Source organism: Cynocephalus volans, chromosome 1 (assembly GCF_027409185.1).
Source record: "Cynocephalus volans isolate mCynVol1 chromosome 1, mCynVol1.pri, whole genome shotgun sequence".
Lineage (NCBI taxonomy): Eukaryota > Metazoa > Chordata > Mammalia > Dermoptera > Cynocephalidae > Cynocephalus > Cynocephalus volans.
In genome coordinates, this window is record NC_084460.1 from 56,987,388 (window position 1) to 57,127,193 (window position 139,806).

Below are 139,806 nucleotides of genomic sequence, written 5' to 3' on the forward strand. Positions count from 1 at the left end.
ATCATCTCCCAGAAATGACAAGAACGTGCTAAGTGAGCAGATGAAAGGCCCGGGGTGAGCTGCTGAGCCCTGCAAGGAGGCAGGTGCCTGCTGGTCTCTGCCTTTATTTGTGGCCCCTCTCCTCTCCCTCCCTCTCTCTCCCTCTCTGGAAGGAGAGACGGGCAGCTGGTTGGGGCGGCCTCCAGGGGAGAGCAGAGGTGTGTGTGCTGGGCGAGGTGTCGGCCCCCATCCTCCAGGTTGTCTGCTCTTCCTCTTGAAAGCACATGCCAGCTGAGGAGGTAACACTCCAGCTTCCCTCACTAGAGTGCCAAAGTGCCAGAGCTAGAGCTACCTGGGCATCACCTGCTACAAAGTTATGGGTCAGGGGGGTTGGGGAGTGGAGCAGGAACAGCTCCCTTTCAGTGTTCAACCAGAGCAGGCTGCGTAGGGTCAGCAGTGTCCCCCCACCTGTCCTGGTGCATCTGCCTGCTCCATGGGAACCTCAGAGCAACCTCGGGGGCAGTTTCATTTCTACACCCATTGTACATACGGCAAGGCCTATGTGCCCAGGTCACTGTGGGAAGCAGAGCAGTTGTTCGGACCTGGCTCCCCAGCAACTCTGGGCAGCGAGATCTCACCCAATGCCTCATTTCTCTCATGCTCATGATCCTTTGCCCATGTGTTACTCATTTTAAAAACTGAATGGCAGAATTCTGGTCAAGATGGCAGAATAGATGGTCCTTAGCATCACTCTCTCCCACAAATCAACCGATTTACAACTATAAAAACATAACATCAAGTGCATACGGAATGGGGAGACATCCAGTGGGGGAGGCAGAAGCTCCATGGAGACCACATGCCCTGCGGGTCCGCTGTTGCACGATCTGGCAGATAGGCTTCACTGCCGCCACCCGGCTCCATTCCCAGCCCGGCCCAGTTCGCACAGAGTGGGGAGATGTCCAGCAGGAGAGGTGGAGGCTCCACAGAAACCACACACCCTGTGGGGCCGCCACTGCACGATCCAGCAGGTAGGCTTCACCGCAGGCACCTGGCTCCATTCCCAGCCTGGCCCAGCAAACACAGAGCAGGGAGACATCGAGCAGTGGAAGGGGAAGCTCCACAGAGACCACACGCTCTGCAGTGCCTCCGTGCATCCCAGCAGCCCAGCCCAGTGCGTGCAGAACAGGGAGTCGTCCAGCACGGGAGGTGGAAGCTCAGCAGAGACCACACACCCTGCGGTACCACCCTGTGACCCAGCAGCCCGGCTGAGTCCAAGCTGACCAGAGAAGTGGCTCCCCGGAGAGGCCCAAGACCTGAGGCAACCACACACACAAGGCACTAGTGGCCAACTGAGCAGTCACTGAGGTAGCCATACCAAATTGGCAACCCCAGCAAACATCTTAGTCAGACAATAGTGCCAAACCTGTGGACTGTGATACCCCCTGCCACAATGAATAAACATCAAAGAAAAGATACCATAAATATGAAAAATCAAGAAAGTACACCACCAAAGGGTAATAACTCTCAAGCTCTAGATCCTATAGAAGAAGAAGCCCTTGGAATGACTGACAAGGAATTTAAAGTGATAATTCTAAGGAAACTGAATGAGATACAAGAAAACTCAGCTAGACATCACAATGAAATAGGAAAAGTATACAGGACCTGAAAGAAGAAATGTACAAGCAAATCAATGCCCTGAAAAAAAATGTAGCAGAATTTGCCGAACTGAAGAATTTATTCAGTGAAATAAAAAAGACAATGGAGAGTTTAACCAGCAGGCTTGCGGAAGTTGAAGAGAGAACCTCTGAACTTGAAGATGGGCTGTTTGAAATAACACAAGCAGACAAAAAAAGAAAGAAAGAAAGAAAAAAGAATCAATGGCATTGAAGAAAACCTGAGAGAGATATCAGACAACCTTAAGCGCTCAAATATCCAAGTCATGGGTATTCCAGAAGGGGAGGAAAAAGGAGATTGCATTGAAAATATATTCAACAAAATAGTGGCAGAAAACTTCCTAGGTATAGGAAAAATCACTGATCTTCAGATCCAGGAAGCTCAAAGATCTCCAAATGTATTCAACCCAAAAAGGTCTTCTTTAAAACATGTTATGGTCAAATTGGCAAAACTCAAACACAAAGAGAGAATCTTAAAAGCTGCAAGAGAGAAGTGTCAAATCATCTGTAAGGGAACCCGAATCAGACTAACATCAGACTTTTTATCACAAACCCTAAAAGCCAGAAAGGAATGGGAAGATATATTCAAAATACTAAAGACAGGGATTGTCAGCCAAGAATACTCTACCCTGCAAGGCTATCCTTCTGAAATGAGGGCAAATAGTATATTTCTCAGACAAACAAAAACTGTGGGAGTTCACCACCACACAACCACCCTTACAAGAAATTCTCAAGGGAGTACTGGGTTTGGTTCCTGAAAAATAACTACCACTGCCATAAAAACCTAAGAAAAATCAAAACCCACTAGTATAATAAAAATGGCATTCATGAAGAGAAAACAAACAAACAAAAAGGCTATCTACAACCCAAGGAACCAACAAATACAGAAAACAAACAGTAAATCAGAAAGCAAGGAACAAAAGACACCTAAGACAACCAAACAATAATCAACAACATGCTAGGAATAAATCAACATTTTTCAATAACAACTCTTAATGTAAAAGGCTTAAATTCCCCAATCAAAAGACACAGACTGGCTGACGGGGTTAAAAAGGAGGACCCAACTATATGCTGCCTTCAAGAGACCCACCTCACCCATAAAGACTCACACAGACTAAGAGTGAAAGAATGGAAAAAGATTTACCACGCAAACAGAAAAGAAAATGAGCTGGAGTAGCTATTCTTATATCTGATAAAATAGACTTTAAACTAAAAACCATAAAAAGAGACAATGAGGGACACTACATAATGATAAAAGGACTGATCCATCAAGAAGACATAACAATCATAAATATATATGCACCCAATGTTGGAGCAGCCAGATTTATAAAACAAACTCTATTAGACCTAAAGAAGGAAATAGACACTAATACCATAATAACAGGGGACCTGAACACCCCACTGTCAATATTGGACAGATCATCTAGTCAAAGAATCAGCAGAGAAACACAAGATCTAAACAATACTCTAGACCAATTGGACTTGGCAGATATCTACAGAACATTCCATCCAACAACCTCAGAATATTCATTCTTCTCATCAGCACATGGATCATTCTCCAGGATAGATCACATATTAGGTCACAAATCAAGTCTCAATAAATTCAAAAAAATTGGAATTATCCCATGTATTTTCTCAGACCACAATGGATTAAAATTAGAAATCAATAACAAATGAAATTCTGGAAACTATACAAACACATGGAAATTAAACAGCATTCTACTTAATGACATATGGGTCCAAGAAGAAATCAAGCAGGAAATCAAAAAGTTTATTGAAATTAATGAAAATAATGTTACATCATACCAAAACCTGTCGGATACTGCAAAAGCAGTACTAAGGGGGAAATTTATTGCATTAAATGCTCACCTCAGAAGAATGGAAAGATGGCAAGTGAACAACCTAACACTTCACATTAAAGAACTAGAAAGACAAGAACAATCCAAACCTAAAGTCAGCAGATGGAAAGAAATCATTAAGATCAGAGCAGAACTTAATGAAATTGAAACCCAAAAAACAATACAAAAGATCAATGAATCAAAAAGTCGGTTTTTTGAAAAGATAAATAAAATTGACAAACCATTAGCATGGCTAACAAAAAAAAAGAAGAGAGAAGATTCAAATAACAAAAATTAGAAATGAAAAAGGTGATATTACAACTGATTCATCTGAAATACAAGGAATCATTCGAGACTACTATAAACAACTATTTGCCAACAAATTTGAAAATCTGGAGGAAATGGATAAATTTCTGGACACACACAAGCTTCCAAAACTGAGCCATGAAGACGTAGAAAATCTGAACAGACCAATAACAATAAAGGGGATTGAAGCTGTTATCAGAAGGCTCCCAACAAAGAAAAGCCCAGGACCAGACGGATTCACAACAGAATTTTACCAAACATTCAAAGAGGAATTGACACCGATTCTTTACAAACTATTCCAAAAGATTGAAACAGACGCAAATCTCCCAAACTCACTCTATGAAGCAAACATCATCCTGATACCAAAACCAGGTAAAGATATAACCAAAAAGAAAACTACAGGCCGATACCCTTGATGAATATAGATGCAAAAATCCTCACTAAAATACTAGCAAACAGAATACAGCAACACATACATAAAATTATTCACCACAATCTAGTGGGATTCACCCCAGGGATGCAAGGTTGGTTCAACATACGCAAATCAATAAATGTGATACACCATATTAATAAAATCAAACACAAGGACCATATGATCATCTCTATAGATGCTGAAAAAGCATTTGATAAAATTCAACATTCATTCATGACAAAGACCCTCTATAAGTTAGGTATAGATGGAAAGTATCTCAACATAATTAAAGCCATATATGATAAATCCACTGCCAATATCATCCTGAATGGGAAAAAGCTGAAAGCTTTTCCTTTAAGAACAGGAACTAGACAAGGATGCCCACTCTCACCACTCCTATTCAACATAGGGTTGGAAGTACTAGCCAGAGCAATCAGAGAAGAGAAGGAAATAAAGGGCATCCAGATTGGAAAAGATGAAGTCAAACTGTCCCTGTTTGCAGATGACATGATCCTATATATTGAACAGCCTAAAACCTCTACAAAAAAACTCTTGGAGTTGATAAATGATTTCAGCACAGTAGCAGGATACAAAATCAACACACAAAAATCAGTAGCATTTCTATTCTCCAATAGTGAACATGCAGAAAAGGAAATCAAGAAAGCTTGCCCATTTACAATAGCCACCAAAAAAATAAAATACTTAGGAATTGAGTTAACCAAGGGTGTGAAAAATCTCTATAATGAGAACTACAAACCACTGCTGAGAGAAATTAGAGAGGATATAAGAAGATGGAAAGATATCCCATGCTCTTGGATTGGAAGAATCAACATAGTGAAAATGTCCATACTACCCAAAGTGATATACAGATTCAATGCAATCCCCATCAAAATTCCAAAGACATTTTTCTCAGAAATGGAAAGAACTATCCAGACATTTATATGGAATAAGAAAAGACCACGTGTAGCCAAAGCAACTCTGAGCAAAAAAAGAAAATAAAGCTGGAGGCATAATACTACCTGACTTTAAACTATACTACAAAGATATAATAACCAAAACAGTATGGTACTGGCATAAAAACAGACACACTGATCAATGGAATGGATAGAGAATGCAGAAATCAACCCACACACCTACAGCCATCTGATCTTTGACAAAGGCACCAAGCCTATGCACTGGGGAAGAGACTGCCTCTTTAGCAAATGGTACTGGGAGAACTGGATATCAATATGCAGGAGAATGAAACTAGACCCATACCTTTCACCATACACTAAAGTCAACTCAAAATGGATTAAAGAATTAAATATACACCCTGAAACAATAAAACTTCTTAAAGAAAACATAGGAGAAACAGTTCAAGAAGTAGGACTGGACACAGACTTCATGAATATGACCCCAAAAGCACGGGCAACCAAAGGAAAAATAAACAAACGGAATTATATCAAACTAAAGAGCTTCTGCACAGCAAATGAAACAATTAACAGAGTTAAAAGACAACCAACAGAGTGGGAGAAAATATTTGCAAAACATACATCTGACAAAGGATTAATATCCAGAATATATAAGGAACTCAAACAACTTTACAAGAAGAAAACAAGCAACCCAATTAAAAAATGGGCAAAAGAGCTAAGTAGGCACTTCTCTAAGGAAGATATACAAATGGCCAACAGACATATGAAAAAATGCTCAACATCACTCAGCATCCGGGAAATGCAAATCAAAACTACGCTGAGATACCATCTCACCCCAGTTAGGATGGCTAAAGTCCAAAAGACTCTGAATGATAAACGCTGGCGAGGTCGCAGAGAAAAAGGAACTCTCATACATTGTTGGTGGGACTGCAAAATGGTGCAGCCTCTATGGAAAATGGTATGGAGGTTCCTCAAACAATTGCAGATAGATCTACCATATGACCCAGCTATCCCACTGCTGGGAATATGCCCAGAGGAATGGAAATCATCAAGTCAAAGGTATACCTGTTCCCCAATGTTCATCGCAGCACTCTTTACAATAGCCAAAGGTTGGAACCAGCCCAAATGTCCATCATCGGATGAGTGGATACGGAAAATGTGGTATATCTACATAATGGAATACTACTCAGCTATAAAAAAGAATGAAATACTGCCATTTGCAACGACATGGACGGACCTAGAGAAAATTATATTAAGTGAAACAAGTCAGGTACAGAAAGAGAAATACCACATGTTCTCACTTATTGGTGGGAGCTAAAAGTAAATAAATAAATTCACACACACACACACACAAATAGAAAAATAAATATATTGCTAGCTTTAGTTTGCTAATATTTTGTTTAGAGCATTTACATCTATGTTTTTAAAGTAGTGTTTTCTGTAATTTTTATTTTTCATACTGTCCTTGACTTTTTGATACTACAAATTTTTACTTCTCCAGGAATTTGTCTATTGTACCTCTGCTTTAAATGCGTTGTCATAAAATTGTGTATATAGTCTCCTAAAAAAAAAAAAAATCGAATGGCACCAAATCTCCATTACTGCACAGAACCCAGATGGGAAGGCACCAGAGTTCCCCCTTGCCCCAAGCTGCACTTCGGGACAGTAAGAAATTGCAGTGACCATGAGTCATGACCTGAGGACAGAAAGGGGCTGTCTCCAGGCCTCCCAACAGGCCCCTAGCCCAAACCAGATTGTCCGAGGGGCCGAGGAGCCAGGGGAATGGACCAGATGCTGCCCAGGTGAGGTTGTCTCAATCATCAAAACGATGTCACAGCTTTAGCACGTGGGGGCTGTGGTGCAGAGCTGGGACAACCAGGCAGGAAAATGCCTCAAATTTCCACAGAGTAAAAGCTTATGCTCTGACTCGGGCCATAGGACAGCCACCCACACCCCATGTTAGTGCAAACTAACACAAAGTGGGACCTATTTATTCCTGGGAGAACAATCACACTTGGAAAAGGCCCCCAGGGCGCAGAGGGGTGCAGGACACCAGCTGCTTGTTCAGGCAGGGTTTCTTGTGTTCTTTTTCTTTTGTCTTACCTGGTAAAGCTGGTGTATTGATTTCCTGGGGCTGTCATAATGGATTATCACAAACTACTGACTTAAAACAACAAATTTATCCTCTCACAGTTCTGGAGCACAGAAGTCCAAAATCAAGGTGTGGGCAGGGCTGGGCTCCCTCTGGAGGGAGCCTGCAGGGGAGGGTCCTTCCCGCCTGCTACAGCTTCTGGTGGCACCAGGTGTTCCTGGGCTGGTGACCGCATCCCTCCAGCTTCTGCCTCCGTCTTCATGTGGCTTCCCCTCTCCTGTGTGTGTCCTCTCTGTGTGCTTCTTACAAGGACACATGAGATGGCATCTAGGGCCAACCCACATAATCCAGAATGATTTAATCTCAAGATCCGTAACTTATTCAAATCTGCAAAGATTTTTTTTCCCAAATAAGCTCCCATCCACAGGTTCCAGGCATTAGAGTCACATCTTTTGGGGCTACCCCTCCACCACTACACATGCAAGGCTGGATTGAGGTTCTGGTGTGTGAAACACTGCAGTCCTGCACACTCCGCCAACCCTGGCCCAGCTGGTAGAACCAGCCCTCGTTATGGTGGAAACAACAGAAAAAGCCCCTGAGCCCAGGGTCTGGGTGCTGCCATTGGTGGAGCCTGTGCAGGGGCAGCTCTCAGCAGGACTGGAAGGGCCTCCCGTTGTCAAAACCTCCATGTTCCTGCACACTAAAAGCAATGGAAACTGTCTCGTGAACAAATATTTTCAGATGAAATTGAGAGAAAGTTCCGACTATCAACAAACACTCCTGGAAACACAGAGGCCCCTCCCCAGTCTGCTCGGAGAGTACGGCCTGACCCCTTCCTCTGGACCAGACAAAAGGCAGATGCAGGCAGTGTTGTTCACTCTGTTCTTCCTTTGAAAGAAAGTGGCATGGCTGGTTTCCCGTTTGCTGCAGAACCACAGAGGCCTTTCTGGCCCAGAGGCAGGTCTGGTCTCTCCAGTCCTAGCATCTCCATCCAGAATGACGGCAACACGTGCATGTATTTCCAGTGTAGAAACAAGGGCTGTGCCCTGGACACTCGCCTCTGATGGGAGTGTGTTTTCCCGGGAGATGCCAAGGATTCTCCCAGCGGCTCACCCAGATTTCCTGGGGCGAGATTCTCATTGCTCCTCCCTCAGAGTAAATGCGGTATGCCTTTTGAACTCTGTCCTCACTCTTGGGACCCTTGGAATTCAGGACCCACCTGGACGGCCACTACCCCACGTCAGTGTGGCCTCCCCGTTCTGGTCCTGGAGCGGGAGCCCTGGCAGCCACTGGACTGTCTTCCCCAGGCTTGCGCTCGGTCCCCTTCCAGCCGAGGCTCCCTTGTCATTCCTCACACTCCCTCCAGGTGTCAGTTGCTGGTGTGAGTTTCTGTCGCCGGCAACTACAGAACCCAGACTGGGGCTCTCTCATCCGTCCTTTCAGTGGGTCCTGCCCCCTTTGCCAGCTGCCAGACGGGAAGGCTCCAGTGGGCGGCCATTTATCAGGATCTTCTGAGTTCCCAAGCCTCACATAGCTCAGAGCCCTTGATTAACAAGATCACAGCAGTTTGCATGCGCACGAATTTGGGTCTCTCTCCAAAAGCTGTGTTAAGTTCCTGGAGGTGGTGTCTGGTGTCTAGTCCCCCAGAGAGTGGCCAGCAGATGCACAGCCCTGCACCCTGCACACGCACCCTCCGCCAATACTTCCCCATCAATATTCCTCTGACTTCCTCCTCCACCTCAGCAAGTCTTCAGAGAGGAGCAAATGGAACCAGGTTTGGGCCCAAGTGCATCCTCAGGATGCTTCAACAGCCACTGCCTGTGCTGACACTCGCCCAATACATGCCTCCTTTGCCTCCAGCTGTGGTGGTGGCCCAGCTTGTGCCTGAGGTTCAAGGTATCAGCATCTGAGCGCTGAGCTCTCTGCAGCCTGAGCCTACATCCTGCACACCTCAGGCCAGGAGGGTGCCCCAGCCTGTGACCTTCCTTGTTCTACTGAGAGATGGCAAAACCCAAGACAAAGAGTCAGCGCAGCCTGTGTTTCTGGTGCTTTGCAGTTCTCAGGTCCTGGCCTCAGCCTCTCCCCTGCTGGGCCCTGGACCTACCCCCAGCACTCACCCTTTGGGAAGAGGGGGCTTCAGCTGGGAGGAGAGCAGACTCAAACAGAGAGGGCTCCTCCTGGGCAAACGGTGTGGGGCCTCCTCTCCCGGCCATTTGGTCCATCTATGAGAGGACCCTGGCCTCTGCATTGAAAGCAGGGACCTGGGTTGGGGAGTTTCTGGGCCACAGCAACTCCCTGATCTGGAGCATGGATTGCCTGGGTGCACAGAAAGAGTAGACAAAACGTAGACAACAGGGGGTCTGTGCGCTTGTCTTGTCCACCTCACAGCACAGCCCCGCAGCCCAGCCCAGCACTGCACCCCATTCCACCCTGCCATCCCTGCTCCACAGCCCCTTGCACACCCCTATTTACCACTACGCTTCCCCTGACCCCCGTGCCTTTGTTACATTGTAACTAGCTATCGTTACAATGAGCAAGGTTAACTGAACAAGAGTTAATGGGCTGGGCTAGAATAGACAGGACCACAGGGCAGAGACCCAGCAAATGACCATGCTTGTCCAGTGCACTCTCTCAGGCCCCTGGAGCAGGTGACCTTATCCTCATTTACAGGTGAGGATACTGAGTCTCAGGGAGGTCGCACAGCTGGGAGGAGGATGAGGAGGAGGTGGCAGTGGCAATAATTGAGCCCCATATTAGGCTGCATCTTCAAGCAGAGGCTTACTGTCGCTAGAGTTCACAAATTGCAGAGCCGAGCAGCAGCCACGGGCTCCCCTGGGGTTTCCCAGCGTGGGTATAGACTCTTCCAGCATGGAGCACTGTGACCACAGGCTGCTAGGAGCTGTGCTGTGTACAGAGTGCAGCCCGCACTGGTCACATTGGCTGATGCCACAAACAAAACTGACACCAAACCGGTGCAACACAGACGCAGGATGGATGAGGCACTTTCAGCACCTCGCAGGGTGTCAGACAGCAGGCTACAGATGAGGCTCTAAGACCCAGAAGCCTGGCGGCAGGCCCTTGAGGAGCCCCCAACTCCTTGCACAAGCCCATGGCAGGAACAGAAAGGACGCACTGCCCTGAGCTGGACACAGCATGAGGGCCCAGGCCTACGCAGTGCCGGCCCCAGCTCCACTGTCTCCCAGAGCTCGTTGCACCCTCTCCACAGGAGCCTGGGGCCGGAGCCGCAGGGGCACATTTGGCAGCTCTGGTTTGGGTCGTTGTCTTTAATCTGAGCAGCTCAGGGATCAAAGAGAAAGCAAGGCAGATGCAGGCAAGGCTGAGGCTTCTTTTTACATGTTTGGTTCTTTAAACAAACTGGAAGAAAATCAAAAAGGAAAGCCAGCCTCCTGGCCTGTCTGCTGTCTCTGGAGGCCAGTGGCTGCTCCTCCTGCGGCCTCCTCCTCTGCCTCCTCCCTCCATCTCCCTCTGTCTCTGTGTCTCTGTCTCTGTCTGTCTCTGTGTCTCTTTGTCTCTGTCTGTTTCTGACTGTCTCTATCTCTATCTCTGTCTGTCTCTGTGTTTCTGTTTCTCTCTGTATCTCTGTCTCTATCTTTGTCTGTCTCTGTCTCTCTCTCTGTGTCTGTGTCTCTGTCTGTCTCTGTGTCTCTCCCAGTGTAGGGTCAAGTTGCCCAAATACTACATGAATGTCACAGGAAGCCAGTGTTTAGGGAGTGTCTTAGCCCACGTGTGCTGCTATAATAAAATACCTGAGACTGGGTAATCCATAAAGAACAGAAACTTATTTCTCATGGTTCTGGAGTGTGGAAGTCTAAGACCAAGGTGCTGGCATTGGGGTCTGGGGAGGGCTGCGCTCCGCTTCCAAGATGGCACCTTGTGCTGCGTCCTCACCTGGCAGAGGGTGGCAGCACAAGAGGGCGCGCCCCTCAGCCTCCAGCCTTTCTGCAGGGCACTAATCCCATCTGCAGAGCACTTGTGGACTAATCCCTTCCCAAAAGCCCAGATCTTAATACTGTTGCATTGGGGATTCTGTTTCAACACGGATTTCGGGGGGAGACACCATCGTTCAAACCACAGCAGGGGGGGCTGGCCCGTGGCTCACTCGGGAGAGTGTGGTGCTGATAACACCAAGGCCCCGGGGTTCGGATCCCATATAGGGATGGCCGGTTGGCTCACTGGCTGAGCGTGGTGCTGACAACACCAAGTCAAGGGTTAAGATCCCCTCACCGGTCATCTTTAAAAAAAAAAAAAAAAAAAACCACAGCAGGGGCACCTGGAAGGACTCAGACATGACCTCCTCTGCCTGGCACCCTCAGCTTTGGAAGCACAGGAAATGTCAAGCAGCTGGTGGGTTCCCCTGCCTCAGTTAGTTTAATTGGGCACAAGGAAGAAACAGCAGCGCTCCTTGCCCAGAGCCTCTGCTTCCTCGTCTCCCTGCTGAGGGCAGTGTGTGACCAGGAGCCTGGGGGGCACTGCTCTGCACTAAGAAGCCCCCCAGAAGGAGCCATTGCGGGAGTTCCTTCTGTCCCCGTTACTCTTCCATCACCTCTGAAAGAAAGTGAGCCGAGATGCTGGATACTGTTCAAGCTTTATTAAAGAAGGAAATCTGCTGCGCTGTGCTCAAAATGGCAGGCAGCCCAGGACTGCCCTGAAAAGGGGACAGCACCAGGTGTGGGGGTGGTAGAGCTTATATAGTCCAACAAGGGCTGGCTGATACCATCAAGGAGGGTCATTATGCTAATGTGGATTGGGGTGGAGAACTGCGTCCTTGCGGAAGCAAGCCAAAAGGGGTTTCTGTTTAAGTCAGGAGGCTTCTCGTAAAGGGAAAGGGGGAGGAGAGGGGAGGGGAGGAGGTGGGCGGCACCATTTTGTACTTGGGCTTGTCTAAAGTGGCACCGGTTATGTTGCAGATCTATTAACCTCGTGTAATTTTACAAGTGCCATTGGAGGAAGGGACCATCCATTCTCCCATTTTACAGATGAGGAAAATGAGGATGGATGTGTTACATGACCTTCCCACAGCTCATAATGGAAGAGGCAGGATTGACCCTGGGGCCCTGTAACTCCAGAGCTGGAGACCCTGGGCCTTTTTGGGGCCTCATCACCCCAGGCCCCAAAAAGGAACAGCACAGGACACCTGGGTTGCAGGTGGGGAAGGAGCCCTTGGAGGAAGGTTGTGGGACCATCAGAGGCCAGTAGCCCCAAATTTTGGTTGGCTGCATTTTGTAGTCTACTTAAGGCCTCGTTTCTACCCTATGGGTTGTACAGGCATTGGGTCAGTGCAAGCGGTTAGCGACTGTCCTTGTTTTCCTCTGACCCCTCCAGCTGTCCCTTCTCAGCCTCTGGTGGGTACCAGCTGTGTGTCCAGGACTCACTGGAGTTTCTGGTGTTCCTTCCAGGGTCTCACACTGCTGGTCCTTCTGCTCCCCCATGGATCTCTCTCCAGCCCTGTCCCTCTTCTGCGAGCCAAACCCAGGCATCAGCAGGTTTGGCATCCTCTAGGGCCTCCCTGGGTGCCCCAATCTTGAACATCCAAATCTGAACTTATATCCCTACCTGCTTCTCTTCCTCAGCCTCTGCACCTCCTAGCGAGGCCCCTCCCCACACAGCCAGACTCCCGCACCAACTCCAGGCCACCAGCAGGGAATCTGCACAGAAAAAGCTCCACTCTGCTGAAGTTCCCTCCTGCTCACTGCTAGTCAGTGTTTCTTCCCGGAAGGGTGTGTCAAAGGCAAAATCACAACAAATTTAGTTTAAAGATCTTAATTGGCTTTTATCTGTAATTCTAGAACCGGGCAGCATCATTCCAGCAGATAGAATGAGTGAGCAGAGGAGTCCAGTTTCATAGACAGAAGAGGGCCAGGAGAGCAGAAACAGCAAAAAGCATACTGGTCATTTCAGAGTTGCTTTTCTTGTAAAAGCTAAAGCAGAGGGGATTTCCTCATGCTGCTGGCTGAAACTGGCCTGTTTGGAGATTTGGCTACTATCTCTCTCCCTCCTGATTTCTTGGAAGGCTAGTTAAAGATCTTAGTTTTGACGTGGTGGTGTGGAACTTCAGCACGTGTGGTTCCATTTTGGTCTGGTCTATTGGACCACGTGCAGGATCTCAATCCAAACCAAGGGCCTCCTGAGAGTTTTAACAGGAGCCATAGTTGGTCCCTGACAGCATCAGTGGGTTTTGCCTGTTCTAGAGATCCATGTAAGTGGAAGCATGCCTTATCCGGTGAAAACCAAAAACCTGTTCTGACCAGATCAGCTAAGTTATGGTGCCATGGGAGATCGAGGATAGGTCAGCAGTCACGTCCACCTGTCCTGGAAAAATGTTATCATAAGACTATTTTTACTTAGAAGCAGACTTAATGGCACCAGAAAGCCATAAAATAACATAGACTGCTTCTTGTGACCCTTGTGTAACCTAGTAACAATCCCAAGTCTATATGTCCTGTAAAACCAATAGAAAACCTGATGAAGTAATCAGGCGGGGCTGTCCCTCTCTCTCTCTCCTTTGTTCTTTCCCCCTTGTGATGATAAAGTGCAGAGCTCTGCAGGCCTCTTCGGAGTACATTTCTCAGGGCGACCTGACTCTGTCTCCCCAGCTGCAGTCGTCACATGTTCCCCATAAATCCTTGCTATATGTGCTTCGCCTCAGCTTCCTTTTACGTCAACACCGGCAGAGGGTGAGACTTGTCCACATTGTTTCGTGGCTGCATAGCTGTCAGTGGTATGCACAGGTAATAATTTGCTGGTCACACCTGCGAGTGGCCCTTCCGGTTGCTTCCACCTCCTGGCTGTAGTGAAGCCAGTGGCTGCCAAACTTCTTGACCGTGCTCCTTGGTGGACGCTGTTGGGGGGTCAGCCAGGACTGGGGGTTCTGGGCCAGGCACATGCTGAGCTGCTGCCACCCTCCACAGTGCCTGGTTCCCTCCCCTCCCCCAGTGTGAGAGCATGCCAGCCACATGGTCACTCCACAGTGCGCCTTCTCCAGGCCCATAACATTTAAAAGGTAAAATAATTAAATACATTTCTTTAAATGGGTCACTTCTATTCTTTACAGGACTTGTAGTGCCAAACACTTTTTTAGAAGGTGAACACCTGCGGGGCCTTTGCTTGGCCTGCTTGCTTCCCCATGCCTGACCTCACCGGCTCTTAGCTCTCAGCCATGGGCACTCTGGGACAGGGCTTGCCTTCCTGCAGCAGGGCTCCAGGCCCCCCGTGCCTCCACTACAGATGAGGTCATTGCTCTCCAGGAAGGACACTGCAAGTTTTGTCTACCACGCACCCCCCTCGACTACCAGCAAGGAACTTGGAACCCAGCAGACACTCAGAAATGTCGACATTGGGGCCGAGCCCGTGGCGCACTTGGTAGAGTGCTGCGCTGGGAGCGCGGCGACTCTCCCGCCGCGGGTTCGGATCCCATATAGGAATGACCAGTGCGCTCACTGGCTGAGTGCTGGTCACGAAAAAGACAAAAAAAAAAAAAAAAAAAAAAAAGAAATGTCGACATTGACAAATTAAAGCAGATGTGTGATTTGGGGACCCAGTGAGTGCCCCTAAAATCCCTAAAGAAAGTGATCTCATTTGCAGAACTGGGGCCCAGCCTGAGCAGCCTGCTGTGAACTTGGAATTTCATGAAGGGCTCCTGTTGTATCTTTAAAATGCAGTTGAATTTTGCTATATAATGTACTTAAGCTTGTTTTAAATATTGAAATGATGTTTTGTACTGCTGATCAGTTAGACTACTTGACTCTCCTCTGCACAGCCCCACCCCATTTTTGATGAGAAATGGTGAGGGTGGGGAGAAGTCCCAGGATCCCTGACCCCATCCCCCAACACACACATCACACTGCCTGGACCTGGAGGGAAGAAGCCCAGTTTAGGACGCCTGTGGAGAAAAGAAAAGCAGAAGGTCCCACCTTTGCATTTCTAGTGTTTGTGGCATGCTGGCTGTCTGCAGCCGTGCTGGGCCTGAGACACACAGGCGGACAAGTAAACCCCACTGCACAGGGGAAATTTGTCTCGTCCCAGGGAGCACCAGGTGTGGACTGCTTGCTCTCTGAAGTCTTGCCCTCTGGCTCCCCAAACCCTCAGAGTTCTGTTTGGGGGCCTGGGGAAGTCAACTCCCCCAGGCCTCCAGGGCTGGAGCTTGGGGCCTGGATGTCACTATTCAGCAGAGTTCACCCCTCTGGCCTGTGATTGGTTTGTGAAATGGACACGAGACCCGAGCTAGTCCAATCAGTGGATCTCAGGCTTTGGGCTGGGATGCTGATCCAAAGCTGCTTTTTCTCACTGGGTGTGAAATGAGGAAGTTTGCAGCCTTAGGAGCTGCTGAAAGCCTCTTGGGACCTTAGGATGAAGATGGACCTGCAGAGCAAAGACACAGAGAGAAACCTGGTTCTCAGCAATATTGTTGAGCTGCTGGAGCAAGCCTTGCCTGAAATCCAACTTCCCACTGGACTTTTCATCATATGTATCAGTAAATTCCTTTTATTGTTTAAGCCATTTGAGGTTGGGTTTTCTGTCTCTAGCAACTAGAATCTAGAGAGATTTCCGACTCAGATAGGCATGGGAGGAGCTAAGGCAGGGAGTGTGTGGGTCTCCTCTGCCATAGCCCTGATCCTAGGCATCAGGCCTGCAATCTGAGAAGCTGCAGTCTGAAAATCAACACATTCTTAGTTGTGACTCCTTAGTGGCTGTGACCAAATGAAATTCAGCATAGCTGCAAGTTTCTTGGAGTATTAGGATGAAACAATAGCTCAGGATCTTCAAAGGACAATTGCACTTCTGCCACAATGCACAACCTCTCGAATTAGCAGGGCCCCACACTCTGACATTCCTTCTATTTCTTTTTGTCCTGGGCCCCAGTTCTTCCTGCACATCCTTCAGAGGCAGCGGCAGGGGAATCAGGTGGTGCAGGCGTCAGTCAGGACCGCATCCATCTGGGGCCAAGTCCACGGACGCGGCAGCACCATCTTGGTGGACCTAAGCCAACCCTACGCTCTTCTCCCAAGACACAAAATGAAGCCGTTTCAGGAAGGACCTGATGGTGGAAGGTGATCAGCAGAAGACAAAAGTGGACAGAGTAAAACACAGGTGTCCACAGGTGGGGATGTACGATGGCCAATGCACATTTTCCTGGCCTCACCACCATTACGGAGATGAATGTCAAAACAGCAGCAGCAACACATGAGCTCTGGAAACACAGCGAAGATGAACAGCTTGATGATAGCCAGCGAGGCAGAGGCTGTGACAAAGAAGCATGCTCACATCAGGGCATTTGGTACAAAGGTTTTGGGGACAGTTTGGTGGAAGATACCAGAATTTACTCAGCACTTCCATTTCTAGAGGCCCATGCCATAGAAATGCATGAATGCAGAGAGATCATCACACAGAGACGTCCAGCACAACCTTGATGGAAAAGCAAAGTAGCGACAGTGACAGTGACGACGGAGTCCCCCTCTTCCAATAGGACAGTTAGTGAAATTATAGCAAGTGTCAGTGGTTAAGAAGAACGAGGTTCCACCATAAAGACTGACCTGAGAAAGGTGCCCACAGGGCAAGGTGCAGAATGGCGGGGAAGGCTAATGCAATATGTATGTTTATACAGAAAAAACAGTCTGGGCAGGTCCACCCAAACTGCGGCCATGCCACCTCGGGAGGGTCTCCCAAGCCCTAAGGAGCCCAACATGGTGCCCTGGGCTGTAGGATGCATCCTTCCTCGAGGTCCCTGCTGGGTGAGTCCCCTCCCCAGTCTCTGCCTGTTCCCACTCACCAAGCTTGAACTTGCTGGGATCCTGGCAGCAATGCAGGTACCAGCATTGAGTCATGGGAATTCACTGGGGGACGCCTCTGGATGAGACTCCCCTGGGCACACCGAGAGACAGGGAGAGGTCGAGGGTATGAGCTGACCCTCCAGCAAGTCCCAGATTGTGGGGCAGGGCAGGGCAGGGCAGGGAAGGCTGCATTGAGGAAGGCCCAGAGGAAGTACTAGCATTGCCATCGGTGAGGAGGGACAGCGTGGATGAGCACGCAAGGACCAGAGGGCTCCAGTGCCAGCATAAGCAGGGCAGAGACAAGGCCAGAAGCCCAGCTCCTGGAGGCTTGAATGCCACATGTGGGTGATTGAACTTCATTGTGTAGGCTGACGGTTCTGATGGTGTCTGGGCAGAAAAGGAAAACATCAGTGGGTTTCTGATGAGGGAGGGTGGACAGAGGGGCTGGAGAGCACACTGGTTCTACCTCAGGTAAACTTGGGTCTAGTCCCTGCACCACCTCATGCAAGCTGTATGACCTTGTGCAAGATGCTGGGCCTCTCTGGGCCTCAGTTTCCTCCCCTAAATGGTTCCTACTCCTGGGCTTGATGGGAGAGTTAAATGAGCTGATACAGGGAAGCAGCCATGTCTACGTGGAGTAAGGGCACAGTAAACATCAGCTCTTGTACCCAGGGATAACCCTATATGGTATGGGTCTTTCTGGCTGTCATTCAAGGTGACTAGATCTGACCTTGTAGGTTGGTGTTTGTGATGGAGAGGTTGGAGAGATAAAGGAGACGGTTTGGGAGGAATCCGTTCTTTGCTGTAGCTGCCAGTCCCTCCCCTTTCCCCCATGAAGGTGCTGGCATCTGTCACAGCAAATAACCCCAAATCCAGCTTAGGGGACTGTGTCCTGTGGTGGGTCAGGCTCCCTGGGGGCAGAACCTGGGAAAGGGATCCTGGTCATTCACTGGGAGGTGCTTGTCCTAGCCCGTTCTCACTGCTATAACAAAATACCTTAGACCCGGTAGCTCATAGTCAACAGAAATTTATTTCTCACAGTTCTGGAGTCTGGAATATCCAAAATCAAGGTGCCAGCAGATTTGGTGTCTGGTGAGGTCCTGCTACTTAATATGTCGCACCTTCTTGCTGTGTTCTCACATGGTGGAAGGGGTGAGGGAGTTCTCTGGGGTCCCTTTTATGAAGGTACTAATCCCATTCATGAGGCTCCTCCCTTATGACCTAATCACCTCCCAAAGGCCTCACCTCCTAAAACCCCCACACTGGAGGTCTGGTTTCAGTACATGAATTTTGGGGGGACACAAACACTCAGACCATAGGAGTACTTTCAGGAGAAAGGGAGGTAGGACACAAGATGGGGAGGGGAAGAGCTAAGCCAGGAGAGGTTCTCAGCTGGAGACCAGCCTCAGTCTGATCCTCCCTGCATCTCCAGGGCATGAGACGCACGCCAGAGCCAGGCCCACCCAACACGGGGGTCCTTTGTGCTCCCACCATCAAGCATTGGCTAAAACTTGGGATGGTGTCACAGAGCCCCGAAGGCAAGGTGGCCCAGCCAGACAACGGCCACTCTCAGGAGAAGGGGGCACCATGAACCGTGTGCACCCAGGAGGCCTACACCTGGGGGTGGGTGCACTGCTGGGTAAGGGGGTCCCGGTGAGCACTATGGCATCCTCCAAAACCCTACACAGGAGCCAGCACTGACCTTCAGGGAAGTGCCTCTGTGTCCTCTGGATTTTCTACATCAAAGTGTTTGCCACGATGTGACAGGCAGGGGATGAATAATGGAAGGTAGGTGACGGGGACTAAGGATCACATGTCCCTTTATCCCTGTGGACTTTGGACCCATCACAAGGCCTGGCATGGGGGCCAATTCCTCCCCTGGATCACCCTGTGTCACAACTCACTGTGAGCATCATAAACACGCGTGTGTGGGTGAGGTCTGGGGGCCTGGCTGTCCTCGTACCCAGCCGCCAACTTCCAAACCTCTCTCACCTGCCAGTGGTTTTCCTTGTAATGATCTCTGGAGGTAGGGAGGGTGAACTGCCTCTGATGGACCTCCAGGGAGTTTAGCAGCCCGCTGGAGGCCCGCAAGGGCCTGTGTGGCCCAGACACTCCCTAAACACTTCTGGGAAACACGCCTAGACAGTAAACTGAGCTCAGCTATGGGTTGTGGGCTGGGCCCAATGTGGGAGATAAGAATCCAAAGGGAGACTGGGGGCACAGGTGACATTGAGGCCAGACGCTGCCTCTCCTGGGGCCCTGGTGCTCTGGCCAGTCAACAGGATTAGAAAGCCATTTCAAGATGTCCATTGGTCCTGCAATACCCAACGCCCCTGGCCCCCACAGGCTGGCTGCATTTTTAGATACAAGCAGTGGTGCTTCCTGAGAGCCACTGGTATTCCCAGAGCAGGAAGTTGCCTTGACCACGCAGGGGCCATGTGAGGAGCTGATCCAGCCAAAGGGCAGATGGGGAAATGGCCTGGGGCTCCCAACCACCTGTGGTGCTGGGAGCATGGGCCAAGATGCTGCTGGGCTTGCCTGTGTGTTGGGTCTGTGGCCCTGCTCATGCTCACTAAGTGTCATTCCAGTGAAACTGGCCCAGGGTCTTCTGGGATGGGAGTGGCCTGGGGCCTGCATACGCAAGCTGCTGCCACCTGATACATCTCTCTGTGGCCCTGAGCCTCAGCCTCAGCAGCTGTCCAATGCAGACATGGCAGGACCTGCCTTGTAGGGAAGCCCCAGGTGGGCAGCTGCCCTCCGGCACACCCATGGCCATACCTGTTGTCACTGTGCAGGCAGGGGATCCAGTATGGGAACCTGAGCCAATGAGCCTGAACACGTGCCCACACACACAATACTCATGTGCATGTGCACATATGCACTACCCACGTGCACACCAAATGCACACAAACACGTTTGTGCACACATAGGTATGCATACAAGCATATGCACACACACATCACATGCTCCAGTGAACACACACACACGTGCACACACTCATGCCAGCCTGTGTAGCTCCAGCTGTTTCCTCAGGCTCTGCCACTTGCCAGAAGCTGGCTGGATTCTCTGGACCAGGCTGACCCAGCTGGGGTGTCCATGCAGGTCATGAGGACCTGTGCTTATGGCCTGGCCCACTTTCTGTTACTAGTGTTTGGAATGAAACCTCTGTGGTTCTGACCTCTGGGACCCTGTGTTCCCCATCAGAGGACACACCTGGCCCCAGGTCTAGTGGGTGCCCAGCTCCACACACTGTCTTCTATTCTGAGGAGGACGTTAGAGACTTCTGAGAACAGACCTTAATTTCACTACTTACTGCCTTTTTTACCTTTGGCAAATTACTAAATTGTTCTGTGCCTCAGTTTTCTCATCTGAGCAATGGGTTCCTATCAGAAAGCATGTGCACAGCTGTTGTGCGGTTTAATTGAGATCTTCCTCATCAGCCCAGGGCTGCAACTCTGGCAAGTGCTCAGGGTGCATGGACCTCTGGCTTGAAATAGGAATTGGAAACCTCTTCACTAATGAAAGAGGTCTCCAGGTCCCCCAGCAACCCCACAGGTGACCTGGACTCCTGTATGGCTTGCGGCAGCTGCGCTCCTGTCACCTGAGTGGCCCAGGCTTGCACCAAGAGCCCTCCTGCTTTGAGTAATCATTTTCTCTGTGGTTTTCACTTCACTGTCTTCCTATTATGTCATTCAGTTTTATTCACATTGAGAACTTCAAAGGCCTCAGGGAGGAAATCACAAAGATGATCACATTACTATAACTGAAAATTAACAGACTGCCAGCAGTTATAAAAGAAAAACAAATTATCTAACTATTTTAGATGGGGTAATAAACCAATTTCAATCTGCAGTCACATATTCTGCACCATTCACCACTTTATTGCCCAGATTCTGCCATTGCTAATGAGCGCTTTTCCTCCTTTACTTGGTCACTGCATAAGCCTTAAGAGTGCAGAGGGAGGCAGAGGCCACATGGATGCTGTGTGGCCGCAGGTTTCCCCTGACTTGGAAGGGCCACACCTCTGGTCGTAGTTCGGGGGATTTGGGGGCCTCTGGGGGTGAAAGCAGCCCCAGACCTCCCAGAGCCTGGGGTGGGACTGGTTGAGGAGGCAGCACTATGACTTCTTTACTGTATGATCAGAAAACTGGAAATTCAGCCACCATTGGTTGTTTCATTACTTGATGTCAGATATTAGTTCCAGCTGTGCCCTTTCCAGGAATGCCTTTTCCCTTTTCCTCTCCTCCTTTTCAACTTCTCATCTTTTGTAGTCTGCCTCTTCCAGGAAGCCCATTGTGATTAGCACACAGCTCCCACTCTTTGATCTTGTGGAGCCTACACAGTCCTGACTATGGGATCTCATGCTGAAATCTACTAGGTCTCATATTGCCACTTGTGTGGATGCTATTGGTGCCCACCCACATCACCTCAGCCCTCACCATCTAAGTGCATGCCAATGGCTTCTTATTACAAGTACCACTGACTCCCTCCCAAGAGCTTCCTCCGGCTGCAGGCAAGTGCTTATGTGGGGCAAGCTGGAAGTGTTGGGAACTTAAGAGCATGCAAGGTAACTTTCAGCCAATCATGGGAGGAAATCGAATAAACTGCAATGAGACCACACTTTGGATCCACTAGACCGGCTGCAATAAAAAGACTGACGATACCAAGTGTTTACAAAGATGTGGAGCAACTGGAACTCTCATATTGCTGGTGGAAGTACAAAACAGTACAATTACTTTAGAAAACTGTTTAGTGCTTTCTTACAAAGTTCAGCACACTCCTACCCCATCACCCAGAAATTTCACTTGTAGGTAATTACCCAAGAGAAATACAAAACCACCCGCAAAAAGACTCGTACATGAACTTCAAGGCAGCTTTGATCATTATAGCCAAAACTTAGAAACAGCCCCAGTGTCGGGCATATGAATGAACAGACAAAGGAGGCGTATTCATTCAATGAACTACTGCTGTGCACACACCACCACTGACGAATCTCGAAAACATCATGTAAAGTGGAAGAAGCCGTCACAAAAGAGTGTATTTCTCATGATTCTATAAATACGGAGTTCTAGAACAGACAAAACTGAGATACGGGGATAGGAATCAGAACGGGGGCTGCCTCTGACTGGAATGTTCTGTAATCGATTGTGGTCGAGTTACATGCGGGTGCGTTTGCCAAAACTCATTCAACTGCACCTTTTACTGCACGTAGGTTACAGCTCGATTAAAACGCTTAGTCCTGACTATTTTGAAAGCTACACAGGTCGATGAGAAGTATGCAAAAGCACTCAGTGCAAACAAAACCGAAAGTCACCTGCAGTTCACACACGCAGTCACTTCTCACGCGCGGTCCCGCTGTTCACGCCGCCGGCGGCCACCTTCCGGGACACGAAAGACGGCGCAAGAGGCGCGTCGCCATAGCGACCAGGGGGCGACGCTTCCGGACTCCGGGCACGAGGCGGAAGTCTCGCCCCGGCCGGCCTCCCGTGAGGCACCGCGCAGCGCAACGTAGCCGGAAGCTGGTGGCGGCCGGTGGGCGATCCCCGCGCATCCTCTGTTTGGCTGGCCTGTGCGCCTGACAGACCCCAGCCCGGCCCCGACCCCGACCCAGCCCTGCCCGGGCCTCCCGCCAGGTAAGCGCGCTGCTCGGTGGCCGGAGCCCCGGGCCTTCTCGGGCGACCCCGCCGCAGCCGTCCCCGCCGGGCCCGACCTGCCTCTTTCGGACCCAGACCCGGGCTGGACGCGCAGCCGGCCAGGCCCCTCCGAGGTCGCGCTGGGCTCCCGGCTCCTGAGAAGTGAGGTCAGTCCCGCAGCTGCCAGTCAGTCTCGCCGCAGCCTCGGCTGCTTTGGCCGCTTTCCTCACTCACCCTGTGTCCTGGATGCTGTCTTGAGGGAGGGAGGAAAAGAAGCCGGGAGGGGCTTTTCAACCTTTTCAGTGTCCTTGGGTTAGAAGAAGAACTGGGCTGCTGTCTGCCCTAAGCAGTCACAAACCTCTAATTCTGGGAAGAGATTCTGCTTATTTATTGCCGTCTCTGTTATCGAGAGCAGCGAAATGGGACTCGTGCTGGTCCAGGGGGTGACGTGGCTCTGAGGTCGTTTAGGCCTCCCTTTCCAGGACCCTATCTCTCTGCGAAGTTCAGAAACAATCTGTTGTGAAGAATGAGAAAGGGCTTTTGTTCTTAAACGTGGATAATGTGGGGGCTGCGGACAGTTTTTAAGAAAGACAGTATTTGTACCCGTTACCTGCATCACAGCCCTAGGGACTAGGCAATGGCTTTAAATATCCCTTTTGATCTCAGATGTTGAGAATGTTCCTACTTAGGGACTGAACGTTTTGTAGTCTGACAGGGGACTTCATGAACTGAGAAACAGTGTCCTCATTTGGTTCCACGTTTACTGAAGTTATGTTCATTTGCAGAAAGAGGTACATTTTTATCATCTTGGGTTTCAGGTGTTAAGAATACTTGGATTATTTTTCAAGATAAACCATATTTATGCTTTTAAAAGTTAGGAGGTTTTGTTTTCATGTTATTAATAGCGAATGTGTGTTTCCCCTGCTTCTGCCCTTTAGTTCTCTAAAACAAATATCCTTTAGCTCTCGACATCCAAAACGGGTCTTGTAGGGGAGTTCCTTTAAATCCCGACCAGCACACTTACTTTCCACACATTTGTCTCTTCAGTACATCTGTGAATACCCTCTTCCTTAGTTTACACGGCTGGAAATTCAGAGCAGTCCTAGCAGTTCTGACTCTCATTTACCCTTTTCCCCTTGACCAAGACATGAGTCCCCGAAGGCAGGCACAGTGCTGTGGAAAGAGAGCAGGACTGAATGTGGAGACCTGTAGCTGGGCAGCCTGCTCTTAATGGGCCCTGGTTGTCCACAGGCACGCATGTGCTGGCCCTCGTGTGGCTGCTGTGAAAAGACTGGGGCCAAAGGGCCTTGTAAAGTCAGACCTGCCAGGGCGTCTCTCCAAGCGTGTGCTTACCCCTGCTTCCACCTTCAATGCTGCACATAGGCGATGCCCAACGTGGTGAAAGTGCCCCCAAGTAAGCTGTGGCAGGGCCGAGTCCTGCGGGCAGAGTAAGTGCTCACGTGTTCGCCTTGCGATCTGTGGTTTCAGAACACCCTTACCCAGCAGAGAATCACGGAGCTGAAGGGAGCCTAGGGTGAACTTGTGGTCTTGTTCTGATCAGTTATAGAAAGCAGATAGATGTTTATTTCCTAACTTCAAATAGCTTAAAAGTGAGTACTCGTGAATACTGAGTCTAGACTTCTATATTCAGAAGGCATGGTTGGGTAGAGAGTCAGGGTTCCCCTCAGTGAATACCTTATTTCTGCATACTTAAGACTTAAAATGAAACACAGGACAGAGGTTTTTCTGATTTTTTTAAGCTGCACTTCATCATAAAGTTCCACCTACACCATTAATAAAGCTAGTCTGAAAGTCATCTCAAATACAGCAGTGAAGCAGTAGAGAGACGGCGCTGTGAAAATGTCCGCACTCACACATGTAGCGTTCCATTACTCACAGAGTGCTGGCATGTTTTCCATATCATGTGTATTGCCGTGTGAATGAGAGGGAACAGCTCACAAGTCCATTCAAAATGAGACATTGATGAGCTTTGGAGAGACAGCACACTCAGTTGTGGGCTGGCCAGGGTAGAGGTGGCCTGAGGCCGAGGTCCGCTGTCTCCAGACTGGACACTCTTTCTCCCACGGTCTGATCACACAGTGGTGTGTGCAGGACCAGTGGGTTAGTTTACATGTGGGACTGTGGTTGGTAGCGCACTGTTCCTTCAGCTTTGAGTCTTTTGTTGTGATTTTCCTGCTTATCAATTAAATGGGCAACCAGTCAAAGTTGAACTTTGCTAAAGCTAGTAGATCTGTAGAGAAATAAATAGCTTTTCTCTTCAGCCTGAGCCTCATTGTTCTGGTACCCAGCAGTGAGTCGAGGTGGCAGGTCTGGTACTCCATAGGCCACTGGCCTTGTGCTGCCTTGGCCATGCTGTCTGTTACCTACATCACTCAGGATGGACTCTCAGAGGAACTGACTACAGACCTTCCAGCAGGTGGCCTTTTCACACATGAGTTAGGGCATGGCTTCTGCCCCATGTCATAGGTGGAGCTTTCCCACACACGTGGGGAGGTAGAGGAGTGGGTTGGGTGGCGAGTGCCCAGGCTCCCTGTTGTTGAAAGTGACAGCCCAGGTCTGGAGTGCCACCCTTTTAGGTGGGAAATCAGATTTAGCAGCTAATCTGTGCATGTTTTATAAAGACCACCCCTTGCTATGAATTTCACCATTAAAAGACAGGACTTTTTATGAGTTATGCAGTCTTGGTGGTACGTAATGCTTAAGCACAGTGACACCAGTGATTTTGTGGTGTTCCTGATTATTGCATTGGCTGTGGCTGGGGGCACGTGGGGATATGGAGAACAGCTTCCTTTAGTAAGCGGTTCCCCTATTGCTCTCTGCAGAGCAGCCCAGTGGAATTTCCTGTGAGGTTATCTGTTGTGTAGTGTTTTTGAACTGACAGTTTACTTCTTTTCTTGTAACCCATTCGTAAGTTTAAAGAGTTTATTTTTCTCCTTTGCAGCATCATGGCCAGCCCAAGAACCAGGAAGGTCCTTAAAGAAGTGAGGGTGCAGGATGGGAACAACGTAAGCCCCCACTCTTTGTCAAGCTTTGGTTGGGTCGAGCCACATTCTTCCAGGCTGCCCCACCCTGGTGTGCGCTCCCTGGCATGGCTGGTCACTGGCATGGCTGTGAAAGTGCATGGCTCATGCCGACTAGCGTCCCGGGTGAATGGCCACTGTTAGAGTGCCAGGCCATGTCTGGTATCCATCAGTGCTGGCCACTGGGGGTGAGGGCTCCTACCACATTTCTCAGGGCATATCGCTCTCAGGATGGGTCTGTGTATTTTATCACTCGGGAGGCTCTTTTCTTTGCACCAGTTTCTGGGCAAGATTCCCTGTCACCTCCAGCTCTGCCCTGAACCCCCCCTCCAGCCACCCTGAGCAGCCTTGTTGGGCTTGTTGGCACTAGTGCCCTCATCCAGGGCCTTGCACGTGCTGCCTGTTCCCTCCTCTGCCCCTCCTGGGGCACCTGTCAGTTCTTTGGGGTCCCTGGGCCCTGTCCTGAGCTGCCGAGTGAATCACATGTGGCCCCTTTGCAGGTGTGTTTTGAGTGTGGTGCATTTAATCCTCAGTGGGTCAGTGTGACCTATGGCATCTGGATCTGCCTGGAGTGCTCGGGAAAACACCGCGGGCTTGGGGTGCACCTCAGGTCAGTGTTCTGCTGCTCAGGCTCCATGGAGAGCCTGTGTCTAGCCTTACGTCCCTTGTGTGTTAAGATGGGTGCCTGCCATCAGCAGTGCTGGAGGACAGGGAAGCTCAGGGCTGCTTCCCTGCCTGTGGGCTGGTACCCACTCCAGTGACACATGGCCCATGGCTGTCAGCTGCTGGCTGCTCAGACTTTGTGTAGCTTCTTCTGGCTGCTGTCTTGCCACAGGAAGCACATGTGTTTAATTCACAGCCCAGTGTTGGGTGGGTGTGGGGGTTCCTGAATATCCCTAGTACTTGGTAATCAGGTGAAGCCTGTGGTTTCCAGCTTTGTGCGCTCTGTGACTATGGACAAGTGGAAGGACATTGAGCTGGAGAAGATGAAAGCAGGTGGGAATGCTAAATTCCAAGCGTTCCTGGAGTCTCAGGAGGATTACGACCCCTGCTGGTCCTTGCAGGAGAAATACAACAGCAGATCTGCAGCCCTCTTCAGGGATAAGGTAAAGGCAGGCCTGGCTCTCTCCTGTCCGTGGTGGCAGGACAGCTGCACTGTTGGTGGCGGCTGGATGGTGGTCTTTCATGGTTCTGTGGTTAGGATGCTCCGATCCATGCCAACAGGCCAAGGACAGACAGGGATGTGTAGCCCTCGCCCAATCCTGAGTAGAGTTTTCTGCTCCAAGGGGAAGCAAGTGGCCTATAGTTAGCAGGGGTAGAAGGTGACCCTTGCCCTCCCGTGGGGGAGAGAAGGAATTGTGGCAGGTACCTTCTGTAGTACACAGCAGGGGCAGCACTTCTGAGAAAACCGCAAGGCCAATTGGGTGCAGCTGCAGCCGTGCCGACCCAGAGCTCGGTGGCACAGCTCACCTCTGGCCAATGACCCTGAGCCTGTGGCCGCAGACATTGGGAGGGGCTGTGTGGGTGGCGCGTGGGCAGGTTGTAGTCGTTTGAGTGCGCAAGAGTTGCCAGTGTGCACAGGTGTCTCAGAACAGTCTGGTGCTCTAACTAGCCCCTGTCCCCTGTCAGGTGGCCGCCCTGGCTGAAGGCAGAGAGTGGTCTCTGGAATCATCACCAGCCCAGAACTGGACCCCCCCTCAACCCAGGACGCTGCCGTCCACTGCCCACCGGTAGCTACTCCTCTGGCCTGCTGTTGGGCCTCTGTCCTGTTCTCAGCCATAGCTCAGGGCCCACAGATCCTCCCTCTGCACACCGTTGTGGCAACAGCTGCAGTTGTGAGCTGTTCCCAAAAGTTGGTGGGAAAAACAGCTTTAAAAATTGTCAAAACAGCACAAGCTTTTAGTGGAAATTCAACCAATAAAGACATGTCCAAAATACACAGTAGTGTCTCCCCACTCCTCAGCGGTGAGCCCTGGGCATCTCCTTCCAGATGTGTGCATGGTATGTGGCCACCACATGCACAGAGGCACAGTGGGGTGTAGCGTGCCAATGTCTCCATGGCTGCACATTGCGCGTGGCTCCTGAGGCTACGCTTCCTGTAGTGCAGGCCCCAATGGCCAAGCCAATCCCCATGTTTCTGCTCTCGTGTTCTGCAGCAAGGAATGTCCTGTGTGGGGGATGGCATGGAATGACAGGGCCCCGGAGGCTCCCAGTTCACACAGGTGCCCCACTCCCCCATCACTGAGCCCCAGGGTCCTGCCTCCTGCCCTGGGTGGGGCTGTGTCAAGGTGCTTCTGTTGGAAGGTCCTGCACCACTGACAGTTCCATTCATCTCCTGGCTCTTGTCCCCCCTGACCCCTTCTCCCAGCTGCCTCCCTGCAACATGGCAGGCGCAGGGTCCCTTTAATGTCTGAGCCCAAGCAGCCTGCTGGACAGACCTGGGGGCTGGCCTGGCCACAGCTCCTTTCCAGGCACCCCTGACGCAGCCCACGTGGTTCCAGCAGCCTTGCTGGGACTACCCCTGCTGCGGGGCCTCTGCCTTACACTTGCTCTTCTAGCATTGGCCTCACTGACCCTTTACTTTTGGTTTCAGAGCCTCTGGCCAGCTGCAGAATGTGACCACATCCTCAGACAAGGCTTTTGAAGACTGGCTGAATGATGACCTCGGCTCCTATCAAGGGTGAGGCCTTGCAGGCTGGGGCACCTCAGGCGGGCGCAGTGGGTTCACCCACTCGAGGGCTAGCCCATCGGGGTAGGACTGTTTCCCTCGGGGCAGGCCGGGCCATCCTTCCTGTGTGTACTGGGTGCACAGTCGGAGCTTGCATGATGCGGGGTCTGATTGCGGGAAACCCAGCCAGCCCCACTTTGAATTGGGGGCCTTAAGTGTAGAGAAAACCTAATGCAGGCAGTTCCCCAGATCTAAGTGTTCCACATCCATAGATTCAGCCAACCATAGGTCAAAGATATTTAGTACATGTTTAAAAAACAGTACAGCATAGTAACTGTGTATGTAGCATTTATGCTGTATTAGGTATTGTAAGTAACGCAGAGGTGACAGTGTGTACGGGAGGGTATGCATAGGCTGTATGCAAACGCTATGCTATTTTCTGTCAGGGATGTGAGCATCTGTGGATTTTGGCATCTGCGGGGGGTCCTGGAATCATCCTCTGTGGATACCAAGGGATGACTGTACTTAGAAGAAAAAATAAATTTCCTTCCTGGAATCTGCCTGACCTGTAAATGAATTTTTATCCCTCGAGTTCTAAGCCATTTTAATGTTCTTCTAGCAACTGGGTTTTAGGTCTTGCTGGGGACCCTGTGGCAATGAGGGTCTTTTTGAATGAGCAGAGCAAGTGTGACTTCGTGTGTCCTCAGAGCCCCTGCCCCCCCGCCCCCTGCCCCACCCATGGTCTTGGAGCCTCCAGGAGCAGCGGGATTCATGCCAGTGGCTGTTGCTTGTTTGTGCTTTGCTTTCAGGACCCAGGGGAATCGCTACATGGGGTTTGGGAACACAGCGCCACCTCAGAAGAGAGAGGACGACTTCCTCAACAATGCCATGTCTTCCCTGTACTCGGTGAGGATGCGTGGGCCCTGTGAGGCCTGTGCCACCCGTGTGCGGCCGGCTCAAGGGGCATCCCAAGCCATGGCCAGGCAGATCCAGTCGGGCTGTGCCGGGCAGCCCAGAACAACTGCTCTGGCTTCATTCTGATTTGAGGTTCCTCCCCCTACCTTTAGTGAAATGTTCTTTATTCAGGTCCCACATGCGTTCAGTCACTTACTTGCTCTGGCTACAAAATATGTATTCAAATTTAACAAGGCACCTTCTTCCCAAGAACTGAAGGTTTTGTATGGAGCCCACAGAGCTGTCCCCACTGAGTGTGGCGGTGCTGGGCCGTGCTGGCAGGACCCATATGCTCTCAGGGCAGCTCCAGGTCATTTTACCAGTCACGGAAGTACATCTCGTCAAACTTTCATTTTCCAAGGAAACTTTTACTGTTTTATTTTTTTGACCGGTAAGGGAATCGCAACCCTTGGCATGGTGTGGTCTGCACCACGCTCAGCCAGTGAGTGCACCAGCCATCCCTATATAGGATCCGAACCCACGGCCTCAGCACTACCAGTGCCACACTCTCCCGAGTGAGCCATGGGGCCGGCCCTACTGTTTTTAAAAAATGGCTTTTATTCATTGAGCATTGTCATCTGCAAATTGCAAACGACCTGAGGGGTCTGGCCAGGGAGAGTGGGTTGAGTAGCAGTGAGTGCGGTCATTCCTGACTGCATGTGCGTGAAAAGGTGAGGAGGGGCTTTTCATAGTGACGTGACAAGGTCTGTACAGCACGTCCAGTGGAAACCAGCAAGGTGCAGGGGAGGGGCTGTGTCATGCAAGAAGGGGTGGAAATAGGACTCTTTCTACACTGCATGTGCCACTGGGGGGCAGGATTGGTTGGCCTGCGGGGGAGATTGCTGCGTGCCGAATTCTTCACAATATGTGTGGTTCCAAAAATGGATAAATCACTTATTCAAGAATTATTTAAAACTGCTGTTTTCACCTCCAGGAGCTCTCATGAGTGTAGAGCTCGGGTCACGTTCCCTGCAGTCACTGGGAAGAAAAGCAGATTTTTAGCCTAAGGCCTAAAGGCCTCCCTCCCCACTCCTGGCCGTGCCCTGTGTCTTCTCTGCCTTCTGCTGATCATTCTCTGGTGGAGACAGTTGAACTTTCTTGCTGCTTGAAGTGTAGGGCCCCCTGCGTTTCTTTTAGAAGGGAGGGGGTAACTTGTGGTTTAAGAGACACACTCGTATTAATGAATAATGAATAGCTTCAAATTACTGTGGAAGGCTTAGGAGAAAACCACCTTGAACCTAGGGGAGGGAGAGTGGGTTGTGGTGGCGGCCTGTGCCCCGCCCGCCCTCTGTATGCCCCCATGTGGGGACGCAGGAGTGAGGAGACAGTGGCACAAGCTCAGTGGCTCTGGAGGCCCTGCCTGCCCTGCAGAGTAGGCTCCGGTCTGCCGCGTTCTTCCTCTCGTAGTGGTGGGAGGGTGGTGGACGGTCATGGGCCTGTGGTGTGCTGAGCGCTGCGGCTGGCCAGGCTGGTAGGGATGACGGGTGCCATGGTGTTGAGCAGCACACATCGTGAGGATGCTGCATTTCCTTATTAAAAGCAGGAACTGCAGGGTGTTAAGGTAGCCTCTGCTGAGACTGGAGTGCTCAGGTTTTCTGCGGTCAGAGCATGGCATGGATTGGGTCCAGGTGTGGTTACACGTGACACTAACGGGTTGTTCTCTATGCTTCCTCTCAGGGCTGGAGCAGTTTCACCTCCGGAGCCAGCAGGTTTGCTTCAGCAGCTAAGGAGGGTGTAAGTAACTGGCCCCAACGCACCACCAGGTCTTGCAGGACGTACACTGGCCTCCACTGGCCTGGGGTTCTGGGAGCCGAGGCGGGAATGTGGGGGGAGGGGTCCTGGGGGCTCTGACCATGGGTGACAGGGGTTAGGTTTCCTTCCCATGAGTGGGGTTTCACTGCCCCCAGCCAGACAGGCCCAAGGCTTTGGTGGCCCTGCACTTGCTGTGGTTGTGGGTGTTTCTGTTCACATCAGACAAGCTGCCTGCAGATGCTGACTTGCCCTGAGGAGAGTGGGAGGCAGACGGGACCCCACTTTGTCCCAGGCCCCTCCCTGGCCCCGTGAAGTGGGTCAGGGGCACCTAGCACCCTGAGTTTCTTCTTCTGGGTCTTCAGAGTAGCACCTCGACAGTCGGGTTTTCTCCCTCACTCTTGCCTGCCCCACCACCTGAAACGAGGGGAAGATCTGGGGCTTGAGTCAGCATAGACGATGGAATGTAAGAAAATGTGAGGGCCCCGTCAGTGCCCCAGACAGTGTGGGGCAGTAAGAAGCAGGCCTGAAACCCGGTGATGGGTGGGCCCGGAGAGGAGCCTGGGGTTGGGCCGCGTGGCCGTGGTGTAAGAGAAATGTTGTCTGAGGAGAGGAGGGAGAGCCCTGAGCAGGGACAGAGGCCGCCTGGCTGCTACCCAGAGCAGACAGGCCAGGGAAGTCCAGGTTCCATGGCCAGGCCCTGTCTTTCTTTCCCCAAATATAAAAGTGACTGGGGTGCTGGCCACTGAGCTGCTTCCTGCTTCAGGGTAAGGGGCACTCTTGGGGAAAGGCAGGGCCTGGGCCCATGGGAAAGCCCACAAGGACAGCATTGGGGTGGTGTGGTCTCCCCTAGTCTGTGTCGTCTGCATTGGTGGGCTCCAGGGCCTAGTTCCACAGTCTGGAAGACAGAGTTGGCCCTGCTCGCCACCCCACCCCAGCCCTGGGACGGCCGATGCTGGTGTGGCTCCCCACCCCTGCTGCCATAGCACACCGGCTGGCCCTCTCCAGAGGGGAGCTGATGTCTCCTATCACAAGTCCCCCTGCAGCTCATCTGAGCACCTTGGCCTCTCCAGAGGGGAGCCAATGTCTGTGCTTGCACAAGTGCCCCCACAGCTCGTCTGAGCTCTTTGGAGCTGTCAGGTTAGCTGGCAGCCTTGGGTGGCCATCAGGAGACATTTCTGGAACTGAGGATCCATCCAATCCCTGTGGGGATGAAGCCTGGCCTTCAGAGTTAAGGGGTTAAGGCAGTGGGCTGAAAAGCCCTATCTTTGTGTTTCCTTTTAGGCTACAAAATTTGGATCCCAAGCAAGTCAAAAGGTAACAAAAGAGAAGCGTTTGCACTCCGGTACCTTTTAAACTCCTGAGTCTGTGATGTCACATGCAGTGTCCAGAAGCTGCTGGGTTCTCCCCTTCCCAGGACATGTGCTCAGGGTCCAGGGTCCCAGCAGAGAAAAGAGGGGACCTTGCTACCTGCAGTTCCTCATGGGTCAGCTGGTCCCTCATATGGCTGCGTGGTGTAGCAGGGCAGTAAGAGGCTGCACCTGCTTAGGGCCTGCAGGACCAAGCATACCTCCCCTTCCACTGGCAGCGGGCACAGTGCATGGCTGCGGTGCAGCTGGCCTCCTAGTTTGGGATGGAGCAGGACTGCCCGGCTCGGCCATTCAGAATTGCCGGCATCTCTGTGCTATTGTGACAGTATGAGGTGGGCCTGAGCTCCGTGGACCTGAGTGGCTCTGCCCCTGGTGGTGTGTGCTTCTGTTGCAGGCAGGGGCAGACTCCCACCTTGGCATTTCTTTTCTTCTTCAAAAGATGGTTAGTAGTCCCAGCAGTTCCCATGTGGTGGTCAGGGCTCTGGTCTGGGCAGTCCTCCACAGGGCTTGGGGGCCAGAACCATACTCGGGGCAGTGGCCCACATGTGGCTCTCCAGGAAAGCTCGGGCTGCACAGGTAGATCAGTCCACTTTTGTTGCTTGTAACGGAATGCCTGAAACTGGGAAGACCACAGTCCAGGGGGCACATCTGGTGAGGGCTTTGCACTTGGTGGTGGCTCTACAGTGATTCAGACTGTCACATGGTGAATCGGCTTAGCAAGAGAGAGCTAACCTCACTCACTCTCCTTACAAAGCCATCAGAGCCGCACCCATGACCACCACTAAACCATTGGTGGTGGATTTACCCATTCTCAAAGGCACAGTCCTCAACAATCCAATCACCTCTTAAAGGCCCCACCTGTCAAATACCGTCATAGGATTTCCCACCCTCTTAACACTGTTACAGTGGGGATCAAGTCTGAACTTTTAGGGGACATACTCAACCCATGGCAACAGGCCTGGAGCTGTGGGAGACTTTCAGGACAGGTGCTTGTACCCTGAATGAGGGGAGTTCGGTGCTCACCAGGTGCCTGTCACCCCTGTGGGGGGGGCGGGGTTTTCTCATCTCCTGGGGTGTCTTCCTGCCATGCACGCCACTGGTGGCCAACTCTAGGGACATCTCCTTGGCTCTGTCTCAAAGCCTGTTTCAGGCCCGAGTTGCGCTTACTCCTGTGATTCAGGAACGTGGTGAGTTTGGAGCACAAGAATACTCAGACTCGAGGGCAGGAGCAGGCTAGGTCCAAGGTCGCATTCGGTGATAACCCAGCCCGGGCGATGCCAGTGGGAACAGCTCCTTTGGGTGGCATGGTTTGAGATGCTCCCTGGTGGTGCTAATTGTGGTCCCACTGCTTTGCTCTCTCTCTCTCTCCTAAACTGTCTCCTGCTGTCTGGGTAAAGTTTTGGGGTCACAAGCAGCAGCCAGAGCCGGTAAAGCCCATGTCTGCTCGAGCATGCACCCCTTCTCTGCTGAGAGTGTGCGTCCTCCCCGCGTGTCTGCTCGTATGCTTGCGGTCCCTTGTGTCACCACATGTGTGCTTCTGCTTGACCCCTCCCTGGCTGTTGGGTGCTGCAGGCACTTGGTCTACACCCCTCCTTTCAGATCCAGAATGTAGGGTGCTGCCTGTGTAGGGCGCTGGGTGGGCCTAGAGGAGCCCTGGAAATGGAGCAGCCAGCCAGACTTGCATCTCATGGTTTAGTTACCTCACACTGGGTAATCAAAGAGAGGGTAGTCCCTATGGGGAGGAGCCTGCCTGTACTGTGGAGCTGTTCCCACCTTACATCTCTGGCCAGTGTTTTTCTCGGCCATAAGGGAAGAGAAGACCCCTCATGCCACATCCCCAGGTGCTTCGTGGCCCAGCCCTTACACTGTGGTCAGGGTCAGGAGACGCCAAGCCCCTTCCCCATGCACAGCTCCTTTCTGCGGCCTCTGGCCCCATGCCCTTCCTTGCCGGCGGTTGAGGTGGGCCTCAGCCCGCATGGCTCTGTGGGCCCTGGGCGTGAGTTGGTGCTGGCCGGTAGGTAGGGAGTCATCAGCTCAGCTGTGCTTATGGACAGAGCCATGAGGCATCTTCCCATGAGCCAACCACTGCTGGTGGCTGTGGCTGAGCATGGGGGAGGACCCCCAGGGGAGCACCTACATCCCCTGGGCCCTCCCTGCAAGAGCGTGTGGTGAGGGGCAGCAGTCTCTTGGCCTTTGGGTGGCGGCCGTGTGTGCATTGGGTATCGTTTGTTGCCCTTCTCCCATGACTCTGTGACCTGTCCCTTGTTTGTGCTCATGTCAGCTGCCTCCCTGTTGGCAAAGCTTGTGCTGCCCTGCTCTGCCCGCGTGCGCCACATCCTGCGGCTTGTGGCTGCTGGTGTTCACACTGCTTCCCTCCCAATAGGCTTCGGAGTTGGGCCACAGCCTGAACGAGAACGTCCTCAAGCCTGCCCAGGAGAGGGTAAGGGGCTGCACCCACGGGTGAAGTGCTTGTCACCCCCCAGCCTTCATTTCTAGGGAAGCAGGTGTGTTCCTGTTTTCAGCCCCGCCTGGCCGCCCACTCTGCTCTTCAGGCACTGATGTCCTCCTCCTGTGGCTGGGGCCTCTGAGATCCCTCCAGCCTGTCCCCTCCCCTGCCTAGGGCCCCTTCTCACTCCCTTCTCTCTGCCTCACTCCCACACAGCCCTAGCCATGGTGCATAGAGGAGGCTCAGGCTGGGGACAGTGCCAGCTTGTCCTCAGAGGAGATTGTGGTGACAGAGACCTTTAGGGGAGACCAGCCTGAGCCTCACCAGTTCCTCCCCCACTCACAGCAGGGAGGCAGCATGGCTGGGGGACTGACTCAGTGGACAGGTCTCTGTTGGCTTTTCCTCGACTTGCAGTGTCCTGGTCATTAGCAGGCGGTAGGTGCCATGTTGGCAGTGACTGCTGGAGCAGTTCCCAGACCTTAAAGTGACAGTCCTGTGATTCTGAAGGCATTTTGGGGGTCACTGTAGAGCTTTTTGGGACACAAACACTATAGATGTCTACATGCACTTGCGGCTTCAGACACTGTCACAGCTGTGTTCCCGTTCTCCTGTGCAGCTCTCACTGGACTTTTCCACTCCCACCCCCCTCTGACGACGCTGTTTCAATGCCCACAGGTGAAGGAGGGAAAGCTTTTTGATGATGTGTCCAGTGGGGTTTCTCAGTTGGCATTCAAGGTAGGGCAGGCCCCGCCTGGTGCGCGGGCACAGCTGAAGCCAGTCTCCATATTCCACAGCGTCAGGCATCTAGAGCAAGGGTGGGGCGCCTGATGTCCCATGCAGGCTTGGGCCAGCCTTGGCAGCAGCCACTGGCCCCAGGATGTGATGAGGGCTGCCCAGTTGCCTGAGGGCTGGAGGAATATGGAAACAGCTTGACCTGGTGGGGGCCTGTCAGCTACTGACCTGTCGCTTTTCCTCTCTTGACTTGCCGCCGCTGGCCTTTCCCATGGTAAGTGCTGACCCTGGCTCAAGCAGTTTTTGCTCCTGTTACTGCTAACATATCCCATGGGGGCGGGGCAGAGGTGGTGTCCTGTCCACCAGGATGAGGGGCTCTGGATGGGAGGAAGCCCACTGGGCTCTCCATTGGCCTCTGTGGAGAGAAGGCGTGCCTGCAGGGAGCTTTCGCTTGCATGCCCTTCGTCCTCCGGCATGTTTGGGGGTGAGCTCTCAGAGGCCATGGCCTGTGTTCTCCACACAAGGTGTTCCTGCCTACAATGGGGCAACTGTTAGGATGAGCTGGGAGGAAGGTGGGGGACTCCACTTACGGAAAACCAAGCAGTGGGTGTCCGCGTATTCACCTGAGCGCTGCTGCAGTGTTGCTGTGCTTGTCTGTGTGAACATGTGCTCAAGCATGGACACGTGCATCTATCTGTGTGTGCATGTACATTTTTATGTGCTCAGTGAGTCTCTGCTTGAGGGTGTGTGTGAGCCTGCCTCTGTGCTCACGTGTGTGTGTACATGCTCGAGTGTGTGTACATGAGCCTGCATGTGTGAGAGACTTGTCATGTGTGTGCATCTACTCGAGTGTGCGCATGTGAGTGTGTATGCTCATGAGAGGTCTGTGCGTGTCTGGGTGTGCATATACAACTGTGTGTGCTCAGTAAGTCTCTACTTGAGTGTGCATGTGAGCCTGTGTGAGACTGGTCATATGTGTACTCAAGTGTGTGCATGTGAGCATGTCTGCTCACGAGTGTGTGTCTGTACGTGTCTGTGTGCATGTACTCGAGTGTGTACATATGAGCATGTCTCTGTGTGCTTACATGTGTGCATGTCTGTGTGTGCATGTGTGCCTGTCTGCATGAGGCACCCCTCCTACATGTGACCCAGGTCTTCTTAGCAGGACAGTATACATTGGCATTGGTGGCAGAGGCCTGCCGAGAACCACCTGTGCAGTTGGGAGCTGGCCCTGGCTAGCCCATCCCATCTCCTTCCAGGTCCAGGGAGTCAGCAGTAAGGGATGGCGGGACGTCACCACCTTTTTTTCTGGGAAGGCGGAGGACCCCTCAGATAGGTATGCCATTCCACTCCCCCACACACACCCCTCACAGGACCCTGCATCCTAGAGTCCTGCCTTGGCCACTCTTCCCATGGGCTGTCCGAGTGGCATGCCATGTCCCTGCTGTGGATGGTGGGAGGGCTGGAGATCGTGGTGCAGAAAGCTCTGGAGAGCCTTAGAGGTACACAGGTCCATCTTCCTGTCCCCCCATCCCCTTGCTCCTTGGATCCCTGTAGGAACTGCCACTGCCCAGGCTCCGGTGGAAGGGAAGGTCTCATCCACACACCCTCATGTGGACAGGGAGGGGCCAGCCCTGCTGTGTGATGTTACTGTCCCCCAGACTCTGGGTGGGTGGAGGGCAGGGGACAAGGGGCAAGAGGGCTGGCAGCCCTCAGAGCCTCATCCTGGCCCAGTGTGTGCAGCCTCTGTGCACAGCATGGTGGGCCTTCTCCTCTGACCTGCACAGTATAGCCGTGGAGAGCTGGTACGTGCTGTCACTCACCTCACCAGGGTTGAGGCAGATTTCCTGCTCACTGCAGGACGCCATGTTCTCTTGCTTCCTTGGATGTGCTGTTTGGTTTTTCTATGGCATAATTGCAGTCGAGGTTGGGGGGCAGGTCTCGGCCCAGGGCTTCAGTTGGACTCTGCTGAAGGCACAGCCTCTGTCCCATGTGAGGCCAGTGCCAGCCTCTCCCCGCTGAGCCAATCCTCGCAGCAGTCTGAAGCTGGTAGAAAAGGCCTGAGTTTTTCTAATTTCTTTTCTCCTTAATCACCATGGAAAACCCAACTTTTTATGCATTTTAAAAAATATTCTCATTTGGGGGATTGAAGAAGTGTGGGCTCTGGTGGCAGGAGGCTGTCTGAGTCCCTCCGGCAGGTTCTGGGCCGTCGGCTCCGTGCTTTCCTCTGCTCTGGAGTACAGAAGGAGTCACGCCTGGTGAGGGCACTGCGGACCCTGAGAGGGCGGCCTGGGAGATGCTGGGCAGGGCATGGCAGTCACCGTCCAGGTGCAGCAGTGGCGTTGGGGCTCCACCAGCCCTCACAGAGCTGCCACATGTTGGCAACTGCTCCAGGGGGACGTAGAGCTCTGAGCAGTGGACTGGTTCAGTGGGCCCCTGAGAGCTGTGATGCCATGCACAGGCCAGGCTGCTCAGGGAGCATCGCGGTGGAGTTTCTGATTTTGTAACAACTATTCAGAGTCCCTCCTCTCTCTCTCTCTAAAAGACCCCCTGAGAGCCATAGTTACCAAAACAGCGGCGAGGACAACTTCCAGAACAGCACCATGGGCCAGAGCTTCTGGGAGACCTTTGGGAGTACAGAGCCCCCCAGGGCCGTCAAGTCCCCGAGCAGCGACAGCTGGACATGCGCAGACACCTCGACCGAGAAGAGGAGCTCAGACAGCTGGGAAGTGTGGGGCTCAGGCTCGGCGTCTAACAAGAACAGCAATAACAGCGAAGGCTGGGAGGGTGGGGAGGGCAGGGCCAGGGTGACCGGGAGGGTAGCGCCCTCGTCTATGCCTGCAGATGAAGGCTGGGACAACCAGAACTGGTAGGGCCACCGCACCGAGCCCAGTGGGTGGCTGCTGTTTGTGCTTCGCCTTCGTTCCTCCACTCCACCACAAGCAGCAGCTGCAGCCTAAAGACGGTGCCTCAGGCAGGACCTGACTGCTGGGCATGGGGCGGCTCAGCCTGCAGGGCACCAGTGAGAGGTGCGTGCCATCCATCCCGCATCCTCCCTTGGGACCCTCCAAACAGCCTTCTCAGTTCTGGCAGGGTCCGGTTGGCAACAGGCAGGGATCCTGCTGCTGCCAGGAGGCGGGCTGTGCGTGCAGGCCCTGGAACCGCAGTCCCAGGCAGAGCTGTCAGCAGCCATCCATTTTCCTTGAAATGCTCTTTTAAATTTATAGGTTTGCTCTAGATCTTTTCTTTTTGAAGAAAATGCCTTGACTTTTAAGGATGGAAACACTGAAAGCGATACCGGAGTTTGCACTGCCATCAACCCCCTCCTCCCGTGCCCATGGTTCCCTGCAGCCTGTGCTCTGGAATCCCTGCTGCCACCCCAGGGGCCTTCCTGCATCGGCCCTATGCAGCCCCTGATTCACCTGCCGAGCCCTCTGCAGCTGGCTGCCTCAGTGTATGAGCAGCTCTTGGGGGTGCCCTGGACTGCTCAGAAGCCAGGGGACAGGAGTGAAGTGTGGTTGGGGGCAGCCAATATCTGCCCTTCCTGCTATGTCCCGATGTGTAGGGGCCCGCTGGGGGAAGGGCCAGGCACAAGGGCAGGGGGCTCCCTGGACCCCTTCCCGGGTTCAGAAGCAGCCAGCAGCCTCCCCCTGAGTCTCCATGCATGGTGAGCCATGACATCTGCAGATCTGGCAGGCACATGTGCCTGTGGCCTTGTTCCTCCCATACTGGCCTCTGTCCTCAAACCCCGTCACTCACCAGGACTCTGAGCCTGTTGGACAGTGTGAAGTGACTGCTGTGGGTAGCAGCCTGCAGACTGACGACCACCACAACAGCCTGCCTTCCCCCAGGACTCCACAGCTGTGTGGCTGCGTGTGCTTGGGCCTCAGTCTCCCCACTCTTCTCCTGTCTGACCCCCAGTTTAAGCAGCAGTGCATGCACCTGAAAGCTGCCTCGTGTCGTTTGTGTGTGCTGCGCTCATGCCCTACCACTGTCCGGTGCGGCCTGGGCCCCTCAGTTCCCTTGTGCAGCTCACCTCGGGGACTCACAGCTGTCTGTGGAACAGGAAGGGCCTTAGATTTGGGGGAGTCCTCCTGGGCACTTCATCCTCAGGCGGGCCCCCACAGTGGCCTCGTCTTGGTGTCCTGAGCAGGGAAGGGAAGTGGGTGCCCATCCTGGGGGACTTGGGTCACTAAATACACCATCAGAGGCCAGGCCCAGGGTGACAGTAAACAAGCTTAGGAGAACAGTGTGGGAAAAGGGTCTTCACTGGGCATGGATATGAGGCTTTGCCTGAGCCAAGACTAGGAGACAGCTCAGGGCAGCGGGGTGTGCCATTGCACAAGGGGCTCATAGCTAGCGGGTTGCTTGGGCCGTTAGGGCACCTGCACAGGACTGGAACCTGTCCTGGATGGCAGGGTGCACAGTACCCATTTCCACAGCAGCACCTGACTTGTCACTGCCTGCCCTGGGGCCTTTCTGTTGGGCATGGGGGCACTGGCCCTGCCTGCACCACAGGGTCCCCTTGGCTCTGCAGCAGTAACCAGAGGGACTGTTTGGAGACCTACTCTGCCAGGGAGGTCTCAGCACTCTCTAGGCCACTGTGGGATGCTGGGATGTGGTGGCCCAAGACCCCTCACAGCACAGGGTGGGAACCCTTCCCATCCTACAGCTATTGACAGGTGGGGCTCAGACGGGGTGCTGGGGTCCCCTGGGTTGCCTTCAGGGGCTTGTCTGTGGGGCACTGGCCAAACCGCATCCCGATAAAGCAGTGGGAGCATGTGAACACCAGCAAATCTCAAAGGGTCACTGCTGGCGTAGTGTGTGAAGGACACAGGACCGGGCCGCACCCCATCTGAGCTGGACCCTCCAGGGAGTGAGTGTGGGTGGCTGCGTGACCCTGCAGGAGGCTGAGTGGCTTGGTATGCTCTGGGCCGTCAGAGAGCCTGGGGGTGGGTGGGGAAGCCATGGAGAGGTGTCCAGTGCCCTCTGCCTGGGACCCGGGGAGGCAGGTGGTGGCTCCTGTAATGTAGATGACACTGGGGGCCTGGGTAGGGGGCTCCTCTCCCCTCTTCCATAGATGTTCCAAATGCCTGCTCCCAGGGCAGACGGCAGGAAGTGCTCTGGGCATCACAGTCTCTGTCCTCCCTCCTAGCCCATGTCCTGTGGCCAGGAGAGCTCCTGTGGAGGTTCCAGAATCAGAGCTTTCTCTGACTGGGTGGCCTCCCAAGGTCATCCTGTCCTAGGGCAGTGCTAAAGCTGGTGGGCTGCTGCTGGAGCTGCCGAGCAGGTGAAGACGTGGTGGTGGGAGTGGTCTCTGCTTCTGGCCAGCTCAGTGGGAGGATGGTGCGTGGGCAGTGAAGCCACCCCGCCTCCTGGCTGCCTGTGTGCAAGCCCACCCCCCTCAGCAGGGGCAGAGCAAGAGAGGGGTCTGGCTCATCAGGGCAGCATCTCTTACTGGTGGCTTGGGTGGCTTTGGCTCGGCTGGGTTGAGGGGGCAAAGCCGCGGGACAGCCATCACCTGAGGGACCTCAGGATGTGCTTGCGGGGGTTGGTGGACCCGCCTCCTGCTGTCACTCCTACCATCTCTCAGGTGGGGTGACCTGGGGGCCTGGGATGTGGGATTTTTCGTTGGGTCCCGGGTTGGTGGGGCAGGGGGGGCAGTGTGTGTGTCGAGTTCTTGCCTGCCTTCCTCCCAATTTCCTTTCCTTCCTTCCCTGCCTCCCTCTGTCCCTCCCTTTGGCTCAGGTCAAGTTCTAGAATGAAATTTACAAAGAAACAAGAAAGGAGCCAAAGCTAAAGGGGCTGCCCTAATAATAGGGAGGGGCTGCCCTAATAATAGGGAGGGGCTGCCCCGTGGGAGACCTGCCAGAACTGGTAGAATCTTAAAATGCAGTCTCCACGGTGCTCCTTTTTTCTTACAGCTTGTGTTGTTACTCCACGTCCCCCACCGAATTTTATCCTAAGGTAACTCGCATACTTTTGTGCTTGAGTCTTTTACCCACTCCTATTCTACCTGTTTGCACGTCTATTTCTCTCTCCCTCTCTCATACACTCATATTTACACATTACATCTACTAAAAGACAGTTAATAAAACAATGTGTTTCAAATTTTAATATTTATTGTACATAAGCTCAAATTTTATTGGAAATACACCCTCTAATCGGATGGGCACTTAAGGGAATTGTTGAGTGGTCTCTTTTGGGTGCCTGGGGCGATGTCCATTGTAAGTTTCAAGCAGATGCCTTTGGCACGTGGGAGAAGGAAGGAGAAGTGAGAAGGGGCCCAGGAGCAGGGAATTCCCTGGAGACTTTCTCTGGCTAATTGATTTGGGGCTTGAGTGCATGTGGACTGTGAGGATTTGAAAACTGATTCCCTGAAAACTCCCCAAGTCCTCATACCCCCTAGAAAGGCTTTTCCTGCTCATCCTGGATCCCTGGTGCCCTAAGTACAGCGTCTCTATTGCTTGCTCTTGTAGAGACTCTGATAATGCTGTAGAGGAGCCACAGAGCCAAAAGCCAGCCTGGGGAAAGGACGCAATAGATTCTCCTCACAGGAGTGAAATCTGTGTTTATAATGAAGTCTCAGGCTGTGCACCAAGCTAAAATCCAACAGAAAGCACCACTGCAAAAGTCTGTCCTAAAACAGTTTAAAGGCAGGCTTTCCCACAGATGGAAGGTCCACAATCTGACCACGCCCCTCCGTCTTTCCTTTAATTTCCTGCGCTCTCTCGAGAAAGGTTGGTTTGTATTCTAGTGCTTGTAAGATTATTGAACAAACATTCTAACACCTCCTAGGTCTAATTAGGCTGCCTCTGTGAGTAAGGAAGAACTATCCACGAAAACAAGCAGTAATTAGAGGGACAAAAATAGCATTTTATGGGATTATTCAGAGGTAAGTTTTGTTTAATGGAGGAGGAAATGGAAACTAATGCCCCAGAAAAGGTTTATAGGGTCCCTGTATTTATTTATCTGCGTCTGCCTCCCCTCATACAATTTAGAGCTGGCTGTCCTGCACATTCTCGTTGCTTTCTTTAGGGTTTCTGTATTGTCATAGCTTATTTCTGTGTCGTTGCTCTCAAGCAGAGGGGCTCGATTTTGGGGGCCTCATGGTCCCTTTACACTCTTAACAATTAATGAGAACCATGGAGAACCTTTATTAATGTGGGTTATATCTATCTGTACTTGCTCTATTTGAAATTAAAACAATTTTTCACATATTCATGTATTAATTCATTTAAAAATAATGGTGAACCCATTTCTTGTTAACACAAATAACTTATTTTTATGAAAAAATCTTTATCATCCAAAATCAAAAATAGTGAAAAGAGCAGCATTCTTTCACATTTTGCAAATCTCTGTAACACCTAGTTTCTGCATCTGGCGAATTCCACCCCACACTCTTGAGAGTGAGAGTGAAAAAGGAAAATATCTCTAGCATCATCACAGACATGGTTTTGACCTCATGGACCCCCTGAAAGGATTCTGGAGACCCTCGGGGGTTCCCACTACATTGTGAGAGCTGCTGCTCCTGATCAAGGGAGCCAAACTCCAAAGGGTATGGGGGAGTTGTAGGAGGTTGGATGTGGGGGGAAGGGGCATCACCACAGGCATGTTTGGGCTCCATTTACTTGACCCTATGTGGGCCCAAGGAAGCTCCCCCCACACCCCCACCACGCAGGTGGCTCCAGGATGGAATCCTGTGCATAATTATTTTAGGATTCATCCAAGTTGTCATGCACAAGGTATTTTAATAGGATAATTTTTCTAATGTAATAGCAAAACACTGCAAACCTACATGTGTGGCGACAGTAATGATTAGGTATATTACAGTATTCTAAAGCTGAATACTCTGTAGCCATCAAGCAGAAAGTGGGAGAGAATGAGCTCAGTGGAAATAGCCTCTGGATTTACTAAGCAGATATCACAGAATATACAACAATGTGCACATTTTTATCTCTTTGTGTGTTTTTGAAAAAGAGAATAATACATATGTAACTGGAAAAGACACAAGAAGCTACTTAAAGTAACTGGTCATGTCTGGCTAGATGTAGGGCCTGCAGAGGAAGGTTTGTAGTTGTTAAAAATTTTAAACCATCTACCTGGCCAGTTAGCTCAGTTGGTTAGAGTGCAGCCTTGTAACACCAAGGTCATGGGTTTGGAACCCCTTGCCGGCCAGTCACCAAGAGGAAAAAAAAAAAAGAAAAGGAAACAGAGATTTTAAATCTCGTAGCAGTGAGCGGTGTTTCATGTGTTTGGTTCTTAAAGAAAGACAGGAGGGGTCATCTTGGCAGTGGGAATGGAATGTGCTCTGTGTCTGCCCTTCTACACCCATCTGTGCCCTGCAGGCCTGCCTGCAGCTCCCTTGCCCCCTCCCACTGCACCTTCCCTGTGTTCCCCTTGACATCCCTCCCCAGGAAGTCTCTCCAGTAACCCCCTGCACTTACACCTGCTATCTCCTGCCTCAGCACTCTGTCCTGGGAGCCCCCTCCCTGGCGCCCTGGCCCTGGCGGTCACAGTGGTGAGCTTGGCACACATCCTTGTGGAGAACATGCCTGGTGGGTGGTGGATCTCAGTGCTGTCTTGTCACGGTTGTCTGTGTTTTATCTCTTGACAAGTTAAAATGTTGCCAGCCCCCCTGAATAGCCTCTGATTTGGGGGGAACCTTGACTAACCATGCAGGGTTTTGTTTTTGTTTTTTTTTTTTTTTTGTCTTTTTCGTGACCGGCACTCAGCCAGTGAGTGCACCGGCCATTCCCATATAGGATCCGAACCCGCGGCGGGAGTGTCGCTGCGCTCCCAGCGCCGCACTCTCCTGAGTGCGCCATGGGCTCGGCCTCATGCAGGGTTTTGAAGACCCCTGGCAGGCCCTGCCCCGCTGAGGCCCCGAGGGTCCTGATCTCCCCTGGCTGAAGCTAAGGCCTTAGAGAGGCCCCAGGATTGCGGGGTATGCCCAGCCCCAGCCCACGCCAGCTCCTGCAACCCCCTTCCCTCTGCTCTCCACATGCTGACCCTGAAACGGCCCGGCCTCTCCCCTAGCACTTGCTGGTCACCTGATGCTCTCACTGGACCCTTCAGGATCGGCCAAATGTCACCTTGCCGGAGGCTGTCCCCAACCCCACTCCACTCTTCCCCATCCCCACTTTCTGTTTTGTATTGTTTTTAGTGATGTAGTGGTATTTTTATTTCTTTTTTAGGTTTTTAATAAGTTTTATTTTCTAGGGCAGTTTTGGGTTTACAGACAAATCCTTTAGGAAGTATGGAGAGTTCCCACAGAGCCCCTCCCTGCCTACGGCCTCCTGATTATTAGCACCTCGCGTCCGCACGCGTGTTGTGACCAATGAGCCGACACGGACGGCTGCACCATGCTTTTGTCGCACCCTCCGTCCACCCCCACACTTGGGGTATGTCTCTCGCTGTCCTTACTTGCTGGTTTTCTCCTCCTGTTGTGATCCTGGGACGGGCACACAGTGACCATTGGGAGAACAGGTGAATAGTTGGATGCTGCCAGGCTGCCTCGCTGGGGCCCCGGGGCTGGTCGGGGCTCTCTGCACCTGGTGCTGTGGACAGTGACCCAGGGACGCAGCAGGAGCTGAGGAGCGTCCCAGCCCTGATGCTGGGAGTGATGGAGGGAGGGGGTGACAGTCTCAGTCCCGAGAAACCCCGCCCCACCCCGTGTACTCTTGGGGAGCAGGTGCAGTGGGCAGAGGTCCTGGGAAGAAGCCAAGGGGCCGGCGGGGGCCGGGCAGGGCCTGGGCTGGCAGCTCTGTCCCTGGGTTGGAGAAGTCCATGCTTCGATGGGCTCGCTCGCCCCCTGGTGGGCTCAGATGGAAATGTCTCTCTGGGCTGGGGGTGTCCAGGCTACTCCCTCCTTGAGGAACCCCCCTCCCACCCAAGTAGGCTGGCCAGAGACAGCAAATAAAAATGCTGGGTAAATGTGCGTTTCAGATGAACAGTAAATGATTTTCAATGTGAGTCTCAGGCTGTGTGCCCATTGGCTGACAGTGTGATTTCTGGGACATCAGTGGGGTACTGCCCTCCCCCAGGTGGGAGCATCTGAGCACCAATCTCTCAGCGACTAATAGGCAGACAATGTCTGGGTACCCAGAAGGTGCCTCCGACACTGGGGGGGGTATGGGCAGAACAAGTTGCCATGAACTTGGATATCCCCCCCACCAGCTGGGCAGAGGCTGGGCCACCCAGGAGGACTTTGTGCACCCAGGAGGATTTTTGTGTGTCTGTGTCTGTGTGTCTCTGTGTGTTTATATGATGTGTATGACGTGTGTGTGTCCCTGTGGAGTGTGTGTCTCTGTATATGGTATGTGTGAATGTATCTGTATGGAGTGTTGTCTGTGTGGTGTATATGATGTGTGTGTGTCACTGTGTGGAGGGTGTATGTGTCTGTGTGTGAGTGAGTACATCTGTGTGCGTGTCTATGTGGTGTATGTGGTGTGTGTGCCCCTGTGTGGGATGTCTGTGTGGCGTGTGTGATGTGTGATGTGTGTGATGTGTGTGTGTGCTGTGTATGATGTGGGTGTGTGTGTGTCCCCGTGTGGTGTGTGCGTGTGTGTGCCATGTGTCCTCCCAAAGGGCCCACGGTTTCCATAGACAAAAACAGAACAAGCCTGAGCCCCAGGCCTGGAGTGGGCCTAACCTGGGATGGGGGCCTGGGCTCTGTGTGTGGGGAGGGAAATGGGGTCTCAAAGCTGCCTTTGGGGCTGGAGAAGGGAAAACGGGGTAACTCAGGCTGAGAGGGTGCTCTCACGGGAGCGTGGAGGAAGCCCACGTCTGCCGGATCTGCAGAGAACGGCCCTGGTGGCTGGTGACTGTGCCGTCGTGGCATCACCCTGACTCCAACTTCACACTGGCTGAACGTTTAGATTTCAGCCTGGAGACGGCTGGCAGAAGCGAAGGAGTTTTCCCTTCCTTTTAAGTAATGGGATACACACAATGTGGCCATCTGTACAGAGAAACACCCCCGGCCTCAGAAAGGAACCCCACGCAGACACGTGCTCCGGTGCTGGCGGCCCGTGGGAACGTCTGCCCAATGCGCGAGACAAAGGGCTGCATGTTGATGGCCCCACTTGCAGGAAACATCCAGAACAGGCAAATAGAGACAGCAAGTGGATCGATGGGGAGGGTGGGGGCAATGGCAGAGGGGCTCGGGGTTTCTCTTCGAAGCACAGCACGTGTTCTGCTCGTGCTGCGGCTGCACAGCTCTGCACATCAACTGAAACATTGAACCGCGCACTTAACGTGGATGGATAGTATGGCACGTGATTTACGTTTCAGTAAAGCCGTTTAAGAAAAACGTGATTTCTAAAACATACCCACCCCGGCTTTGACTGCCTCAGGCCTTCTTCAAGGTTGGAGACAGGTGCAAGGGAATCCGAGAACAAGCTCCTGCGAGGCGCTGGGGGTTCCCATCTGCTAGGGAATGCGGGGGTTTCCTCCATCAGAGCTCTGGGTCTGGGTTGCTGAGGGCCCAGTGGCTGCCTGGGGTCAGCCCTGAGAAAAGCTCTGGCTTCCCCTCTGGCCCTCCAGGGAGCCAGTCTCATCCGGCCTGGGTACCTGTTCCCTGCCATGTCCGCTCAGCACAGGCCTGGCGCTCAGCAGGTGCTCGATTTCTGTCCACACGGCCAGGGGGCCAGGCAGCCCGTGTTATCCCGGCTGCTGCTTAAACCCAGGCCATGCCCAGTTCCTGGCTAGTGGAGGTGCCAGCCCAGGATGGGTGGAAGGATCAGCATCCACTCACGTTTGCAGAAACGACAACCAGGAGAGCCGAAGAGACCCTGTTTCTGGCTTGAATTCATGGGGGGAGAGACCGTCAGCTGGGGAGGGGACTTGAGTGTATGCAGGTGGGCCCAGGCCATGTCTGTGCTGCCCCCCTAGTGCCCACTGGATATCTGTAGATCCCAAACCCCCACTGGCTGCCCAGGGTGCCCACTGGGAGGAGCCAGGAGTCGGGTGCCCTGCTCAGAGCTCACACCCAGAGCTGGTGCCTAGAGAGCTCCACCCAGGCCAGAATCAGTTACAGAAAACAACCAATGGCTTTGGCCAAAGTGGCCCCAAGCACCCATCTGGGGTAGCAAGGGGGTCAGCTTTGCTAGGGGCCAGTTGATCAGGGCTGGAGCAGGCCCAGAGCTGGGGGATGCAGGGCACATCCCAACAGTGCAGTCCTGGGATCCCTGAGGCCACTTCCCCGCTGGCCTTCCCAAACCATCTCAAGACGACAAGGGGACAGAGGTGTCCCAACGTGCCTCCTGTGATGAGACACGCGTTTGCTCAGGCCAGCTCCTGGGCACCTGAGCCAGGGAGATGAACAAGGCCCTGCCTTTGGCACCACAGCCTCTCAAGGTCAGGCACTGGTCAGACTCTATGAATTTTGGGAAGACGGACGCCCCGAGGCTCCTCTCATGGGCGGTGCCATGAACCTGATCCTTTCTGTTTTGCTTCAGTTGTCCCTTCTTCCAAGAAACATCTGCTGAGCACTGAAGTGCCAAGTCTGGCCCTCCCAGAGATAAAGCTGACAGATCCCCATCCTGAGGAGCCCACGGTGGGTGGGGACTCACAGCAGAGCCAGACCATGCCCAGGCCATTGAGACCTGGGCCCTGGGAAGAAGACACCCCCAAAGATGGGACTCTGGTCTGAGTCCCAGAGGTGGAGCAGGACAGAGGGAGGGATGGGTCTGGAGCCCCGCATGGAGAGGGGACGGGAAGGTGAGGACCAGAGTGGCCGAGGATGGTGAGGTGTCACCCTGAGGGGCACGTGCCATGACCAGGTGGGCTGGATGTCAGGATGAGGCAGGGACAGGGCTCCTGGGGAGAGAGTGTGGTGGGCTACCTGGGAATCCCCGAGGGGCCCGGGGTAGTCCAGCCACAGGTGGAGGTGAGATTGTGCAGGAAGATGAGGCCAGGGCTGGACTCAGGGAACCCCAGCATTTAGAGGGTGACCAGACTTCCTCATGTGTGGATGTGGGGGGCCCTGAGCCCTGGTAAAAGCAACAGATTTGGTTACGTGAAAAGTTAAATCTTTGTGCAACGAAATAGATTGAAACGTTTAGTAGGGCTCTAGTCCTTTAGCATCGGTTAAGCTGAGTCAACTCATAAAGGCCCATCTCCGAACCCAGCACACTGGGCATTAGCGCTTCAACACGGAATGTGGGGGGACACGATTCAGTCCAGAACAGCCACGTGCCCTTGCTGATAACTAGGGAAACTTACCTCAACACTAGGAGCTGTTTTATTTTTATGTCCTTATATTTTATATAAATTATTTATGCATACTTTTATATCTGCACGTGTTTATTTTTATTTCTTTCAATGATTAGCCACAGTCGGGGGGGCCAGCAGTGCAGGGAGGTCACGGGGAACCTGTGCAGGCGCCCGTCCTGGGTGAGAGCTTGTCGCGCCCTCAGGAGGACGGCCTGGCCCCCGTGCGTGGTCTGCGGTCCTCGTTCTCTAACGGCCTCTGGACGTACTTGCCCCGACTCAGCTGCACGAGGGTGGTCCTGGGCCTGGCTCCTGAGCGTGCATGACTGGACCCCCTGGGTGTGGCTAAATCAGGGAGCATCCGCTCTCTGGTCGGCTGTGATGTGATGCAGGAGGGGGTCACCTGGCATGTGGGGAGGAAGAGAGTGGACAACAACGACATCCCGGAGGCGTGACCCTCGCGGCACAAAATGCTTTATAAAGAAAAGGTGGTGGCTGCCCACCTCTGGGGCTGGGTGTCCTGTGGGCTCGTCACTTAGTTCCTGCCTCAAGGAACTAAGTTCCTGCCTTTACACTTGCCACTTTTCTACCTAAAATGTCTACCCGCTTCTCAGGTCTCAGCTTGAACGTCACCTCCTCTGAGAAGCCTTCCCGACTGCCCTGCCCGGCGGGGCCCCCAGGGCTTGCCCATTTTATTTCCTTCGGAGCCGCATCCCTGTCGGGAACCTGTGTTCACCCCTCGCCATCGGTTCAGGAGGGCGGACCTCGTGTTGGCCTTGGACGGTGCTGTATCTGCAGAGGCTGGAATGGACCCTGGCGTGGCAGAGGTGCTCAGCAAACACCTCTGTGGGCCACCCCCAGAGGAGCAGGCCACCCCCAGAGGAGTGGCGCACGGTTTGTTTGGATGGTACTTTTGTGGCTCCTGGGCCTGCCAGCCTGGCTCGGCCTGTTGATCGCACTGAACCCCCCTGGGAAGCTCCCAGGAGCCCACTCCTTGCTCAGCACGTGGCCAAGGTGGTCTCTGCCAGGTCTGTGGACAGCCTGGGGGACACAAGACCCTGGACCAGTGCCCTCATGCCTCTGGGCTCGGCTTCCTTCCCGCAAGATGAGGTTGGCCAGGTGACCGAAGGCAAGTGGAGGCCCCAGAATGGCATGGTGTCCCATGCAACAGAAAGAAGGTATGCACGGGAGCATCGTCCACACACGCAGCCCCCGGGTGGGCCTCAGGGGCTGTGCAAGTGAGGAGTCAGCTCCAAAAGGCCATGCGCTGTGCGAGGTCCCAAATGTAGCATGGCAGAGATGACCAGCTCAGTGGACACCAGGGCAGGGGTGGCCAGGAGAGACGTCGGTGTGACCAGAGGGGAGGCTCTGCAGCCTGATTGTGGGCCCACGAATCCACACGCGTGACAGACAGCAGAGCACTGGACACGCACGTGTGCCCATGTGGCTTCCTGGTGTGTTCCACGCTAGGGTTATGTGAGATGCAGCTGTGGGGAGAGGGGCTCCATGGGTGTGGGGCACCCGCCCAGCCGAGTTCCTGGCACACTGTCCTCCCGGGGGCTTGTGCCCGGCTCTTGGCCCTCCTGTTGTTCCTGGTGTCTCCCAGAGACAGGCCTGACCTGAGGTCACACACCTGCCCAGCCCCCGCCCACAGGCCAATGCCAGGGTAGGGTGGGAGTGGTGAGGTGCTTCACAGAACAGCAGAAACACACCCCACACATCCCAGCTCCTGCTCCTGTCCATGGTGGTGCCAAAGCCAGCCCTGGGTACAAACATCAGAAGCAGGTGGCATTTTGGATGCCGGTCCTGGACCAGGCTGGTTCCCACTCAGTCGTCGCTCTGTTCTTTTCTCAATCCTGTATGGTGCGAGGCGTGACCACCCATCTGACACCCAGGCCTGTCTCCATCGCTGCCGTGCAGAGGCCGTGGGCACTTCAAACACTATTACCTGGAACCTAGACCTCCCGGCTTTCATCTGACTTTGGAGGGCCACCTTGGGGACACACAGCTACAACCAGGACCAAGGCCTGTCTTCCCTCACTCCCACGGGGCTCCTGTGATAGACAGGGTCCCTTGCTTCACATCCCCCAGCCCCCGAAGCCATGAGACAGGTCTTGGGCCCACGTGGGCCCCTCTTGGGACAAAACTCAGCCCACCCAAGAGCTCCTGCAAACAAGGGAGCCTGTGCTGGGCTCCCTTTTGTCCCGTTTCTCACACACACACACACACACACATACATGCTTGCACACACGTGTGCACACACACACACATGTACACACGCACTCAGCACACATGTGCAAGCACACACATGCACGGCCCCTCTTGGATAATAATGGGGGGCCGTGGGCTGAGTCCACCGCTACCCTTGGGGCGCACGCTCACGTAAATCCACATGGAGGGTGGGTAAAACCACCACGCTGTGCAAATTCATGAAAATAAAATCCACTGTACAGGGACATGTACTTTAAATATTGAAATATATTCACATATGCACTATTTCAACTGAGGACACACAGAGACAAACATTCCTTGGGGCTGGCAGTCCTGGCACCCGCCTGGTCCCTGCTCGAGTCTGCCTGTATGCACACCACGGTCTCAGGTATAAAACAAATTATATAAATACATTTTTATGCAAAATATACATCCATAAATATATACCTATGTATGTTATACCCGCTGCAGAGGCTGTGCAGCTCCGAGGGCAGAGCTGACGGCAGACTTTAAACCTTGTGTCAAGTAGGAGGTTCCACAGGATGGTGTCCCCCGGGGCACAGCCATCTCACTGGGCTTCACGCTTCAGCAAAACAGATGGCAGGGCCGAGCAGGCACCCCACATACGCAGCAGACCCTGGGCTGGGAGGACGTGCACCCATTCCAGGAGCCTCGTGGTTTCTCCTAAGTGCCGTTCAGACTCTGTCTCCTGAGGCCCATCAGCTCCGTCTCAACCTTGGGACGGCTCTGCAGTCCCCAGAACCCAATGTGGGATTTTCCCAGGTCCTCAGCCCTGCAGGTCCCAGAACCCAATGTGGGATTTTCCCGGGTGGTCAGCCCTTCCAAGAAGTTAGACGAGTCTGGAGGGCAGGTGGCTCTTGCTCTCAGGGGATGCTCAGTGGCTGCCGTGTCCCTGGGGGTGTGGAAGGGGTCAGTTGTCGCTCTGGAGCTGGAGCTCCATGGGATTGTTGGAGACTGAGGACTGGCTGGGCAGAGAATCTTCCGAGCCATCTGAAGACCCCAACGGGGGTTTGTACTGGAAGCAGGCAATGGCAAGGAAGAGGAAGCCCAGCACCTGGGGACAGAGGAGGAGCCACTGGACTCCCCGAGCCACCTGCTCCAAGGCTCTCCCCGCCCCTTGAACCTGGCCCACCCGGGGGGAAGACACGTCTTTCCCACATAACCAGCTCCTAGAGTGGGTACCAATATTGTTAACGAGGAAATGAAAAACATTTGACTAAAAACTGAGGCACGGGATAAGGTGGCAGGGCTTGTCATGGGTTGAACAGTGTCCCCCCAAAAGACATGTCCGAGTCCTAACCCTGGGTGCCTGTGGACGGGACCTTATTTGGAAATAGGGTGTTTGTAGGTGCAACTCAGTTATGGGTCCTGAGACGAGGTCATCCTGGATTTAAAGTGGGCCCTACATCAATGACAGGTGTCCTTATGAGAGAGAGAGGGGGAGATCTGAGGCAGACACGGAAGGAAGATTGTGTGAAGATGAAGGTAGAGACCAGAGCAATGTGTCCACACAGCAAAGATTGCCGGAAGCCGCTTCCGACATGGGACAGGCTGGAGCAGATCCTCCTTCAGAGCCCCCGGAAGGGACCGACCTGCCTACACCTCAATCCTTTGTTACGGCAGCCACAGACACCTAACGCGAGCCAGTCAGTTCCTTCCCCACAACAGGGAGTGTCACCAACCCTCCAGGGGCATGCGGGGACACGGCAGGCTCATGCGCAGGCCCTGGTGACAGCACAGACTGAGCACATGTGCTGGCCCCTCACACACGCAGCGAGCTGTGCACACAACTGAGGCGTGAACACCAGGCTTGGGCAGAAACTCCCACGTGCTTCCTGGAGCACCGCCTCCCACGCTCACAAGAGCAAGGCTATTTCAACTTGGTTGGGCAGCGATCTGATCGAATGGGGACTTTCAGGGGCGGGCCTGTCTACCCTCCTTCTAAAATCAACGCCTTGCTTCTGGAGCCGACCCCAACCCTCTGCACACTTCGTGCCGGCTGTGCGGAGCTCCTGGGGTGTGGTCTGGGCAGACGTGGGTACCAGCCTGCTGCTCAGCATCCAACATACAGGAAAGGAAAGGCAAGGGACAGGTCCCTGGGAAGAGTGCGTCTCTGCAAATTGACCAACAGCTCTTCTCCAGAGCCACACAAATCCCTTCTCAGACGTGGCTATTTTTGTGCTAATCTGAGGGGAGATAAACACGGGTCTCCTTCCTGGCTTCAAGCCCTTCTCTTTCTCCAAGCCTCCTGCATGGAAAGCACGTGGGGCCGGGGCTCCTGTGAGCCGAATGCCCCTGTGTCTGCCACCCCAGAAAGAGGATCACGATCCTCTGAGCTCCTGGTCCTGGGATTTCATTTTATTTTGAAGGATTTTTGCTCTATCCCCTAGTGGGGGGACATTCAAGCTAGCATGAGCCGAGAGTTACAACAGGAAGTTTCTCTTAGCTTGAAAAGAGAAGACAGGCTGAGAAACAGGTGGAGTTCAAGGCACGTTGAGAGTGGAGGGTTGTGTCGCACATGGATCCAGCGAGCAGGCCAAGGCCCAGCACTGGACCAGCCCGCCAGGCTGCCAGGAGGAGCCGCTTGTCATCCCTCCAAAGCCCTTCACTAACCAGATCCACCTGGCACCGTCCATGCTGTGGTCGGCAGCTCCTGGCAGGCAGGGGGACAGGAGCTGCTTCTAAGGCTTGGGGCTGCGAGCTGGGTGCTGCTGGGGGCTTGGAGTGTGAACCCAGAAAGGGTCTCCCACAGCTCCCTCTGATGCCGGCACATCTTCAGAGTCCCGGCACCAGCTCATGAGGAATGTGGAAGGGATGTCCCCTTCTAGAAACAGAGCTGCAGGTATTCAGCTGGGGTTGGAGCTGTTGGGAGATCCCATGGAGTGTACCGCCCTGAGCTAGCTGAGGAGGAAATCCCCCACTGCCCTCTGGAGAGACCCCAGGCTCCCTCCCGTGGGCGCAGCTCACCTTGTACACGAGTCCCGCGATGAGCATGTACCAGCTCATGGCCACGTTCTGGTACACAAAGCAGGAACCCTGGTGGCCGCACTGGTTCTGCCACAGAGGGCACGCCTTGTCAATCACCAGCCAAAGGCGATGGGCCTGGGGATGCCCCCTGCAGAGAGACACTTGCTCAGAACCGGACATACCCAGAGGTGGGCAGGGGGGTATGGGCAGTCAGGAGACCTGGAATCCGCAGGCTCTTGGAAGGGTGACATCGGCCATTGATGTTCTCAGAGGCTCACAGAGGGGATTTAAATGTTTCTTTTCTAGGGATTCAGCATCAGGCTGGGAGTCCCCCATCTCTGACTCCTATGCAGCCTTAGTGTTAATGAAGGGAAAAAATCTCTGGGCAAGTAAATGACGATGGGTCCCTCTAGGGGACAGTTAGAGAACAGTGCTCTCCCCGGGTGGGCATAGCTCCTGCGGAGATGCACACTGGCGCAGTGAGTAGACCCCTGCCGGGTGCCCTCGCACAGTGAACACACCGCACAACTGTGCGTGATTTCCTCGTGCTCCACTGTACCTAGTGCTCTAACTATGATCCACTGGATTCCCAGGGCAAAGGATCTCTGCTGGTCACAGACACACCTGCAATGGAAAACCAAAGGTCAGTGCCCAGGGAAGTGTGGCTGTGTGCCACATCATACCCCTTCGCCAGCAGCTGAGTCCTGGCCAAGCCCCAGGTCTCACCATCTCCCCAGGTGGCAAGCACCTCATCAGAAGTCAGAGACAGCTCTTTCCTGCCACAGCGACAGACAGGCCCGCTTTGCAGGAGCCCGGAGTGTACCCCGTCGTGGGATCTGCAGAGCTCCACCTTCCAGTGCTGCAAGAGAAGGTTCCGGACAAAAGCAACACCCGGGCCCCCTCGCTTACCGTAAAGTTTCTGTGAGCGCAGGAATGCTGCTGAGGAATGTAAAGAAAATAACAAGGAACGGGAAATCCAGAAGGAGGGGCTTTCTCTGACAAGCTGAGGTACATTTCCCTGCAGTAGCGTGGCCAAAACCAGAGGAAAAGTTCTGAGGGACGCAGCTACGGTTTCCATAGACCTGGGGAGCCTGACAACAGAGCCGGTTACCGGAGGGAGACACAGAGGCCGCTCCCCAGGGTGCAGTCGGGGCTGGGGGCTGCAGGGGGAGCGAGGGCGGGCCGGAGGGTGGCAGGCGTCGCCTTCTGACGACAGGGCCGTGTGTGCACGCCCGCCTCGCAGACCCACGTCGCGGGCGATGCTTGTCTTCATTCGTTTGCTCGGTCTGTTTGCTTTTGGGGGTGCGCAGCGCATTCACGGGACTCGAGATGCGACACCGCGGGAGCGCGGAAAAGACGCCCGGCTGGCCCCGCCCCCGCCCCGCCTACCACGCCTTCCGATTGGCCCGCCGCCGCGCCTTCCGCCCAATCGCAGGGCTCGGCACCAGAATTCAAATCTCCGTTTTCCTTTTAATCTGCTGGCCCCGGCGGGCGGTGGGTGACGCGGGATGACGGGCGGCCTTCTGCGCGCGAGCAGCGGATGCCGGGCCTCCGGGGACGCGACTCTCTGTCAAATTCAAGTTCATCTAATTATTGTCTCCACAACTCCGTTATGCCTTCAAAAACAGGACTTTTATCGTTCATCTGGCTTTTTCCCAGTCATTCTGTTGAGCACTGGGCTGTTGCAACATCTGTATCCTAACGAGAAGGTGAAGTCACTGCACATTTGTTTTTTAACAGCTTTTATTGAGATATAATGTACATGCCATACAATTCACCCATTTAAAGTGTGTGATTCGATGGATTTTAGCACCCTCAGAGTTTTGCAATCACCACAACTGTAGAACACTTTCATTACTCCAAAACTAAATCCCTTAGCCATCATCCGCAATTATTCAATCCCCTCCAACCCCAGGCAACCATTAATCTACTTTATTTTCCTACATCTCCTCATTTTGGACATTTAATAAAAAGTGTATCATACATTATGGAGTCCTTTGTGACTGGCCTCTTTCACTTAGCATAATGTTTTCAAGGTTCATGTGAAGTTGTAGCATGTGTCAGTACTCCAATGCTTTTTATGACTGAATAATGGTTATTGACATGGATATCCCCCATTTTGTTTATTCATTGCTCAGTTCACGGACACTTGGCTAGTTCCACCTTTGGACTATTGTGAATAATGCTGCTATGACCATTTGTATTCCAGGTTTTGTGTGGATGCATAGTTTTATTTCTCTTGGCATGTACCTAGAAGTGGAATGGCTGGATCATATGGTAACTCTACGCTGAATTATTTGAGGAGCTTTCAGGCCGTTTCCAAAGTGGCTGCACCATTGTACAGTTTTCCCAGCCATCTGTGAGGGTTTTAATTTATCCATATCCTTACAACACTGTTTTTATGCATCTTTGTGATTATAGCCATGGTAGTGTGTGTGAAGTGATATCTCATTGTGGATTTGATTTGCATTTCTCTGATGTCTACTGATGTCAAACAAATTTGATGTGCTTATTGGCCATTTGTGTATTTTCTTTAGAAAACTGTGTATTCAGATTTTTAGCCAATTTAAAAACTGGGATGTTTATCTTTTTATTATCAAGTTGTAAACATTTTTTAAAATATATGTTCCAGATACAAGCTCCTTCTAAGATATAAGATTTGTAAAATTTTTCTGTGGTTTTCTTTTCACTTTCTTTCTTTCTTTTTTTTTTTTTTAAGATGACCGGTAAGGGGATCTTAACACTTGACTTGGTGTTGTCAGCACCACGCTCAGCCAGTGAGCAAACTGGCCATCCCTATATGGGATCCGAACCCGTGGCCTTGGTATTATCAGCACCACACTCTCCCGAGTGAGCCACGGGCCAGCCCTCTTTTCACTTTCTTGATGGCATTCTTTGAACCACAAAAGTTTTTAATTTTGATGATGTTCAGTTTATCCATTTTTTTCTTTTGTTGCTTGTGCTTTAATTGTCACGCCTAGAAAACCATTGCCTAATCTAAGATCATGAAGATTTACATTTATGTGTTCTTCTGTGAGTTTTATAGTTTTAGCCCCCCCCCCCCCCAGCTTGGTCTTGAGGCATCCTAGGGGAAATGCTGATGGGACCCAGAGCCCATGCTGGGAGGAACGGGGTGTGTGGGGTGTGTGGGGTGTGAGAGGAGGAGCAGCTGGCAAGCAGGAGTGACCTGGATGGGACCCAGCTGGGAGGGGGCAGCTATGCTCCCAGGATCAGTGAAGGATCCCTTGAGGAAGGGGGCAAGTGGAGAAGCATCTGGAGGATTGGATGGGAGTCTTTGGAGGTGGTTTCTGGGATGAGAAAGTCTGGGGCAGAGCTGTGAGGAGTCTGGAAAGGGACTGTGAAGTGACACACTCTCCCCTGCTGTCCATTCCTCGCCCACCTCCTGAGGCCTGGGGTCCTACGCCTCCAGGTCAGGGGTTGAACTGGCACAGGAGGATCCAGGGCAGGGACTGGAGAGCAGCCTCTCTGCTCTGCCAGGTGCCTCGAATTCTGTGACAATGGCCATGAAGGGTCACACAGGAGCTGCATGGCCACCAAACATGAGCCTCGCCCATTTCCCCAAGGGGGGCCCCTCCCTGGGGTGGGCAGGGCCAGCAATCACAGCTTTCATTGTGACTCCACCGTTCCCAGTGTTCTGGCCACGACCCCATTAGTTTCATCTTTCTCATCCACCAACGGGCTGTGAGCATTGAGGCCACACCCACTCCACTGTTGCCTAGCACCGCCCGCTCCCACAGCTCTGGCTCAGTTGCACATCTGTGCTGTTAGCTGAAGGAAGTGATTCCCCAGTGCTTGGATGATGGTGATGCAGCCTTCCTTTCCTTTTCCCTGCCCTGAGATGTCGGAGGAAACCCAACAGAGGAAACTGGCTGTGGCCAAGAATAAGGTATAGCATGTTGGTTCGCAGGCCCCAGACCCAGCCCAAGGCCCTTCTGATGGTGGGACAGAGGCAGGATTCGGTGTCACTTCTGAGGCACATGGGGAATGCCCCTCTGCGCCTCTTGACTCCCCTAACCAAAGTCTGCTCAGCCATCCCTGTCCCCTCAGCAGCCCAGCCCCTGCCCTCGCCAGCTGTCCCCTGTCATTACTGCCTGGAGCCCGGCCTTTGACTTGATGAGCCAGTCCCCTAAGTGTTTTCACCCTCTTTCCAGCTTCTCTGGTCATGGAACAAAGTTCCATTTGGAAGGACACTCGGGACTAGGGGACCCAGGACTGAGAGGTTTCTGGCTTCCTTACTCCCTTCACTTAGACATTGACCAGTGAGCTCGAAATGTTGACAATATCTCTGGGTGACAATTGGGAGAATGGGTGTGGTTTGGCTATCTCACAGATTTCTACTCCCTAAAGACACTTTACAATTTATTTCTGAGACTGTATCTCACATTAGAATTCCCTAGGATTCTGGGACCAGAGCACCTTTCAGTCAGTGCTCTCTGGAGGGAGATGTGCTTATCTTCTGTGGAACAAATCCTGGGCAACTGAACTTCACAGCTTGAATCTTGCCCAGATCATTTCAATCTGCAGTACCACAGGAGTCATAGTGGGCATCTTTCTGAAGAATCAGATTTGCTTGATTCTTTTGAGAGGCAAAACCTATTAATATACTTAAGGGTGACATTTGCCTAGATTTGTAAGATTGCAATAGACTTCTTTCTGAAATGCTGGTTGGGTTGTCCTCTTTTTGTTAGGTCCCCAGATCCCTAGGGGTGTGGCCTCACTGACTTCTGTCATTAGGATACACTGACTTAAACATTTGAGAAGTACTGGTGTGCAGCTCTCACAGCTCTGTAAGAAAGGACTCCAATGTCTGATTTGTATTTTGCCACCTGGCAGCTGCTAATTCATGACAAAGCCACAGAAGACTGAAATTAAATTCCATTATTGCCTTTTTTTTTTTGTCATGTTTAGTCAATCCATTTCTTCAGCCACTTAGTGATCATTACAACACCTTATAGGGTTGCTGGTGGAATTAAATCAGATGGCATAAGTAGGAATATTTTATAAAAACTGTAAAGTAGGATGCAAATACAGGGGCTTATAATTCTCCTGAATATTACTGCTTTTTCTTTTCACAGTTAAGAGATTACCCATGGAGAAACAGCCTTGATGGTCCTCCAGGAGCAAAGAACAAAATGAAAACTGGCAGTAGCCATGATTTAACCACTTCTGGGGGTTGCCAGTTTCCTAAGGAGGTGAGTCTCTGCTGGTCAGGCTCCTGGGAACAGGGGGCTCAAGGGGCAGTAGGGGGTAATGGTAACAATCATGAAAGAAGTGTCAGGGACTGGGTAAGAAGTCTGGGTTTGAATCCTACCTCTCCCTCTGTTGGGATATGATTTAGGACTTTTCTCTGAGTCTTCTCCCTTGAAACTGTACACACAAAGGTGGACCATGAGCTTGGCTCTCATTGGATCCAGCTGCAGGAAGCACAGGATGATGCTGATAACACCAAGATCTGGGGTTCTCTCCCTGTACTGGCCACCACCAAAAAAAAAAAAAAAAAAGTACAGGATAAGAGCTGCTCGGGAGGGGAGGGACAATGGGGGAGAGAGATCAAGAGAAGTGGACACAAAGGGTCTACAGGAGGAGGGCCTGGTCCAGGTCAGGCAGGGAAGAGACTTTTGTCAGCTGATGGGGAAGAAAGGACATGAGAGAGCTTAGCCATTGAGGGGGACAGAGCATCTCCAAGTGCGCTCTAATCTCTTCTAGCCCACCTCATACATCAGTGGGGAGGCCTTTGTGACATCAGTGGAGAGTTCTGTGTGACATCAGTTTACATGAAGGAGCTGGAGGTAAGTGCCCCTGCAGGCCAGCCTTCTGACCGCCTCCCATGGTGGGGGCTGGGTGCCCAGCTGCCAGCTGAGACAGCTGCCACCCCCACCCCTAATGACTGCTCTCTCTACCTCTCCCCCCAGACCTCCTCCAACTCCTCCTCTCTGCACTCACCTCAGAGCCCGTACCTAGATCTGGCAGTAGTAGCCCGGTACTCCAGCTACGTAGAAAACAAACATCGCAGGAGCATGATCCAGGAATTCGTAAGAGTCCATTGGGGTCCCCTGATTCTGCGCTGCCAATCCTGGGCTCCAATTTCCCCTTGGGGCTCTGGAGAAAAGGGCTGGGGGCCCCTGATGCCAAGGGAGAATGGGGTGCTGGGGGGCCTAGGTCTCAGCAGGAGGGACTCCAGACCATGCAGCATGGCTCTTTCTGTTGCTGCACTGTCTGCCCACTCTCTCTTCTCCAGAAACTCCTCCTTGAGTCCTCACCACACATGCCCTGGGCTGTCACCCTGCTGGAAACACTAGGCTGACTGTTGTCAAAAGTCCTGTGTTCCTGCTTTGCTTTGTCTTTCATTTTGGACAAACCACCTCTCCTGCCTGGGCTTGAGTGTCCTGAGATAGAATTAGAGGGTGTAAAAGGTCCCTTTCAGCTCTAAGAATGAAAGATTTCTAGGCACACTTGAAACGTCAGGGAGACAGGGATCTTGCCTGTCCTTTGCAGGATCCCAGGATCCCTGCTATTAAGAACGGTCCCAGTCCTGGAGTGTGTGGTTCGTGGTGAATACATGCACCCTTGTGAACCACAAGCTGGGAGAAGAGTAGTCTTTCCTTTCTCAGCCTCCATTTCTAGAGGTTTCTGTGGCTGTCTTTTAAAGAGAATCCAGATTCAGATGTTCAGCTCTGTAGCTGTGAGTGAAAACCAAAAAGGATCTAAATTCGCTTTCCTTGGGAGTTCGAAGACAGTTTGTCAATTTGTGTCCCCAGAGGATGCGAGAGCTTTTCCTTGAAAATACATTCCTGTCCCCTGCCCACCACTCTGGTCTGGGGAATGGAGCTGAGGGGGACAACCTCAGTCACTTTCCTGTGATTCTCCACACAGAAAAAACAGCACCAGGAAACTCTGGATGAACTGGAAAGAGGAACATGATTTCTTTGTTCGCTCATTCCTTGTCCGATGGTTTTGGGGAAAGACTAAGATGAAGAGGCTGCAGGCTTGTCTTGCCCACTTCCAACCTGGAGAAGGCACACCCCTGCATGCCACCCTCAGCCCCACAAGGTCCCTGAGAATGTGGTCTCACTGGTGGGCCTGTCCTGGGCCATTGGTGGCATTCCTGGGGACTGTCCCTTGCTGTCGCATCTCTCCCTCACCGGTAAGAGATGTTCCTTTCCTCTTCCTATAGCAGGAGAGTAGGTTTCAGCAGGCGAACTCCCTGCAGGAAGAACTGCAGGTGAGTGGACTGTATGGCATCCCTCATGTCCCCTAGAGAATCTTCCTTTCCCTCTCTCAGCATCCATTTGGCTTTTCTCCCAAAGGCTCAGATTCGGACCACTGATGTCTTAATGTCCAAAAAAGGCACAGTTAGAGAGAGCTCTGGCCGATGCTCACCATGCAGTCTGGAAGAAAGCAGGTGCGAATCTGGGCACCCTTATTCCCTTAACCTGGTGCCTTGGCAGGCCTTTGGGGGCATCCTTTGGGCTCCATCTTGACCTCTGTCATTCCACGGAAGTGTGAACATCTGGTGAGCTGCCGGTGCTCACGTGAATGAAGATAAAAGAGCTGCAGTGGAGTCTGACCACCGTCTCTGCACAACAGAAGGAGGCCGAGAAGGTGAGTCCAGCCACGTGCCCTCACGCTTCCACCTCTAGCCCCAGGGGAAAAATGGCCTTAGAGAATTAGATAGACCTGGATATTCACATCCCAGCTGTAAGTGATGTTAGCACTTAACCTCTAATACTTTGTATTTCATCTACAAAATGGAGACAATAATAGTAACTCTCTCCTACGGTGGTTGTGAAGATTTGATGGATTGTTAGCATGGTGCCTGGTGACGTGGTCAACAGAGTCAGACGATAGTCATAACAATGGCAATATGACCTGATATCCCTGGGCCTCTGTCAGCCAGCTATAAATCAGATCTCTTTCCCTGCCTCTTCCACCCTTACTGAGTTTTTAGTAAAACCAACTGAGAACATGGGCTTGGGAATGCCTTGAAAAAGATGTCAAGTGTGATTCAGGGGGAGGAAATGTCACTGCTGAATGGTTGCTGTAGGTGTCGGCATTAGTGTGTCCCGACTACATCTTCTCCCTGCTGAATACTGACTTCACCTTTCTGTATTTGCAGTCCTACCATGACTTGAAGAAAGAGTGAGATGTTCTCCACCTGCACTTGGAGGATAACAAGTACAAGGGGGAAAGTGGGTGGCAGGTCTGGGGGCCTTCAGTACGGGTGATATGGTGGGAGGTGGGAGGGGTACAGGTGAGCACGACGAGGTGGACACACAGGTTTCAATATGTGCAGAGCCAAGCTCTGGCCCCAGCTATGCCAGTGACTTGTGTGTGGCCTCAGGCAATTCATGTCCACTCTCTGGACTGGCACTTGTGACAGTTGGTTCCTTGGGCCCCCTTCCCATGCCATGGTCCTCTCGTTCCTTAGACACTTAGAACAAAGTCAGTGTGTTGATCACCAAAGTGGTCTTTTCTGTTCTTCATTCTTTCCATTCTCTACCACCTCTGGCCATAGGAACAACGATGAGGACCACAAGTGTCACCAGTCCCAACTGAAGGGGAAACTTCAGGCCCTTGTGATGGAAAAGGTGGCCTTGCAGCTCCAGATGAAGAAGCTCAAGACATCCAAGCTACTGCCACAGCAAGTGACTGGCTGCAGCCCAGGGTTTTGGTTTTACGGGTGTGGGGTAGAGAGGCAGGTGGCAGCCTGTCTGTTCTGCCGCTGCTCCCTCCATGGCTCATGCCCCTGTGCTCTGGGCAGGTGCACACTTCAAGGGAGGAGCAGGGCCTGCATTAGGTCCAGGAGCCAGAGACCTGCTTGGCTGATATAAGCAGGTGGACAGGTCAGCTGGGGTTGGTGTGGCCTGGGAGCAGGTGTGGGGAAGAGAAAGAGGTGTGTGCCAGCAGATGGCAAGTCTGCTCATCTGAGCTTCAGTGTCCTCTCCTGCAAAGAGGGGTGGGGTGCCCATTGTCAGCCACCCACAGTTGTCTTGCGCATACGAATGTGAAGAACTCTATTTGAAAGTGGTTTGAATGATTGACCATCATCTGGGCATGAGCAATGATTAGACATTAAGCCATGGTCTGGGGCAAGGCTGAATTAGGAGCTGTGGGTTAAGAAAAGGGTTTTGTGTAACTCCAGAAGCCAGAATCCCTTATCGTCTCATTCTTTTCTCAGCTGAGCCTCTACCCACGGAACCTCCAGCAGGGCCCAGTGAGGAAGAATGGTGGCTCCAGGTGGAGCTGAGCAGCTGCAGAAGCAGCTGGAGAGCCTGGAGGGTTAGCTCCAGGCTAGATAAAGGACAACGAGGGCCTGAGCCACCTGAATCAGGAGTAGGAGGAGCAGCTGCTGGAGCTGGGGCGGGCTTCTGGGCTCTGAGGCCAGCAGCACAGTCAGGTGCTGGAGGACATGTGGCACCACCATGCCACCACCAGCTGCATGCTGTCCCAGGTCCGTGAGCTTCAGGAGCAGCTGGCTGAGCTGTAGACTGGCTTCATCAGGCTGGTGTGCCACCCACCCTGCCAGCCTGCCCTCCACACTCGCCCCCTGGGCCTTTGTTTCCTTACCTGTAAGTTGGGGTGGTGGAGACTTCACATGAAATGGTACCTGGGAAGGCACCCTGTGAGCTAGTGCCCTGTGCCCCCTTCTCTGTGCCGTGGGTCTCCAGCAGCATCAAGTGGCCGCTGATTGCTTCTCTCCATCCAGACCAATTAGAACATGGAGGTCACCAGTGCATGGCAGTCAGGGTAGCATGTGAAGACAGAGCTGGCTGAGTTGTGCCAGAAAAGAAAACAACCAAAAGAAAAAAGAAGAGTTAAGCACTAAGAAGAAGTAGAAAACACTCAAAAGGAGAAAATACCCAAAAGAAGAACAAAACACCCATAAAAGGAAGAAAACACCCAAAAGAAGAAGAAAATAAACCAAAAAAGGAAGAAAACCACAAGTGGAAGAAAACACACCAAATAGGAAAACACTCCAAAGAGGAAATCACCCAAAAGAGGAAATAAACACCTCAAAAATGAAGAAAACACCCCAAAGAAGTAGAAGACACCCACAACAAGAAGAAAACACCCAAAACAGGAAAACTCCAACAAAAAGAAGAGGACCACAACATGAAGAAGAAAACCCCCCAAAAGAAAACCCTCAAAGAAGACAACCCCAACAAAAAGAAAGCCAAGAGAAGGAAGAAAAATCCCCCCAAAATAAGAATACCCCAACAAAAAGAAAACCCCCAAAAGAAAACCTTAACAAAAAGATGAAAAACCCCATAAAAGAAGAAGAAAATCCCAAACAGAACAAAAGCCCAATGAAAAGAAAACTCCAACAGAAACAAGAAAACCCCCAAAAAAGCCCCAAAAGAAGAAAACCTCAACAAAAAGAGGAAAACCAAAAAAAGAGTGCCCCAAAAAGGAGAAAACAAACAAAAAAAGAAAACAGAAAAATATAAAAAACAAAAAACAAAAAAAAATACAAAAAACGAAAACACACAGACACACAAAAGCCCAGAAAAATACAACAAAAAAAAATAGTAAAAAAAGAAAAAAACAAAAAGCAAACAACAACAACAAAAAAGAAAACCATAGAAGAGAAACAAAAAGAAAAAAAAGAGAGAGAGAAAAAAAAAAAGAAAACAACAGGGTGTTCTTACCAGTAGTACAGTCTCAGGGGCCCATAGGGGAAGACCAGTGCAATTGGTCCTTTGAGCAGGCTAGGCCAGGGGGCCCTAGGGTCAGGTGAGGGAAGGGGGGTCTTTAGTGCCAGGGTAGGCCAAGGAAGCACTTAGGGCAGGCCTGTCAGGCCAGGGGTACCCTTAGTGCCAGGCCAGGCCAGGTAAGGCTGGGGGAGTCTTAGCACAAAGACAGGCCGAGGGGTCCCTGGACAGGCCAGTTAAGGGGACACTTAGGGCACTTAGGGGTGCCCTTAGCAGCAGGGTGGCCCTTATGGCAGGTGTCTGCTAGGGACAGACCAGTAAAAGGGGGCCATGTGGCAGTCCAGGCAAGTGGGTTCCTTGGGCAGGCCAGGCCAGGCCGGCCTTTAGCAGTAGGAGGCCCTTGGCAGCCTAGGAGCCAGGGCAGCCCTTAGTGGCTCACGGGGGCACAGGGGCCCTAGGGGCAGGTCAGGCCATGGGAGCACTTAGTGAAAGGCAAGCCCAGGCAGGGGTGCCCTTAGCATCAGACCAGGAAAGAGGTGGCCCATAGTGCCGGGCCAGGACAAACCAGCAGGGACCTGGGGACAGCCCAGGACAGGACAGGGGGGTCCTTGGCTCTGGGCCAGGCTGAGCCAGGTGGGTCAGTCCTGTAGGATCCTAAGGATAGGTCAGGCCAGGGTAGCTCTGAGGTAGTGGGTCTCTGGTACAGGCCTGGCCAGGCCCACCCTTAGTGGCAGTTGGGCCATTAAAAGGCCTGGCCAGGGAAGCCCTCAGTGGCAGGCCAGGAAATGCCAGAGGTGCCCTTAGTGGCAGGACAGGTGAGGCCAGGGGCTCTCTTAGAGGAAGACCAGGCCAGACCAAGGGGGCCCTAGGGGGACTCTTTCTTTCTTTCTTTCTCCCCTCACTAACCTTCACTAACCTTCCCTTAACTTTCACTAACCTTCCCTTAACTTTCCCTAACCTTCCATTAACCTTCCCTAACCTTCAATAACCTTCCCTAACCTTCACTAACCTTCCCTTAACTTTCCCTAACCTTCCCTTAACTTCCCTAACCTTCCCTTAACCTTCCCTAACCTTCACTAACCTTTCCTTAACTTTCCCTAATCTTCCATTAACCTTCCCTAACCTTCAATAACCTTCCCTAACCTTCACTAACCTTCCCTAACCTTCACTAACCTTCCCTTAACCTTCCCTAACCTTCACTAACCTTTCCTTAACTTTCCCTAATCTTCCATTAACCTTCCCTTAACCATCCCTAACTTTCCCTTAACCTTTCCTAACCTTCCCTAACCTTCCCTTAACTTTCCCTAACCTTCCCTTAACAGTCCCTAACCTTTCCTAACCTTCCCTTAACCTTCCATAACCTTTTCCAACCTTCACTAACCTTCCCTTAACTTTCCCTAATCTTCCATTAACCTTCCCTTAACCTTCCCTAACCTTCCCTTAACCTTTCCTAACTTTCTCTTAACCTTTTCTAACCTTCTCTAACCTTCCCTTAACAGTCCCTAACCTTTCCTAACCTTCCCTTAACCTTCCATAACCTTTGCTAACCTTCCCTTAACTTTCCCGAATCTTCCATTAACCTTCCCTTAACCTTCCCTAACCTTCCTTTAACCTTCCCTAACCTTCCCTTAACATTCTCTAAACTTCCCTTAACCTTCCCTTCCCTCTCCTCCCCTCTTTCCTTCTTTATTTAAGGGCTCTTTCTTTCCTTCCTTCTTTTTCTTTCTTCCTTCTTCCCTTGCTTCCTTCTTTCTTTCTTTCCTTCCTTCCTTCCTTCTTTTTCTTTCTTCTTTCCTTGCTTCCTTCTTTCCTTGCTTCCTTCTTTGCTTCTCTCTTTCTCTCCCCCTCCCCTCTTGCTCTTGCTCTCACTCTCACTCTCACCCTAGGGGACACCAGGCCAGGACAGCTCTTACTGGAAGGCCAGGCCAGAACAGGGAGCTACTTAGAGGCAGGTCAGTCCAGGCCAGGGGGGCCTAGGGAGTTCCTTTTTTTCCTTCCTTCCTTCCTGCCTTCCCTTCCTACTGTCCCTTCCTCCCTTCCATTCCTGCCCTTCCTCCCTTCCTTCCATTTCTGCCTTTTCTTCCTTCCTTCCTTTTCTTTCTTTCCTTCTTTCTTTTTTTCTTGGGGACTTTTTGTTTCTTTTCTTCATTCCTTCCTTTCTTATTTTTTCTTTCTTTTTTTTTTTTTTTTTTTTTTTAAATTTTTTTTATTTTTTTATTTTTTATTTATTTATTTTTTTTAAATTTTATTTTGTCGATATACATTGTAGCTGATTAATGCTCCCCATCACCAAAACCTCCCTCCCGTTATTTTTTCTTTCTTTGGGGTCTCTTTCTCTCTTTCTCTCTCTCTCTCATTCATTCCTCCCTTTCTATGTTCCCTTCTTCTATCACACTTGTGTTCCTCCTGGCCTGCCCTTCCCCTGGACCTCCCCCTTGGGCCCCCAAGAAAGAAAGAAAGACCCCCCTAAGGTACCCCCAGCCTGGTCTGCCTCTAAGAGACACCCTGGCCTGTCCTGCCACTAACAGTGCCCGTGGACTTTCCTGGCCTCCCACTAATGGTCCCTGGCCAGGCCTGCTAAGGGCCCCACTGCCACTATGGATGAGCTTGACCAGGTGTACAGAAGAGACCTACTGGTTGGGTCTGCCTCAGGTCTGCCCTGGCCTGCCTCTAAGAGACCCCCAGGGCAGGCCAGTCTAGTCCAGGGGGTCTCTTACAGGTGGGTGAGGCCAGGGGGGCCATAGCCCTAAGCATACCAAGGGGGCCATGGGTGAGGCCATTCAAAGAAGGTCCTTAGTGGCAGAGCAAGCCAGGCCAGATGATCTCTTAGAGGCAGGCCAGGGGGGCTCTTAGCACCAAGACAGGCCAAGGGAGCCCAGGAGCAGGCCAGTCCAGGGGGGGACTTAGTGGCAGGGGTGCCCTTCATGGCAGGGTGGCCCTTATGTCTGTGGTCTGCTAGGGGCAGACTAATAAAGGGGGCCCTATGGCAGAACAACCAGTGGGTTACTTGGGCAGGCCAGGCCAGGCTGGCCCTTAGTGGTAGGAGGCCTCTGGCAGCATGCTTGGGCAGGGCAGCCCTTAGTGGCAGGTGAGGGTACAGGGGCCATAGGGACAGTTCAGGCCATGGGTGCCCTTAGTGGTAGGTCAGGCCAGGACAGAGGTGGCCCAAAGTGCCAGGCCAGGACAGACCAGCAGGTCCCTTGGGACAGCCCAGGAGAGGTCAAGGGAGTCCTTAGCTCTGAGCCAGGCTGGGCCAGGCCAGCAGTGTCCTAGGGACAGTCCAGGCCAGGCTAGAGAAGCCCTAGGGGCAGGTTAGGCAGGGCCAGGGCTTCCCTAGGAGCAATCCAGGCCAGGTTAGGGGGGCACTTAGGGTAGGACTGCCTGGCCAGGGGAGCCCTAGTAGTAGCCCAGGCCACTCTAGGGGGTCCAAAGAGGAAGGCCAGGGCAGGGGTCCCTAGGCACAGGCAAGGCCTGTGGGGCTCTTAGTTCCAGGCCAGGCCAGGTAGGCCCTAGGGGCAGGCCAGCCAGGGGACCCCTTAGTGCCAGGCCAGGCCAAGGAAGCACTTGGGACAGGCCTGGCAGGCCCTTAGCAGAAGGGGGCCATTAGCAGCAGGGGGGCCCTGAATAGTAGGACTGGCCTTGGAGGCCCTTGGTGCCAAGTATTCTGTTATAGCCACAAAAAACAGACTAAAACAGAAAATTGGTACCAGGAGTGGGGTATTGCTTGTAACAGACACTTAAAAATGTGGAAATGGCTTTGGAACTGGGTGTTGAGAGTTTGGAGGAGTTTGGAGGACTCAGAAGGTAAGGGAAAGTTTGGAATGTCTTAGAGACCTATTAAATGATGGTGAGCAGAATGCTTATGGAAATATGAACTGTAAAGACCATTCAAAGGAGGTGTCAGATAGAAATAAGTTTATTGGAAACTGAGGCAAAGATCATCCTTGCTGTGAACTGGCAAAGAACTTGTCTGCATTGTGTCCATGCCCTAGAAATGTGTGGAAGTTGAAACTTAAGAGTTGTGAACCAGAGTATTGGGTGGAAGAAATTTCTGAGCAGCAAAGCATTAAGGGAGCTGCATGGCTACTTGTAACAGCCTGCTCTGAGTTATGGAGGCAAAGGCATGACATAAAGCCAGAATTCAAAAGGGAAGCAGGGTGTAAAGATTTGGAAAATTTGCAGCCTGGCCATGTGGTAGAGAAGCAGAGAGCACTTTCAGAAGGAAAATTCAATGGTACTAAGAAGATTAACACAATAGAACAGGATTATCAGGAGAAGGAGAAAAAGGCCCTGAAGGCATTGCAGAAACCTCTGGGGCCACTTCTTCCATTTGAAGCCCAAAGACTTAGGGAGACAAAATGGTCTTGGGGAACTGGCTTGAGGAACCCTCCACGGGCTCACTGCTCAGGGCCACCTTGGGAAACTGCTTCTAACACCAGCACTGGCTGCTTTGGTTGCTCCAGCTGTGGCTAAATAGGCCCCATGTGTGGCTGGACCCACAGCTTTGGAAAATACAAGCCAGAAGCCTTGGTGGAGTCCATGTGGTGTTAGTTCTTCAGGCTCACAGAATGCCAGAGTTCAGAAGTCTTAGGAGACTCCACGCAGATTTCAAAGGATGTTTGGAAAAGTCTGGGGGCCCAAGAAGAGATCTATCACAGGGGCAGAGTCACTGCAGACACCCTTCACTAGAGCAATGCCAAGAGGAAACGGGGTCAGAGTTGCAGCAAAGAAACCCCATCATCACCATGTCTAGTGGAGCCATGAGAGCAGGACCACCAGGGAGACCCCAGACCTGTGGAGCTACAGAGTGGAACAACAGCCTGGGATTGCTGAAGTGTGGCCTGCAACCAGGAAAGCCATAGCAGCAGAGCTGCCCAAGGACTTGGAGACCTAAGCCCCATGCCAGTATGCAGAGGACATGGAACATGGACTCAAGGTACATGATTCACCATCTTTGAGATTTAATGCCTGCCCTGCTAGATTTTGGACTTGCTTAGAACCTGACACCCCTTTCTTTTGGCCTATTTCTCCCTTTTGGAATGGGAATATATACCCTATGTTTGTCCCCCCGCTGTATCTTGGAAGTAGATAAATTGTATTGATTTCACAGATGTGACTTTGAACTTTGGACTCTCGAGTTGAAACAAGTTAAGACTTTGGAGATGAAATGAATGTATTTGCATGTGAAAAGTACATGTGTTTTGGGGGGTCAGGGGCAGACCATGCCGTAGTGAATGGATTAAAAAGGGTGGTCACATGTGTGGTTCTGAGGGCTTTCAAAGAAGAGCACATGAGAGTCTCTGTGTCTCTGCTCTCTCTGCTTCCACCATCTTGCAATGTGAGACCCCTGGATCACTGTTGCCACCACCAGATGGACTTTGGACATCCTAACCTCAGAAAGTATAAGCAATGAATTTTATTTTTCTTCATAAATTACTCAGTTCCAAGTATTCTGTTATAGCAACACAAGACAGACTAAAACAGGGACCCTGAGGCAGGCCAGGCTGGTGGATCTCTCGTGTAGGCCTCGCGAGGCCTGCCCTTAGGGGCAGGCCAGGAAAGGCCAGGGGCACTCTTAGTGGAAGGGCAGGCCAGTGGGGGGCCCTTAGCAATTTCTTATCATTTGTACTTGGCCAGAAAATTATCTTTTTCATTAAAGTATCAAACTTATGTATGAAATGTCTATTTTAATAATTATCCTTATTTTTGTAGTTTCTTCAGTATCTACATTTATGTTTTTTTCCACTCCCACATTTGTGTATTTTTATTTGAGTCAAATTTAGTTCATTAAAATAAACACTGAAAGTGAATACATGGTTTTTGTTTGGTTTTTACTATTCAAATAAACAGCTTTCACGTTTATTAGTCTGTCAGTTCTGTCATTTTCCCCTCTCCTGATAATTTGATTTCATTTTTTTGTGTGTGTTTAGTATGTCCATTCTCCTGTGAATCTTAAGTTCGTTATTATTTTCTTACCTCCTTATGATGAATAAGTAGTTTTAGAATATTTTGATATTTGTTGTATAATAATGACATATAAGGGTATGAATTTGCTTTAGAAAAGAAATTTGACTTATCTGCTTCATTTTAGCAATTTAAGTATGATGGACTTTAGTATGATTTTCTCCTCTTTTCTTTTTTATTCCCAGTTGGGGTTTGCCAATGTAATTGGAGTTCTTTAATCTGTGGATTGATGTATTATGTCCATTTTGGAAAATCCTTGGCCTTTACACCTTTAGTGACAGCTTCTGCCCCCTTCTCTCTGTCCCCCTCTGAGTCCAATTGCCCGTACGCAGTTTTAATGAGGCTCATCCATCTCTGCTTCTTCTGTCTTCCTCAGGGAAGGCCCTTCAGGGATTTGGATGGAAATTCTAGTAGGTCACTGGTCAAGCATGAAAGACTGTGGCAAATCCACTTGTGACCTTTGGAGGTTTCTGCTTGCTGCTTTAGCACCCACTCCCTGCAGCTTTAAAATATGGCAAAAATCTTAAGGGACCAATCAGAAGGCCCTGTCCCTCTGGGGAAACATTATCTCCTAAGCACTTTGAGATTCAGGCAGATTTTACTCTGACTTTTAGGAACACTTGACCTGGCTCCTCAGTCCTCCACATTCGTCCCCAGAACACAGAAAATGTCCTATGGGAAACACCGGCCATATTGGTGCTTCTTGATTTGTGTGATCTCTCACACAGCACCAGCCCTGAGTGACCAACCAATACGTCCCCAGTTTCTCAGTCCCCCATGTGGGCCAAATGTGATCATTAGTCCCTGCTGAGAATTAGCAAAAACCCTGCCCTAGAAGTCTCCCTCTCTGAAATTCCAATTCATGTAATTATTGTTTCCACAACTCTATTACGCCCTCTGGTTTACACAACAATACATGCTTTGCTTTTTTGTTCACTGAAACATCAGTCCTGACACTCTTTTCATTACCAGTTGGTGACTTCCTTAATTTTTATTGAAGTTAATAATATATGTTTATGTAGCTCGTTCTTTCTACACAGACACTGGCTGGTTCTCAATCTTTTGCTACCCAAACCTGCGCAAATGAATATAGAGATAAATTTAAATGGACCCAGTACAAAAGGCTTGAGAACTTGGTCCAAACTAAGACTGATAGCAAAACTGGGGAGGTAGTCAAATAATATGGTAAAATAAATATTTTTAAATTGTACACTTTTTCACATGTGAATAGTTCTTTGAAATTTTTTAGTGAGGTATGTCATTCTTAGAAAAGATCACATAGAATGTTTTAAGTTTAAATATTAATGTCATATATTCTCTGCAGACTGGACACACACTGATGAATAGACTGGGCAGATATTAGGCTCCCAGTGTGCCCATCCTGATCTCATTTCCCTCCTATCCCCAGATGTGACACTATCAGAAATTTTATAGTTTTCTTTTTGTCTTTATCATCTATTATGTATCATTAAGAAGTATTTTCTTTAACTTTGCCTCTTTTAAACTTTCCATGAAAGGATATTAATAGAATTACCCTGAACATGGTCGTCATTGGTTTCTCTGCCTCAGCCTGTGTCACACATGCTGGTTTTGAGACCGTAGGTCATCCAGCTGACCATCCATGCCAACGCTTATAACGTTTGGGCGGTTTCAAGTTTATTTTCTGCTCTTCTGAAAATGCTGCTCCTATAAGTCATGTTTGTTTTCAAATGCCCTCATATACCAAGCCTCCGATGGTCCTGGGTCAGCTGGGGCTGCGAGGTGGAAGGAGGGCTGGAGGCTGCACCCTTGGCAGGGGTGCCTTCGGGGTGGCGGAGTTGCGGCAGAGGCCACGGGACGGGGGCAGGTTGCCACAGGTTGAGGGTCCGGAGGGCAGGAGGCATGGGCAGGTGCCAAAGGCAGAGGGGAGCGTGGCCAAAAGCCTACAGCACCCGGTATTCCCAGGCGGTCTCCCGTGCAAGTACTAACCAGGCCCGACCCTGCTTAGCTTCCAAGATCAGATGAGATCAGGTGTAGTCAGGGTGGTGTGGCCGTAGATGCTGGTGGCTGCCCATGGGTGCCTAAAGAGGCCACGCTGTGGTGGCACAACCCACCAATGCCCCATTCTGCCCTCCTGAGGCTGCTTCAAGGTTGTGGGGATTGAGCCCTACACCCTGGGACAGAGGACAAGACAGATGTGCGTGCACCCCAACACACCAAGCATATGCACCAAGATCCAGAGCCAGAGGTGGCAGAGTGAGGGGTCTGGTTCATCAGGGCAGCATCTCTTACCAGTGGCTGGGGTGGCTTTGGTTTGGTTAGGATGAGAAGGTGATGCCCGAGACCCCTCACAGCACAGGGCGGGCACCTTTCCCATCCTGCAGGTGCTGACAGGTGGGGCTCAGATGAGGATGCCAGGGCCCCCTGTGTTGCCTGCAGGGGCCTGTCTGTCGGGCACTGGCCAAACCGCATCCCAATAAACCAATAGGAGCATGTGGAAAACCAGCAAACTCAAAGGGCCACTGCTGGAGTAGCGTGTGGAGGACACAGGACCCGGCTGCACCCCGTCTGAGCTGGACCCTCCAGGGAGTGAGCGTGGCAGCTGGGTGACCCTGCAGGAGGCTGAGCGGCCCGGCATGCTGTTGGTGGTCAGAGAGCCTGGGGGTGGGGGGTAAGCCACAGAGAGGTGTCCAGTGTCCTCTGCCTGCGACCTGGGGAGGCAGGTGGCGGCTCCTGTAACATGTATGGCACTGGGGACCTGGGTAGGGGGTTCCTCTCCCCTCTTCCATAGATACTCCAAACGCCTGCTCCCAGGGCAGATGGCGGAAAGTTCTCTGGGCATCACGGCCCCTGCCCTCCCTCCTACCCCGTGTCCTATGGCAGGAGAGCCCTGGTGGAGGTTCCAGAATCAGAGCTATCTCCAACTGGGTGGCCTCCCAAGGTCGTCCTGTCCTGGGGCAACGCTAAAGCTGGTAGGCTGCGGTCGGAGCAGCCGGGCAGGTGAAGACGTGGCGGTGGGGGTGGTCTCTGCTTCTGGCCAGCTCAGTGGGAGGATGGTGCGTGGACAGTGAAGCCACCCCGCCTCCTGGCTGCCTCTGTGTGCAATCCCAGTCCCCTCCTCCATTGAGCTGGCCTCTGCCACGTTTGGTCAGACCCCCTGTCCTAGACACTGATCTGACTGCTGGCCACTTAAAAGTATCCTCTGCCCTTTCTGGAACTTTCATAAAACTGGCATCCTGGCTTCCCCCAACCACCCCCCAACACACACACGCTGTTCACTGCCAGAGGTTGCTCGCTGCTGGGAAGCCTCTTAGCCATGACCTCCATGTCCACAAGTGGGCTTCAGGCCGTGTGTGGGGCCCTGAGCAGTGGGCAGCTGGGCGGAGGCTGGCCCTGTGCTGTCCTCACCCTGTTGACACGGGGCGACTCAGCCCCCAGAGTGCTGAGGCTGTGGGGAGGCCTGGGGACTCTACAGGAGGCTTCTGCAGGCCCCTGGGGTCACCCCTCATTGCTGGGGCTGGAGGAAGTGGGGCCTCTGAGCTCAGGACCCCTGCTTGGAGGGGGGGGTTTATGGGGATCCCACACCAGAATCTGTGAGGCCAGGGCCTGGAGGAGCATGTGGTGTCCTGACAAGGGGAGTGGCCGGCCCTGGCTCTGTCCTGCCCCTTTCTTGGCTGTGACTTGGGCAGTTTGGTTACCCTGTCTGTGCCCCACACTGCTGAGCAGTCTGAGAGGCGCTGAGGGGCCACCTTCATGGAGCCCCCAGTCCAGTGAGCCAGGAGCACTGAGAACTTGGCTGCAGGGTTTGGGAAGACCCCGAGGCTGGCCTGTGTACAGGGGATGTGAGTGTGTGCGCATGCTCCGGGTGTCACCTGCACGTGCCCAGTGTCTGTCTGCCAGGCCGGGTGCTGTCAGCCATTGGTGGCTCAAGTTTGCAGGGACCCAGCACCCAGGCTGAGTGCCCAGGGGGTAAAGGGAGCAGTGGGTCTGAGGCCCTTGGCTCGCTGGAATCTGGCTACAGGAGTGAGAGCCAGAGAAGGATTGTGCCTGCCCAGGAAGGCTGCCCCAGCATCAGCCCCCATTCATGGCCTCCAGCGGGCATCACTCCTCCCGCTGTGGCCTCCTCCACCCTCATGGCACCAAGGGTCCTGTGCTGTGCTGGCCTCTGCCAAGGCAGTTGCTGCCTCCCAAGGCTGATCAGAGCAGGGCCATCAGCTTCTCGCAGGGATAGGGGTGTGCAGGGGCCATGGGGGGCACCTCGTCCTGCTCTCACCCCTCTGGTGCTGTGCTCTGGGTTCACAGGATGCAGGGGCTTGGGAATTGGGCTCACAAGCCTGACAATGGCCTCCAGTGGCCCCCAAGTACCTGTAGATGCTGGTTCTTAGGTCGCGATCTATAAAGACAGAAGCTGGGTGGGGATTTGGGTGCTCTTGGGAGGGTGTCAGAAGCAGGCGCCTTGGCCTGGCCCAGCGTGAGCTCTAGAGAATGAATTGCACTGGGAGTCATGCAGCGAGGCTGCAGTCACTGGCCCAGGAAGGCTGTGTGACCATCCAGGCACCTCATGTCAAGGGTGTCTTGGTGGGGTACTGGAGTGGGGAGGAGCTGGAGGCTGGTGTGGCCCCTCCCCTGTGGCCACATGGGCTCCAGGTGCTGCTCCAGCCTGCTCCCACCAGACAGGCTACCAGAGACCCCTTGTGCTCAGCTCCCACCAGCTCAGTGCCCACAGCCACATGTCACTGAGTGCCCTTCCCTGCGAACCTCCCTGCAGGGCAGGCCCCCTCAGAGGAGGAACAAAGGCATTGGCTGCCTGCAATGGGGTCCTTCATGCTGGGACCTCTGTGCCCCCTTTCTTGGAGTGACGCTCCAGGCAGCAGATGGGAGGGAGGAGTTTGCAGGGAGGGGGAGGCCGGGGTGGGCTGGGGTGGTGACATCCCAGGGGAGGGGTCTTTCATAAGCTCGGCCTTCCTGTGGCCACAGCAGGACCAGGGCACACCAGAGCACCAGGGGAGTGAGGGGCGCTGTCCTCAGAGCAGGAATGTTGGTGACTCACCACAGTCCTGGAGCCACCTGAGGACCCGCTTTTGTCCATGATCTGAGGAGGACCTGGGCCTGTCAGAAAAGTCCAGGTGGGAGCTGGGCTCCTACAGGGATGGAAGAACTCAATGTAGAGGGCTGGGCTATGGCTGGGTGGGACCAGGTGGGGCCTAGACACCTGGGCTGCCCAGGTTCTCATATCTCCTGGAGGTGCAAGCAGAGAGGGGCTGTGTTCATGGCTGTGACCACTGTGGCCCTGGGCGGGGTCCCACTGAGTCAGGGCAGGTTCCTGGGTTTGGCGGTAGAAGGGGGTGTCTGGCTTCAGAGCGTGGATGAGGAGGGTGCAGGGACCCAGGAGAGCTCTTGCAGCAGTGCACCTGCTGCCTCTGTGGTCAGCTCAGGGCGGCCCGGCTGCCAGTGCCCGGGTCTCTGCCATGGATGGCCCATTGCTGGGCCAGCTCAGGGGTCCTGTATTCAAACTCCCTGGAAGGGAACAGATATGGGGCAGGGGTGTATCAGCTGTCAGTGGGTCGTCGCCTCAGGGAGGGGCTGGTCCCCGTGTGAGAATACCCCTGAGCACGCACTGGGAGGGGACGTGAGGTGGGAGGTCGTCTGTTCAGCTGGGGGGTGCGGGTGGGTCTGGATCTCTCAGGAGCCTAGAAAGAGGACCCTGGAGCCCACCATGTGGGGGCCGGAGCTCAGAGGTGGGCAGGGGCTGCACAATCACCCCCAGCTCAGCACCAAGAGCTGTAGGGCCCAGTCACAGAGTGCCCTGGGCCGAGGGCCCCATGTGAGCAGTGTGGGCAGGTGCACCCCATCTGGAGACAGCCGCCTGCCTCAGCATTTCTCCTTCAGCCACGCCCCCACCCTTCCTGCCACTCCAAGTGGTGCCTTTGGGCACCAGTCCTGGTCATCCCAGCCTCCTCTGTGTCCCCATCGGCCCCCGCCTCCGAGCATCCTGAGTCTGACCTTGACTCCCAACCCCTTCGAGTGAGTCTCCAACCCCCATAGCCACCGGAGAGACCTGGACCACAGCCCTCCAGCGGCCCCGTGCACCTCCTCGCCCCAGCCTCAGGGCCCCCCCAGCTGACTTGCCCACTTTCCACTATCATATGGGCAACTCCTGCTCACCTCAGCAGGGTCTCAATGTCCCTTCTGCGGTGAGGTCCAGGCTGGGGCTGGCAGGGACTCCACATGTGTCCAGCAATTGGACGGTGCCTGGAAAGCTCATTCACGGCCTCAGCCCCTGCAGCCTGAGGATGCCCACGAGCAGGAGTCCAGGGACATGCCTGTCCTGGCCACTGCCTATGCTGGATGTGAGGTGCTGGGGCTCAAGCTTCTGTTGTCACTCTCAACAGCCCCCACCATTGCCAGAAGGGTGGTGGGGTTGGGGACAGCCCCCCCAGTGTGGCCCCAGCTCTAGCTCCAGATCCACCAGCCTTGGGCGTCTGGGGGCCTCTGGCTGCCCAGCCATGAGGCCATGGACAGAGAACCTCTTGCTTTGTGGTCAGGCAAGGCATGGACAGATGGACAGGCAGATGGATGGATGACCATGGCCTCTCCTCCTCCCATAGGCTGCCACACCATGGGCTCCCACATGTGCCCCGCCTCGGCTTCTACCTCTGGCTGTGTCTGGGTGCTGCCCTGGGACATGGGCAGGGACAAGGTAAGGACGTGGGGGAATTCTTGGGGACATCACCCTCTGCCCCCAGGCCACACCTGCCCAGGGCAGTGCCCACTGCAGGATGAGCCCTCCCCTTTCCCCAGTAGCCATTTTTCTCCTGAATTGAACGTGTGCTTAATTAAGAGCATTTCGAATGATTAAAACCAGAAGACAGGACAGACAGGGTGCGCCTGGCCGAATCCCCACTTTCAGCTCTTGGTTTGACCTTTGGCCTTGTGATCTTTCAACTTTGCCTTGGGGATTCTTTAGTGTGTTTTCTGTTTTTCTATGTTTTATTAACACGCTATGCATTTGAATCTCTGTTACATCAATGTTTTGTGTGGAGGTGTTCCACGAGCGCCTTTTCAGTGTGAGAGCCTCAAACAGCACAGATCTGGAGCGGACGGCGAAGACCCTCAGCCCCTCCCTCCCCCAGGAAAGCTCTGCCCATCTGCCACCCTCTAGGCATCCTGGTGCGGCCAGGGCATGTGGTCTGTGGCCACACCGAGGGCTGCCTCACCTGTCCCCTTCCTGCCTGGCTGGGGGCAAGGGGTGCAGGCAGGGCACAGACAGAGTCTACGCAGCCCCGCAGGCAGTGCTTACTTTCCCCACAAGCTGGATGCCCGTGACTTTGTCTCTCAGTCAAACTGGGGTCTTCAAAGGAAGGCCTCTGCCTGCCCCACCAGACCTGGAACTGAAGGAAGTAGCCCCTTCCTCAGATTGGGCACACCTCCTCAGGTGGGGTCCTCAGGTCCAGGTCCCCATCCTCCCCTCCTTGTACAGGGCCCTGCCATGTCTCCCCAGTGGACTTGGGGGCTGCTAGGATGGGGACTTCCCCACCAGTGCAGGGCCTTAAGGGTGGGGCTGTGCCTCCCCCATTAGACTGGGGGTCTCAGCCTGTGGTGGTCTTGCTGTGCTGACCATGCTGGGAGGCCGGCAGGTGAGAGGGGACCTTTGTCTCCAGAGACCTTCCGGTTGGTAAGGACAGTGAGGCCCCAGCCCAGAGCAGCCAAGGGCAGTCCAAAGTCCATTCTCTCTCCCTCGGCGGCACTGCCTGGAGCTGTCCGTGGTGCTGACCCCACCCCATGGGCAGTGGGCCTGGCTGTCTGGTGTGTGGAGACCTCCCAGCCCTGCGGGGAAAGCAGACTCCCACGCACGGCAGCCAATGCCGCCTGGCCTTTGGAGGGCAGAGGCAGCCCCAGGCACCGAGTTGCCATTTCAGCCATTTTTTATCAACCTCTTCTGGGAGGCCTTAGAAGGGCTGATACCACAGAAGGGGCCCGTGTGAGATCGTCCAAGTTTGGTGAGACCCCGAGCTCTCAGAGTCCCTTCTGCCCCCACAGACTCACCATGGCCACCCCACTCTTCAGGCTGGAATGCCGTGGCCCCACCCTCCACCAACCTCAGGCGTCAGGGGCCAGGCAGGGCAACTTGGGGGTCTTGCAGCACCAACAGGCCTGGCCAGCACCTCACCCTTCCCTGACTGCCCCAGCTGGCCCCCAGTTCCGCTGCATGCACCCCATGCCTGCCGACATGGTCTTCCTGGTGTATGGGTCCTGGAGTACTGGCCACAGTCACTTCCAGCAGGTCAAAGATTTCCTGGCCAGTGTCATGGAATCCTTTGAAATTGGGCCCGATAAAGTCCAAGTAGGTGGGTACAGTCACCCACGCCACCCCAACTGTATCAGCCCCACCTGGACACTGATCCTCATAATTCCTTACAAGCTGAGGGACAGCCGTCTCCCCTAGTGTGGATGGGAAGAGAGACCTCCCCTCACTGTGGTTGCTGTGGTCTGAGTCACTAAGTTCTCCGCATGGGCCAGGGGTGGGGGTGGGGGCACGGCTCCTGACCTGGTCTGGTGGAGCAGCTGTCCCTGAGTGGGGGTGTTGGTGGCTCCTCTGTGTGGAAGCCCTGGGCTTTGCAAGCACATGCCTCTCCCCGGGGATGGGCAGTTGTCTGCGTGCACAGCAGCAGCTCCTGGCCTGTGTAGGGCTCCATGGAGGACACAGAGACAGCCCCGCGGCCATGCCATGCCCCTCCCCACAGACCTTACTCAGTACATCGGAGACCCCCAGACAGAGTGGGACCTGAACTCCTTCAGCACCGAGGAGGAGGTGCTGGCCACCATGCGCAGGCTCCGCTATAAGGGAGGGAGCATGCTCCCAGGTGTGGCTGGCGTGGCCACGGGGGGAGGTCTGTCCACGTCTGCCCTGCCTCCCCCTCCTCTGTTCAGCCTCCCTGCACCCTCCCCCTCTTAAGACCTGTGTGCAGACGATGCTCCAAGTGGGGCTGTGGACGCTGAGCCTGGTGTGAGATGGGCGGGGCTGCCCCTTGTCTGTCCTCAGCAGGGATGTGGGCCTCTGCCAGGCAGTCTCGCTGGACCGAGTGGATCCTCCGACCAGTAGCAGCTGCCACCTGAGTCCACACCCCTGCCCAGCTGGCCTGCTGGCCTTGTGAGTGGGGCTCCCCTGGGGGACTGGGCGTGGCCTTGCTTGCTTGCAGGCAGACCCCTGATGTCCTGGAGGGGCAGGACGGGCTTGGGCGGACAGAGAGCACTGGGTCCAAGCGCCAGCGGAGCAGCCGTGCCTGGGGAGGGGACACTCACAGTTACCTATCATTTTAATCCTGCTGCCCCCAAGGTCTCACCCTGACCCACGTGCTGGGACAGAACCTGAAGCCAGCAGCGGGTCTCCATCTGGAGGCGGCCAAAGTGGTGATTCTGGTGAAGGACAGCAAGTCCCAGGATGGCATGCACACAGCTGCCCGCGTCCTCAGGCACCCAGGTGTTAATGTGTTCTCTGTGGGTGAGTGCCATGGCTCAGGCGGGTTCCAGGCTGCAGATGGAGGTTTGCATCGTGGCTTCAGCCCTCTCAGCTGGACAACAGTGTGGGCACTGGGCCTCTGGGCCTCAGGCTCTGTATCTGCGACCAGGGGAGGACTCCCTACTCTGCAGAGCAACATGCGGAGCCAGACACCTGCCTGGTGCTCAGAGGTGACCGCACCTGTGGGCACCACCCTGTGGCTGCTCCCTGCTGAATCGGCCAGGGCCACGGTGTCATCTGTAGACCCCCTGCCCCCAGCCTCCCTGCTGCGTGACCCTGTGCTGGCCCTCCCACCTGGCCCTAGTCCCTGCCGAGACCCAGGTCCCCTCAGGGGACCCTGATCGGAGGCCTGTGAGGTGACTCCTGCAAGGGCTCCTGGTGATCCCATTTGTTAGGTGGGACAGTGGTCACAGGGTGGGCCGGTCAGACACCTCCTTGCCGCCCACCCCATGAGCAGACGTGAAGAATGCCGAGAAGCCGAGCTGAAGCTTCCGGCATCCTGGCCGCTGGACCTCACCGTCCAGCACATGCTGGATTTCCCGCAGCTGCACACACAGCCGGCCTGCTCAGCCACCTCGTCTGTCAGAAGGTCCAGGGCAGGAGTCCACAGAGGGGCCTAGGTGAGGGTCGGGGTCTCCCACGCTGGCTGCTTTGGGCAGGAGGTAGGAAGCTGTGGTTCCCGTGTGGCACACGGGGAGGCTGGCCCTGTGAGGCTGGTCCTCAAGGCTCCGAGGGCATCTGCAGCCCCCACCTGGGGGACCTCTGCTGGTGGAGGGGCCCGTGGGAGCGATTTTCCTGTCCTTTGCGTAAGTGGCCACTGGGGGAGCAGCTGAGCCACTAATGCCTGCTGCCCGCTGGGGCCGCTGACCACCGCCCTCCCCACTCTCAGGCACACCAGCAGCAGCTGCTCCAGCCCTGGACCCCCTCCCAGCGCCCACCAGCCTGGTCTTGACCCATGTGACCTCCTCCAGTGTCCACCTGTCCTGGACTCCGGCCCCACAGCCGCCCCTCAAGTATCTTATCATGTGGTGGCCTTCCAGTGGTGGCACCCCCAGGGAGGTTAGGGGCAGCACGTGGCCTCCCCACCCTGGGCTGTCTCCACTAGGACCATCCTTGAGATGAGCCACTAAGTCCATGTTGAGAAAAGAGCAAAGCATGGGGTGGGGCGGGGCCGTCCAAGTGCAGGGTAGAGCCACAGCACTGGGACGCGGGTACAGGTGCGTCACCACAGACCACAGGACAGAAGAGACACCGGCACGTGGTCCTGTGGAGAGGCTTCTCCTGAACTGATCGAGCAATTGATTGATTATTGTGGGCCTGCCTCACCCGCCGTACAAGGCGGTGCCGGGACCAGCCGTGGAGGAAGCGAGGCTCCTCAGGTCCCCTGAGCCCCACCTGCCCAGCTCCATCCTCACCTCCTCTGTTCCAGGTGGTGCAGGAGGGGCCCGCCTCGTCCACGGAGCTTCACAACCTGACCTCCAGCACGGAGTACCTGGTCTCCATGTTCCCGGTCTACAAGGGTGGAGTCAGCGAGGGCCTGCGGGGCCTGGTGACCACAGGTAGGTGACTCAGGGTGGAGATGCCCCCCACTCTTGGCCTCTCCTCACACCCTGGCACCCAGGACTGGCAACACCTCCACTTGCTGTGTGGCTAAGGCTGAGTCACCGGGCTGCTCTGACCTCAGTGTCCTCTTCTGAACACGAGCACTGTCATTGGTGTCATCACCACAGCTGTGACGCCTTCCTCCTCCGGCTTACACCGTTTCCAGAGTCCCCATCTGCCTGGCCTCCAGCTCACTGGGTTCTCTGCACCCCCACCTGGGGCTGCTGTGAGCCCCTATGGTGGCGCTGTAGAGAGAGAGCCACACGCCACACAATGTGCCCCCTCAACGTGTGCCATCCCAGGCAGGCAGTGCATGCAGAGCCACACGAGTGTCACCACGGTGCACTGCAGAGCATTTCACCCCCCAAAAAAGAAGCCCACACCATAGCTCTCAGCTCCCAAACCTCCCCCAGCCCCTGGCAACCCCACATCTGCTTTCTGTTACTGGGTTTCCCTGTTCTGGACATTTCGTACGAATGGAATCATATGATGGGCGGCCTTGTGTGTCTGACTTCTCCCTGAAGTCCTTTTAACTCCCTGGACGCCATGTCCCTCCCACTTTTGGGACAGACGGCCTTAAACAGCGTATGGAGTGGCCTTGTTGCCCCCAGAGCTGTGAGCCAAAAAACTTGGTCCAAGATGAGGTTTGGGAAAGCTGTTTAGACTCCCGTGCACCTGTGGGGTGGTGGCCCCCTGTGGCGTTTCCAGCAAGGCACAGCCCCATGGTCTGGACTTACTGAGATCCTCTTGTCATTTGACGAGGCCCCTTGTTTGTGGGTATGATTTCTGCGTGTGCTGTTTCTAGAGTGCCCCCTGACTGTCGCCCCTGCCCCCTGAAGCCCCTCTGCCCCCACCCCGGGTGCTGACCCTGGCTGCAGTGACGCCCAGAAGTGCCCGCCTCACCTGGCAGCCCTCTGCCAGGGCCTCCCAGTACCTGGTGCAATGCCAGCCCACTTACCCCAAGGGCAAGCAGGAGGGCAGAGAGATGCATGGGCCAGGAGGGGGCAGATGGGGGTGGTGGAGTTAGGTGGGGGGGGCCCGGGCCCTGATGCGTGTCCCTCCAGGTGCGGGTGGGGAGACCTGAAGTTGGGCAGGGGCTACGAGGTCTCGGTGCAGAGTCTGCTCTGGTTGGAGGCCAGCGAGGCACAGGGCATCCACACCAGGACCTGTGAGTCACAGGGCGGTGCCCTTCTGGTTCCCGGGCTGCCTTCTCAGTCCCAGCTATTGCCCTGCTGGAGTTGGGGGCGGCCCTGAGGCCTTTCTGTGCTCTGTAGCCACACTGGCCCCCCCGAAACACCTGCGCTTCTCAGATGTGAGCCATGACTCAGCCCGTGTGGTCTGGCAGGGCAGCCTGAGGCCCGTGCGCCTGGTCAGGGTCAGCTATGTCTTCAGCGAGGGTAGCCTCTCAGGGCAGGTGAGAGCAGCTCCTGGGGGGCTAATGGGGGGCCAGTGTCTCCGAGGCCCGGTGCCCCCAGCCGCCTCCACTCATGCCCACATTCACAGGTGCAACCTCCAGGCTGGTGCAGGACCTGGCACAAGGCAGCATGACCCATCCCTGCCCTCAGGGGCCCCAGTCTGGCAGGAGGGGATGGGGATGTGAGGCAAAGACAAATAAACACACATAGAATGGCAGCGTGAAGAGGGTGCCTGGGTGTGTGCGGGGAGGGGTGGGCCAGGCAGGGAGGCCCCCATCCCAGGGGCTGTCCTGGGTTCTGTGGTCAATCCCATCCCCCAGTACATGCCAATTTACCCTGTTTTTTGGGGGGGGGGCCATAGGGTCATCCTGGCTGCAGCCCCAGGCCTGTGTCCCTATCCCAGCAGGGGCTCCAGGCACCTGCTGAGCCTGCCCGTGTCACCCCCACTGCAGACGGAGGCTCCTGGGAATGCCACCTCAGCCACCCTGGGCCCTCTCTCCTCCTTGACCACGTACACGGTCCACATCACCTGCCTCTACCCCAGGGGCGGCTCCTCCACACTGACTGGCCACATGACCACGAGTGAGTAGGGAGAAATCTGGGGCTGCGTCCTTCTGTCCTGCTAGGTGGTAAACCCACAAGTGTATGTTCAGCATGTGCCTGGAAGGTGTGACTGGTGGGGCTGCAGGTATCTCCAAGGTGAGACGCGGGGCCCAGGGACACCACAGTTCATGGACTACACCCTGAGCTTCTGTCCCCTGCTTCCATCTTCCAGAGAAAGCCACTATCCCAAGCCAGTGGTCAGTGACGGAGCTGCAGGGGGATAAGGTCTGGCTGGCATGGGCGACCTCATCTTGCGTGCTGGTCTACCAGAGCAAGTGGATGCCCCTAGGTGAGGGGAAGGTCCCCTCGAGTGGTCCCTCGAGTGGTGGGCTTATCTTTCAGAGGAGACCCCCTCACATGCCCCAGCTCCTGGACCTAGAGCCCTGAGTGTTCTCACCCCAGTCCTGCATCTGGGGACCCTTCCTGCCCACAGCCTGTGATCCTGGTAGACACTTAAGCCCTTCTCTCCCCAGATCTCTGTCCCAGGAAACCTCAGCACAGTCATCCTGTCTGGCCTGGGGAGGCATGCCGCATATGAGGTGACCATCCTGGCCTACTACAGGGATTGGTCCCACAGTGACCCTGTGTCTCCCCACTACGCCCCCCATAGGTGGCTCCTCCTTTTCCCCTCGGCTGGGCCCAGGACAGGAACAGCCCAGAGGGGACCCCAGATCCACCTGGGTCACAGGCCCAAGACCCCGAAACACCAGAACTACTGGCAGGCAACTTTCTGAGTCCCTGCTACTCTGGGCCTGATGCTGGGGTCTGATGGGGCCCTCCTGAGCCCACACCGGGGTACAGATGTTCCTGGGGTGGTCAAGGATGCAAATCACCTGTGGGTGGCAGTCTGTGGGCAGAAGCAGCTCAGGCAGTGGGGCCTGGTGGGGAGGGGGGGAGCTATTCGGTTGGTCCCCTGGCCGCAGGGCACCCCCTCCTTGGAGAGCCCTGAGCCCCATGCTGCCGGTGCTTTGGGGCAGCTGCAGTGAGCAGGAGCCCCCATTCCAGCCTGGCCCTGGCCTCAGAGACCCCCAACAGCCTGCAGGTCAGCTAGACACCTCCAAGTGGCCACATCCTCCACTACCGGCTCACCTACACACCAGCCTCTGGCTCGGGACCAGAGAAATCGGTGAGTCTCAGCAGAGCTGGAAGCTTCCACCCCTCATGGGGCCTCCTGGGGTCCTGGGGGGGCAACAGGCGACACACAACTCCCCTGTCCATAGAGGGTGGCAGTTCTTCTATGGTGGGACGCACAGACAAAAGAGAGCTGAGCCGCAGAACTGGGCAAAGACACTCCAGGAGGCGTGGCTCAGGTGACCCCTGTTTCCCACCCTCCCAGATCTCTGTGCTAGGACCCAGGAGACTTGTGACACTCCCCAGCCTGCTGGCGGCCACCAAGTTCAGGATCCTGGTCTCACTATCTATGCAGCAGGAGAGAGCATGACAGTGTCTGCCACGGGCCAGACAGGTGAGTGGGCACCAGGAACCTAGATCCAGTAGGCCCTTTCGGACTCACCAGGACCCCAGACTCAGCCAGACCCCAGACCCACCAGGACCTCAGACTCAGCCAGACCTCAGACCCACCGGGACCCCAGACTCAGCTGGACCCCAGACCCAGCCAGACTCCAGCCCTAGCCAGACCCTAGCCCCAGCCAGCCCTCCAGAAGCCCAGACCAGTGGGCCCACCCAGAAGGACACAGTGGGGATGTGGGGAAAGGGGACTTGGGCCTGTGTGTATTGGGGGTGAGCAGTACCCACTCCCCGCACTCGGCCCAGCACTGCAGAACTTAACAGGAGGGAGAGCAGGGTTTTCCCATAAAACTTTCCTGTTCTAGAATGTGAACCCCTAGTTCAAGGGTTGAGACCATGACCAAATAAACAAAACACTCCCCCTCCTTGCGGATGCCCAGTCCACAGGAGCTGAGCGAGTGGATGCGGATCATAGACGTGGAGGGCAGGCGGGGGTCACAGGCAGTCAGACATAACTCAGGAGAATCCCAGCTGGCCTCGCCCTGGGTGCTCTGAGGATGTGGATGTGATCTCAGCTGTCCCTGGGGTCCTCTCCAAGGCCCAGGTACAGCCAGGAGGGACCGCTGCTTATTGTTTACTCTGGTTTCCTCAGATAACCGCAGAGCAGGAGGTCCTCGGAGGCCGTTTAGCCGACCACCCCAGCTTCCCTCTGGTGCCCCGCCATGGGGTCCTCTGGTTTGTGCTTGAATGTCCTGGGGATGGGTCCCCACTAGTCAGTGGACAGATCTGCGGCTAGTGCCTTTCCCATGTGGGGGGGAGCTGCTTCTCCTGGTGGGGGCCATTCCTGCCTTCCTGTGGCCGTGTACACTGCCAAGCACCTGGCCGAGGAGCAAGCCATCCCCAGGCCCCAGGACGGCACGTGCCCCTGAGTCTGCTCATCCGCAAACCCAGGCTCTCCTCAGCCCTCCATGTGGGGGCACGTCTGTGGCTGTTGCCCTCTCAGGGAGCGACACCCAGCGGGAGCCCCTGGCTGGCCCCGGACCCACTGTGCTCTGTCTTCCCTGGGGATGAGCCTGGTGGCACCTACTCACTCAGTGAGATTCCAGGGGTGGCAGGCCCACCCCTGTCCCCTTCCCCATCCTGGAAGTGTGGGGACCACAGGCCTGGAGGGCCAGCTAAGGGGCAGGCAGATGGGTGTGGCACAGACCCTTCTATGGGCCGCAGCGCAGTGTTCACAAAGCCGCCCCTCCCGGTGTCCAGTCAGGGACAGTGAAGGCTAGGCCACCACCCACTCACCTGGTCTTTCTGTGTCCTCGCAGCAGCCTGCCTGGCCCTCCACCCAGACATCTCCCTCCCAGGCAGGTCCTGCTCTAGGCTGACAGTCGCTGTCCTTCCCTCACCGCTCTCATGCCTGCCTCACCGTCTCTCAGGCTGTTCCTGGGGTGTGGGGGCCAAGAGGATTGTGACCTGGGACCCAGCCACGGTGACATTAGAGGGTGCTCAGGCAGGGCTTGCAACTTTTCAGGACAGTCCCCACAAGGTTGGCAGGGCAGTTTTATTCCTGCTTCACAATTGGGGGAAATGAGGCTTGTCCAAGGTGACTGCCAGGATGTGGCTCAGCAGAGGCAGAGCTGGGGGCCCTTTTCCGGCCCCCGTGTGAGGCTCCCTGCTGACCAGGAGCTGGGTGCTGTGAGGTGCCAAGCCCGGGGCTCCTCACACCTGCTGTGGGAGAGCCGAAGCCCTCCCCAGAGAGGGGCTGAGAGGCGGACGCTTGGCTGGAGGGACTAGGGATGCGATCGGGGGATTCTGTCCTACACAGGGGATGGCACCCTGAGACTGCAGGCAGGCTCAGCCATCTTCAGGGCTGTGAGTCTCACCTGGAATCCCCAGCAATCAATGAGGCCCCTGTGGGGCTTCTCTGAGCCCATTGTGGGGCAGGTGGAGACAGTGGGGATGGTGGGGAAGGTGGAGACTGCAGGGACAGTGGGGACTATGGGGACGGCGGGGCAGGCAGGGCAGGCAGGGCAGGTGGGGCCATTGGGGCTGCTGTCTTGAAACAGGCCTTGAAAGGGCTGGCGCCTCTGCCGCCTCCTGCCCCTGCGCCTGCTGGCAGTGCTGATAAGCACCAGTGTAAATGAATTTCACCCTTCACTTTGTGCCAATTAATTCTGGAGGAGGAGCTGGGAGCTTTGAGGACCGGCTGCTGGCTCCTGAGGCTCTGCTGGTCCAGGTGCGTGGGGCTGGCAGAAAATTGGGGCCATTGCGAGTCCTCAGACTGGGTGGAACAGAAGGCTGCAGTGCCAGGAGGGAAACTCATGAGCAGAATCTTCCTTGGGAAGGAAAACAAACCTTGAGGGCTGGGGTGGCGACAGAGTGGGCACTGCAGGGGCTCTGCTTGCCTGGGGCTCGATGTGTGGGGCTGGGTGCCAGGGGTCCAGCCCTGTCCACCTCTAGGCCTCCTAAGCTGGGGTATTTCCCCAGCATCAGGAGTGGGGCTGAGGGACAGGGAGACGGCGTGGCTTGGGGTGGGAGCAGGCATGCCCAGTGGGGGGCTGGATTTTTCCCAGGAGACCCCAGCCCAGGCCCCCCTCCTGTCTCCTGCCTTTCACCTGTCTCTGTGTGAAGCTCTCTGCTCCGGCCTCTCCCTCCCGCACCTCCTGATTCTGATCCTCTCCCTTGATCTCTAGGGTTTGACCCGTTAGTGGCTTTTGGCCTGATGGAGAAGGAGTATGCCTCCATTAGAGGTGTGGCCATGGAACCCTCGCTGCTGGGTGTGACCCGGACTGTCACACTGTTCAAGGACACACAGCTGATGCGCAGGGCCAGGTGCGAGGGGTGGGGTGGAACTGGGAGGGAAGGCACAAGGTGGGCACAGGAAGGAGACCAACCCCATCCCCACCCCAACCCCATCCCACCCCACTCCAACCCCACCTGGAGAGCTGTGGGAGGTGGACATGCCCCAGGCCCAGTGACTCCCGGGGCCCCTAAACGCCATGTCAGCAACCACAGATGGGCCTCAGCAGGTGCGCTCCAGGAGTTCGCGTTTTACTAATGGATGCACTGGCACACAGGTGGAACGAGGCCCCCCCTTGCAACTGAGCAGAGGTCTTTTTCCTGCAGGGCCAAGGACTGCTCACACTTGCAGTGTGTTTTGGCCTGGAGCCCTCACACTGACCTCCTGTGGTATCTCTCCTTCCCGTTCACTCTTTTAACTTGATTAGGCAAATCTGCCATATCCTAGATTTATGAGAAACGACTGCCTTATAAATAGCCATGAAAGATTTGTGGTGATTCCTCATATGTAATAACTACCACGCCTTGTTTATAGAGATGCCTTTGACCACAAACCTGGACGTGACATGCACTGCCTAATTTTTTCTTAAGTCAAAGTGTTTTAAATTGTAAACATAGGTCACACTCTGAAAAAGAAATTTTAAAACTACAAAAAATATATAAGGGGTCTTCAAAAAGGTCGTGGAAAGATTTGTATCATCTTTCAGTTCTGCTTTCCATGAACTTATTGAAGTGCCCTCATGTACACTTATATTTAAAATCCCACCCGGCTAAGATGGAGGGGTATCTCCACCTGTCAGTTTTTTCCCTGCCGGCCACCAGCATGTGCATGTTGTGCTCAGCTGTGTCTTGAGCACATCTGGTCCCCCTGTTGTGCTCGGCACCTTCCCAGCTGAACGAAGTGACCGTCCCTTGATCTCCTTCACTGTCTGCTTTCCTCACCCTGATCCTTGCTGCAAATGTCTCCCCGCAGTCTGTTCCCACTCTAATTTCTTTTTAAGGCAGCACAGACACCTTGCTGTTGGTGGTGGCGAGCCTGTCTCTTCTCAGGGCTTCAGTCCCCACGTCTAGTCTGGCTGTGCTTGATTGGGATGGGTGAGGCGGCTGCCCTCAGTGCTGGAGCCCCAGGCAGCCAAGGACCCATTCATGCGCCCCCTCTCTCTACTCCTCACTCCTGGCTTCACTCTTGCAACAAACCCTGCACTGATCACGCAACCAAAGGTGTTAAATGCTGCAGTGACCACTTCCTGTAATTGTCCTTTTCTCAAATGACCGACTTCTGGAGACCCCACAGTATGAATGGGGGCTTCATGCTGGCCTGGAGCTCGTTGTCTGAGAGGTGGGGGCAGATGTTCTGTAGGTGTGGCCACCAGCACAGGTGTGTTCACCCAGCACAGGTGTGCTCACTCAGCACTGGTGTGGCCCCCACCCTGATAGTTGCCATGAAGAGGACTTGGGCCACTAAGTAGAAGGGACACTTCCCCATGATGGGGTCAGGAAGGCTCCCCAAGGAGGCGGCAGACAGGAAGAGAATTGGGAGGGCACGCAGGAGGAAGGAGGGGTGGGCACCAAGGCTGGAATCACTGTGTTAAAGGATTGCAGGAACGCAGCTGGGCTGGGTCTTTCTGACTCTTGGTTTTTATCCTAAGAGCAGATGAAAGCAAAATAGGGAAGTTGCAGGCCACTGGGAACAATCTTATTGGGTGACCCAAGGCCCTGTTCCCTGCCCCTCCTGTGTCCCTGAGTGAGACTGGGTGGGCACCAGCACTGGCCCCCACTGTCCCCTAGTCTGAGCACTGGACACGTGTGGGTCAGTGGGAGCCACTCCAAAGGGCAGAGCTGTTTCTGGGCTTGTGGGCTCCTGACCCCCAGGAGTGACCCAGGGACCCTCCAACTGGGGCTTCCTGGACTGGTACCTGCTTCACCCATGCAGAGACCCTGAGAAACACGGGTCTTGGAGAGCCTTTGCTGGGACCATCTAGGATGCATCTTGGGATTGTTACTGTGCACACAGGTCTGGCTGCCTGCCCCCTTTGAAAAACAAACCACTAAAAAGTCAAATGTTGGTGAAAACGAAGTCAGCTTTATTCAGAAATACCGGTGAGCTGGAGAGAGATGTTAGGCTAACCCACCTCTCCAGCAAACCTGAAGGAGAATGGCCAGACTAAACCCATCTCAAAGACTCAGATTTACTGAGGGGTTTTTAAAAGGGTGTTGAGGGGATGAAACACAGGAAATGAAAAGCAGGAGGGAGGGGGACGTGCATGGGGCCAGGTGCAAGGTCTCACCAAGGCTCTGTCTGGTTTCTGCTCCTGCCCTTGCTATCACATTAGGGTCCTGCTGGAGGGCTGGGATCCGCACAGTGTCACTGATGTCTTCCTTGGCTTCCCAGGGTCTGTACACTTGCAGCTCCAAGCTAGCTGGAAAACAACTTTACATTTATATAAATAATGTCATCATGCCCCATAACCAAGGTTCAAAATAACAAATAACCGTGGAAAAAAGGGAACTCAGAGAAATGCATGCTAAGAAAAAACTGTGTCTTAAAATTTCTTTTTTTTTTTTTTTTTCGTGACCGGCACTCAGCCAGTGAGCGCACTGGTCATTTCTATATAGGATCCGAACCCGCGGCGGGAGCGTCGCCGCGCTCCCAGCGCAGCACTCTACCGAGTGCGCCACGGGCTCGGCCCTAAAATTTCTTATAGTCCAGGCATTTTTAGGTCCCAGCATGGCTTCAGTCCTGCTTACTCCAGCAGGGTGACCTTTGGTGTGGTCCTGGCCCAGCCTCGGGGGAGGCAGAAAGGGCAATGTGCCCAGGCCAGGCGCCTCACCTCTGAGTACTTCTTGTCGAATCCCATGACAGCCTGAGAGAGGATTCTGTCCTTTACATATCCCATGTTACTCATGGGGAAACTGAGGCAGGGAGACCTCAGCTTGACCTCATAGATCCCGGCTCTGCAGTCTCACCAGTCCAGGCTCAGGGGGGCCAATGGCCTCCATGCTCAGGGCGTAGCTGGGAAGGAGATGCAAGTGCAGGGGTCCACCATGGCCGGCAGAGCAGCCTCAGAGCAGTTGACTCATGCCTCCCACCCCCACAGTGACATCCACCTGGCCACTCTCCCACCAGAGCACACTATTGTCTTCCTTGTGCGCCTGCTCCCCGAAACCCCTCGTGAGGCCTTCGCGCTGTGGCAGATGATGGCTGAGGACTTCCAGCCCACCCTCGGGGTTCTGCTGGATGGTGACCTGGGCCCCTATCGCCCTCAACAGTCGGGAGGGAGGGGGCCCTCTGAGCCCTGTGGCATGTGGGTGACTGAAAAAGCTTGGCCACTAGGCCAGGCCAGGCCCGTGGGACTCCCCAGACAGCAGGGGCAACGGTGCCCCCCCTTGGCGGGGGCAGGTGTCCCAAGCAGGGGCCACCTTCCATATGGAGGGTCACCTCTGGCTCTGCATCCTCAGGGCTGATCCCTGCCCACCATGGATGTGGCATGGCTGCAGGTCCTTCAAGTCCCACACTCTGTCTTTCTCCATCGTTCGACCGGGGCCTGTTCTCACCTGCTCCTCTCCACTCCCTGGCAGCCGGCAGGAAGTTGCTGACCTACTTCAACCATGACGCCAGGGCTGCCATTCAAGAAATCACCTTCAACCTGCAGGAAGTGAAGAGGCTGTTCTTTGGGAGCTTCCACAAGGTCCTGGAAACACTGCAGCATCGCCCTGTCTGTGGCCTCCCGACGCAAGCTGTGCCCGTCTCCACGTGGCTTCCTCCCCAAACCACCTGAACTTGCCTGGAGAGTAAATGCTGGCCTGTCTGGGGCTTGTGTCCCACCATCTCTTTGCCCTGGTTGTTCCCGTCTTAACTCGGGTAAAGAGCATCCTAGCCCTTGTCTTCGGGCCCCACAATCCCTGGGAGGTGCCTGCAGCAGGTGTCCCGTGGCCCATTCTGCAGAGAGAAAGCTGAGGCCCAGTGAGGAGGGTTTTCCCAGGGTCCTGTGAGCCTTGGGGTGCAGTCAGGATTGTGCACCCAGGCCCCAGGTGATGACACTTGCTCTCCTATTCTGGTCCTGGCCTGGGCTGTGGGGGACCCTCTTGTGCTGTCTGTTCAGGTGCATGTGGCCATCAGCTGCTCCAAGGTCAGGTTATACATGGACTGCAGGAGGGTGGCTGAGAGGCCCATCAGGGAGGTGGGGAGCCCACCCACCACCGGCTTCATCATGCTGGTGAGGCTGGCCAAGGCCAGGGGCCCCCAAAGCAGCTCAGCCATGGTAAGCCTGGGCCTCACCCTGCCAGGCCAGGCTGGGCCTGTCAAGTGCTGGCGGAGGCTCTGAGCCTTGAACCTGGCTGACCTTGTCCCCCTGCCCCACAGTTCCAGCTCCAGACACTGCAGATCATGTGCAGCGACACCTGGGCAGACAAGGACAGGTGCTGTGAGCTCCCCGCGATGGCAGGTGGCAGCGCAGTTGCGGCCCTTGTCCTGTGCAAGGAGGGAAGGGTGAGGGCCCACCAGGCGCGACAGAGTCCAGGGTGAACAGGCCCGTCTGGATCATGGCTGTGCTGTGAGACCAGGGCAGGCTTCCTGGAGGAGGTGGCATGAGGGGCCAGAGGGTGAGCCCAGGGTGGCTGGACGGGATGGTCCTGGAGGCCCCAGCTGCTGTGTCCTTGGGTCCCAGCTGGGGGACAGATAGGGTAGGAAGGCGTCCATCCAGCCACCGGAAGAGGACCCTTCAATCCCCAGGGACTCCACAGGGTCCTCCTGACTCCCTGGGTACCGGGCACTGGGCCCAGCTGTGCACACAGGAGGGTAGCAGCCTGCGCCCAGGACCTGCATTCCCCCGCCTCCCAGCGTGGGTCTGGAGGTCTCCCTAGAACCCAGGAGTCCCTGGCTATGTGACCTCATAGTCAGACAAGAGCCAGGGATAGGCCCACTTAGCCAGGAGTCTCTTCTTCCAGAGGGATGAAGAGACATGCCCAGCCTTCCCTTCTGCGTGCATCCGTTCCTCAGAGACCCCCTGGCCCCTGGGGCCCCAAGGACCTTTGGTGAGTCCAGCAGCTGCTCCCCTGGGGGGTGGCCAGGAACTTCTGGCCAACATATCGCTACCATTGGCAGGTGTGGAGGGCCCCCTCACATGCCCCTTAACCAGCAGGAGCCTAGGCCCACCAGCAGCTCATGAGACTGAGCCTGGGCTAAGACCCTTCCCACCAGCTGGGCCTCTGTCCCTCAAGCCCTGACCTTCCCTTCATGGGTGGGGTGCTGATTCCCTCTCTGGCATGGAATCCAGCATTTTCCCAGTGGTTCTATTGGGAGAGGATCCCAGGCCCAGCTGGTCTCTGGGAGTCACAGCCATGCAGAGGCCTCTGACCTGGATGCCTTGGGCTGTGGCCACTCAGCTCACTGCCGCAGGTGATACAGGGGCCCTTCAGATCCCCAGGGAGGCTGCTCTCCAGGGCCTGGACCACGCCATGGGACAGGTCCTAAGATGATGCTATGACCATTTCCTTTCCAATTCTCACAACTCTGTTTTTCTTATCTGACGGTGTTGGAGAATGCTCCAAAATTTTGTCCAAAAGCAGTGGCGACAGCAGATCCTCTCGTCTTCTTGGCTAACAGAAATGCTCCTAGTGTCTGTCCACGAAGCGTAGTGGGGTTGGAAGCTGAGACAGAGACATTTTGTCATGTGACAGTAAAATCCACTTACTCTTATTTTATTAGCAGATTTAAAAATCAAGGGTGGGCATTAAATGAGATTTAGTGCTTCTTCGGCTGTAATGGACATGATCAATTAATTCTTCTTGGAGTGACTAGCTATTAACTTTGGTATATCCCTAAGTGCTGGACTATTCTCACATCCACAAAAGGGCCAACATGATCACTGAGTCCTCATCGGCCATTTAACATGCTGCAGGATTCTGCCTGCAAACATCTTATTTAGGATTTTTGCACTGATATTTATGAATAAGACAACCTGCAGTTTTCTTTATAGAGTTTGAAATATTATTTTGCTTAATTCAAAATATAATTTAAAGCATTTTGTTTTGTTTTTTCCCGATCTCAAACAGTTTGAATATTATTGGTGTCTCACCTGTCCCTTAGAGGCTGGGACTCCAGTGAGGTCTGAGTCTGGCGTTCGGGGTTCAGAGCTCAAGGACAGGCTTCTGTCTCTTCCTTCAACTGGCCTGTTGGGATTTTCTCGCTCTTTCTCAGAGATTTCTGCAGCCCCTGCGCCACTGGAACCCAGAGTCAAGGCAGGGGAGCTCTGGGGTGGGGAGTGGATGGAACTGGCTACACATCCTGACACTGCCATTCACTGGTTTGTGTCCTGGAGGTACAACCTTGGAATCTAGCCAGAGCCCTCCTGGGGAGGGGTATCGAGGGCCACAGGCCACCTCTGTTCCTCTGTGAAGACATCCCTGATGCCCCCTCAGCCCCTTCCCCTGCCTGTCTCCAGGGAGAGCCCGGGCCACCTGGACAGATGGGACCTGCAGATCCTGGAGGTCAGCAGGGGTCACCAAGGACACAGGGCTGCATAGCCCATGGGCCTGTGGTAGGTCTCGCCCTCTCCCCACTCTCCCCACCCCCCGTCTCTTCCTTCCTGCTGCCCAGTCCATCTTTCCCTCTCCAGAGTCCGCCAGGGGTCAAAGAGGAGAAGGGGCACCATGGACTCCCAGGCTTGCAGGTAGTGTGGTCAGGGCAGGGTTTGTGGGCAGGACACATGGGTGGTGTGCCTGGGCAGGGCCTCCTCCTCTGGGTATGATCTCATCCCCTGCCTGGCCAGCCACGAGCACTTCCATTTCTTCCAGGGCTACCCGGGCCACCAGGGCTCCCCTGGGAGAGTTGGCCTCCAGGGACCGAAGGTACTGGCTCTGGGCCTGGATGCTGCATGGGTGGGAGAGAAGTGGACCTGGGGAAGGTCTCGTAGTTGGAGGCGGTGGGGGTGGGGGTGGGGATGGGGCAGGCCGTCCTGGCCAGGATGGAGGGGAACCCCAGCCCATTCCGGGGACAGGGCCCGTCACTGCCTGGCGGGGGGTGCTTGGCTGCATCTACTCTCGCAGCAAGGTGCAGGTGCATGCCTGCCTTGGCCCATGGGTCACAGGGTGCATCTGGCTGCTGCAGGTGTGCCAATCACTGTGGGAGGGGCATGTATGGGTACAAGTCCCCACCCTAGCTCATCCTTTCCTTTGCCCGGCAGGGAATGAGAGGACTGGAGGGGACTGCTGGTCTGCCCAGCACCCCAGGCCCCAGGGTAGGCACTGCCTCCTCATGGGCCCATGAGCCTGAGGTTCCTTGGGGCTGGGCAGTGTTGGTCTGGGAAGAAGGGACTCAACACTGCCTCCCACTGTGCAGGTCACCCCAGGCACCTGCCAGACCCTTCCGCAGGGCTCTGCAGGGCACGTGAGCATCTGTGCGCAGGAGCGTCCTGCCAAAGCTCTTTCTTGCCCCATGGGGCAGGTTCGTGTGGAAATGCAGCATCTGTACAGCCCCCGGCACACCTGCACCCCCATCCACAGGGCAGGCAGGCACTGGGTGCCTGGGTGGGCCTGGGCAGGGGCTTCACCCTGTCCTGTTGGAACTTCTTCCTCTTTGCTTCTGGGGGTGTCAGAGCCCAGCAGCAGGATGCAAAGGGCAGCTCCCCTGCACCCCCTTTGCATATCTCGAAAGCACTTTCCCTCCCACCTCCCCTTCTGCTTCCCAGGGGTCTGTGCTCTGAACTTGGTGCCTGTGTGTAGGCAGCTGGGCAGCCCTCATGCAAGAGCCACCTGGGTGGGGGGCCACTTTGTGGTCACACTCGGGGCAGCTGGAGCTCAGCAAGGGGACAGAATGAGCTCTGGCTGGCAGCTGGGGGTGTGGACAGGGCAGGGACCGGGTTGGGGAGGTTGGCGTTGAGGCATCATGTGCAGGAGGAATGGCCTGAGGGAGGCTGGGACTCTAGGGGTCTTGCCTCTGTCCAGGCAGTGGGGCCCTAGCCAGGAGACAGAGTTGCAGGGGCAGTCTCACTGGAGGTTCAAACCAAGCCTCGACTTCTGCATCTTTGCAGGGGTTCCAAGGCATGGCGGGGGCCAGGGGCACTAGTGGGGAGCGAGGATCCCCAAGGGCTGTGGGGCCCACGGTAAGTCCCCTCCCTACCCATGAGCCAGAGGCAGGGAATGAACTGTGTGAGTAGAGTCAGCTGCTCAGGGCTCCATCTTGGGGCTTAGGCAGGTCAGAGTGGAGCTGGGGCGGATTCTGCAGGACAGACCTGGGTGGAGGGGGAGGGAGTGTGGCTACGGGCTCTTTGGGGGGTGCTGGGGGGACAGACCTAGGAGAGGTGGCAGCAGCTTCCCCTTGGAGAACCAGCACCCTTGGGAGACCACCTTGGCCTACAAGCAGTGGGGGGGGGCTTCGGCAGCTCCATAGGGCTTGCTCCCTTGGGTGGGACCCAGGATCCTGGGGGAGCTGGGGAGGTGGAGGAAGGTGGCAGGTGGCAGGCACAGGCCTGGCTTCTGGGCCTGGGGTGCCTGGCTCTAGGCTGGGGGGAGGGTCTCCTCTGGGCAGCATACCAGCTGGTAGAGACCACTACGACAGACCTCTCATTGCCTGCTCTCTGCCTGCCCTGCTGGGTCACAGACCACCCCCTCCCCCCTGCCCACCCCGTACACTTTTCTCCTTTTCTTCCTGCAACAGGGGCTGCTGGGGCCCAAAGCGGAGTGAGGAGAGAAGGTGGGTGAGGCCGAGTCTGGGGTCTTAGATTCAGTCTAGAGGTTGGGCATTTCGGGGGATGGCACCAGGCGGCTGGTCTGGCGCTCAGCTGCGTGGGTCCCCGAGCCGGCCCGTCTTCCCTCCAGGGCAAGCCCCCATCCGTGGCCTCCATGTACCAGTTGGTGAGCCAGCCTGCGAGTCCGCCATCCAGGGCAAGTGAGGCCCACGCCCTGCCCCGCGCCGCCCTCACCTCCGCCTGGAGACCTGTGTGGCCCCACAGGCCTTGTGCCTGCTGTCACCCGGCTGCTGACGCCTCGTCCCCTGCAGCACACATGCTGAGGCTCAACTCCTTCCTTCAAGAGAACACCAGGCCCCCGATGCCCATCATGGAGGGAAAGAAGCAGACAGGCGGGCCTGGGCCCCTGGGGCCTCCTGTCTGGCACAGAGAGGACAGAAGTACGGATTTGCCCGTGCCCAGGGGCTGGCTGGGGCCTCATGCTGTGTTGGCCATGCAGCCCCTGATGGAGGCACTGCCCACCCCCCCAGTGGCAGGAGAACCGGAGGCTGCCTGGCCTCCTGGAGTCCAAGGCAGCTGCTTCCCAGTCTCCCAAGACACAAGAGCTGCCGGCCTCCCTCCTACCCTTCTGCCTCTCCCCACACGCCGTCCCCCACGAGCATGGTGTCCTCAGGGATCAGTGTCCCCATTGCACCCCCATCTAGACAAGGGTCACGAGGCCCCCACCCAGTGCCCCCCTCCTGCCCTCCACCTCCACTAACTAAACCAACTGCTGAGCCGATGACAAGGCTCCTGTTGGGGGCTCAGGGACCCACCACACCATGGCCTACAAGCTCTTAGCCTCAACTGAAGGACTGGATGCTGGGAGGCCAGATTCCACCTTCCTACTGGTCAGAACAGGACCCCTGAGAAAGGAAAGCTGTTGCCACCGCACCTTTGGCTCTAGCACATCTCCCCCCGGCCAGGTGAGCCTGGAGTCCCCAGTCAGAGGGACAGCCCTGGACCTCAGGGGAGCCTGCCTCCAGGACCTCAGTGAGGAGCTAGTGAGTCCCATCCACCTGCGTGCTGGGGGCACGAGGAAAGGAGGGGCATGTGGGGTGATAGGAGCGCAGGCAGCGGGTAGGTGGCCGTGGAGGTGCTGTGGAGGCCGGGTCAACCAGTGGACCCTGGACTGGGGCAGCAGAACACGGAGGGGCTGAGCAGCGTGGGTCAGTGCAGCGGGCATCTGTGGGGGTCGTGGGCCATGGAGGAGCCCAGCGAGGGCAGGAGAGGCCCTGATGGGTTAGCACAGTGGGGAGGTAGAGTCAGGCGTGCAGCCTGGCCAACACCTGCACAGATGTGGGGTGTGCACAGGGCTGTGGGAGGGCTCCTGGGAGGCCCGGGGGTATGGATGAGAGAGTGGGGTTAGGGGGGTGGGATTGTGGCCACAGATGACTTCTGCCCTTCCTCAGGAGCCCCGCACAGGTGGCCCCTGTGTGCAGACTCACCTAGGGGGCTGGTTTCAGGAGCTAGTATGGGAACAGGGCATGGATGGGCATGGGATGTGGACAGGGGGCTCCTGATGGGAGGGAATACGTGGATGAAGTCAGAGCCCAGGGCCAGGAAGAGACCTCGTCCTGCTCAGCGGACCAGCTGGAGACGCCTCTCTCTGCTCTTGTGCTCTGTCCGGGCCCAGCAGGACATGAGCTGGGCCGCTGTGTCCTGAGCTGGCGCCGGCTGTCCAAGGCTGCTCCCAGACCTGTCTGCCCTCCTCTCCCAGGAGGTTCCCTGTGCTGCCCCAAGTGACCTGCGCCTGCCCCCCTGGGTTTGTGTGGACTCCACGAGCCACTCTGTCCTGGAGAAACTGGAATAGAAAACCTCAGGAAGAACCTGAAGATAGAAGGAGAGGGTGGCGAAGGAGCCTGGGCAGCCCCCACAGCCCCTCTCTCTGTAGCATTTCCTCATCCAGATGAACCACTGGTTCTCATCAGTCAACTCAAGGTGGCTGCTCCTTACTGCGGACGGACGGTGTCCCCGCCCTTTTCCCTGCTACTGTGTAGCTCCCCTCCCCCCTCGGGAGCCACAGCCCCAGATGGGGCATGGCGGGCAGAGAAGTTCTCTGCAGCCTGTCCCTCGCCTCTGTCACACACAGCCCTTCTCACACTGCCCTCACCCACCGTGCCCGCACAGCAGCGAGAAAAGGGTCCAGCACTACGGCCCAACCTTCTGCCAAACCCCCACTGGGGGTGAAATCCAGACCCCTCCCCACCTGCCCCAAGACCCAGCACACTTCCTGCCACCCCCACCCCAGGGCCTCTGCACACACTGCGCCCCTGCAGGCGGCTCCTCCCCAGGTGTCACTGTTACCTATTGTTCCCCCTCAGAGCAGCACCCCACCAGCCCTGGCACAACTCTGTTGGCCCCTTTGCACCACCATGGCCTCATCACCCCCTCTGTCCCCAGCCCAGGAAGGAGTCAGATCCTTGAAAGGGAGTGACTACCCCTCACTCGCCAGCCTCTGTGCTGCGCTCCCCATGTGGAGTAAAGCCCCTTGCCTTTGGGTCTCAGAGCAAGACTGTCCCTCCCAACCCTGCCGTGTTCCATGGCGTCTCTGCCCCCGGGTCTCTCGCCTAACCCTTATGGATGCTCTGTGAGCCTGGGCCTCTCCACCGTGTCTCCACCACGGTCCCGGACAGGGGTCTGACACAGTGTGGGGGGTGGCCGCTGGGAGAAGCAGGAACCTCCACTTCTTTTTCCAAACAAATGTCTAGTAACTGGTGCACTATTCCCATTGTGCACTGAGCAAGAAAGGGGCCAGGGACAGGAGGGACCCTCGTTCACTCATCCCGCTGCATCACTGGGGGAAGCAGAATGAAATGTACTGAGGAGGAGCTGGGAGAGTCCCTGATGCTGATGACAGGATCGCTCGCCGAGACAGCGGCAACAACATGGACCCATACAGGTGAGGGCACAGCAGCCTCACGGCCAAGAGCTAGACCCACGGTCATGGAGGATTCCTCACTTGTTCCAAAACCGCCAAACAGGGAATGACAGGCAGAGTCGACACGGAAGAGAACATCTGCACCCTGCGGAGATGAGTCCCCTCGAGGCCAGTGAGCAGCCCCAATACCAGCTCCCATCACCACACGACAGACAGAAGCAACCGCCAGAAACTCTCACAGGCTTGTGGACAGATGCACAGACAAGTCACAGGTCAGAGGGTTCAGAGCGGCTTTAAGATGGGTTCTCCCCAAAGCACACAGCCGAAGTGGAGGTGCGGCTACAGCTGCACTGGGGAAGTCGTAGCCGTAAGTGCAGATGTGGGGGCCCCTCCCAAGCTGGCCCCATGTCCTCCAGGAAGGATGCCAGGTCACATGGCTTCTGTCCAGGAGCTGAGCCAGCTCCAGACTGTGTGATTAGTGATGCAGCTTGGTTGGGCCACTCTGTTTCTCCAGCATAGGGAATGAAATGTCCCCTGGCGAATGGAGAAGGCTCTCTGAGCAGCCAAGTGAGGGTGTCTGAGTGGGCTTTGTCATGGGGCCCTCCTCCTGGGGCTGGGGCCCAGGCAGATCACAGAGCAAGCTGGCAGCTGAAAGGAGGCAGCCTGGGGGTCCACAGGGGACAGGGCAGCCTCATCCCCACCCCGCCTCCCCCAGCTTCTCTACCTACTCCTCTGACATTGATAACAGTGCTCTCAGTCTCAAACGTAAGTCCAATTGTCTTTAGGAAACTGATTTTACATTAGAGACCACTTAAAATAGCACAGCAAGAGCAGCGGCTGGGTGGTATCAGACAGTTTGGGGACAGGCCCCTAAGTCTCCTCACCCTCCCCCGCCGGTCTGTGCAGTGGAGCAGCCCCCAGGAACACCCCACACCTGCTTGGCTCCCCGTTTTATATGAAGGCAGCTGCCCGGAGCACCCAGCCATGCCCCAAGGTCCCTGTCAACCTGTGAATCTCCCAGCAGCTCTCTGACTGGCCCAGGCACTGGCAGACTCAGCCACATCTGCCCGGGAGCCCCTGAGGACCGAGCCAGGCTGGTGCTCCCCGCAGCCTGCGTGCCTCTGCAGGCGGAGAGCTGGATTCCTGGTGATGCCCCTCCCTGACCCCTCTTACTCACAGAAGAGCTTGGGGTGAGGCCATCTGCACAAGATGCATTGGTGGGACAGGCGTAAGGCTGAAATTCTCATGCCTAGATGAAGAAATAAGCCAAAAACCAAGGGTAACATGTCCCAAACAAGTCCAAAACCCAGCAGGGCAGGCATCAAATCTCAAAGCTGGTAAATCATCTACCTTGACTCTAAGTCTGGCATCCTCTGCATGCTGGTGCAGAGGTTGGGTCCCCAAGTCCTGGGGCAGCTCTGCTCCTGCAGCTTTCCTGGTCTCAGGCCATGCTTCAGCTCTTACAGGCTGGTGTTGCTCGCTGGTAGCTCTACAATTCATGGGGTAGCCAGGGTGGTCCCACTCCCATGGCTCCACTAGGCATGGCCTTGATGGGGGTTTTCTGCTGTAACTCCAACCCCACATTTCCGCCGGCATTGCTCTACTGAAGGCTCTATGCAGTGACTCTGCCCCTGTGACAGATCTCTTCCTGGGCCCCCAGGCTTTTCCATACATACACTGAAATTGGGATGGAGGCTCCCAAGCCTCCATAGTGCTGGCATTCTGTGAGCCTGCAGACCTAACATCACGAGGACGCTGCCAAGGCTTCCAGCTTGTATCTTCCAAAGCTGCAGGTCCAGCAGCACCTGTGGCCAATTTAACTACTGCTGGAGCAGCCAGGGTGAGGGAAGCAGCTTCCCAAGGTGGCCCTGGGCAGTGAGGCCATGGAGGGTGCCTCAGGCCTGTTCCCCAAGACCATTCTGTCTCCCTAGGTCTGTGGGCCCATGATGGGAGTGCAGCCTCGAAGATCTCTGAAATGTCTTTAGGGTCTTTCTTCCATTCTCTTGATAATCCCTTCCTTCTGTACTAATCTCCTTAGCAAACAGTCACTGGGATACACCATTGGTTTTCTCTGCTGAGAATGTTTTCTCACTCTACATGGCCAAGCTGAGAGTTTTACAATTTTTTGCCCTCTGCTTTCTTTTGACTTACAAATTCTGACTTTACTTCATGCCTTTTCTGCCATAACTCAGCACAGGCTGTTGCAAGTATCCACACAGCTGCTTGAATGCTTTGCTGCTTAGACATTTCTTCCACCAAATTCCCTGGCTCATCACTTTTAAGTTCCATGTTCTATAAAGCCCTCCAGAATGGACACAATTCAGTCAAGTGCTTTGCTAGTTAATGACAAGGATGATCTTTGTCCCAGTTTCCAATAAGCTCTTCCTCATTTGCATCTGAGACCTCCTCAGAATGGCCCTTACTGTCCATTTTTCTGTCAGCATTCTGGTCACCACCATTTAGCCAGTCTCTAAGATGATCCAAACTTTCCCTGGTCTTCTTGTCTTCCAGGCCCTCACCAGAGTCTAGGCTTTCTCTAACCTACTCCTCCAAATTCTTCCAGCCTCTGACCATCACCCAGTTCCAAAGCCGCTTCCACATTTCAGATTTTCATTATGAGCAACAACTCCACTTCTTGGTACCAATGTTTTGTATTAATCTGTTTTCTGTTACTTATAACAGAATACCTGAAACTGGGTAGTTTATAAAGAAATAAAATTTATTCCTTACAGTTTGAAGACTGGAAAGTCTAAAGTCCAGGGAACATCTGGTGAGGGCCTTCTTGTTGGTGGTGACTCTATAGTGATGCAGAGTGTCACATGGCAAGAGAAATGGGCTGACTCTATAGTGATGCAGAGTGTCACATGGCAAGAGAAATGGGCTGAGCAAGAGAGAGCTAACCTGCTCACTCACCCTCCTTATAAAGCCATCAGAACCACACCCATCACTCCATGAATGGATCAATCCCTTCACCAGGGTACAGTCCTCATGATCCAATTACCTTTTAAAGGCCCCACCTTTCAAATACCATAGGACTTCCCGCTCTCTTAGCACAGTTACAATGGGGGTTAAGCTTCAGTGAGTTTTGGGGGGACATTCAATCCACAGCAGACTCGACCTCAAAAATTTTTAAATAGTGGAAAACAGACCTTTAGGAAGCATGCATTTGCGAGGACTTGTGTTTAGCTGCATTTAGTTAAATGCACCTGACTGCAGTGGCTCAACCAAAGAGGATTTTGCTATTGAACATAAAGTCCTGAGGGCTGAAATGGACACTTGTAGGGACTCAGGCTGTTTGACCATCCTCATCATGTGGCTGCTATCCTTTACCACAAGACAGCTGCTGCTTCTCCAGAAACCACAGCCCCCTTGGGGGAAGGGGCAAGGGTCATGGTGGCCAAGCCACATTTTCTATATTCAGAAAAACAATAGTGTTAATGTGAATCTCACTTGGGAGACTTCTGCTTGTGTCCAGCGACAAAGACTGCACTCTCCTTGCCCAGAAAATAGAGGTTCTGGCAGAACACATCATCACCTCCAACAGAATGACTGAATGCATCCTATAGGACTAGATGTGGCTACAGGCGACAGTAAGAAGAGCAGCGGCTCTGACGAGATGGGAGTTGGTTCTCGTGCTCTCAGAGGTGCAGGGAGTGGCGAGGGCTGCCACGTGTCCTTCCAACTATGGTCCGTGTCCCCCACACAGCTTCCACTTGACACAGCGCACCTGCCCTCATTCCAGCTGTCTGATCACATTCAGACCACAGGAAGGAGAAAAGGGCAGGAGACGGGCTGGCCTTGACCTGGAAGGACCATCCCCAAAAGAGTCCTTGGTACCTTTAGCTACCTCCCCTTGGCCAGGCATCAGTCACATGGCAAAACCCAGCTGAGGGGGGCAGGGATGGTGTCTCTTCTGGGTGGTGGTGAGCCTGGATAAAATCCAGGGGCTCTTCCCTGAGGCAGGAGGGGAGCGTGGATCCTGGGCTCATGGGGAGGAAGGCAGCTAGCCATGGCTGGCCACGCATGGAGAAGGACGTGGAGAAGCACCGACAGAGTCAGGAGTAGGAGCAGGAGGCAGGCACTAATGAAGAGGAGCTGCTGAGGACCGCAGCGTGGAGTGAAGACATGCATTTCTAGAAGATACCCCCAAGACCCCGACCGCAAGACTGGCACCTGATAGAGGCTCCTGCCCTTCCACGAACCTGGCCTGAGATGCCAAGGAGGGGGGCTTGGCAAGTCTAAGAGCCCAGCTCGAAATCTGTGAGAAGCCGGGGCCACAGGGTAACACGTGTGTGTGTGACCATCATCCACAAGAAGCCATTACATGTCAATTAACTGTTCCCCCCAAATATCTACACGCACGCATGCATTTACAAACACACACACACGTACGCTCACGCATACATACGTACTCACACACACAGCTTTAGGGGATGTACTAACAAGGGGAAAATAAGACACCTAAGGAGCAAAAGCATGGAGAGAGACAAACTGACGATCTGTGCCACACGAAAAAATCATAATGTCTTCACAGAGGCAAGGAGTGGTATTAACATGAAGCCAGAATTAACAGGCATAAAGAAAAACCAGCAGAGATACAGCATGTGTGTGAACATAAAAGGAGAGATGAGGACTCAGTGGACACGGCGGCACCTGTCACAGTGAGCTCTACGACCAGGCTTCAGAAGTCTCTGAGACGCTTCAAGAAACGATACGCTTGATCTTAGCCAAAAGGCCGAGACGCGATCAGGAAAGGATAAAGACAGAAAATTCCAGCCTTAGCGGCCACACGTGAGGGTTCCAAGAAGAAAGAAATGATCAGTCAACGGGGTGGGAATGGCAAAATAACTAGTTTTTGAAGACGTGAGAACTGGAGAAAGATGTAACATCTCAGATTAAAAGGGCTCACAGTGCCAAATGGGACAGATTCATTAATGCAACACATAATGAAGACAGTGGGAAGTTCTTTAGAAAATCTTTCCAGGGGAAAATGCAGCCCCGCTACGGAAGAGTAAATCAGGTTGACGGCAGGAGGCGGGAGGATGGGGCTTCAGCGTGTCGAATTAAAAATACCCAAATGTTCTACCCAGTGGCGTTACCACTAACGGGAATGAGGCAAAAATACATTCTGAAGCCCACAAAACTTCAGAAGGGTAACTCACAAGATCCTTCTTGAAAATCCCGTTGAAGGAAGTATTTGCAGAAAAGGAAAACAACCAGAAATTATAGGAGATACAAAGGAAAATCCCTTGGTTAGTAAAAAACTTAGTAAAACTCACTATGGACTGAATGATCAAGCCATCCACCCCAGACAAATATGTCTGTAGCAATCCAGGATTAAAATTCTAGATCATTCTAACAAGGCTGGCGGGTGGAAGGGTGGAATTCCTGCAGAAAGCCTAATCACTGGTTTTGTTTGGAGGTGCTGGGCAGGACAGATATTTTTCAGATCAATTTATTAAGCTCTTGAAAAACATAAACATTTGTTTTAAGGTAGGAGCAGCCATCAGAGCAGTTAATAGATCAAGTTTTCTCCCATGGAAGAGAGACAGTCTAAGTATATCCCAAGGAAGTAGAAATTACAATAAATATGAGTTCCACTTATTAAAAGATGAGTTCTGCAAATTGCATTAAAAGACAAGCTATGGCTTTCTGCTTCCAGCCACAATGGTGTGACTAATCCTGGACCAAAAACAACCGTAAAGTTGAGCAAAACATGGTGAGGCTGTTTCTAGGCATTTTAACAGGAAAGTTTTTCCAACAGATACTGCTGAGCCTCCACTCTTATCTCATGCCATACACAAAAGTCAATACAGAAGAATATTTGAACCTAAGCATAAAAGCTAAAATTATACTTTCTAGAAGGAAAAATAGAAGAATGCATTCACAGCATTGGGGTAGGCAAAGATTTCTTGAACAGGATGTATAAAGCAATAATCATAAAGAGAAAAAATAAATGACACTTCATCAAAATTAAAAGCTTTTTTTCAAAAGACACCATCATAGTCACAGAGAGGAAACAGTCCTACCACATATACCTGACAAAGGTCTTATATCCAAAACACATAAATAACTCCCCCATGCATTAAAAGAAGACGATCTGATAAAGTAATGGGCAAAACTTTTCAACAGACACTTCACAAGAGAAGATGTGTGCATGGCTAGGAAACACCTGGGAAGGTGCCAACATCACTAGTCACCAGAGAGGTGCAAATTGAGACCACACGCTCACTGGGGTGGCTAATGTCAGAAAGGCCGGAACTACCAGGCATGGGTGAGCACACATGTTAGAGAGCGGCTCCTCCCAGAGACAAGGGACAGCTCTCCTGGACCTGGCAATTCCACCACTAGGTATTTGCCCCAAAGAAATGAAGACAGATGTCCCCGCAACAACCTCCATGAATGTTCACATAGCTTTCTGCACACAGCTTCAAACTGGAAACTACCCCAGTGTCCATCAAGGAATGGATAAACTGTAGCATATTTGTAAAAATGAGTGAATTACATACACACAACATCATGGATGCATGTCCAAAGCATGCTGAACAACGGGCCTTCCATGAAGGCGTGTGTGTCATTCACATGCAGAGTAACTACAGAGACAGAGATCAGGTCAGCGGTTTCCTGAGGTGCAGAAGGTGTGGACTACACAAAGGTACTTTCTGGGGTGATGGAAATGTTCCACACCCGGCTGGGGTGGTGGTTACATGTCTACAGAAAACCCACTTCATATATAGTAACACAAAAAAGGTTAGAATAAAAGGGAGGAAAAACAGATATCGTGCAAATACCATCCAGAGGAAAAGCTGGAGTGGCTCTGTTGTTATTGGAAAAAGTAGACTTCAAAATGTGGAAAGTTACCAGGGATGAAGAGGGACATTATTACGTAAGGAGAGAGGGAGGATCCACCAAGAGGACAGAACAGCCCTAACTGTGACCCCACAGAGCTTCAAAGCACACAAAGCAACAGGAAACAGAGCTGGGAGAAGAATGGGTGACATCAACCCTCCCCTCGCAGGAATCAGAAGAAAGAATGCAGGCAGAAGGTAAGCAAGGATTCAGAAAACCTGAGCAACACTGTCAACTGCTGACCTGGATGGCATTTCTAGAACATTCCCTGGAAACATGGCAGAAGACACATATGTGGAACATCAAATAAGACCATACCTGGGTCCAATAACAAGTGCGACAAATGTGAAAGGATTGTAATTAAACAATAGTTCTCTGGCTACAAAAGGATTAAAGTAGAAATCAATAAAAGAGATTGAAAAAACTGATGAAAAACAAAAATAGACATTTTACAGAAGAAATGTGAATAACTGATAAACACGTAAGACTCCCAACACGATAGTAAAGAAACACAATTTAAACAACAGTGAGAGAGAACCATATTCCCGCCAGACCGGCACGAGTCCAGAGCGCTCGGTACTCGTGGGAGCAGCTGCACCCAGCAGAGGAGGGGAAGCGTCACCGGGCTTCGGCAACCCGATTCGCAGAAGCTAATTGTGCCGAGTGCACGCACGTCCCACAGCTGAGCTGTCTGCCCCCAGACACGCGCACTGGAGCTGTCCACAGCAGCAGGAGATGATCCTGCGTACAGCCACATGGTGGACCCCGAAGAACAGGGGGACCACGGCTTTGGAAGTGAGGAGTGAAGCCACACATGGGGCTGAGAAGACAAGCCCAGCGAGAGCACACCCTGCATGATTCCATGCTCCCAAGATTCAAGGACAGGCAAAACCAGTCAGCAGTGATTGGATACCCCTGGGGAAGGGTCACCACTGGCTGGGCTGGAGAGGGGACTCCTGGACGTTGCATAGATGGGTGTGTTCAGTCTGTGTAAATGCACCAGGTCCTACTGTCGATGCTTCATGCACATTCTGTACGTACGTCACCCTGTGAGGCAGGCAAGTTCCAAGAAATGCCAGCCAAGATCAGAGTGATGGGAGCAGCAATGGACAGAAGTGTGCACGGTACCACCACGTGGAAAGCCTGTTGGCATTATCTTCTAAAACTGAATACAGGTGGACTTCCGATCAAGATGGCAGAATAGATGGTCCCCAGCGTCACCCTCTCCCATGATCGACCAATTCACAACAATTAAAAAGCAATGATGGCCAAGGTGGGGCCGCTAGAGCTCAGGGGAAGAGGAGGAAAGACCTACGGAGTGCATGAGGATAGGAGAAGCCACAATGAGAAAAAGAAAGGATCGCTCCCACCATTCCGTGCCCCGGCCACTTCAGGGCTGGCCCTAGTGAGCACACAGAGCAAGAGCTGGCAAAAGCTGCAGCTGTGCCCTTCGGATGAAGTTGCTTGGAGGCTGCAGAGGAAAAGAGGACCTTGGTGGCCCCCTGGCCAGAAAGACCACTAACAGAGTTTCCGTGGACCCACATAGGAGCAAGGGGCCACAGACAACTGAAAAAAGGAGCCGCTCAGAGGCCGGTGAGTCATTGCAAGGGACTGGTGCATGGCCCATCCCATGGGAAGAGTTTGAAATGCAGGGGCTGGGGGAGACAAACCTACCAGAGGAACACTGGGGCACAGCATGGACAGCTGATCTGCCCCTCAATCAGCACAGGCCCACTCAGTGGAGACTGGTCAGGAATATAGAACTACAGGGGTGCAGTTTGCTGAAAAGTCTCAGGTCCAGACCAGAGTTTCCACACAACCCAGGTGTACTGGACCTCACAAGACCGGGAAGTACCTACAAAGTCAACCATTAAAACCCGAGCTGCACAAAAAGCCTTCCCCAGAGAATCAGCAGCAAAGAAGCAATTTAGCTCAACCACAGGGCTCATCCACAAGAAGGTTCCCCCATTTCAGAAGTAAGAAAAGGACAACAAACTAGTTCCAGTGCAGTTTGAGAAATAAGAAAATGTGCAGTGCACCTTCCAGTGCACATTCCAGTGCAGAATAAGAAAATGTCAGAGCACTAACGGACTCGTTTGTGTGCATGCCATGAAGTTGTCCCAGGGATCAGCAGACTTGTCCTATAAAAGGTACAGTGGTGAAGGGCCTCAGCTCATGGGACCACAGCGTCTGCTCTGCTGCCACAGTGAGGGACCCTTGAGGGAGCTCGAGCGTGTGGGCCGCGCTGGGCCTGGTAGACCAAGTGTCATCGGGGACGTGGAGTGACTGGACTTTCACACACTCACTTTGGGGAGCTGCGAAGCACCTCTTCCCACGGGATGCCCGTGACCCCAGCAGCCCCTGCAGGCAGGTGCCCAGGAGGGCTCCATGCTGGGTCCTGGTTTGCAAGGGAGGCTGAGTGACCACAGGAGAGGCCAAAGCCTGGAAAGATTTTTATTACCTCTCCTGAGAGCAAGGGCTCATCACGCCAGGCAGGGCCACAGAGCAGCACCAGGGCCAGGCAGGAGCAGAGAGGAGGTAGGAGGCCCTGGCCAGAGCTGCCATGGGGTTCCCCGGGAGGCCGAACAATAGCTACGGCTGCCTTGCGTGAAGAGTTGTGCAGGCGTTGTGCCACGGAGGGTCTGCAGCAGCTGGCGCCTGGCCGGGGCTGGCCTGGGGCCGGGAATGCTGGCTGGGCGAGTGGGAGTCAGATGGATGGGCGGGTGGTGAGCACAGCCTGGGTTGGCTGGTCTGCCCGACTGCCCGCCCCGGGCATGAGCTGGCCCTGGGAGGGGAAGTCTCAGGTCTAGAAGGTCCCCCTGAAACATCATCACATATAGGAAATAAAGAACATGGTTCCTACAAGAAAATAGAACACATATCCACACACAGACGTATACACACACTTGCAGCCCCTGACTCAGACAACCAGAAACTGGAAACAAAGTTTTCAGGTGACAGGTGAACAGACCATGTTTTACTTTATTCAGAGAACACTGCCCAGCAACCAAAACCAGATAGACAACAGCATGAACTTCAGGAACACGCAATGCCATGGACGAGCCTCAGCACACTGAGCCAGGGCCTAAGGCTCCCACTGCATGAAGCTCAAGAGCCGCAGGGCCACTGCCAGTGGGGACAGGAACAGGCAGGAGGGGCTGCAGGGGCTCGGGGGATGGCACCCTACACAGCGAGTGGGATCTGTGTCAGTGGTGTCCCCTACTCAGCAAGTTGGGTCTGCATTAGCAGTAGCCCCAGTTCTCACAACTCACCGATCCAAAGGCTTAATTTAACACCATGCATTTTGCCCTATGTAAGTTTTACCTCAATTTTTAAAAAAAGCACTGGAGGCAAACACGCCTGAACGGTTGTGGTGGTTAATTTGGTGTGGTGGGAATATGGGTGCTCTATGTTCCTTTTGTGAACTCTGACTTTTTTTTTTAGCTCCCAAAAATAAGACAATAAAAAAACCATGAAAGGGAAAGGAGCCTTTATCCAGCCATACAACGGGAGGGCCCCTGGCAGGCGTGTGCTGGCCACTCTGCAGTCTCCTGACCCAGAAAAGAATGTCTGCAGCTGGGCCCAGCACCCAGGGCCGCTCTGGCAGCTACACACACATCTGGCAGCTGGACCCGCTTATGCAACACAGATCAAGGTACTTACATCTGCGACCTGCGGCCGACACCCTCCTCCGAGGCCTGGAGTCCCCTGCCCAGTCCCATGGTCCTGGAGTGAACTCACCCGCCTGGGGTCTCTCCCAACATTCTGGGTGCTCTGGCCAAGGGTTGGGGGGCTGATGCCCAGTCAGTCCCTGGGAGCCCTGTGCAGGTCAAAGCCCAGCAATGGGGTCCTAAATGCCCTGGGAATACCAGGGGTCACTGGGGGACCCCAAGGATTTGGCACTTAGGTCTCCACATCCCATTTCTGGGCACAAGAACCTCCCAGGGCCTCTGACTCAAGGCCCTCCCCAGGCGTCTCAGGAGCAGCTGGCCAGCAGCTTGGCATCCAGAGGAGGCTTCCTATAGGTGGGCAGGCATGGGCTGTGCGGGCCAAGCCTCCATCCACGTCACTGTCCAGCTGGGACCAGCAAGTGGAACCATGCGCAGAAGCACTTCCTGAGCACACGGTGCATGTCAGCTCCAAAGGTCACTAAATTATTCATTTAATTCTCTCGAGCAACTCATGACCCAGGCCCAGCACTAGGGGAGACCTCGGCACCAGGACCGAGGGACAGAACACAGTTTCTCTCTCCAAGCCCACCCTGGCTGGATGGGGGATGTGGACCAATCAGTAACCAGCCACCTGGGCCACCTTCCTCCCACCAGGATGTCACGCCAGGGACAGGGTCCACGCTGTCCTTGCCTCTCCCTTCTGGGCACTTGGAATCACAGAAAGGCGGAGGCAGCATGTGCCCACCCCACTGGGGAAGTGTGTGTCTCCAGGACTCCTGGGGATGTGCAGCCCGCCTGGTGCTCATCTGCAGGTAGAGGCAAAGCTGGGTCCCAGGGCTGGGCCCACAACACCTCTGGGCAAAGTGGGCAGTGGGGTGAGGCCCCTCCTCAACTCTATCCTGGGGATGAGCCAGAGGAACCCAGGCCTGCCTGGACACCCCAGGGGGGTCCCCACCCCCACATGTCTCAAGGGCTTTCTACCCATCCCCACTGCCAAGGGTCCCAGGGTATCCTGGTCCCAGAGATCCCCCTCTGGCCCCACCACAGCTACTGTGACAGGAAGTCTTTTCTCACATCTATCCAGAGCCCCAGAGGGAATGTCCCAGGCTGTGCACAGAAGAGGAGACCTACAGGGGTGTCAGAGAAGAGCCCAGAGGCTGGGGCCTGTAGGCAACTCATGTCCCTCACAGTCCTGGGAATCATGAAATGCAAGTGCCTGGGGGCTTGGGGGTCACTAGGCCCCTCAAAATGCTTGCCCATGACCCCCATAATGCCTCAAAGGCAAATGCCTAGATTCCCTGGGGCCGAGGGTCCCTCACCTCTGGAAACCTGCCCCCCAACCTCCTCCAAGCAGAGCCAGGACTACACGGCTCCATCCCCAATGCCTCTCAGCCACAAAACCTGGGTTCTCACTAACTTATCCCAAAGAGAGCAAAATAAATTCCCACTGGGACCCCCTCCTGGTTATGAGATTGCGTGTCTGCTGACTGGCCTTTCTGGAGTCAGATCCCAGCCTGAGGACCCCAGGGGTAGAAGGAGAAGCGGCCAGGCCTCAGGCTCAGGGACAATGGGCACTGGGGGCTGAAAGGGGACGGAGCCTCAGGGGCCCCAGGGAAGATCAGGACAATGGACACACCGCCCTGTCAGCAGGTCAGGAGTCGACGAGTCTCCATGCTCTGGAGAAATTTTAATAGGACTTGGCCCATGACGTGGCCCTGCGATGGAACTGCGCGTACCAGTCCCCACCCTTCCATCTTCCCAGGAGACAGTGGCTCCCTCCAAGGCCGTCCTACAGGGGACTCAGCAGATAGGGTGGGGGGCAGCTTGGCAGACGGCGTGGTCCCACGGAGGCCAGGGGGTCCAGGGTGAGTGCCGTGGACACTGCTCCGCATCCCACAGGCGCCTGGGCCTCTGACTCCCTGCTGGGTCCTAGATCATGCCGGCCAGCCAGGGCGGCAGGAAGAGGCCCACGGTCCCCAGCAGACAGACGATGACGAACATCCAGAGAAAGATGCGGTCGATGACCATGGCCACGTACTTCCAGTCCTCCTTCACCTGCAGACACAGACACGGTTACTGCCTCGGCCACCCTACACCCAGGCACCTGTGCCCAGGTGCTGCACAGGATGGGCATGCACAGAGTGCTTGACCAGCTGAAGTCAGAGAAGCTGCACGCTCGGCCAGCACTGCCACTGCAGGGGCCAGGCGTCTCTGGAGCCCACCTGCTCAGACTTCTGGACTCAGACTGAGCAGAACTCCCCTGATGGCCCACATGGCCCCTGCACCGCCGCAGGAGACGGGAGATTCTACACTGTGTCCCCACCTGATCTGCCTGGCAGGCTGTCGGAGCTGGAAGGGCGCAGAGAGGCTCACGCTGGGAGGGGCACTATGGAGGCCAAGTCCCCTCCCCATTCTGCAGATGGGGCGGTGAGGCCTGGAGAGTGGACACCACAGCTGCGGCTGGGCAGGGCGAGGGCCAGGAGCACGCTGGCTAGTGGCCTGACCACTGGGGAGAACACCCACGCCAGGCCCCACTGTCCACTCTGGCCTCCTGCCCGGGGATTCCACAGAGGTGGGGGGAGGAGAGCTGCGACACCTGCGGCTTCCAGGCCAGAGGGCGGACAGCAGCAGCCAACAAGCACAAAGCTGAGTACGTCCATCACCTGTGGTCACTCACTCAACCCTCGCCTGGACTGTCCCTTTTGTGCATGGGACGCTGAGGCACAGAATGCTAAGGGACAGGTCCATGGCTACCCATCTGTAGTTGAGAGTCGGTCCCAGCCCAGGCTCCTGCCGCTGCGCAGACACAGGGCAGCCACCTCCTCCGGGCTGGCACAAGGAGCAAAGGCTCCGGGGAGGCCAACATGGCATCTCTAGGCCCCGTCCGAGGCCTGCAGTTAGAGGCCCAGCCTCCATGCCCAGCCCAGCCTCCGTCTCCAATGCAGCCCCTTTGCTGCCGCCCACACTGCTGCTCACCCCTTCCTCCATCTGTCTTGTGTGCACAGTCAATGTCTAGAAGGACCCAGAATACCCCCTAAGCTTGGCTGGAGCTGCCCTTGGGATGGGCCAGGAGGGGGTGTCCTGGGCCAGCAGGCCATGGACACATGAGTGACCAGAAGAAGATGTGGCACGAGAGGACTCAGCAGGCCTGGGCCAGGGGCAGAATTTAGCTTTCCTGGTTTGGGGGCATCTGCTCTGATTTCTTAAAGTAATCATAGGCATCCTGATGGTTTTAAACCAAACTGAAATGTCCATGTTTATTTACAGGAAACCTGAGAGCAAATGGGGTCACTTATAAATAAAAAGCACCCAGGACTCCTGTTCCAGGAAAGACAGGGAAACAGGCGCCTGCGGTGTTATTTTTCCAATTCTCCTTTAATTCCTCCTGCTCTGTGTGCGGCGTCCCAGCCGCCCTGAGGATGAAACGAGTGACTGACCAAAGCCTGCCCTGCTGTACGCAGGCCCAGCAGTGTTGAAACTAGAACCAGGTCAGGCAGCCAGAGTGGCCGGCAGATAAGGGGCGTCTGGATGGTGATGCCCAATGGGCCGGGCTCCCAGGCCTCTGCACTGACCCCGTTGCACTACGATTTTGATTGAACTTTGGAGGGTTAATGGCTCCTTAGCAGCCTGCACAGCTGGCACATCAGGGTCAGGGAGCCGTCCATCCTTTCAAGATCTGGCAGCAAAACGTGGTCCCCAAGCCAGCTTCTCCCAGGCTGGTCTCTGTGACCCAGAACTTTCTGGAAACCTCCAGAATGGCTTCACAGCCTCCTGGGAATCAGTGGGGTGTCTGTGGGACAAGCAAGTGACTCACTCACTTCTCGGGTGTGGGGCACGAGCTCCCTCCTTTCCAGGGCTCGCTCAGCTATGGGGAGACGGACACCAGGTGTGTCCGAACTGCCAGTTGCAGAGAGCGCTAGGGAGCCGGGCAGAGGCAGATGCTGGCTGAGGGTCACTGTGGGCCTTACAGGTGACACCAAGAGGCCCGATGTCAGGCAGCCAATAGCGGCCGAGCAGGACTTGACCTCCCCTGCCCACCTGCATGCTGCTCCCCTCCCCACTGCTGTACTCTGAACTGGGGGCTCCACACCAACCTGGACCAGTCCAAGCAGGCAGAGACCCCCACGGGCAACAGGCAGACAATGTGTGTGCGAGGGTGTCCCCTGGTGGTGCGCATCAGGCAGAGCTGCCTCCCCCAGCCTCGTGACTGCTGGTGTGTGAAACGCATGGAAGGGTGTGCAACTGCGGACACGTGGCCGACACTCAGCAGAGGGGCACGGGCTGTTCCTAAGGCCTCTGTTCAGTTGACACTTGGAGTGTGAGGAGTGGGTGATGGGTGGGCCCAGGACTCCCTCCCCTGGCTGCCTAGACATGTTTGCTCAGATAACTGGCTCCCTGGGGTCCCTAGGTCCCCGAGGGCTGGGCTGGCATTCCGCTCCCACCCCGTGATTCTCCATTTCCTCTCCCCAGCTTGGCTTCAGGGGGCCAAATGTGAGGGCAGTCTCAGACCCCAATCCTTCTCTCCTCCCAGGCTTTGGAGACTGCTCAGTCCCATCCCATCTTCCCACAGCCCCTCTCACCCTGGCCCCATGGTTCAGATGCCCTCGGGCCTCTCCACAGGTGCAGGTCAGAGGCAGGAGCACGGTTGGGAAAGATGCTATTGGCCGCAGCCTCACTGTGTTTTGGAGAAGGCGGGTGTGGGGTCCCTAGGCTGTCACTGGGCAGCAATCCCCAGAGGTCAGCAAGAGTGCCCCAAGACGCCCAAGGAAGACCTCGTGTTTCACTGGAAAGACGGTGCCAGTAGACCCCCCCCCACCCCCACCGAGGCTCCCTGTGTCCTGAAGCCTGAGGGGAGATGCTGCCATCCGGTCCCCACTAGCCTTGGGCCACCTGCCCCTACTCAGCCCCAGCTGTGCCCAGGGACTTGCAGCCATATGCAGGCAGCCCACAGCTGGGCAGCCTGGAGTCTGGGGCTGGGGCTTCTGGATTATTCCCCAGAGATGGAGAGCATCTGCTGTTCCATCTGTGCCAAGACTACTCCTGGACACAGCCATGGGGCAGGGACTTACCGAGAAATCTGTGTCTTCTGCCTTCAGGTGGTCTGCGATGTACTGGACGCCCTCAACGGCCCGCGTCAGAGCTGGTGATAGGGGTAGGGGCTGCAGTGGTGCTTTGGTACTGCGGGCTTTGAGCGTGGCGTTTGGGGAGGCCATGGGGGACTCCTTGCATGTGCATTTGCAGAGAGAAGGCTGGCCTGGAGGTGAGAAGTCGGCCGAGCGGGCCTTCAGAGAGGCCGGGGAGCCAGCTGGCTGGCCGTCCACCTGGGAGGCAGCACCGTCTCGGGGAACACAGTACTGGATGCTCCGAGACCGGCACCGGATGCCACCCTGCACTGCTTTGCTGGGGCTGGACAGGTGCTGGACACTCAAGGACTTGGCTTTGGCAAGCTCTGGGGCCTGGGTGCTGTTGGGTGGGAGGCAGGGGCCGGGTGAGGGGCAGGTGCCAGCCTTCTTGGCCTCTGAGGGTTGCAGACTGGGGACTTGGTCGGGGGGTGACGTGCGGGCAGGCTGGGGCTCGGCCGGTGTGTCCAGGGGCATGCAGAAGGATGGGGAGGGCGATGGACCCTGGCTGCAGGCACCACTCTCCGTGCTGGGCACCCCCGCGGGCTCAGGCCAGAAGTGCGGGGCACTGGCCATCTTATGCATGGACTCGATGAGCCTCCTGCAGTTGTCCTTGACCACGGACGGCCGCTTCATGAAGAGCAGGCGCGGCACCACATCCAGGAAGACCCTGCGCACCCAGGCGGGCATGGTGTGCGTGCGTGGGGAGCGGTGGTGCACATTGAGCACAAAGACTGTGATGACGATGGAGAGTGTGACGAAGATCATGGTGAAGAGCAGGTACTCGCCGATGAGCGGGATGACTAGTGAGGTGGACGGGATGATCTCGGTGATGAGCAGCAGGAAGACAGTGAGCGACAGCAGTACCGAGATGCACAGTGTGATCTTCTCGCCGCAGTCCGAGGGCAGGTAGAAGACGAGGACAGTGAGGCAGGAGATAAGCAGGCAGGGGATGATGAGGTTGATGGTGTAGAAGAGCGGCAGCCGCCGGATGACGAAGGCGTAGGTGATGTCGGGGTAGATCTCGGCGCAGCACTCGTACTTGCGGGTGTTGTAGGTGCCCACCGCGTCCACGATCACCCACTCGCCGCTCTCCCAGAAGTCCAGCTGGTCCACACGGCTGTGCATGCTCACCAGGTCGATCTTGGCCTTGTCATAGGTCCAGGACCCGAACTTCATGGTGCAGTTCTGCTGGTCGAAGGGGAAGAAGGTGACATCAATGCTGCAGGAGCTCTTGTAGATGGCCGGGGGTGTCCACTGCACCCGCCCGTCATGGAACAGGTGTGCCTTGGTCAGGTGGGTGACTGCAAAGTCCCCGTCCGCACTGGGCAGGAAGAGAGAGAATGGAGAGCGTGAGAACCCCACACCTCCGCACCCGACGCCCCCGCGTCCTCCTGCACCCCCACGCACCTGCACATGGCACCGGCATGGATAGCACAGACAGGCCGGCAGCCTCACCTGGGTCACAGCCAGTCACGGGCGGAGCATGCGGCCGGCTCATCACTTACCTGCACCTCGGTTTACCATCCCTGAGCGAGGGATATTGTGTGGCTTGGAGATCACATGAAGGGTCCATGCCGTGCCTGATGCATGCAGGCAGACAGCACTGTTGTTGGTGATTACTGTTATTCATGGGGCGGAGTGGGGTCTGGGGCAGTCTCCTGGCACCTCCTCACCAGGGCGCATGGTATTCCCACACACCTGCACCTCAAGCAGCCAGGGACAACCACTGCCTTTGTTGTCTGCAGCACCGTGGGCCGCCATGGGAATTTCTTGCCCTGGCTTCCACTGGCAGCCATCTGAAGCCCACAAGCACAGAGCGGAAGGCGGTGCTGCTGACTAGTCCTGCAGTGTGCTAGCCGGCAGCCTGGGCCAGTCACTGCAGGAAGGGGAGCCCATGGGCCTGACAGTCTTGCGGGTGGTCAGTAGGCAGGGCAGCCATGGTCGTGGAAGTGGCCCCAGGACAACACGCGGCAGACTTCAGAGCTTTAACCTCCCAGGGAACAGCGTCTCATCCCCCAACTGGGGCTGGGCCCAGTCTTGGACCCTGGACCACCTACTTTTGCCCAAGACCGGGGAGGATGTTCAAAGCCACTGTGGGTGGCCCAGCCAGTGACATGCTTTCCACTAACCCTGGGGACTTAGTGATCACCCCCCTGCCAGGGAGGATGAGGATGCCAGGGCCACACAGGTGAGGACGGGGCCCAGGTGGCCCAGGACATAGCAAGCTGGATGTGAATTCCGGTCCTTCCCTCTGCTGGGCAGATGCTGGTGTCCCGTCCACGGGCCTGAGTGGTCAGTGGAGTGAGGGGTTGTGGTCCCTCGGGCCCCTTCCCCTAGTGGCAGAGCTCCCAGCCCTGGCCCCTGGGCATCACAGTCGCTATGCCCACAGACGGCACCAGCCGGTGGGGCGTGCCATATAGCACATTCTGGCGCCAAGGCAGCTGGGCTCCTGGGGACTGGAGGACACTGGCCAGCAGCCCCCACGAGGCCCTTCTTTCTCCTGGAGTTGGCTCACGTCTCTACCTCCTCCACAGCTGGAAGCACTTGGTCCTGAGAGCCCCACACCCCATGCGCCCTGTGTGACCTACGCCTTAGTTTCCCCACAACGACCAGGCTGTCCATTCTGACCCTGGGTTGGTGCCCACAGACCTGTGGAGGCAGCAGCCGCTGTCCAAGCCCCTCTGGGCAGGTGCCACAGGCTTTGGCTCAGAAACACTGACGGGAAACCTTGCCCTTGTGTTCCTGAGCCCTGAGACCCAATCAAATTCCCATTAACAGCATTGCGTGCATGGTGCTGGTCTCACACTGCGGGAATGGTGGGGCCATGGCACAACCACTGGACCACAGGCACCTGTACCTTCTGTTTGCCTGGGCCCCTCGGCCCATCCACCCACCTCATTCCCTGAGATCAGGCTTCAAGGCCAGGGCTTCCAAGGGCCTGGGGCAGAACCAGCCGCTGCCCTGCTCCACTTTGTCTGCTCCTGCACACACAAGTCTCCAGCTGGCCCTGCACCCGACCAAGCCCTGTCAGGTCCTGACCAGTTACGACACCACAGCAGCTACCACCTGGAACCCTCAGGGACTTTCCCTTCCTGCAGCTGGCTCCACTGCTGGACCCTCAAAGTCACCAAGCCCTGAGCCCTGCCATGGTCTCTGTTGGTGCCAAGCCCGGCCCTCTGCCCCCCATAACTCCTCCAAGCCAACCCCATGCACTGCACTGCGGATGAAGGTGATCCCGTGAGAGGATTCTGCACACGCACCTCAGTGAGGGCACAGCCTGGCTTTGGGGCAGAAGCCGAGGTTCCCTCTGGGGCAGGGGCAGAGTCCTGCTGTGTATTTCAGTCCACGCAGAATCAAGGTCAAGTGTGCCGCCTCCTCCCCAGCCCCTCTCTCCAAAAGTCAAAGCCTCATCTCTTTGAGGAACAAATTAAAACATTCTCACACAGCAAATGAGAGACTCCCCGTTCATTCAGCAAATATTCTGCAAGGAGGACATTAGAGGCTCTGTTAAGGAGCAGGGTGGGGCCCAGCCTCTGGGCAGGGGCAGGGAAGGTTCCAGGTGCTCACTTCCCCCCAGCCCTGGGTCTGGGAATCCATGCCGGGTTCCTGGGTCCCACCAGGCCCCTGGGTCTGTTTCTCTGCCCACAGGACACGAGCCAGGGCTCCGTCTTCCCCAGCACACTCTGAACACCCAGCCCCCCATGCTCAGAGGGCTCTGGGACCCTCTGCTCCCCCTCGGTGGTGGAGGTGGTGACGGTGCCCCAGGCCCGGCGTGTGTGTTGGTTGTGCTGCTCCCACGTCATGCTCCTACATCATGCTCCTGTGCCGAGGGTGTGTCCAGCCCTGGCAAGGACCCAGGAGGGTGGAGGGGCGGCCCTGCACGCTGCACTGGGACCAGACAGCCCGGCCAGGCACCAGGACGGAGCCATTGCATGAAGGCCTCTCCTGAGGCTGGTTCTGCCATGCCAGGTGAAGTCCCATCCAGCAGTTTCCAGTCCCATGTCCCAGCCCAGCACCACAGAGCACCAGGAATCCCGAGGGGCGAGGGCACGACAGCTAATCCACTCATTCTGGGCCTGCTGCACAGACCCACAGTGTAGGAGGTGGGAGCAGGTGCCTGCTCCAGAGCCCAGGATGGCCCACCCATGGGATGCTGCGCACGTGGGGCCGTGGGAGACCCTCTGCCCACCCCAGAGAGCCAATCTCAAAGGAATCCCAAGTGGACAGCAAGGCCTCCAACCAAGGGGGCACCCCAAAGCCAAGATAAGAGCCGCGACTCCCCAGAGCCAGCAGAAGAGCCGGGGAGGCCCATCCAGCAGCGTGGGCTGACCACCAGCCATGCTCTGGTGAATAGCAGCCCAGCCAGCAGCTGCCTGTTACCCCTGGAAATGGCCCTTCTCAGTGGCTGTGGCCAGAGCCCAGCTCAGCCACCAGCTCCAGGGTCCTTTTTGCCCTTACCCGGGGCCCAAGTCCCATCCAGACAAAGCCTGGGTGACAAACCCAGCCTCCTAGAGAAGCTGGGAGTCCACCCCACTACCCCGTAAGTCCTGGCAGGGAGGAGAGAAACAAAGATTTGGGGTGGCCGTAGCCCCCGCCTCCTGAGCTGGGGTTCTGGTGGGGCTGGGGTCCTGCAGTCCTAGGGTTTGCAGTTCTAGAGGGCTGTGGTCCTGGGGGAACTGAAGTCCTGGGGGCTGTGGTCCTGTAGGGGCTGCAGTCCTGGGGGTCTGGGGTCTTGGGGGCTGCGGTCCTGGGGGGGCTGCAGTCCTGCATACACGTTTCCAGAGCTGCTTATCTGCCAGGCTCATACCACGCAGGAGCTTCCAGTTCTCTCTGGAACACAAAAGTTCTCGTGTGCCAAGCAGGCCACTCTGGGTGGATTCGGTGCCAGGGCCAGAGGTGGGTTGCTGGGAAGATTTCCGGGCTGTTGTTCAGATTGGGAGGCATGTGGAGGGCAGAGAACCTGTCCTGAGCAAACAGCAGTGACCCCCAGCCACGACCGCCTCCGCGGTGCGTCCTGGAACACTACCTGGAGCTCTTCCCGCTGCCATTACTGGAGTCAATTAAGTGGGGAGAGCAGCCCAATCATTCTCAATCAAATAGGGATGTTTGTAGGTCAGGTGGATGCCCCGCGGCCTGGAAGGGGCTATGGCAGATGGCAGGGACCAGAAGAAGGAGGTGTTTCCATTTATCTGTAGGTGCTGCAGGACCCGTTCCTGCCCAGGCCCTGTGCCTGCAGAATCATCCCTGGTTGGGGTGAGCTCAGAAAGGGATGGTGGCCCTGGGCTCAGGGTCCTGGCGAGGGTCCCCAGGAAGGACAAGTTTAAGGACTCCAGCCCTCTGGAGGCCACTGTCTGCCATGCCAGTCCCTGGAGATGCAGCCTGCCTTCCAAGACAGAAATGTAGAAATACCGTTCACACGACCAAATTCAGCTGAGCCTCCCGGGAACCTGCCGAGCTCGGCTGAGCCTGAGGCTTTGTTTGCTCGAGCTGAGCGGGATGAGCTGGGCCTGCTGACCCGGCGATGTCCGTGGGGGTGGGGGGCCCACGGGAGCTGCTGAGGACGCAGATGGGAGGCAGAGGCGGTGCTGACGTGGGAGCAGACCGTCCTGGGGACCTCGCCCCCTTTCCAGAGCACCCCTCCTCCACACCGTGGTTTCAGAATGTGAAGCAAGTATGGCGGGGGCCACGTGCCTGGGGTGGGGGCCGACTAAAAATCACTTCAGCCCAAAAGCCCTGCAGTCATTGCTGGGGCAGGGGGTCCAACTCCCCTTTCCTGCCAGTGCCAGGAGGTGGCCCCCAAGGCCCCAGGGCCAGTTCGAGTAGGACAGTGTCCCCAGATGCCAACAGCCACATTCAGGCCCCTCTGGCTCCCACGCTCTGGACCACAGCCCCTGGAACATCCTCGGCCTCTTTGCTGGCCTGGGGAGCCCTTCCCCCCAGACACCCCAACATCTCCATGGCTCTGGCCCTATTCTCCCTGGGTCCGGCCTCAGCCCTGGCTGGTGCATACCAGTCTGGGCCACACTGGGCCGGGCACTGGCCACTCCTCCCCACCGTGCCCCGCCAGGGACTCACTTGTTGTAGAGGACGATGTCAGGCCGCCAGATGAGCTCAGAGGGGATGCGGATGGAGGTGACGTTCTCGTAGTCGGCTGGGTCCCAGCGCAGCTTGTAGTCGTGCCACTCCTGGGCGGGCGGGAAAGCCACAGGGTCAGAGGAGATGGGCATGGGGGGAGGGGCACAGGGGAGGGTGCTGCTACCCCACTCACCTGCTTCACCCATACGTTGGTCGTCATCATCTGGTTTTTCTCGTCCTAGGCACAAAGGAGAAGGGAGCTCGTGTCACCCTCCGTGGCAGGCACCTCCCTCTGGAGCTGAGTTTCCTTATCCACAGCCATGGGCACAGGGCGGGGTCAGGGCTGGACACACCTGGTGGGCCGCCTCAGGAGGGAGTAAGTGCCTCATCCCTGGAGACTGCCAAACTCAGGATGGTGGCCCAAGGGGACTTAGGGATGTGGGGACAAAGGCCCCTGAGCCTTTCCAGAAGGAAACTGGGAACAAGGTCTGGCTGACTTCACAGGCCCCCTGCCAAGGGCAGGTGGGTGGGGAGGGAAAGTGGGGCTCCCAGGCTGCTTGCAGGAGCCACCTTGCCCACCTCGATGGCCCCACCCATCCGCATGGCTCCGTCCCGGCTCCTGGGGGCAGCCCCTTGTAGGTGAGAACCCAAGGTGAGCCTGTACCTGCTCCCTCCAGCAGCCACCAAAGCTACCCCTGGCCAAACTGCCCCTCCAGGACCTAAGCCTTGTGACCTGCAATGGGAGGATCAGGAGACCCTGGCTGGCTGCACCTCAGGTCACTGTGTCCAATTGAGAAGGACTAGACTGCTGCCCACCTCCCCTGCTTGCAGCACCCTCCCCCATAGCCTTTATTTCCCTTCTGGGTCACGATCCATCCGTCATGCTCCTGATGAGGAGCAGCTGGTTTAAGACCTGTGCTCTGGCAGTGAGACTCCAGGACAGGGTGGAACATTCTGGAGAAGAATGCCAGGCTCAGGGTGCAGGGGTCTGCAGGGACAGAATGCCCACCCCCAGTGTCCTCACACCCCACTCTGTGGGTGCTGAATGCCAACCTCTGGGAGGCCACAGCCTCACCCCTGCCCACTTGGCACTCCAGGGGACCAGGGACATCCCTGCATGGTTTTGGAGAGCAGCACTCAGTCTCCCTCAGAAAGCAGGGTGCCCACAAACACTGAGGGCGGAGGCTCCTCCCCTGCAAGGAGGGGTCTAGAGAAGAGGGCCGCATCGGGTGTTGAGGACAGCATCTTGTGCAAGGTGGCTTTCCACCCTCTAAACAGCCAACTTGTGTCCTCATCAGCCCCTCCAGAGACAAACAAGACTTTGTCAGGGAAAGCTACTTGACCCCAGAACCCACATGATCGTCAAGTCAGAAAAGCATCTTGGTGCGTAAAACAGGACTGGGGTGGGGGTGGGGGTACTCGCATCCCCAGGCGCTGCTGTGCGAGGAGGGGCTACACCCTCCTGAGTTCCCAGCCCCTGCTCTTGGCCCTTCCTGCTCTCCAGAGGAGCCACCAGGCAGGTCACCAGCTGCTCAAGCCAGTCCCCTCCCTGGAAGGACGCCGAGGAGCGGTCACATAGCCAGCTGCCTGGCCTCGGCAGAGCCACCCTCTCATCCCCGCATGACCTCGACCCTGCATGTATGAAGAAGCTGGGGACAGCCAGCCCCAGCCCATGCTGGGCTCCAGGGTCCTCAGAACAAGCTTCCCATAGCCAGGCCTGGACTCTGGCCCCAGCACCCAGCCCTGCAGCCTCACACCCCAGGTGCCCTTGGAGTGGCAGACAGACACAGTGGGTGACACACTCTCAGGTACTATTTCACGAGGACTCAACACTAGCCCAGGCGGGGCGGGAAAGCGCTGGGGATTCCGCAGCCTCCTCTGCAGCCCATGCTGGGCGTGAGCTCACACAGGCAGCACACAAGCTCTACCTCCCACACAGAGATCCCCATGACGGCGTTCCACATCTGCAGCAAGGACACGAGACCCTTGGAGGGGGCTCAGGTGGGCACCAGAGTGGGAGCCCATGGACCCCAGCCCCTGGAGGGCCCCCCACCCCCACACACAGCTGCAGCCTCGGGCCAGCACACAAGAGCTGTGAGCACACATGTGTGTGCCTGTTCCCGTGTGTGCGAGCCAGCTCCAGGGCAGAGAACAGGGCTGGGAGCTCCTCCAGGTCCCCCACCAGAGTCTTAGCGCTGGGTGTGCTCTGAGCCTCAGGGTCTCCCGGGCAGACGGGGACTTCTGCAGCAGTGTGAGGAGCAAGAGCCAGCCCTGAGGCTGGGCGGTGGGGTAGCAGGCCCCAAGCCTGAGCAGCCACCAGCGGCCACCTCTGCATTTTGTCTGCAAACCTTAGCAGGGCTGATGAAGCCTGTACATCTCACACTATCTCTGGCTGGGCCCCAGCTGGGGACACTTCATAGGAACCACTCAAGGGCCAATTCCAGGACACTTGAGGGTGGTGGTCTGGGTGGCTGACTCTGGACCGGGGTCTCCATGCACAGCCCTGTGCAGGCTGCTGCCACCGCAGGGGCAGTCTCTCCATGGGAATGTGGCTGCAGTCCCCCACAACCTCCAGGGCCCCTGGGATGTCTCCCACGCAGCCTGAGGTGGTGCAGCAACCCTCACCCATTTCACAGGCAGGACGCAGGCACCAGCCCAGGGCCTCTGGAAGAAAGGAAATTCTCCCCCAAACCAGTGGCTCCTCTCCTGACCAGGAGACCTGGGGTCCTGGAAGGGTGTGGGGTGGGCCTTTATGGATGTATGCAGTCCCTTCAGGAGATAAATGCCCCTCCTCAGATTCAGGCTCCCTCCCTGGACCCAGCAGGCTGTGATTTATCAGCAGGGGCAGGAGCTGGCTGGATCCCAGTGTGGAAAACTCAGGCCCTTCCAAACCCAGCTGGGCTTCCACTTCCCCACTGGCTCCCAGAGCTACTGCCGCCAGCATCAGGCCAGAGCCCAGCCTCCGAGGCCCAGCATAAGGGGCATGGCCTTGTGCTGCTGGAACTTCCACCAGGCCAGGTACCCCAGACGATGGTCCCACCCAAACCAGAGCAGCTGAACCTAGCCAGGAAATGTAGAACTGTCTCCGCTGTTCCTCAACCTGGCCCCCAAAGAGCCACGGCCCCTGGGTGGCGACCCCGGACACAGCCAGAATTTGTGATCCAGCTGTGAGCCTGAGGTCCTTGGTTGGTCTGGTTCAGGCTCTGGGTGTGGAAGCAGCATCTCTATCGTGCACATGGCCCTGGGCTTCTCCCTGACTGCAGGGCCCTGCAGCCACATAGAGTGATCATGTGCTGTCCTCTCTGCCCATCCCCAGCCACTGCCCTGCAAGGCCACTCCCAGACACAGAGCTCCCTACAGCATGCTCCAGTCACCATGTGTGACAGCCCAGGGCCCAGCCCGCACCTACCACGTCGATGAGCTGTGCGATGGACAGGCCGAAGCGGACGAGGACCACGTCTGAGATGTTGGCCACCGGCCGGGACCACTTGTTGTAGCCAGAGAAGAGTTTCTTCAGAAGCCGCTCCTCTGCGTGGGCCCGGGTCTCCATGTGGCTGTTCACTGCAAGGACAGGCAGATGAGGGGCTCAGGTGCAGGGGGATGGGTGGCCATCCAGGCTGCCCCCTCCAGGCCATGCTCAGCCACATCCGCTTCCTCTTGGCTCCTCATGGGCACCACCTGCCACCTCAGGACCCTTGCACTAGCGTCCCCACCCCCCACTCTTGACCTTGGTGCCTCCTCTACCCCAGGTGTAAATGTAACTTCCCCAGGGAAACCTCCCAGGCCATCCGGCTGGGCAGGCCCTGCTAGCACCTCCACACCAGCACAAAGCCAAACATGCACCCGAGAAGCACTGATCTGGGTATGTCTTCCCGTCAGGCTGTGATGTCTGAGGCAAGGGCTGCATCTCCAGTGACCAGCAAGGTCAAAGGACACAAGGTGGTAACAGCAAACGGAAGGAAGCAGAGGCAGGAGCCAGCCCAGGCAGGGGGATGGGGAAGAGGGCTTCCTAAGGCTGCTGGACCGCACCAGCTCTCAGAAGAAACTGTTCCTGATGCCTGAGGGGCCTTTTAAGTGCAGACCCTGACAATGAGCTCGGCACGTGTTCCTGGATGGACACACAGAATGCCCTCCATTAGTGACTCTGCAGTGAGCCCCCAGTCTGCTGCCTGGGGAGAGGTCCCTCATTCAGCCCAGCTCCATCGGCACATCTGTGGTCCCGCTTATCATTGTGGGGTCTCCCCACGGGGCCCGAGGGCCTCCCTGCCTCCCCTGGGTGGCTGCATCATGAGACAGTTGGGGAGCAGGAAGGGAGGCCCCTGCTACCTGCTCAGCCCTGCTCACCTGAGAGTCACAAGCAGGACCTTAGGCTGGGGTCGATCCGAGAACTCTGGGACCCTTGACTCCCAGCCCGGAGCCCTCACCCCCGACCTTGTTCTTCCTGATCCCTTTGACCAGTAAGGTGCAGCCCACTCCTCCCTGGGAGGCTAGGGGGTTAAATTCCCTCCACCAAGCCCCTGAATGGGGGTGGGGGCGCAAGGTGGCTGCCCAGAGGATGGGATGGGAGGGAAGAGGGAGCGAGGGAGCCAGAACTTCCCTGTTCCAGCGAGCCTGGGGAAGCAGAAATGGTGCCATGGGGACTGCTAAGGGCAGCCCACCTCTCTGGTCCTCTAAACCGGGAGCAGGCACGGGGATCTACAGGGAAATTTGGCCGGATGGATGGGGGGGCGCGAAATGGGCGCTGCCTCTACCCAAGTTGGAGCTTCTGGGTCCGGCTCCCGAAAAAGCAGCGGGAACCCCCCTACCCACCCACCCAAATCCCCTCTCCTGGCATTCGTGGACGGGTTAACTCCTTCTTCGCCCGGGCTCAGCCGGCGCCGCAAGACAACTCGTGCGTCTCTGGGGGTGCTGGAGCCTCCGCGGCCGCCCCATTGCGCGCACCCGCGGCTTGGGACCGCGGCCGCGATCTTCCCCTCCTACGGCCCCGGGGGTCGGGCGACAGGGGTCCCGTGCAGCGCCCCGAAACTTACCGGGCAGGAGACCGGCCCCCAGAAGCAGCAGCAGCGGCGGCAGCAGCGGCGGCGGCGCCCCGGGGCCCCGGAGCTCCATGGCGCACCAGCGGGCTCTAGACGCGGGCGGCTCCCGACTCCGCCGCGCCCCCGCTCCGAGGCCCGCGCACGCCCAACTTCATGCCCCCGCGCCGCGGGCTGCTCCTTCGCCGGCCGGCTCGGCCGCTCCTCCCGCGGGGCGCGGCGCGGCGCGGCGGTGGCGGGGCGGGGAGCGCGGGGCCGTGGACTCCGTGGCGCGGCCCCGCCCGGACCTGCCCGCCTCCAGCTGGCTAGGAGGAGGGGGAGGGGAGCAGGGGAGGAGGGACGGGAGGAGGGACGGGAGGAGGGACGGGAGGAGGGACGGGAGGAGGGCGGGGAGGAGGAGGGAGCAGGAGTGGGGCGACGGGGAGGGGAGGGGACGGGCCACGCACGGAGCGGGCATGAGGCGGCTGCGCGGGGCCCCGCGCGGGGGGAAAGTTTCCTTATCCTCCGGGGTCTCGGCACACGCCCAAGCCAGGTATGGGGACCCCGTGGTCACTCCGTGCGACCGGGGAGGTCCCAGACGGTGTGACCCCAGTCCCCCGTGCCTGCCTGGAGAGGGGGCGCGCGTGCCGGGGCTCTGGGCACGAGGGGGGGCCACCCCGCGCAGATACGGCGAACTCCATCGCCCCTGCCCCGCGTCAGCGCCCACCGCTTGCAGTTTGGAAAGGACAAGTCCCTCGTCTTCCGCAGCGAGACGTTCAGGAAGCAGCCACTCCATCGTCCCGACGACCCCGCGTGCCCCGCAAGCATCCAGCGGCAGCCCAGACCCTGCATCCTACCGTCCTAGGGCGGGAAGCGACCCTCACGCCCCCACCCCAACGAAACGGCCTCTTGCTGCTCCAAAGTCCCGCATAGAGTCATGGTCCGCCCCGCCGCCCTCGCGCGGGCCCGAGAGGAGCCCTCCCATCCCACGCTCTGCGGGCGGCGGCGGAGGGTCTCAGGCACAGGGGTTTGGACCACAGACCGCCGCACCCCCTTTGCTCGACTAAAAGATATGCCACGACCGAGATCTGCCGGGCGGCCGCGCACGGTCCCCGGGGAGGGGCTCCTCCGCCAGGGCCGCAGGTGGTCGGGGCAGGGGCGCTTTGTGCGGTCGCCCCTATGCGCAGAAGCGTCAGACCCGCGGCCCCCGCCCACCCTGGGCCCTGCGGGGACGCAGTCCCCCAAACGGAGACTGTGGGCCTGGGGGGGGGCAGAGAAGAAGGGACGGAGAGGTCCGCGTGCCCCTCTGGGGTCGGCCCTCTCCCGCCGAGGCTGCTCCTGCGGTGGAATGCCCGTCGGGATCCCCCTTGGGCTCCCCCACCCCAACACGAGCCGGGTCCCAAGGCGGCAGCTCCCATCAGCGACAGCTCCTGCCCCTCCCATCTCTCCTGCCGCTACCCACCCACCCTCGCGCTGACCCTCCTCCTCTCCATGTCTCTGGCCTACCCACTTCTGTGCCAATTCTCCCCTCCCTGCACCCTGCCTGCCGCACCCCCGTCCCCAGCCCCGCCCTGGCTTTCCTGCACCCTGGGCTCCAGCTTGAGCTCATCACACCTTACACACCTGCTCTGGGACGCCAGGGGCTGTTCCTCACTCATGGTAGCTGCCTGCAATTAGAGCTTTCCAGATGCTCTGTCCCTGAGCAGTGGCCTCCCTAGAGGAAACAGTGCAGGTGCGTGGACTCACGGGGCTCACACGGCACCCGCTGAGGCGGGTTCTTTTGTCATCCTGCTTTGCCCATGAAGAAATGGAAGGGCAGAGAGGTTCAGCAACTAGCCCAAGGTCATACAGCCAGTAACGGGATTCCAAACCAGGCCATCTGATTTCAGGGTCCGCACCCTGGCCTCCTCCTGGCTGCTGGCATGGTGAGTGTGTCCCAGGCTGAGGTCCTCCTAAGAGGACGGCCTCCTGGGGGCACCCCATGGTCTGCCCTCCTGCAGTCTGTCCTGGAGCCAAGGGAAGCCTGACCGTGCACACCCACAAGCCTCCACCCCACTCCCACCCCCAGCTCATTGCCCTCCCTCAGACCAACCTGCAGACCCTGCAGCCTGAGGGGTTTGTTTACAGTCTTTTCCCCAGGCTGTCCGAAGTCCCCCAAGACAGGACTCCTCTCATCTTCCTCCTCCTCTTCACTCCCACTACCCCAGCAGTGCCAGACTCCTGGCTCTTCTGGTGTTCATTAAGCTCTTACACGGGCCAACTCTGTGCCAGGAACTAGAAAGTTCTCCACGCCGACTGGAGATTTGGACTGACAGGCAGTGGGTGAGTGGGCCCTGCCCATGGAGCGGGCGCAAGCCTGTGGGAGGCCAGGTCGGCAGACCCCTGCCCCTCACAGGCCAGCCCCCACCCCGCGGCTCGGACTCGTCACCGGACTTGGCAGTCAAGGAAGCTGAGACATAAGCAGCATTCATCACCTGCTGGTAGAGTGATATCTACATCGTGGGCTCAACGCCGATGGGGCACCGTGTCCCATCATTCCAAGGCAGACCTCCTTTGGGTGCGGGTGTTCCCTCCTGCCTCTGTGTCAAGGCTCATAGTTTCATTCCTTGACTTGTTTAAAGCCGGGGTCTCCTGCGAATGTCATGCTGGCGTCAGAGAGGAGGGCATAGTGAGTGGAGTGAATCAGAGCAGCCTCCTTGGAGGAGGGATCACACAGGTGGTGTCCCCCGGGATCGAGGACGTCCCCTCATAGCTGTGCACAGGGAATCTCTTGGGGAGTTTGTTTAGACTCCAGGTGCTGGCACCCCACCCACAGAGACTGTTCAGTCTAGGGCGAGGTCCCACACCTGTGATTTCTAACATCACATCCAGTCAGCTCTGAGCAGGAAGCCTCAGACCACATGCTGAGAAACCTGGACTTAGAGCTGCTTTGGCTCAAGGACTAATGCAGAGGGTCAAGGCAGGGCCCCCACCCATGGCCAGGGCACAGTCCGAGCCTGGTGTCCTGGCGTGCAGACGGTGCTGGAACCTGCCCTAAGTCTGTCCAGGGAAAGAGGCGTAGGCTTCACAGCTCTGTCTTTTCTATTTTCCCTTCACTTTTTCTAACAACGAAAGACTGTGCCCAGGCCTCGGCCAGGTCAGCCAGTGTCAGGACAGCAGCTCTCGCTGGTGAATTCATACAAGTGGATTCTACCTGCGAGCCCAGCCAAGGCCAGCAGGCCTGTCCCTACTGGAGGCCAGGCTGGGCTAGCTCCATCCTCAGGGCAGGGCTCCAGCCGCGATCTGCCTGCACCCATCTGTGTGGCCTCACTGGCTTTCCCAGAGGATTTGCTAATGCGGCAGGATTAATCGGGTCTAACTCATTAATTTGCACCGCCCCTCCCTTCCCACCTGCGTCCACTGGAAAGCCCTGGCTGCAGGAACCTAGTGATCATCCGAATTAGATTCTTGCTCCAGGGCCGGCCCCTCCCAACTCTGCTCCTGAAACTGCAGGAAGCCAAAACTCCCAATTCACAAGCCAATGAGACAGGGCTGGGGAGAGGCTGTTGGGGTCTCTTGGAGTCCTGGGCCTGTAGCAAGAACAGAGTCTCCAGAACATGTTTGTGGGTTGGGGGGCATGTGGAGCAGGCTCCTGCAGACCCCCCCTCCCCTGCCAGGGTCACTGCCAACTCCAGACCACCACTGGCTGAAACGGGCAGTGGTTTCCGCAGGAACGGGTCTCTGAGGGTGATTTCTCCTTCTCCTCCCTCCACCTTCTCTACCCTCCACCCATCCCAAGGACATTTCCATGGAAACCAACTATTGGTGCAAATAAGTATTCATAGTAAAAGTGGGAGCTTTGGGGAGCTGCCTGAGGAGGGGTTGAGGGAAGCAGATGAGAGGGAGACAGGGACGGGACAGCATGAGGACCCCAGGGGGCTTTGGGACCCACATGTGCCTGGACAGTGCTGCTAGCTCTGCCAGCCTGGGAGGTGGGATCCTGCTCAGGCTCCCATCACCCCGGATGGGCCAGGCTTCACCCACGGCAGGGGAGCAGTCTATCACCACCCTGCTCTGCCAAAACCTCTGTCCCACCCAAACACCCCAGGAGAGGGGACGTGTGGAAAGCCCAGTGCTTCCTTGTAAATGAATGCTCCAAATGTGTTTTCTCTTACTTCTGCCCCATAAGAGTACTTTAATTTTCTTCCTGGAACTCTTCACCACCAAATGTCATACTGCATATCACTGGTCCCCTCCCCTGCCCTTCACCCCACTAACAGTGTAAGTCCCTTGCTCACAATGCCTGGCTCTCCGAAGGAGCTGGGTAACATGACACATGGATGTGATGGAAGGATGGGTGGATGGAAGGATGGGTGGATGGATGGGTGGGTGGATGGATGGGTGGATGGATGGATGGGTGAATGGACCGATGATGGATAGATGGAAGGAATGTACGCCTGTCATGAGGGTGCAGGGAGTGCCAGGGCCAAGTGGGCCCTGCCATGTTGCAGCAACACCACCCCTTGCACGGACTCTGGGAAGGCTGAAAGGATCCTCGCCTTACGGAGCAGTGACCAGGAGCTGAGTCACAGAGCCTAGGAGGGTGGAGTGAAGACCATGTTTGGGCCAGGCAGGAGCAAGGATGCTGGGGCCTAGGGGATACTCAGAGTCATCCACCAATCTCCCTGTCATGTCAGAAATGGCCTGGGAGGGAACTCACTGGTTCAGCCTCACTGGGCTTGGCAGGGCCTTCCACCCTCCTGCAGAGTGGGACCCTGCTCCTCTCTGCCAATCTGACTCTGGTGTCTGCAAGGCAGGAAAGACAAGGAGTCAGCATAAGGGTAGAGGGCCACACCTGGCCCCCAGGCTGCCAGCTGGCCAGGATGCACAGGAGGTGCCTTCCCTACGGCTGAGGGACAGAGGGGATCTTTGAGCCCCCGTCTTTGCCAGTTTTTCCATAAAACATTTTGAAAACCATTAAGTGCAAGAGAAACATGAGAATTGGGGCCCATATCTCCCAAGGTGCAGATGCCTCTGTCCAGGCAGAGCCGCCTTGCTGATGGCAGGAGGCTGCACGCTTGCTGGGATGATGGTGGGAAGAGGGAGAGGGGTCGCTAAGGGGCCCCGATTCCTTCCAAGACTCACTATTTTTCCTGTAGGGCAGGAACGGACAATGGCACAGAGGGAGTGAAGGCCCAGCCCTCCTCCAGGTGCCAGTGATTCCTCCCCCGGCTTGGACCGGAGCCATGGAGCAGAAGCCGTGCTGTGCCAAGGGCAGCCTGCTGCCACCGCGGATTTCCTGCTGGCCGGGTGCCCTTGATGTCCTGCGGCCTTGGCCTGGGGGGGACAAGCTGTCCAGCCCCAGCAGCTGCCAACAGATGTCCCTCCTGCTGGGACTCTGTGCAAGGCCCCCGTCCCTCTGAACCTCTCCGAGTCAGGCTCAGTCCTGCTCCACAACCTCTGAAAGGGCTCCTTCCACACCTGGGCTTCCTGTGGGCTGGATCTTTGTAGACAGATTATTGATCTGCCAGTTCAGCAGCTCTAATTGTTTCTGTGCCCCCCCCCACACACCCCTTTCTCTCTTCTCTGCTACGCAGTTAATTATGTATATACACACTCCAGAGGGGGCTTCAGCCTCAGACTGAAATGCTCTGTAGTGACAGACAAGAAATGATCAAGTGCTTGGCTTGTGTCCAGGTCTTGCTCTTGGCCCAGAGACAGTGCAGTGGGTGGTTAGTGGCCAGAGCTGTGGGCTTAAACCCTGGCTCTGCCCCTAGCACTAGGTGACCTCAGACAAGTCTCTGAGCCTTGGTTTCCTTAGCTGTTAAGTGGGGATGGTGATGGTCCCCAAGTCACTGGGCTGAGTGATGGAGGAAGAAGTGTGTGCTGGCCAGGCCATTGGTACCTGGATCATCGCTGGGACAACCTGGCAGTTACTCATCTGTGCTCTCTCTAGGGAAGGTACCTGTGACAATACCTAAGATCAAGTGCCTTCAGAATCCAGGCCTGGGATCCAGACCAGACTGTTGTGGTGCAGCAGAGGAGGTGGGCCAGATGGCCAGCCTGCACCTCACCACCTTGGTCCCTGCCCCCACGCCCTGGGGCTACAGAGCACCGGCCTCATGCCCAAGTCAGGGGCTGAGGGACCCTGGCCCCAGGCAGCCCACCCAGGGCTAGAGCAGCAGGCCTCCCCCACCTGCCAATCCCCAATCCAGCAACACAGCCCAGCCCTCTGGCAGTTGGCTCTGAGGCAGATGTTCAGAGAGGGAGCGAGTCTCGGGCTCTTTGTGAAGAATCATGTCTTGACAGGTCACCGGCACAGAAAAATCCTTTGTCCCGGCCCGCTGGCTGCCTGCTGATGGTTTCTAGCCCAAGCCCTTCGGGAGCCACCTCTGCGTCCAGAGAGGATCTATGCAGCTTCAGTCTGGGAGGGACGAGGCCACAGTGTCCCTGCAGGGGAGGGAGGGAGGGGACATGTGAGCAGAGAGCTGCTGAGCCCAGCCTGGGATTCAGTGACCCTCCAAGGAGAGTGCCACGTCCTTCCAGTAAATTCTCTTCTTCCTCCCTCACCTCCCACTCAGCCTACCTCTCTCATGCCCCCAAACCTGGCACTGAGTTCAGAAGAGACTCCTGGAGTTCTAGATGAGGCTTTGCGTGGTTTCCAGGAGATCCCTAGGCCTGGCCCCTCCGGGCCAACAGAGACGCCACATCTGGGCCTGACCCAGAGCTCCCCATGAGTTTCTGATGGATGGTGGGCCTGAGCAGACCCTACACCCGCTTGGGTTTCACAATGTCCCGTGTGACCCCATGCTCTGGCAGACCCCCGGGGCACTCCTGAAGGGTGGGGACTCCTTCTGTGAGCACTGGGTATGAGGCAGGGGTGTGTTCTGGGGCTGCTGGTCCACGAGGGGCCTGAGTCACTGGTTTGTGGGTGTCCGTCTCCCCCAGCAGACCTGGAGCACCCCCAGGTGAGAGTGTGTCCTCCTAGCCCCTCCCAGCAGGGGGTGTAGCAGAGGCGGGTCCGGCACTCACAGGCAGGTCCCGCCCACACCAGGGCTCAGCCACTGTCCACAAAGCCCCTGAGGTCCAGGGTCCTCCAAGGGAGGGAAGGGCCCCTCCTGGAGTTGGAAATCAGGATTCAATCCTTGGAAACTGCCCACCTGCCTCGGGGGAGCCAGGAGAGTTCATGCTTCCTGCTGGCCCAGGGCAGGGCAGGGAGGACCTTGTTCCTTGCAGACCGTGGGGTCCCTCCTCAGCTGCACCACCACCCCTGGCCTCCTTGGGCATCTCAGGGCCCCCACTCTCTGGGGTACCACACGTGTGAGTCATGGGACCCCAAGACAGGAGGCTCAGGCCCAGGCCTGCTTGTGCCTCCTGCAGCCAAAGGGCCTTGTGCATGTCTCCCCACCCCTCAGCTTAGCCTCCCCTATTTTATAGGAATGCTGGTCCTGCTTCCTAGGCTTTGAGAACAGGGACACACCTGACAGGGGGATGGGGTTGCTACAGATTCCAGGAAATCTCCTTGCCCCCATGAGCACCGGAGAGGGCGTCAGAGTAGCTGCCCCACACCTCACTCTGCTGAGACCACCCAAACCTGGGGACCACATGGGCCACACTGGACCTTCCCTGCTGGACCTTCTAGGCTAGCTTCCTGGGGACCTGTGTCCCATAAACAGCCTGGAAAAGGTGGTGGTCCGGGTGCCCCTCCCCCCAGCCAAGGCAAACTACATCTGCCCAAGTGCAGAGACCGGGCCAAGTGTCCTGGGACAGCCGCCTGGCTCCCCTGGGGAGGGGGATCTCTCTGGGACCTGAGCTGGCTGAGACCCAGCAGTAGGCGGGAGAGGAAGCCCTGGGCAAAACCCCAGCAAGTTTGCCGAAGCCAGTGGGATGGCTACAGTCCAGAGGCCAGCAGACAGGGTGGCATAAAGAAGCACAGGTTAGTGTCCTCAGTGTGTGCACAGATGTGCGCACTGGTGTGCATATGCATGGGACGTGTATGTGCACACGGCGTGTGCACGTGCGTGTGTGTGAACAGGGCATGTACATGCCTGCTGTGTATGTGTGTACCTGGAGTGTGTATGCACAGAATATATATGTGCATAGAGCGTGTGGGGAGTGTGTGTATGCATGTGGGGTGTGTCTGTGCACAGGGCGTGTTTGCATAGGCAATGAGTGTGACAGCTGTGTGCCATGTCTCCTGCCAGGCCTGTGGCCCAGGGCCCAGCCCCTTCCCTGCTCACTTCCACCTCTGCCTCTGCGCCCATTGTCCACAGCCTCAGCCTCCCCACACTGTTTGCCCTGGATCTGGGGGGAACCACACCACTGCCTTTTCCAGCCCGCAATGATGGCGGTTCAGGTCCCCAGGCCCAGGGATTCCATTTCAGAAAGGAGAGGTTTCCTTTGCAATTGGATTTTCAAATCAGCACATTCCACTGGGAGGCAGGAGGGAGGCAGGGCCCTGTCCCCACTGCCACCCGGGTGTCCTCGGGCGTCCTCAGGCCCCTCCTCCCAGCACTGGGCACCCGAGGCTCCTGAGGCTGTTTAGTGAAGCCACAGCCTGCAGCCCAAGCACCTCCTGCACTGTCAGCAAAGCGGGGCGCTGCCCGGACGCCCTCAGCCCTGTGTAAAGCCACCTGACTGCCAGACTCCAGGGCTGTCCTTCCTCTGCCCTGCCAGGCCTGTCCTCCTGGGCACCCTGGCCAGGCTCCAGCCCTCAGTCTGGGACCCTGCCCTGCCTGGTGGCCAGCATACCCTGCAGCTTGTCACCCACTTAGTGCCCCCTCCTCCCAGACCCCCCACCCCAGGTGCTCCCCTCTCAGCCCTGCCCTCACCAGCACCCCGGCAAGACCCTGCTCTGACCACTGCCTCCCCTTTCACAGCCCCTGCCCACCTTCCTGGACTCCTCTCACGGGGGGGCAGCACTGTGCCCTCCTCTGGAGTCCCTCAAGCCCTGAAGCACAGTGGCCACCATCAAGTGAGTGGGATAGGCAGGAGCACCTTGTCTCTGTGGCATGTGCAAACCTGTTGTGGAGCTGCCCACAGCCCGAGGACAGCCTGACTGCCTGGGGTTCTCCACGCCCGGGCACGAGGAGCCCATGGTAGGAGGGCCCTGGTAGTGCTGGGGCCATTTCCGTCGAGCTGCAGGGCCCCACCACTCTGGGAGGGCTTCTAGTCCTGTCCTCAGTAGGACTTCCTGGATGGATGCACCCCTCTCAGGGTTGTGTGCTGGAGCTGTCCCTCAGGGTCAGGTGGGATCAAGCTGAACATGGTGCCTCTGGGTTCCCAGGGATGGCATCCAGAGCCTCCCCGTTGGTGAGGAAGCTCTAGGACCTGGGGAGCTGGGCAGGGGTATGAGGGCAGAGCCTGTGAGGTGCAATCCCAGCATCTTGGGTGGGCAAGAAGCTGGGAGATGGGGAGCCCCAGGAGTAGCAGGAGGGCTCTGTGATTGAGACACCCCCAAACAAGTTTCCCCTGGGGCCCCTCAAAGCCCACACCCCTCCCTGCAGCACCCCATCACCATCTGCCCTGTTTTCAATGCTGCCTGGTCTGTCCCAGATTTGTGGACACAGTGTGGCCCAGCTGGGCCCTCAGGCCCTTTGCCTCCATCTCTTCCCTCCCAGGAGAGCACAAGGGACACTCAGGCTCTGTGCAGGCAGCCAGGACTGGGCGAAGGTGCCTTTGGGAGGAGGAGGCAGAGTTTATTAATGAGGACCCAGCTGGACATGTTCTGTGGCCAGCAAGCTTCAGCTGGCTTCATGGGGTATTGAAATGCAGTCCTGCCTGCAGGGGTGGGGGCACTCTGAGTCCACCTGCCTTTGGATCTCTGAGCCCATCCGGGCATGGCTGTAGGGCCAGAGGAGGAAGGGGATTCACCCTCTGCATGGAGTGCTTTTCAGTCTCCAGCAGGCACTGACACTGTCATCACAGCATCTGGAGTGACATTGTTACTCTGTTACTCTCATGATGGCAAAACCAAGGTCAACTGGCCAGTGAGAGGTACCTGGGCCCACCTGACCCTGCATCCTGGGTTCTCCCCACTTCCAGCACCACAGCTGCCCAATGCCCCGATTCCCCAGGCCTGGGACCCTCACATCCCGGCAGCTTCTCTCTCAAACCTCATGCTGTCCCCACCCCACCCATGGGAGAAAAGCCACCGTCCCCCCCGCGCTGCGCCCAGAGAATGTGTCTGCTCAAGAGAGTCCGGTAAATTGGCTCTGGTTCCTTATTGACAAAGACGTGTCTGCAAATAGCTCGTCACGTCTCCAATCCATAAGTGTTTGTGTCTTTTCAAGAATGAGAAGAGGAGCCAGCCCTGCCTGTGGCTACCTGGCCACGCTGCAGCCTCACAAATACTCACGGCTTTGATGGTGCACCTTGGAGTCTTCCCAGTTATCTTGAATTAAGCCAACCAAGCTTCCCCATGGGGGCTCCAATCACTCCCCAGGTCTTTCTCCTCCTTCCAGCAGATTGGGGGAGGCCTCAATTTCCCTTTCTGTGCCTCGGCTGTCCGGTGCCGGCGCCTTTACTCCAGTTTGCTGTCTCCAAAGCGCTTGACACGTCCCTGCCCTGTTCTCAGGGAGGCCCTGGACCTTGTCCCAGTCCTGCTGAGGATAATTACCCTGACGTCCGTTTGCAGAGTTTAAATATGATTTCTCGGTGTTGGAAACACAAATTTGGCTGCGGCGTGTGATGGAGGCCTGGCACATGTCCCTCCCCTCTGGCTGGGCCCCATCGGGCGGCTGCTTCCACTACTGAAGGGCGGGAGGCTCCTTCTCCCTCAGTGTCAGCGCCAAGCCCAGCCGTGAACATCACAGGCTTGTGCTCCAGAACCTGCCCATCAGGGGAGTTGCCACCTGCATGGGACCTAGACATCTCCACGTGCCCTGCGCTGGCCTAGCAGGGCAGCTCCTCCTGCACTCGAGCTCTGAGACTGGAGTCTGGCTGCCAGCAGACCCTGCAGATGCCATAACCAGGCTCCACCTCAAGGGGATGGAGCCAGGGTTTGGAGAGCTGAACCACATGCGGAGCTGGGCCACGTGCAGACACAAGGGTGGGTGGCTGGAGCTGGCTCTGTCTCAAGGCACTGACTGCAGCCCATGAGCTCCATGCCTATGCGCAGGCCCAGGAGAAGCGTTTGCAGGTATAGAAGCTGCCTCCCTGCAGGCTGTGATGGAGGGGCCCGTGCATGACCTGGGGAATGGGGTCCAGGGAAGTCACCAGGGCAGGCAAGCTGAGCAGTAGCTCCTGGAGGGATGGCTTTGAGTTCTATAAAAACAGATTGTAGAATGCCAGAGCTGCAGGAGGTCACAGAGACCCTGTGGCTCGTCACCCTTGTTTTGAGGTGAGGAGACTGAGGCAGAGACCTGGCCATGTGACAAGTCTCAGGGACACTCAAAGTAGGCTGCTGCACTGGCCAGCAGGAGCCACAGTGGGACCCAAGGCCGGACCTTGAGTCCATCCAGTTTGTGGAACTGCCCTGTCCCCAATCCCCTTAAACCCAACAAACACTTCCTGGGTACATGGCCAGCCCCACGGGAATAAAAGCAAAGCAGACCTGCCACCCTGCATTCCAGAGCTTAGATCCAGGAGGATCTTCGGGAGGAGGGATGGGGGACAACAAGAATGATTATCCAGCTCCATCCTCAGCCCCGCAGGACCCCAGTGATCTGCCCGTCTTCCTCTGCCCGTGCTCCACTGTGCTTGGCACACCTGGCTGCTTCTCCTCATTCAGGTCTCGGGTGAAAGGCCACCTCCCCAAAGAGGCCTCCCTGACACCCTCTCAAGAATGGGTCCCTGCTGTTTTCCACCGGGGCGAGGTGTCAGCCCACTCTCCCCAGCAGACTAGACAGCCCAGGGGGACTGCCTGGCACCTGCCTCGGACATTCCCAACTGCGACCCAGGACAACATCTCATGCACAGTGGAAGGCAGGAAGGACTGGAGCGAGGGTGAGGGGCAGTCAGAAAAGGCGTCTTAGTGGCCAGGACTTTGACACGGTTTCAAGTGTGTGAATTAGGGAAAGTCTTCTGAGCCAGTGGCTCCCACAGGCCTGGTGGAGGAGCCCAGCTTTGAGGGAGAAGGCTTAACAGAGCTGATTTTTGTACAGGAAATCCTGCCCGAGGATATCCATCTTTACATCCGGACAGTGCCCGACCCTGATCTTCTCCCTCGAGCAAGCTGCTCTGCAAGGTTTGCAGGTTAACACTGAGCTGCATGTCACAGTGGACAGCCACTGGTCTGGGCCGCACCAAGCTCAGGGACTTGGAGACAGTGTCCCCCAGGGCCTTGCCTTGACTCCCCGCCCTGCCGCCCACCTTGGCTCTTGCCTGCACACTTGAAAAGTGTCAAGGCCAGAGGACGCAGGCTCTTGGGCTCTGGCCCCAGGGAGGGGCATGCTGTGGTCTGTTTGGAGCTCTTGCTTACCCATCCTCTGCTGCTGCCAGAACATGCAGCCCAGCCCCCCACAGAGACCTCCTGCCACCTCTCTCTTTGTGATCCCTGGCCAGTCCCCAGATGTGCCCCAGGGAAAACTGAGTCCCCAGCTGGCAGGTGGGCAGTGGATGGGCGTCAGCCAGCAGCGGCACTGAGCAGGCTGTGTCACCTGCAGGCCCGACACCCCCCAGGCTTGGGTGCTCAGACAGGCTCCTCCTTCTCTGTGAGCCTCCTCGTTGTGACAGGAGAAGGCTCTGCACAAGGTGTAACCATCCTCAGAAGCAGGCCCAACAGCAGCTGCTTCAGGGGAGCCATGGATGGCCAGAAGCCCCCTCAGCAACTGACCCCAGCTCAGGGCTGGGCGGGCTGGGCCTGGCCAGGGAGAAGCTGAGGGCTGCAGGCCTGGGCTTGGGGGAGAGTGGGGACACAGAGCCTGCCCCCACCTTCAGCCCGGTCCATTTAGCTCCAAGGCAGGGGCATCACCGCCAGGCCAACAGATGGTCACTATGGTGACCAATTTCTGTAAAAATGGAGACCTTGAGTACTGGGCAAATCCAGAGTCTTGCTTCCTAAAACCTGGGTCTAGCATGCGCCTTCTTCCAGGAGTCCCTTCTCTGGGGTTGCCTGGAAATTAAGGTGGGTACAAGCTCAGGCTGAATGTCTGAAGGAGAGATCTGCCTCAGGGCCCCCTCCGGGAGGGGCATGCAGGGGAGGGTCCTGAGCCCCCTCAGCCAGGCTTCTCCCCCTCCAGTGCCCCCACATTCTCACCCAGATCACACCTGCCCCTAATGAAACACCTCAGCACAACTCCAGTGAGGTGGAGACGAGGGCGTGCTGCTAATTAAGGTTCCTGCACTTCGCCTTCTTGCTTAATTAGCTGCAACACCCCTCTGCCCCAGCGCGTTCTTGTATGTCTCCCACAGAGGCACCTGGAGGCCAAGCCAGGCAGTTACAAGTGTGGGTCCTTTATCTCCCGTGAGCTCCCGAGGAATGGGGGGCTCTGCTTGCCAGCCAGGCTGACATGAGGATTCCCTCAAAGAG

General features: G+C 55.5%; 3 protein-coding genes and 1 non-coding gene across 9 annotated transcripts; 2 read left to right on the forward strand and 2 right to left on the reverse strand.

Moving 5' to 3' along the window:
• The first annotated feature begins 22,519 nt into the window (after positions 1–22,519).
• On the forward strand, positions 22,520–39,540 carry ARFGAP1 (ADP ribosylation factor GTPase activating protein 1). Of its 6 annotated transcripts, none has more exons than XM_063095073.1 (14): positions 22,520–22,632; positions 25,595–25,658; positions 26,174–26,283; positions 26,608–26,779; positions 27,303–27,403; positions 28,267–28,353; positions 29,151–29,247; positions 30,973–31,029; positions 32,329–32,361; positions 33,812–33,841; positions 34,798–34,854; positions 35,536–35,595; positions 36,852–36,928; positions 38,138–39,540. In XM_063095073.1, exons 2-14 carry the CDS (start codon positions 25,599–25,601, stop codon positions 38,463–38,465), a joined length of 1,269 nt encoding a protein of 422 aa, XP_062951143.1. In that variant the 5' UTR covers positions 22,520–22,632; positions 25,595–25,598; the 3' UTR covers positions 38,466–39,540. The 6 variants fall into 6 exon arrangements, with proteins under 6 accessions (XP_062951143.1, XP_062951154.1, XP_062951161.1 ...); XM_063095080.1 differs by lacking the exon at positions 22,520–22,632 and adding an exon at positions 22,654–22,799; XM_063095084.1 differs by lacking the exon at positions 33,812–33,841.
• Positions 39,541–55,332: 15,792 nt separating this feature from the next.
• Positions 55,333–98,558, forward strand: COL20A1 (collagen type XX alpha 1 chain). Its single transcript, XM_063097823.1, is given in 49 exon segments — positions 55,333–55,444; positions 59,731–59,813; positions 59,973–60,056; positions 61,199–61,246; positions 61,612–61,626; positions 62,069–62,163; positions 62,540–62,669; positions 73,154–73,290; positions 73,503–73,591; positions 74,520–74,764; positions 76,306–76,643; positions 76,729–76,813; positions 76,906–76,969; positions 77,228–77,319; positions 78,199–78,256; positions 78,809–78,967; positions 79,364–79,483; positions 79,957–80,139; positions 80,614–80,691; positions 80,694–80,759; positions 81,041–81,198; positions 81,569–81,698; positions 82,581–82,755; positions 82,806–82,909; positions 83,016–83,155; positions 83,609–83,738; positions 83,932–84,059; positions 84,218–84,368; positions 84,740–84,885; positions 85,096–85,171; positions 85,174–85,224; positions 86,549–86,584; positions 87,914–88,052; positions 91,118–91,260; positions 91,599–91,708; positions 92,123–92,281; positions 92,383–92,460; positions 92,967–93,053; positions 94,419–94,508; positions 94,637–94,690; positions 94,815–94,868; positions 95,204–95,257; positions 96,050–96,121; positions 96,676–96,711; positions 96,837–96,888; positions 97,018–97,124; positions 97,237–97,385; positions 97,653–97,749; positions 98,466–98,558. Coding segments are annotated over 49 exon segments (5,280 nt in total).
• Positions 72,560–72,678, reverse strand: LOC134365415 (5S ribosomal RNA). The gene has a single exon (XR_010022094.1). It is a non-coding gene; the product is annotated as a 5S ribosomal RNA (ribosomal RNA).
• Positions 98,559–112,075: 13,517 nt separating the features above from the next.
• Positions 112,076–126,453, reverse strand: CHRNA4 (cholinergic receptor nicotinic alpha 4 subunit). Its single transcript, XM_063102677.1, has 6 exons — positions 126,375–126,453; positions 124,754–124,905; positions 121,538–121,582; positions 121,345–121,454; positions 115,216–116,590; positions 112,076–112,201 (listed from the first exon to the last, which is right to left on the reverse strand). Exons 1-6 carry the CDS (start codon positions 126,451–126,453, stop codon positions 112,076–112,078), a joined length of 1,887 nt encoding a protein of 628 aa, XP_062958747.1.
• Positions 126,454–139,806: the final 13,353 nt, after the last annotated feature.

Coding starts and splice junctions, on each gene's coding strand:
- CHRNA4 (XM_063102677.1), bottom strand. CDS start 126,453: ATGGAGCTCCGGGGCCCCGGGGCGCCGCCGCCGCTGCTGCCGCCGCTG. Junction 124,906..126,374: donor GGGGGCCGGTCTCCTGCCCG/GTAAGTTTCGGG, acceptor CTGTCCTTGCAG/TGAACAGCCACATGGAGACC. Junction 121,455..121,537: donor CCAACGTATGGGTGAAGCAG/GTGAGTGGGGTA, acceptor CCGCCCGCCCAG/GAGTGGCACGACTACAAGCT.
- ARFGAP1 (XM_063095073.1), top strand. CDS start 25,599: ATGGCCAGCCCAAGAACCAGGAAGGTCCTTAAAGAAGTGAGGGTGCAG. Junction 32,362..33,811: donor GATCCCAAGCAAGTCAAAAG/GTAACAAAAGAG, acceptor GTCTGGGTAAAG/TTTTGGGGTCACAAGCAGCA. Junction 33,842..34,797: donor ACAAGCAGCAGCCAGAGCCG/GTAAAGCCCATG, acceptor CCCTCCCAATAG/GCTTCGGAGTTGGGCCACAG.